Below are 140,746 nucleotides of genomic sequence, written 5' to 3'. Positions count from 1 at the left end.
CCTCCGTGTTGACTGGGCTGTGAGACAGACCCTGACAAATAGCTCAGACTTTAGTCAAATACCTCAGATGTGGGTAAAGTGGGGGGTGAAATGGATAAAATGTTCATGTGCTTAAATCCAGGCGCCCGCAGTTGGAGAAGAGCAAACCAAGGGTTGGGGTCTCTGTGTGCTTTCCAGATGGCAGATATATTTTAAACTCAAGAGGCGTAGTTATACCCTGGGTACTGAAGCAGAACAAGTGCCAGGAACATGTTTCAGTTAAAAGACAGGAGTTTGGAAATTGAGAGTGGCACTTGGTCTGTAACCAGAATATAAACTTGGGGTCTGAGGTGGAGCAGCAGCAGGGCAAAGGCATCTCCTCTGCGGGCTCAGCTTTCCCAGTGACAGGTTGGGACCACTGCCTTTCTGCTCATTAACCTAATTGACAAAAATTGTCCACAGCATCTGGTGGGGGGGGGAATTTCCTGCTATTTTTTCTTGCAGTTTGCAATAGCTGATGGGTGAATGAGTTGTGTATTGTTTTTGAGTATCCTATTCAGAGCGCAGCTTCCTTGCGATTCAGCTGCCCAGAAGTGTGGTCCCAAAAATGAAGAGGTCCGTGCTTTCGCCTGCCTCCCACTGCACTCTGTTATTTATCTTTTTGAAATTTCTGTTACTGAAAAGCATTTTCCAGGGAGGATTGTTTCGTTTTGGAGAAGTTCCTGCTTTGGGCAAGTTTAGTCTCACTTTACATAAACACGCTAAGACTTAATCCATTTCTTCCTCTTTCAGGTCTTGTTACAGTGCTCATATTGTTGAGAGAGTGTAAATATCATTAAAGATGTTTCAAGTTTTATGGGCTTTCCTGTTAAGCAGAACTGTGTATTTTGGCATATGCAGGCGCTGGGGAGCAAACCTTAATGAAGGCATCAGGGATAGCATTTGGCATTTACTAGAAGGTGCATTTATTTTACTTTGTTTTTTTTCCCCTCTCTGAGGCAGTTTCACAGGTTTCTGTGAGTTTACCAACCATAGAAGTCATGCAGCGACCCTCACCCAACTCCTCTTCCCTATGGCAATTGCAACGTCCTCTCTCCAGGAGAGCAGAACTTGCTCACCATGGAGGTCTGGTGGGTCTCTCCAGTTCTCAGTACTTGATGGGACCAGCAGACAGCTGCCCTTGTTTAAAATACACGTGTGTATTTAGCAAAGTCTCCATCCCAGCAGAGGACAGCCACTGGAAGGGCTAAATACACACTGCTCCTTTGTTTTTAAAGATGCCTTCAGCTGACCTGTGCTTCGTGTCCTCTTGTCTCTTTAGCTGTGTTTAAAATACATGTGTGCATATTTGGTAGAAAAATACGCAGGTCAACTTGAAAGCGATGAGCATGAAACTCAATAAATGAGATGTGTGTCTAGGAAAACAAGGAACTGGACTTTTGGACCCAAATTAGACGAGTCAGCTCTACAGGTAGGGATGGCCCAGGAGAGTGCAGGGTGGTACCACACCATTAATTTCCCCTGGGATGCAGGGGGTGGGTGATGTCCTCCTGTCAGGAGATCTGCCAGCTGCAGCTTCCATGGGAGGGGAGCTGGTATCTGCATGGTGGTTCCTGATGTGCTGTGGGTCCTAAGCACAGGACAGACAGATAAATGTGGGACAGAAGCTGGGCTCTCTCTTGCAGGCACCGTGGGCGTTGCAGTAGGTGGAGGAAGAAATCCTGGGTGGTCTGTAGCACCCCCCAAAAAGCCGCTGGTCCCCTCATGCTTGATAGGAATCAGTGTAAATCTACCTTGAACCAGCCACTGAGTACTTGTAAAAAAAAAAGGGGGGGGGGGGAAGGAGCATATCTTGCAAGGGGCTTCAAACCCTTCCCCTATCTTAGAATGGGAGCTGCCTTACTCAGCCCATTCCTCGTTGGGGTTTGTCTGATCTGCTCTCAAATCCTAGCAGCTCCCCAGATGTCTATCCTGAAGCTTAAATAATCTTTGGTACCAAGTTTTCTTTTCTTTTTCTTGATGTCTACTTTATAATTTACAGCCCATTTCTTCTTGTCCTGTTCCCTGTGGGTTTGCAGCACAATTTATTTCCCACAACCTTTTACATAATTGAAGACTCTCATGTCTCTTCTGCCTTCTGATTTCCAGTCTAGACAAACCTAGTTCTTTTGGGCTTTTTTTGTTGTTGTTGTTTTTCAACAGGTTGTGTTTTGCTGCCCTTTGTGCTCTCTCTTTGCTGCCCTCTGAACTGTCTCCAATTAGTTCACATCTGAAGTGGTTTTGGTTGTACCTGTGGGGAAGAGGAGGAGAAAAACTAGTTAGGCTTTTGTTCTGTGGGGAAGGAAAGCAATATTAAATAGCCAGAGGTCCTCAGGGTTACTCTACACAGTGCTGCTATATGGGAATAAGAAGGTAGGATGAGAACAGTGAAAATAGATCAAGTCTGGGTAATGTCTGCAAGTAAAATGGTGCTGGGTTTGGGTGATGGGCTTGGGTGTCTCTGAGTGCTGCCATGAAGCTCAGGATTGGGCAAAGTTGGATGTTCTGGGGTATAAAAGATGCTAATTTCTGCTTAGCTGGACTCTGCAACTCTTTTTTTGGTTCTTTCCAGCCAGCACCTGGGGCTGGAATCCTGCACCCTGCGTGCTTGCCTTGCCTTTGCACAACCGAGGGAAGCTCCTGTGAGCCACCAAAGCTCATGGGGAGACCCACCTGTGGGTGGATGCTGCTGCCTCTGCCGCTCGCTCCCCCCGGATGACAGCAGCTCGGTGCTGGGATGTCAGCACTGCTCCTGACGCCGTCGCTTCATATTTCATTCCTGTCTAGCTGGGTGGTGGGAGGAGACGCTCCGCTTTGTCTCGGTGCCGATCAGGGTTTGTCTTTTCTTTCGGGATGGGGAAGCTGATCTGCGTTTGTGTCTAAGCATCTGTGGGGCTGGCAGAATTATGCACGAAATGAGTTCTCAGGGAGAGCCTTGCTTCTCCTCCCTCTCGCTGCACTAACTGGGAGCTGCCGTGCCTTGGCGCTTACCAGGGAATGCAGAAGGGCTGTGCGGAGCTGTGGGAATGGGGAGATGATGGAGATGGGCGATGAATGAACCCTCAGAGTTCAATTACCCCCAGCTCCCACCACGAGCAGGTAACCATGGAGACATCTGAATCCAAGGCATCACCAGTCCCCGAGTAACTGTGTGTGTGTATATATGTATGTATATATATATATATATATAATTTAAATAAAAGCCCTGGGCTTGTCACTGAGAAAGCTGTCTCGGTGTGTTCGTGCTAGCTGCTGTGCTGGGGTCATCTGAGTTGCAGGGAGGCTGTGCAGGGCAGGATTTGGGGGCATGGTGCATGCAGGGCTGTGTGTCAGATGGTGTTAAAACTGCTTCTTGCGGGGGGCAGAAAGGTATAGTGTTAAAGGGAGCATTTGCATCCCTACCAGTGCCAGCTTGTAGCAATAATATAGGAGACATGGTGAAGAATGGGGTTTCTGATGTGTGTGGGCGCTCTGGCAGCGTCTTTTCCCTTCCGTACATGCCAGAATGGCCTTGGTTGGGCTGGATTTGGTATTTTGGTGTGCAACGTCCTGGCAGTTAGTTGAGGGATTTCTATGCGTCCCAAAGAACATGAGTACTTGCAGGTTGCAGTTGCAATACTTGTTGCAGTATTTGCACACTCCCTGTGCCTCTTCCCAGAGGTGCTGTGGCAGGAGCACACTCAGAGTGTGTGAATGAACTTGAGTGCTGAAAGAGATGTTTAAATGAAGCACTTGTCTCCAGAATTTTCTTCCTTTAGCTTCATTCAGACTTAGGGATGAAGGTTTTAAAGAGACAGCACCCAGGCTGGGTGGCATAAGTGGAGGAGGTGGCTGGGAGCCTGGTTCTGCTGCTTCCCCAGCCCTGGAGATGCCAGTAAAGCATCACAGAGCAGTGTAGTGTCTTTGCCAAGCAAAAGTAACACAACCTTCTCCCAAAGAGTCTGCTGTCCTGGCTCTCCAGGGTGATGTGTACCCACAGTGTTATTTGTAGCTGCCCCACAGGGCTGAGTATGTGCTGAGGCAGGGGCTGTGTGCCATGGGGCAGCATGTGCTGGGACTCGGGGCAAACATTAGGACAGGGACAGATTTGGGACAGCGTTAGCAACCCTGCTGGCGCCCAGTCCTGGAAGCTTCTGAAGTTCAGGATGCTTCTGGGTACTGCCAAGTGGCACAGATTTGCTGGGATCCTTTCCAGTGTGGTGGAAGGAAAGGGAAGACCTGGAGGGGCACTGGGATGTCAGGGCATCTTGCCCACCCAAACAACCCCCTGCTTGAGGCTGCGGTGGGCTGTGTCTCAGAAAAGCCAGATTTTGGGGACTTTTGTGCAAACCAGCTTGGCTTGTACTGAGCTGTGTCATGCTAAGGTAGAATATAAAAATAGCTGTGTGCTGCTGTAGTCCAGCAGCCCCTTGGCAGCATTGCTGGGCAGCTGTGGCAGTGCTGTGGGTCTCCTTGACCGAAATACAGAGAGCCTGTGTCACCTCCAGCTCTTCTACCCTGCACCGTCAGGTCCAATTGTCCATGGGTGCTGTCCAGGAAGGCAAAATGGAGCCCAGGTAGGAGAAGTGGGGATGCACTTCTGCAAACGTGATTTAAGAAGAGGCCTTGGATGCTGTGGGGTAAATCTCTGGCTGATATGGAGGATCGTGTCCCTCCATGTCTCTCCTCCCCACAGCTCCCCATGCTTTGGGTGCTGGTAAGGGGAGATCTTGTACTGGAGAAGGGTAGGGAGCACAGAGTTATATTTTTGTGTGGATATGTGGTGGTTGGAAGTCTTGTGCTTGCTTTCGTTTGGGAAGAGCTGTGGAGCTGTGGCCCAGGAGCAAGGTGTGTGCAGAAAGGGGGAGACCTGGGCTGCTAAACAGGGCTTGGGGAACACCAACACTGGCTAGCAGGGCAATGTGGGGGTCCTTCTCCAGCAGTCCCCAGCGTGGGACCAAGATAGTCAAATCAAACGAAGGAGCTGGGGTGTAGGTTTCTGGGTGCTGCTGCTGGGCAGGTGGCTGATCCCGGGGTGGGCAGAAACGTGGCTGTTTGCTCGGTTGTGCAACCTATTCTTATTGCCAGCGGTGTATGCGTGTGCAAGCGGGGAGGGTGTATGTGTGTGCAAGGGGGGTTGCCTGGACGGTTCCTGCTCTGTTTTGGCGGAGCTCGGCTCTTTCCCTCCTTTGTTATCCCCCGTCTGCCCCCTCTGGTATATGTGCGAGTTCCCTTTTCTCCGATTGTCAGAAATTTCTTTTCCACTGTGTAGGCAGGAGACAGATTTTAACTGTCTCTATTTTCTCCTTTTTTTTTTGTATTTCGTTTTATCCCCCCTCCCCCTTTCCTCTCGCGTTCCTCCCTTCCCTGCTCCTCCTGTCTCTCCCTTCCTCCCTCCTTCCCCTCCCTCCCCCCGGCTCTTTTTCTCCCTTTCTATTCGAAATAATGTCTGTGGAATAATATCCCGACCTCGCCCAGCTCTCCTGCCGGAGCCATGCCTTTATTGCCAGGTAAGCGGTGGCCGGCGGCGGTGGTGGCCCTGGGGACCTGCCACCCCTTCTCCCAAAGTAGACAAACCCTGTCGCCGTGGGGACATCGTGTGTGTGTTTCCGCGCCCCCCCCTACTCGCTGCTACCTGTTGGAGACGGCAGTCCCCGCCAGTTGGGGCTGTCTCCATCCTCCTCCTCCTCTCTTTGAGCCATTCGGTCTCCTCTCCCTTCTCCGACGGCTTTTGTCTCCTCCTGCCCGCCGGGGATGCGCCGAGCCCCGGGCGCACGTTGCGCCCTCGCTTCGGGGAAGGAAAACAGGGGAAGGAGCCGGTGGCAAGCGGCGGAGAGAGGTGGGCTGGGGGTGCCGGGGAGCTCCCCTCCTTCTACGGGAGGATGGGGCTGCGCTTTGGGAGGGGACCCCAAGTTTGAAGCGCGACTCCCCGTTTCGCTCCTTCCCGAGGGTTTCTCGGCGCTGGGGCTCGGCCGTGGCGGGGAAAGCAGCTCTGCCCTGACAAAGTTTTTATTAAGGTAGCCTAGGAGCCGTGGGAGTACCGGCGCTTCGCTTAAGGTGGTTCTCCGGCCGGGGGCAGGGGGGCCGGGGGCAGCCGGTGGGACCCCGGGCGGTGCGGCCGGGCTGCGACTCCGGGGCCGGGCTCAGCTGGTGGGGCTGGGGGTCCCGCTGCCCTCAGGGAAAGTGAAGAGGGACAGTCTGTGTCGGGGGGCTGCCCTGCATGAGGTGGGGTGAACAAAAGGTGGGTTGAGGGTGTAAGCCCACATTTCTCGCCCTGCTTTGGGCATCCGAGAGTTCTGAGTGCCCTGGAGAGCCCTTGCTGGGGTGCAGGTGGTGGGCTGGTGCAGCTCCAGTCCCCCTCTGCCAGCCCACAGCCTCCCAAATTTGCAGGGTCTTCTCGGGAGTGTGCAGACAGTGTGAGTGCCCCTAGCAGCCTCCTCTGCCAGCCCCGGGCACCCCATGTTTTGTGTTGTCTCCACTTTCTGTGGGTCTGGGTGCTGCTCCTAAGTTTGGTCACTGCCTGGGTGTTGGTGATGGCAGTGATGAATGAGTGGTCTCCAAAATCGGGGTTTGTTTGCCTTATTCCTGCAGCTCTCCCAGCTGCTCTTGCGTTGCACAGTGTGTGTTTCGGTGCTTGGGCTCCTGCTGTCTCTCTGCACGGCTGGAGGGATTCCAGGGGTAACTCTGCCCTATAATCCTGAACACACAAGTACTACTTGTAACCTGGACCACCCTGCTTTCCCCCATGGGCTGTATCCCCTTGAGTGGGTGATCTTATCCTGCTTTCAATGCTGATGCCAGGCCAGGCTGGATCCGCGCTGCAGATGGAGAGGTCTGGACTCAGGATGCCGTGGGATGTGGTGACACTCTCGGCTGGTCCGGATCCACGGCCAGGGCTGTTCGGCAGATGAGGCATAGCGTTACGGAAGGTGCTGTCAGAGAGATGAGACACATGTTTGCAGCCTTGGCTGCTGGTGCTGGCATCTTTGGCAAGGCTGGGGCATCATTGTCACCTGTTGAATAACTGGAAACCGAGTGCCATCCGAGTGGGAGTGTCTTTTGGGGGGCTTGGGGGTTCCCTTCAGCTCCCTCTCCCCAAAATATTGTGCAGTGTTGCTGGCACATGGCAACAGTGGGATGCCAGGGAATTGAGGTATGGGGGTCTCTCTGCAGTGTGGCTCTCCAGTGGCACAGGCAGGCATGGCAGAGCCACAGGACAGGTGTGTCAGGAGGGCTGCGCTCTCCTGGATGTGCATCTACAGGTTTGGGAGGTGGAGGAGATGGTTATGGCAACAGGCTGTCCCATGGCGTCAAGATCCCTTTTGGTCTCTGCTTCTGCCTGGCTGAGTTTCCTCACTCTTCGGCAGTCTTGGAGTGCCTGCAAAATGTACACTGTAGTTTGGGATGTATTTGCATCTCTTGAAACCCTGGGAGTTTCCTCTTCCTCTGTCATCACATGGGGCAGTCTAAATCTTTCCCCAGTGAAAGGCTGAGTGAGAGCATGGCCCATCCCTGTTGCACCTGGGCACCTATTTTGGGCAGGCTGATACTGAGGTGCAGAGTCTCCCTTGGGTTTCCCTATGCTGCTGAGGGCACTGGTGATCTGAGCATGTTGGGGGGAATCTCCTAGCTGGTGGGGACTGTGACTCCCTGTGAACAGGACTGTCCCTGTGGCCGTGTGAGGCTGCAGCCCCCTGCGCCCCATCCCTGGTGTGGTTGAGTCAATGCACCCACCCACTGCGTGAGTCACAGGCTTTTCATACACTGGTGTGAATCACTCACAGCCACACTGATGACTTTAGTGACAGCTGAAAAGAAAACGATCCCCTCATCTCTACCCCATCACTGCTACTGCTACCACTGGGCTCCTTCCTCACAGTGACCCAAAAGAACTTGACATTTGCACCCTGGTGATGGAAGTTGGAGTTTCTGCTAACTTTCTGCATCCTGTGGTTGGGCTGATCCATGGATGCCACTGAGGATGCTCATGACTGAAACGAATGGGTGGACACCGAGGTGACACTGCCTTGGTGCTAAGGTAGCTCCACTTGCTAGATTGGGGTGAGTCTGGCCGTGTGCTGAGCCATGCCTCTGCTCTTCCCTGCACTTTGGGCCAGTTTTCCCCAAGGCTGTTCTGCTTTCTACCTCTATCTCTCTGGGGACCACATATGGAGATCTGGAGGGCCACCCAGGTGATCTGCTCTTCCCTCTCCCCCAGCCCGCTGGGGTGCAGCAGGACCGTCTGGACCCCAGTGTGAGCAGCTGGTGATGAGCAAGAGTTGTCAGGAAAAAAGCCAGATCCCTCCTATGGCTTCGGCTGCTCCTCTCCCCAGTGCTGCTGGCTGGCAGATGGTCACGGCCAGCAGCTCGGCTGGTGGCTGGGATGCTCTTTGCTCCCCAGCCAGGGGCTGGGGCTGTGTCTCTGCTGGCCCCCCTGGGGCCGGAGGTGACTGTTTTAACACAGGGAAGATGCTTGTTAATTAATCTCCCCAGGGTTTGCTGCCTGTCACCTTCCTGGCTCTGCTGGAGGGAGCCCTAAGTGGGGGTTTAGAGTAGGCTGCGGGTGTACTGCCTTCTCCCGTCTGCTTGGGCAGGGGATCGAGGCAATCCTGCATCCCTCACCACCAGATACAGGCTCACTAGGAATTAGTGGAGCATCCCTGTGTCCCCATTCAAGCAGTGCAATTGTGGAGGGGGGATATTAAATAAATCTGGTGCATGGCACCTCTGCAGAGCTCCAGGGGAAGGCACAGGCGAGAAGCGGATCAGACAGGCTTCCCGGGTGTCTTCCGGGTTCCAACCCACCCCTTGGCCATCTCCCGCATCCCTTCTCTACTGCTTTGATTTATCACTGCCTGTTGCTTTTGCAAAAGCTCTTCCTGCCCTTCCCTCCTGGTGCCGGTTCCCCACCAGCACGTCCCCTCCTTCCTTCCTGCTCCCCGCGGCTGAAATGAAGTGCTGGAGTATTTCAGGGATGTCAAAACATACCATTAGTCACAGCCGTGAGGCCTCGCACCCGGGGAGAGGCTGCCGAGCTCTCTGTCAGGCTGAGAAATGAGCAGGGCCAGTGGGAGCCGGAGGTGAAGGCTCGGGCTGGGGTTTTTCCCTTTCCAATATCTCTGGCATCATCCTGACTTTACTCTGAGCAGTGGGTTGGATCAGAGGTTCCCTGACATCAGTTATTCCATAATTCACCTGTGATGTTGAGAAGTGGTATCTGCAAAATTAGGGGCTAGGTACCCCTTTGCTTTGCTGGGAGTTTCTTCCCAAAAATACCATGCCAAGGCGACCCTCCAGCTATGCCCAGCTCCTGAGTCAGTTATCAGCTCAGAAGTGATGTTTTCTTCCTCTTCAGCAGGGGGAGGTGGTATCTTTAGAGCTTTCCATGCTGGGTTACATGATGTCTGTCTCCAAGGCCACCTCTTGTGTATTTAAATAAAATATTGGCTTTCCCAGGCAGCTGTTTAAATGAGGTGGCATGGGCACCAAAACCACCTCTCCCTTTGTGGGCACAGAGCCCTGCTTGCCATCCACAAGCATCCATACATCTCTGCCTGGCTTGAGTTCCTTGTTGTTCTGTTTCTTTGGTACCAAAATACTCTATTTCCTTTCATTGAACAAGCAGGGAATGAGGGATCCTGTTAAAAACACGCCAGGCTCCTGGTGTAAAGCACCTGTTGGATGGCACGGGCAAGATGGTAGAGATGCCTGAGCCTGATTTTGGCTTCCTCTGGTGCTTCTCCCCTGACTTAGTCGAGTGGCAGAAAGCTCAAACTTGCCGAGCTCCCTGTGGAAAAAGGGTTGAGCTTCATCTTTCCCTGTGATTATCCAAGAGCTCCTGCCTAAAAATAAGCACCAAACCAGTCAGAAAAGGTGCCTTAAAGCACAGAGGTGTAGCCAGGCTTGTGTGATGATGAGCCTTGCCCCTGCGAGCTGATCCCTGGAGAGGGCCAATTAAGCTGTGGCTAATATTTTTTTATGAAGGTTTCTGGTTCAGCGAAGCATTTGCATTTCCCCTGCCTTGTTTTTCCAAGCTGCAGGCGGAAGGTGGGCTTTAACCCCTTGTTGCCCTGGGTGCGGTGAGGGGTCCATCTGCTTTGTGCCGTCCAACTGGGACCAGTGTGAGTGCTTTTAGGAAACCGGGCCATGCTCTGCAGCTTGTTTGATGTTGACCTGTCCTTGAGGGTGACTTTTGGGGATGGGTGCTGGATGGTGAAGGGATCTGTGCAGCCTGGCAGAGCCCTGGGGAGCAAAATTCTTCCTACAGGCAGAACAAGCCCACTCCCCAAAACCAGGGCAGGGTGCAGGCAGCTGCCTGCACTGCTCTGCCTGCTGTGGGGTGCGAGTCTTGCTGGGTTTGCGGTGGTGGGAGCACACAAACGCAGCTCCGGAGAGGAACCCCGGCTCTGTTCTGCGCTCCAGACTTGCATCCAAGCCTTGTGGTGGGGGGGAGGGAAAAGCAAACCTCTACCCCCCAGCCTGATGGCATCTGCTATGCAAAGCTGGTGTGTGTTTGCTGAGGCTTCCTGAGCAGGGCTGGGAAATAAGACCCAGCTTAAAATTAATTAAGCCGGGTCCTGCAAGGAAAGGAGGACCTTTCTTGCACGTTTTGTGCCCTGTACGAGCCCCACGGTGGGCCAGGGTGGCACCTTCTGCATTGGCTGCATAGTGAGTTTTAATTGAAATCTTGCGTGCTGACTGTGCCTGAGAAAATCAGGCTATAACTAATGGGAGTCGCTCAAGACGGTGGCTAATTACCATGATTAACTGAGCAACAGTTTGGGTGACTCTTCCTCCTGCTCCATGCTCTGTCAATCATCCCAGCCTCCAGGGACTGGCTGCAGCCCCCATGGGGGTAGGATGGTACTCCACTTATACAGAGGGGTGGGGAGAGGGGTGGGAGATGCTGTGCAGCCCCCTGGCAGTGGGCTGGTCTGTCTGGTCATCACAACTGCTCTGCTCTCCAGATAAATAGGGTTTTTGCGCTCTGAAGGCAGCTGGTGAGGGGGCATTGGTGCTGTGGGCATGGCTGGAGCTGAGACACCTCCTGGGAGGTGATATGGGGTGAGAAACTCTGACTTAAAAGCTTGGGATGGGGCATGAGGGACATACTGGGAAACAGGGTCCATCTGTCAAGTTTTCCCCATCCATTCCTCCTCTGTGTGATTTTTTTTCCCCACCCTTAGTTGGGTCCCCTTTTAATTTCTGCCACATCAGACAATGACTTTAGCAGTTTGATCAGCAGCTTTACTAAGAAACCTTATAAAAACCTGTTTACAAAACACAGCTCCGCTGATGCTAAGTGAGTCTGGTTCTGTGGGCTGCCGCTCCCCGACTCCGCTCAAAATGTGTCACTTGCACCGATGGTTATTTTTAGAGAGACGAGGTTTGCAAAATGCAAAGGCTGGGCAGGTTTTTCCAGGGTGCCAGATTCCTGGGAGGAGGAAGGGGGGTTTGGGGTGATCTTTTGCTCTGTGCTGGTGTGTGGTGGCCGCTGCTTTCAGTGGCATCATCCCTCAAGGTGATGTTCATGTGGCTTTTCTTGTTTACACAGGGATTTATAAACCCTTTACATGCCTTTTTTTTTTTTCCTTTCTCCTGGTCCTCCTTGCTTTGTCTTCAGCGATATTCCTGTATCCTGATTCCATCTTCAGTGGCTGGTGCTTCTCTGGAGGTCTCTGGTCTCTCTGTGTGTCCCTGCCTGTCCTGCCTGCTCCTCTCCTTGCCTACAGCTCCTCTGTCACGAGGATGTGAAGGATGCGCTTGAACTCCTCCTTCTCATGTGTTGGGGCAATGCTGGGCAAGGAAAGGAGGAAAACAGCTCCTTGCAGTGCAGCTTGGTGGCTTGGGGAGTCAATGGGCATCCTGGACGTTGGACCAGTACATTGTGACAGGGTCTGGTGGCCACTCATGGAGGTTTCCCTGGTCTCGAAGACAACAGTTTGGCTGGTGTTGAGATGCTTCCATGGCATGAAGCTGGTTTTCCCCAAGCAAAACCAAGTGAGAGAGAGGTGAGGAGAGGGTAGAAGCTTTAAAACCACTCAAATTCAATGTTGTATGTTGGAATGAAGATTTGAAGGCTTTAGGCTCAAAAGCCATTTTTTAAATCTGGTAGTGTTTTTCTTCTGATGGATGTGATATAAAAAGCAAAATTGAAATGAAGCGTGTCTGCTGTGTTGGAGTAGACAGTTTCCACCAGCTACAAATGACTTCCCCCTCCTCCCCGGCTTCTCCTGGCACTCTTTTCTACCAGCAACTTCCAGAGCTGACACCTTCTTTGCTCAGCAGGTCTCTCCTGCCCCTGCATGCTCCCTCTGTGCACCCTGGGCTGGCAGCACTCTTATGTGTTATTAAAAGTCTGGGAGGGACAATTTCTCTCTCTCCTGAAGGATTTTACTGTTATCCCAGTGAGTAGTAGCCTCAGTCCTTGCTCCTGTGTAGGACCTTTGGAGACATGTTGCTTTTCTTCCAGCAGAGCTGGGCACGGCGCTGGGCAGCGGGGATGCTGTGGCTGGCTCTGCTCTGCCTCTTTATTTTCCAGTGCCTGTTTCCAGCCAAGTGCCAAAACTTACTCAGCTGTTCGCATGTCTCACTCGACTCACTTGTGACTGTCGTGACTTTTGTTTTAGTCACTTTATCTGTTTTTGCTCATGCAGAAAGCTGTTAGTGTTGCTGGGAGGGTTTATTAGCCTCGAAGCTGTCACCTGTTTCCTACTTGTTATTCCAGGTAGTTAATTTTCTTTCTGCTTCTTGAGAGCAGGAGCTTGTTTTCCCTGTATTTCCCTCTGGAGGAAGGCCAAATTTCTATCCTCTGCCCTGGACAGGGCTGCTGGGGTGGTGGAGAGGGCTTTGATGTGCTCAAGGATGGGGCTGTGGCTCGGATCCACTGCTATCCATCCTTGGGATTTCTGGGTGACTCAAGCTTCCTCGGAGCGAAAGCTGCAATCTGAATTAATGTTTTAATTATCTCGGTCTCTTCCCCAAGGGCTGTTCTCTTTGTTTTTAATTTTGGAAAGCTCTCATATGCGATCTCTCTCTCTTCCTGCTCCCATCAGCTGTGCCATGCGGGAAGCCAGCCGAAGGCGTGGATGCTTTCCCTGGTGTGAAACATGGGTGGCTATCGGGAGCAGGCGGGCAGCTCAGGTATTGACCCCACTGGGGCTCCTGCCGCAAGCCCTGCGCCCCAAAACAGGCGAGTTTCTTGGCCCAGGCTTTTGGAAGAGGTGTTAGGTGATGAGATAGGGAGCTCCTGTGGATCAAACAGCTTCTCCTGGGGATGCAGGTGATGGAGGATACCGTGATGCTTTAACCCCAGCATCTTGAAGGTGTCACCAGCTGCTTTTGTGGACGTGGAACTTTGTATGTGCTGGACCTGTAACTGTGAGGGGTGGGGGTGTTCTGTGCCCCAGGGATGGCATCTGAGGTGCAGAGGATGGAGATGATTCCTGGGGCTGATGAACACCATCACTTCTGTGCTGAAGTGAGGTTAGTTCTCAGCAGCACTGTGTTCCTCCTGCCTGGGGAGGTGGCTCTGAGGCACTGCTGCTTGTTTCTCTGTCCCTGGAAATGGGAGAGAAAGCGAAGTGTGTGTGCACACATGTATGTGATGCTGTAGCCGTGTCCTCTTCAGAGGAGTATATCACCGGCAGTGCCAGTGCAGGAGACCTGGGGTGAGGCGATGAGAAGAAAAGCTGAAGCTGCTCTATTGGATCAAATATGTATTTTATTAATAAAAAGGCTTATGCTGTGATTGGAGTACCCTACAGCAGGAGCAGTGTTGTGTCAAAGTGAAGATTTAGATGCTTTAAAAAAAAAAAAAAAGCAAGTTGGACAGACATGAGAGAGCAACTTGTGTTTTAATCTTGCTCTGTTATTCATCAGCGCCCTTAATAATTCAGGGTTGCTTTTATGTTAGAGGAGATCAGACTTGGCAAATAAATGAAATGTGGCTCCTGGAGCTACAGAATAAGTACTGAGGCTTGACATTTCTGAATTTCAGGTGGTATTGGATTCTTGCTATTAGAAAGCACAAGTACCTTGTACCAGTAACCGATCACCCCGTCTCGGGCTCTTGTAGCACATCAATAATAATGTTACTTTATGGGACTGTGTTGAGACATGCTTATCCCTACCCAGGTGGAGCTGTTTTGCTGTGGTGCTCTAAATTGTACTGGAATCCTGGGGTGGGAAGGACCCTTGCACAAATGGAGGTCTCATCTGTATTTTTTTGTGCGTAGAATGAGGATTGAGGGAGATCTTTGAGTGCTGACCTTCCCAGCACCTGCCTCAGCATGGGGCTTCTCTGAGGTTGGACCAGGTGGATGTAGTCAACAGAAAGAGGTGATGCTGCCATGGCTCTTATTGTGCATCACCGGGAGGAGAAGACAAACCACCTCCCTCAGGCTGTGCACAGTTGCCAGCACAATATAAAAAAGTTGTCTGGAGGAGTGTTTAATGTGTTTCCAAAGGGCTGGGGGGAAGGGGGTATAGGTGACTTGAAAATTTGTCCTTGTGTGCTGGTTGCACTAAATGTCTTTGCTTGGATTTTAGCTCCTTTTCTTCTCCCCTTTTTTTTTTTTTGGGGGGGTCTCTCATTTTGTGGCTTTAGGGGTTGGATGCTGCAGGCTCTGGGCTGCTCTATCCTGCTGTTTCCTCCAGCCAAGGACATGCAGACATTGCATCAGGATATAGAAATATGTAAAAGTTTTAATTTATGTTCTAAAAAATGCGCTGAAAAACATTAGTGCTTCTTGTATTCATATCTTTAGGTCTGTTTCTGCTTTCTGAAACTTTAGGACCAAAGAGGGAGAGGAGAAAGGGCTAGAAGGGACTTGTGGTCTGGTCCTGTTTTGGCTATGGGGCGGTTTATTCTGGTGCCCTCTCAGTGATGCTTGGTGTGGTTGAGGATGCTTTTGCCCCCATTTCATCTTGATGCCAAACAACTGCTTTTCTTCCAATGTTTTCTCCAAACTCACGTTTTTTCATATTGTGGGATTTTTTTTTTCTGGAGTTTTTTCAGTAAATCAGCATCTTCCTTGGTGTTGTGTTTGTGTGTGTGTGGTGGGTTTTGTTGTTGTTGTTGCTTTGTTTTTGTTTTTCTTCCCCTGAGGCCTCAGTGGCTGGGGTTGCTTTGGGGATTGTCAGGCACTGCTGCTCATCTAGTGCTGAGAGGCAGGATTGCATTCCTGTATCAGGGTGTGTGGGGCCGGTCCAGCCTTTCCTCCTCTCTGAGCTCAGTTTTCCCTGATTTCTTGCCTCCAGGCCCCAGGGTTTTCAGAACAAACCAAAACATCATTAGACTTGCAGGATTCCTCAAGCACACAGCGGTGGGTTGGGATGGCAGCCTGTCCCTGGCGCCGGGGGGGGGTGCCTGGGGGCTGAGATTCGGTCGGAGCATCCCTGCGGGGATGCGCCCTGCACTGGGGCTGGACAAGCTTGGATGCTGCAGGTGGATGGTACCGCCACAACCCTCTCTCACACTGGTAGGGTGGGAGAAACACATGGAGAAACCCTGCAAGGAAGAGGAGCTTGCCCCAGCCACAAAGTGGGGGCTTGGGCACCCGCTTGTGCCTGCCTGTGCTGCTGGGGACCACCTCTCTCTCTGGTGCAGGACGGGTTGTTAGTCACATGCTGCTGGCGTTAGTCATGTTGGGAAGCACTTCAGGACCAAGGTGGTGATGCCCGCGTTAACTGGGAGAGTCATAGATAGAGCCTATTTTTAACAAGAATCACTTTGGATGCAGAGGGGATTAACTGGTCCCAGTGCAGCAGCTGGTCGCAGGATGCTGTGAGGGTGGGGAAAGGTGTGATGGGAGCTGCAGGAGATGTGGGTGATGCAGCCCCAGGTGGGCACCCATGGGCTTCCCCCTCCTGCACCCTGCGGTTATGCCACTGCGGTGGGGGGCTCGCTGCCCAAGGCTTTTCTGGATGGAAAGCATAAGGCTGGGTTGGAGCTGGCCCTGGGGATGCTGAGGAGCATCAGGAGCTCCATGTAGGCTTGGCTGGTGCCAAGCCCCTGTCCCTTGTCCCCTGCCATGCGCTGCTGTGACTGGGCACTTGGCACAGGAGCGAGTCTGAGCCCTGCGCATCACCATGGGGGATGCGGTGGTCCCCAGGGTGGAACACAACAACGAGGATGGGTGAAGTTGGGCCAGGCCATATCAGCACTTGTCTCTTCTGGCAGCCCTGAATAAGTCCCTTTAGGTGACAGCGTGGTGAATTCTCTCTCCGTTGGGCAGAGTGAGGCCAGCCTGTGGTCCCATGGCCCCGCCACAGGTTTTACCACTTAAATAACAAGCTGCTGAGTGGAGGCTGCACATGAAAGTAGCAGCGAGGGACCGCAGTTAATGTTGTGCTTTTGAAACGAAACATGACATTAATCTGTTAGGGAAGGTGTTTTTCTTTTCTGCTTCTTCCTTTTGACTTAATAATTTGGCATTCACAGCACAGGGAATTTCTGAGGGATGACATGAGGCTGTTTCTACTCTGGGCTGTGTGGTTTTCTTTTTTTTTTTCCTCACTACAATAGCATTAGAAATTTATCATCATTGCTCTGGTTTTGGGGCCATTTTTTTTTTTTTCCACTGGTATATGGAATTAGCAAATTTGGAATAAATGTGATCTGTTAGTTGTTTTAAGCAGACTGCATGTACACGGTGCCCCACATCTTGTGGCAAACTGGTACTTCTAGAAATGTTCAGTACTGGCCTCATGTTAAAGCTCCTTTGGGCTGCAGAGAGCACCTGAGCCTCTTTAGAGGATGCATTGCTTGGTGTGTAGCATCCTTAGGCAAAACCTTAAGGATTAGGCTGTGCAGTGGGGTCTGTGCCTGTAGCACTGCTTCCTGGGCTCCAGATGTGCCGGGCCACATCTGGACCAAGCAGTGCACCATAGCTATGCACTTAGTGCTGTGCTCTTCATGTGAACTGCTCACTTTGATTTTTTTTCAGATGGGATTGCAGAGTCTGCAGGCAAAAGGAGCTTGACCCAGAGGCATTGGCTCAGCTCCTGGCTGGAGACCAGAGCTGTCTGGAAAGAGCATAAAAACACTACAGACTATTCTTGCCTTTGAAGAAGTTTCTCTGCGGGGGTAACTTGGGTGCTGAGGCCGTGTTGCGTCTTGTGTCTAGAAGTTCCTTGGTGGCTCTGTGTGATCCGCAGCCAACCTGCCCTCCCCAGCACCGTGGGGGTGCTGACTGCTTGGGAGCTGCTTTGCAGATGACTTGACAATTGCTTTGTGCACTTGCTGTGTTAACAAGCTTCACCTGCTGGATTCCTGGGGCCAGGTTTCCAGTGCAAAATAAAAATGAGTGTGGCTGAAATGAGCCACAAGCATGAGTGAGGAGAGAAGTAGGTTGGGGAGGGGTGTGGGTGTTCCAGCAGCCTGACCTGTGGTCAGCATTGGGTGACACAGGGTGTCTCAGGAGGTGCAGGAAGGACAAATACTGGGAGCACTGCAGATGCATATTACCATTGAGTGGCTCATCTTTCATGGAGTGAGATGCTATCTGCATGTGCAAGGCCAGCAATGGTTGGGGAGATGTCCTGAGGGTGCGTGGGATGTACCTGGGAGGTGGCTGGTACTTGGGGTGTCTGCTCTGGTCTGTACTTGGCTGACAAAGGGAGGGATCCATGTGTAGGAGCAGCTTTGGCTTTGAAGGTGTTCAGTGCTTTGGCTCAAGGGTGGTTTTGGATGAGAGATGAGAGAGGTTTATGTTTTGGTGTCCAGCTTGTGCTTCCTCAAAGAGGGATTGTGTCCAAGACAGGGAAGGACTGGACAAAAAGCCTTCTTCCTCCCCAGTGGGATGCTAGAGTTGTTTCACTTGGTGGCTTTGGGCAAGAAAAAAGGACCAGGATAGACCAGTTGCCTTCACCTGTTTTCCTGGACCTCAGTCTAGGTTATAAGCTGAGTATCACTTACGGAGGGGGTGATGAGCTGAGCATCGCTTGCAGAGGGTGATGGTGCTGGGTGCTTGCAGGCTTTAAGCAGCTTCTGTTTTCAGCTGGGGACAGTAACAACTTGCTGGCCTCTTTGTAAGGGCTGTCCGGCCCATCACAGTCAGAAAAAAAGCGTGTAAAACCCAAGGAAACAGAAGTGTTCATTCCTGGGTGGTGGTTCTGTGCTAGTGTGTAGCATGATGGTGTTTTAATACAGCCCCAGACAGACCAACAGGTGCTGGAGGAAAGCTGGAGCCCTCACAAGCAGTTCTGCTGGCCGCTAACATACCAACAAGGTTTAAACCCCCCACATGACCTGGTTTAAACCCCAAATGTTGTATAGAAGTCGTATGTCAACTCCAGCCTGGGAAGGGTGGATGTGTTGACATAGTACCCTCCTGGGAGGGATGAAGTTTGGTTGCTGCCACTTGGACGGATGGAGGTGGGGAGCTGGAGATAGCAAAGGATAATTTCTTGGATCATCCCAGCTTGCCCGAACATCTTGCTGGTGCTCTGAACCCTGCCAGCAGACAGTGGATGGCTGGCATGGGAAAATCAATGGCATTAAACTATTTAGGAAGGAGCGAGTGGGCAAGAGAAGAGAGGGGGAGTGATGCTGCTAAAAATAGCATTGCCTGTTTCTGAGTCGCCAAGGCTGTGAAAGCGAATGGTCTGTGCTCTTGTCCAGAATGCGCATGCAGGAGGGGACGGTGGTGAGGGGGGGCAGTGCCGAATTGCGTGGCAGCGCCAAGGAGAAACCCCCGGGCGGCCGCAGGCTGAGCGACATACGCCGGCAGTCTCGCGCTGCCGGTCCTCAGCCATCCTCGAGATGTCTAAAAATTACAGATGGCAGTCTCCTAGTGTAAAAAAGAGCTGCGTGCCGCCCGCGGAAGAGCCTCGTCTGCCTTCCTGGAGCCGGAGAGGGATGGGTGGGGGGGGGCACTGATTAGCAGCCGCTTCCATGCCGTCGCAACGTAATTGCTGGTGTTTGCAAATACGGTAAAGTCCAAGCTCCAAGCACACGTGCTGCTGTAAAAGGGCCAATTTTGTGATAGTTATGAGCTAATTCAGCTGTCGGGCATCATTTCAGTAGAGAGATGAGGCTGATGAGTGAAGCTTGGGGCAGAGAAATGCTCCTTCCAGCTCTGTGCCTGGTCTGGCTGCTCAACCAGGACTGTGGAGGATGCTGGACTGGTGTGATCTTAAGAAATACAAGGAGTGGTGTGATAAATAGGATATACATTGCTCTTTCCCTGCCGGGTCTTCCCAGGCTCTTGCTACCGGCAGCGCAGAGCTTGGTGGTTGCATCTGGGTTGTTATTCCCAGCTGTGCCTGCCCTCCTCTCCTCCACAAATTAGTCTCATCCTTATTTTGAGCTCGTTTGCGCCGTGCATAAGTGTCCCACCAAGCGGTTATCTGTGCTTCAGAGGGATGAAATAGAAGCGATTAAATAATACCACAAATAAAGAGGAGAAGGGGGAGGCAGTCATGGTGTTAGCAGCTCGGTGCCAGAAATTGTAGCAAACTGACAAAAGAAGGGAAAGTGGAGCTGAATAAGCTCTGGTGGAAAGAAGAAACACTTTGAGGAGGAGAGGGAGCCTGACGACGATAAGGTGGTGGCTTTGATCCCAAAGGGAGGTGCTGGAATTGCTGGCACTAAGAGGGGCAGGCGGTGGGTGATAAAGCACTGTTGTTGCTGGGGTTTGGAGGGGGAATTGTCACAAGGGTTGGGGGCAAAGCTGAGTTGTTGGAGGGAGAGGAGCCCAGTGACAGCAGATGGGGTCCAGCTGGATGTATCCGAAAGAGCAGCACCTAAAAATGCTGTGTATTTTGCTTGCCTGGGTGGCTTCCAGGAGCTCTAACCTTTCCCTTGGCACCTTGGTGAAGTGGCTGGGCTCGTGCCAAGGCTGGCTTAGCCCACGGGGTCTGGGAGCACTGATGCCTTTAGGTGCCATGAGGAATCACCCAGGCTTTCCAGAGGGATTTGGTGGTGTCTCCTGAGGATGAGAGAGGCCCCTGGGAGTTCCGGGGGGTGTGTGTTGGGTGGGAGGTGAGGACTGGGTGTTTGAGCCAGGTCATTTGTCCCAGTGGTAAAAGCAGGATTGCTGAAATATTCTTTTTAGCTCCCCATAAATACTAGTTTTCCTCCATACTGTAGGAGATCAGGGAGAAACTGGGCTCTGAGGGTGCGTAGTAGCTGGGGGTGGCAGGGACAGGTGAGGATGAGGAGGGATGGGGCTGGCCCATGAGCAGCTGAGTGTCCCGGGACACACTCTCCTTACCCAGCAGGGAAGCTGGTTGCTTGCTGAAGGCTCCTCAAAGCCTGATTTGTGCATCTGTTGTGTTGACAGGCAAGAAATACCTTTTTGTTGTCTAATTATCCCAAAGCAGCTCAAGCCAGGGTATAAGGTAAGATGCAAATCTGCTTAGTTCTCTGCAGCGTGTGAGGTAAAGAGGGAAGGGTTGTAGAAAACCAGGGTGAAGGAGCAAAAGGAAAACCTGCCTTTCCTCCTTGGAGGTTGAACTGGGAAGGTCTCACTCTGTTCATGCGGTGATTTGGGACTCTGCCATGTCCTTGTGGTTGTGTCTGGAGCTGCTGGTGAGGACCTCGCAGCAGAGGATGCACAGCACACTTTCTTCCCCAACTCGTCAGCATGGCAGGACAGATGATCTTCCATCCTCTTCTTCACCGTTCATTTGTGCAAGAGACATTTTCTTTTTTCCTGAACAAACAATAAGACCTTTTCAGCAAGTCTTTGTACATAATGAGAACAAAAGTCAAAGAAGAATAAAGCCTGCCGTTGCTCACCTTTATAGCATCCTTTTGTTTTAACCTCTCAGGGGTGCTGTGACTCCTTGTGCCAGGAATCTGATGTTTGCATGATCGTATAATTACCTTCGCAGGTCTATTAAGTAATGACACACATTGTGGTTCGTGAGTCACCTCGGCAAAGGCACCATTGGAAACGAGAACTTTTTCCTCCCTGGCTTTGCCAGGTTAAACAGGAATTTTGTTGTTATTTTTTGCTGTGAAGTGTCCAGGCTGGAGGGAAGGAGGGCAGTCTCGAAGCGGTGGGGAAAAGCAAGGAGGGAGTGCAGACAGCTGGCCTGGGAGATGGCCACGGGATGCTGTCCTCCTGCTGTGCTGTAGTCCCAGCTGTCTGTGTGTCCTTCCTATCACATCCCAGCATCCTGGCTAAGCCAGATATTTTTGGAGAAGCTGTAAGCTGTAGTGTGAAACCAGAATCGGAGCAATTCCTGGGATGTACAAAGTGCCTTTCAGACCCACAACCAACCCGTGGAGCATCTCCCTGGTCTCATGGTCCATCTTGGAATCATGTGTGTTCAGCCTGCCTTGGCACGGGGGAACAAACTGTTCCCGGGGCAGTGCTCAGGAGGCCTGGATGCTTCATATCTCCCTGTTCTTTTCCTTCTGTATTTACTTGAAATCTTCTTTGCATCCGTCGTTTCCAGTTGGCCTGGGTTCCTGATCTCCTCCTCAAAAGCAATGGCCCATTCTCAGCACGTTCCCATGTGCTGCCTCATTTCGGGTGCCCCAGAGTGAGGACTGGGCTGCCTTCTGCCAGCAGTGTTTCCCAGAGACCTGTCTATTTATTTTTGTAAAGCCTTTCCTTTCTGTGTTGCACAGCAACTTCTAACACACCCTGGCTCCTGCTTGCGGCTCCTGCTCCTCCCTGTACCTTGGCGATTCTTGCAGCTGCTTTGGGGCTGAGCGTGGTGGGAGATGGATGCTGAACCATGATGTCACTTGGGGTCACTTGTCCCCTTTGAAAGGAGGTAACTCAGGCGGAGTTCCTGGGCTTGGCAGCATTGTGTACCATGTCCCTGGGTGCAGGAGCAGCTGAAGTGCAATGTGCAGAGCTAGCTCTGCTGCTGCCTGCTAATTAAAGCACAAATTCAGGCAGTCCTGAGGAATGGTGGTGCTCTGTCCATGACTACCTGCATGCATCAGCTCTTAGCCCACCAAATATCCAGGGAATGGAGTGCTGGGGCATGGAGATGCTGCTCTCTTTGTGCTCCTGGCTGGGTGAGGGGACAGATTTGAGGCCCGTGAGCTTGGGGTTTTTTCCATACATGCACTTTATGCTGGCATTGGCTGTCTGCCATGCGTTACAGGAACGACAGACAGCCCGAGAGGATCATTGCGCCTTTCCCAGGAAATCCTCCTCGAGGTGGGAGCTGGAGGGGCGACAGCCTGAGCTCTTCTGCAGGAGCAGTGTTATATTCCTGGAGGGTGGCCCGGTGATTACAGCTGGAAATTATCTTAAGAAGTTCTGTCTCTGCCCTTCTTTGGAAAGCAAACTCCGAAGGGCACGCTCTCTGGCTCTGTGTACGTATAGCTCTGAGCACTGCTGGTTTCTAGATGCTGCTGTTGCACAGATTGTGGTTTGCTTTCCTGTCCCTGATTATTTCTGTTGCCAGGCTCAGGTGGGTGCTGTTTGCAGAGCAGCGGGGCCCTGCCCGCCAGAGCAATACCTCTCCCTTTGGCCCTGCCGGTGGGAAGAGCTTGGACAGGGAAGGGAAATGCTGAGCTCTGCTGGGCATCGTCCCATGTTCCCCATCTCTGCCCGTAGCTGATGGCACATGCACTCTCAGGTCTGCCCCTGTGTGATTTCTCTGCATTCCAGGGGAAGAACTGGGATGCTGGTGTGGGGCTGGTATTGGGGGTGGTGGGTTGCAGGTCTGATGAGGGGCCACCTTGCTGTGAGATGCAGAAACATCTGCCTGTCTGGCACTGAGGGGTGCAGGAAGAGGTGAAGAGATGAGGCTGTCTCAAAGGTGATGCTGGAAAAAAATTCGGGTATCACTGGGTTGTTTGTCAGGATGGGCATTCCCCAGGACACCTGGCTGTCCATGACTGGTGCTACCCCATCACTGAAATCCCTGTGTCAGGCCAGTCAGAGCCCCTGAAAGCATCATTATGGCTGGGGATCCTGCTCCACTGACAGACCTTGGCTCTCCCACTTCTCAGTGCTGGAGATGGAGGGCTGATTTCTTTGACGTACAATTTATATAAATAATAGTGGGGTTGCTTAATGGTTGCTTTTAAAGGAGAGATGAGATAATTTCATGTTTTGATATTCTTAAAGCCGATTCCCCTGGGAGCGGTGCTCTGCAGGAGGACTCTCGTATCTGGGACTGTGTTATCCCACCACTGGCATGGGCAGAGCCCTCAGATCCACCAGGGGCTCACAGCCTTTTGAGATGTCTTCTAGCTGGGACGGAGTCCGAGCAGCAGCCTGGCCTCATCCAGATTCGGTGCAGCTTTTCCTGGGAAGCAGAGTTGTGCTCTGCCTCTGGAGCATCATGACAGCATGAAAACCCCAACACAGCAGGAAAAAAAGCCATTTCCTAGGCAAAAGATTGTCTGATGTTGTAGCATCATCTGGCCTGAAGAAGCCCCTGGGTATTCAAAGCTGTGCTCTTTCCTCCATCTGACCTTTGCAGCCATGCCAGTGGTCTTTGTAGTGTCTTGGCATTGTGAAGGCCCCAAAAATAGTTTATTATATATGAATGGGTGATGAGAAACAAGTCAAGCAGCCCTGCTTTGATTGCATGGTGTCTCTCTGCCCCAAACATATTGGCATGTGCAGTGCTGCCTTCCCCTGACTCTCCTATACCAGTACATTTGTCCCAGGCCTTCTCACCTGTGCCTTTTGCTGAGCACAACAATAGGTCTGTGCAAGGAGCCTTTGCCTGTAGAAGTATCTTCTTTTTTTTTCTTTCCCACCCTGCTGAAGTCTCTCTGTGACTGGTGTAATATATACAAAGCTCTCCCATCCACAGGATGCAGCACAGGCTCCTGCTGGGTACCAGGGATGCTGGGAGCTGCTCTTCCCAACAGAGCTGCTGCAAACCTGCCCTTTGGGGTGGGGGCTATGGGAGGGGAGGGTTAATCCAACTAACTTTTCCCCAGTAATAAATAACTCGACTAGAATTAGCTCACCCTCGCCAGCTGGCTCCCGCAGCCGCCGTGCTGCACAGACACAGCCGATGCATTTGGTGCAAGACTGAGGAGCTGGAGGATTTTGGGGGGTCTGGAGCTGGCCCAAGTGGGGTTCACCCATCACTGCATCTGTGCTGCTGCAAGGGGAAGTGCATGTGGTGGGAGAAGAAAAGGGCATGAGGATGAATCAGTTGCTTTTGCAGCCCATCTGTTGCTGTTTGGAGGGGCCTCGTGCTGAATTTCTTCCTAGTGCTCTGACGTTTAGTGCTCAGCTTAGTCCTGCTGCTTGAGCTCTCCTTCTCTTCTTGAGCTGGGACTAATGATTAGTGGCTCTGGGTCATTACAGATGTCACTTGATTGTCCTGACAACCCAAGTGGCCTGGGAGAGGCAGGTTAGTGAGCTGGAGGAAAGGGGCCACAGGGGATGGATTTGGAGCATCCATGTGCCCCAGGAAGGATGAAGCAGGGCTGAGATGTCTGGGCACAAGTTCCCATGAAGACCAGCCAAGTTTGGGGAAGAGACATCCCCCCGTGTGAGCTGGTGAAGTGGAGAAACCCCACCTGGCTTGGGGTGTCCCCAGGATGCTGGACCCTTGTGCTGCCTGGGGAGGATCAGCCCCCATGGGCCAGCACAGCGTTAAAACTTTCTGTTTCAACTCTGGGAGTTTTGGTGAAGGTTATTCAGATAATGGAAACAAAAAGCTCACCCAGCGCCTTAAGTGCTGAGTATAGTTATTATGGTAATACATAGTTACTTGGCTAAAGGCTTGATCCCTGCCATTGTAACACAAACACATGCATGGAGAAAAACCCCTAAAAGGAATTTCCTCTCTTGTAGGTCAGCAGTGCTGTTGGAAACCTGCTTCTCACTGCAGCTCTTTATTAGCAGTTCATCAGCTGCTAGGAGGGAAAAATGAAGGAGGGTGTGAGAGCCCACTCTCTCCTGCCTGCAGAGACTGTGTGCCTTGGCTGTGGCATGTGGTTTGGGTTGAAATAATGGGATTGAGTCACCTGGCAGTGCGTTATCTTCCAATGATGCTGCAGAGGACCTGTGCTCTTCTTCCATCACTTGTCCCCTGGTGCTGAGGTCTGGAAAAGGTTGTTCTTGGTGTTTTGTTGGGCTTGATGGTGCCTTGGGTTGTGTCCCATCTCAGCCCATACTGGTGCACAGACCGAGAGGCAAGAGATGCTCCCTGCCCTGTCCCTGTTTGGTAATTCCAGTGCTGGAGGGGATGGATGGATGCTTGGGGCAATCTCTCTAATGAGATCCCCATTAGATGGGGTTTGCTCCAGCTGTGCATTGTCACAGTGGGGTGGTCTGTGTCCTTAGGTGTCCCCTGGGTTGTGCTGGCAGAATCGTGCTGCTCTCAGCCACCTTGCAGGAGAAAGAGTAAGTGCCTGTGCTTTCCCAGCTGCATATCCCCTCTCTGATTCAGTTTGGCTGCTCCCAGTGCCCTGTGGCCACGGTTTTATCAAGATGACTTCTCTGCTGCAGGAATGAACAGTAAATTTCCTGACTCTTATTACATTTAGACTGAACTTTGGGAGATAAGAGCCTCTAGAAACTTAATTTTCTGGGATTGAAAGCCTGCTATGTGTCACAACAGCTGCTGTTCCTTGGCTCTCCTGTACCAAATGCATCCAAATTCTCTGCTTCTGTGCAGCGATGTCCCCTGCTTTTGGGGCACTGGGACGATTGGGGGGCAGTGGGAGCTGCCTGGAGCTGTATGTGACATTGTGCTGTGACTCTGCCACATCCCGGCTGTGCAACTGGAGTTACAGACAGTGAGCACCAGCCCAGGTCACCTGGGGGAAACCACCGTGAGGGAGGTGAATAGGTGGATACACTGTTTTCTTTAAGTTTTATAAATTATTAATTGTTATTAACAGAGCTGCAGAGCCATCTTCTGCCCAGCTGTTGGCAGGGAGCTGTGCAGGCTAAACCAAGTTTATTCCCACGCAAAGGCTGATTTGCAGCTGCATGGGTTCGGAGGCAGAGTTCTGTGCCCAGGTTGTATGTTATTAAGCAAAGCCTATGTGGAGGTCGGGCTGCTGGTCCTGGCCCCAACCACCACCTGTTCCCAGCACAGCCTGAGCTGCGGGTTCAGAAGAAAATTCTCTTTTCAAAACAAGCCACGTTTTGGCTTCCCATAGATTTCCCTTTTTTTTTGCAGGAGGCAAATCTGGCATTTAAACAACAGAAGCAAAATTACGTCAGCAGAAGTGATTTTTTTCCTATTGATTCAGGTTTTGTATAAAACTTGGGTTTGTTTTTGATGTAAGGAGGGGACAAAGCCTAGAAAACAGGCAGATACCCCAATGTTGGATGCTCCATACGTGGCACGTGACATCCCGTGAGCATCCTTGTTAGCACGTAGCCTCATCAGCTTCTTCTTAACAAAATGTTCTGGCATCCTCCTTTTCTCTGCTTGTCACTTCTCCGGAGGGAACGTGGCTTGTTCTGCTGGCAGCATGAGCCCTGTTTGCTTAGGCGGAGCTAATTATTTCTATTTTATTTGCTTAAACTTTCTCAAGTGTTTTGTTTGAGGGCTCTGCTGGAGTTTTTTCACTTGTCTCCAAGCCTGGTTGTCACCAGTGTCCCTGGAGCAAGGCTGGTGGGAGATGCGTTGGTAGGCAGCAGGAGAAGGGTGTCCATGGGGATGATGGACATGCCTTCAGGATGCCCTCGTTTGCTCTTGGCTAATTGTCCCCAATACCGTAGCTGAAACATGGAGTGCTCATGCTGGGTGTGCAAGAAAGGCTGCTGTCCCCACTAGGGAAGAAACAGGGCTGCAGGATGGCTGTTTAAAAACAAGCAACTGACCCAACAACCGAACAAAAACCAACCAAACAAAACCCAAACCAAACAGCAAACAAAACCAAAACACCCCCTAAACCCCAAACAAAAAAAACCCCCAGCAACAACAACAAAAACCAAACCCAAACAAACAAAATAACCCAAACCAAGCAAACAAAAAGCCCCAAATGGGACAAACCTCCACAAACAAAATAAACCAAACAAATCCCAACAACCAAAAAACAAACCAAAAACCCCTCAACAAACAAAACCAAACCAAAATACAAACCAAATAGAAAACGCCAAAGCAAACAACCAAAAACCAAACAAACCTAAAAAAACCCCCACCAAACCAATCACAAACAAACAAAACCCCCAAACCAAACAAACAATAAAACCCCACCCAAACAAACCCAAACACTAAAAGCCAAACCAAATGGTAACAAAAACCCCCGCAAAAATAAGCAAAACCACCCCCCTCAAACAGAGCAAAAAAACCAACCCAACCAACAAGCAAAACCAAAAGAAAAAAACTCTGAAGTGTAACAAACAACAACAAAAAACCCCCAAATAAACCAAAACAAAACACACCCAGCCCAAAATACAAAAGAACATAAAAAGCACCCCAAACTCCCAAAGAAAACCTGGTGTGGCTGGATGTGAAGTTAAACTTTAGCAGAGAAGGGTTGAAAAGGAGCAAAACAATGTGAGGAGGAAACGCATTCTCTAGGAAAATGGGGAATTGTGAAGCACTGGATTGAAAAAGTCAGTAATTAATGCCTTTAAAAAAATAGGTTGTATGGGTAAGCAAAGTAGTGAAGTGGAGAATCTGTTTATAGCTTTCAGCAGGAGCAGCCAAACTCTTCTTATCTTTGTGCCAATTAATTTGCTGAGGTTCTTAATGACAGCTGCCTTCTTCTGCAGAGCTTGCCGGGGTGAGTATTCCTTGGGACAGGCAGGTTGAAATTTGGGGGTAACTTCAGATGGTTTGTATTTGCAGCGCAGCACCGGAGACCCAAAGGACATGGGATGTTCCCCAGCTGTGCCCTGCATCCTTGCTTTGTGGTGCAGGGAAATCAGGCTAATTTTGGCTAGCATGAGGGCCCGTGCTCTCTTTTATCCCCTTGGTTAATCTTGTTGGGTTTTTTATTCTAGATTTAATTCCTTTTTGCCCTTGGTGTGGTGATTTCCCAGCCTTCTTCCCAAGAGCCATTCTCACCTCCCTATTTGCTCTGGAGGACTTCAGAGTTCAGTGTTTTCCAAACAACACCCTGGGAAGGGGTTAAGATGACTGTGCTCAATTTGCTGCGTTTTTGCCTTATTTCAGGGGGTTCAAACCCTCCTTTCCCTTGCTGGGTTGTGTCCCCCTGTGCTAGGGATGTGTTTAGGAAGGGGGTGACAGCTCTGGTGTGAGGTAACTGCTGCCTTTCTCTTTTATCTCATCCCCTCTTTCACCTCCATTGTGGGCAAGCGTTGGGGGATGAATTTTGGGGACTTGCTGGAGCAAAGCCCTTCCCACAGCAATAATGTGCTGAATTGAGACTTTCACAGAATGTTAGGGATTGGAAAGGACCTCGAAATATTATCTTTTCCAACATGAGAATAAAGCGTTTTAACACGACAAAGCTTCAGGTGTATTCTCAGACAGAAGCATCATCAATTAAGGAGTGTTGCTGGTTAAGGTGTTCCTGACAGTGTTCCTGCACCTTTTGCAAAATGAAACAAACAAAAAACCCAAACCAAAACAACATCAAAAACCAAAACTCAACTAAAACCCAAATAAACAAACAACCCACAACAACCAAAACCAACCAACAGAGCAGAAAAAAACCTCCAAAAGCAGTACAGGGATGATTTGATCCAGGTCTCCTGTGTCTCCCTTTTTCCCATCTGTGAGATATGAGGGATCATCACTTGGGGATCCGGCTGCAGGGATCTGTGCTGCTCTGGGGACTCCAGGGAGGGTTGGCTGTGGGGTCAGAGAGCTGCAGGTTCAAGCTGCAGGGATGCTCAGTTTGGGAAGAAGGAGGAAAGCAGTAAGGCAAGAGGTACTACCTCTTCCCATAGGCTTGGGGTCAGTGTTCTGTACCCTGTGCCTGGTTTGAGGTGGTGTAACCCAACAAACGACTGGGCATTTTCAGTTGGCATAGGAGGAAGGGAGGGAATTGTGGGGCAAATGGAGCAAAGCCCTGAGCCTCCTCTCTCTCTTGTGCCCCTCTAGAGTGATGAGCTACCACAGCACCAAAGATGCTGGGATTCGGCACATGCTCCGTCAGTGTCCCAGCACCGGGCAGGGGGGCTGAGCTGGATCCTGCCTCCCCGCACTACGTCCTGGCCCTGCCCGAAGAGGAGACATGGCGCAAACACAGGCTTGGCTTGATGCAAACCACCCAGTCCTGCAACCTGCTGGAACCCGAGAGCCTGGCCGAAGCCCTGGTCTCCCGAGCCACCAGCTTCGATGCCCTCTACGAGCCACGCTCCCGGGACGCTGATACGGAAACAGGCAGCACCTTGGACCTGGGGATGGGCCAGTACGGCCCCATAAGCCCCGATGTGATCAAGCGCCGGCGGGGAGGGCTGATCGAGCAGAGGGACATCATCAAGGCGCACGAGGCGCATAAGATGCAGAGCACGCCGCAGGCACGGAGGAAGGAGTGGGAGTAAGTACCGGCCAGCCCCCCGCCCAGGTGGGCAGCCGGAGGAAAAGGGAGGGTTCCCCATCCTCTGTGGGGTTGGTGGGGGGTTTGGGGGTGTGTCACGCGGGCATCACCCCCATGGAGCAGCCAACAGCAGCTGTGTTCAATCTCCTGACACTCCCAAGCTGGGCTGCTTTTCCCTATTGCCTTTGTTTCTTAGGGAGGATTTTTAAAAGCAGAGAGCATCTTGAAACAGAGGAGCTGAGATTTATTTATGTATGTACATATTTATTTATTTTCACTCACCCTGCCTAACCTCTTCTGGGTCCTTTTTTCTCTATGAGCTCTTAAAACTGGTGGGATGTGTGGTCCTGCCTCCAGCAGCTGGGAACACATGCAGCATCCATCCTGCCCTGGGCTCAGCACATCCCGCAGGTCCCGGGCTGGTCTGAGCTGGCTGGACCAGGGTATTTTTCTGGTGGGACATGTCTGTGGGGCACATGCGAGAGATGGAGAGAGATACGAGTGTGTCATGTGCTGGAGGTGAATGTGTGTCAGTTCAAACTATCAGAGCCATTTGATGAGGGTGGTGCAAACGGGTCTCTGCAGATGTGGGGGTTCCCCAAATTGTGGAAGGGTTAGTGGGGTAGAAAGCCTGGTGAAAGCAAACTCAAAAGTCCTCAAGACCTTTTCCCCTTGGCTGTAGTAGGGCTTTTGGATATATTTGGGGTCATCGCTGCTTTCTACTGTGGTTTTAGCCCTGCTGCAAGGCATTTGTATTTAATTCTAAGCAGCCAAGTCCCCCTGAATCAGAGCAAGTTGGAGATGTTATGAGCCTGGGAGAATGGAACAGAAGTGCTCGACCGAGCTAGAGCTTACTTATTTTGCTTTTCATTTTCCTTTAATGTCTTTCTATAGTTTGTCTTGGTACTGCAAAAAAGCTCCAGGTCCTGGGTTATACTGCCTCACCCAGCATTCACTGCATAAACTGCATTTAAATTATAAGGTTTCCCCCCCTTGTGTCTACTCAGCAAAATTGTATGGAATAAGCTCCTGCAGAACATCCAGCTCTGATATCCCTGGTCTGGAGCAGCTGCCTGACTGGGGCGCTTTATTTGGGGAATAATCAATGAATTATTACATGAAACACAGGGGCAGTGAAGGAGGTGGCAACCTCTCTATTAATTAGACGTTGCAGGTTGTTTTGGTGAGATTCGGGTCAGCATTCAGCTCGTTTGAAGCGGATAGGGCTTCTTTGGGATCCTTTGTGTGATAAAACTGCTTGTGATAACGCTGAGGCTGCTCCTGGCTGTTTTTTGGAGGGCAGCCCATCAGCGAGGCAGGCTCTCCCCGGTCCTTTCGGCTCTGTGCTCGTCCCTTTGTGCCCAGGGAACCTCCTGGCCAGTGACTTGGGAAGATTTGCACAGGGGAAATAAATTGACATATGGGCTCGGCATGTGCTCAGTGCCTTGTTATCTTTCGCGAACTCACCGGGGATGCCAGATGAATAAATCATGGCCGGGCAGGAAGCAGAGGGATGGCCTCGTTAATTGTGGGCTGGCGGAGCGAGTTCCTAGAACGGCTGCTCGCTAATTAACTGCCTGGATGAGTACAGCTCTATTTTGTGGCATAGAGATGAATCCAGAGCCATTCCCCGCTCGTACCATGTGGGATGTGCTCCTTTCACCGCCCTCAGCTTCTCCAGCGAGCAGTAACTCAAACACAAACCTAATATTTCTGGTTTTCAGTGCAATGGGAATACGCAGGTGGCTGCCATTTCAACCTCTCTCTGTTTAATCAAGCATTTCTCTGGGCTATTAGGGCCCAATCTTTGCACTTCCCAGCTCCTGGATGCTCGGTTTGGGTGTTTCAGCCCAATTTACACAGGTTTTGTGTGTATGCATGGGAAGTCAAGTCTAAGGCAGGTGTCTCTGAGATTTTGGGCTGGACTTTTTCCTCCTCCACTGGGCTCAACGCTCTCAGGGTCTGGCCATGGGGCTCCCTCCTTGTGGTTGCCCAAGCCCGCAGCACGGTAGCCACATCACAGGAGTTGGAGATGCTGGTGCTTTGCAGAAGCCCCTGGTGTTGGAGGGATGCCGGGCTCTGGCATTGGTGACAGACCTTGTGTCTTGGTCTGAATCCGTACCTCTTCCAGAGTTAGGTGCCCTGATACCCCTTCAGTCTGCAAAAAACACATGCCAGGGGCTCTTGCTTTAATATCAAACTCATAAAACAGTTATATTTCCCCAAAAGCTTTGCCAAAGTCTGGGCTGGTGTGCAGAGCCGCTAACCCCAGTGCAGTAGATGTTCTCTGGATAGCACATGGGGGAGGAAAAAGTAAATTAATTTCCTTATCTATAATTTTATTAGTAATAAAGCAATTTCCCTGTGATTTAGTTTTCCGGAAGGGTCCGTCTGGCAGGCAGGCATGGGTTGACTCGCCCTTGGAGCCTGGAAGGTCTGGTGCTAACTCGGTGGGGTAGGTGTTCTCCCATGGCCCCACCGTGGTGGTGTGCATTAGATGGGACATGGGGGAGCAGGAAAAATGGCTTTTCTGCTCACCTTTAAGCTGTGGCAGACCCAGGGGGATGGCTGGCTTGCTCACAGGGTCAAGGCATGCCCAGAACAACTGCCTTTTCTTCGGTTTGTTTTCTTCTCCTTGTTGCTAAAACTTGAGGAGTTAGGGCAGGGTGGTTCAGAGAGGTCTGCATCTCCTTCACAAGGCATCTGGCGAGCCTTTGGTTAAAGCTAGATGTTGTGCAGCTGTTCTTGTGCTGGGTTGTGAGGGTCTGGAAGACTTTTTCTTACTCGCCAGTATCAGTAGGTCGGACACCTTCCAAGCTTCCGTCTGTTTTGAAATGTGCTTCCCTTTAAGATGGAATAAGAATAGGAGGGAGAAAATTCTCTTTTCACTATTTTTTATGGGGAAACTGAGGCAGGGAGCAGAAAACAATCTGCCACATGCTGCTCAAGCATGTGCAGGGCAGTGGCTCTGTGGGAGGCTTAACTTTATGGTGAAGGGTTCATGTACCAGCCCACCTTGTTTGTGTGTAGGGGACTTAAGCCCAAGGTACCCACTAAAACCTTTTTTCCAGTGTTCCAGCCTCAGGCCCTACCCTCCTTGCCATGGTTCACGCGTTAGGGTCCGGGATGGAGATATCTGCTGTGCTTTGTTAAGGCTTGGCTTGCTGCAGCATGGAGTGGGCATGGTTAAATCACTGATGTCTTTGCTGTGTATGTGTGGCAGCATTGTTTGGACTATGTCTGTCTGAGAGGGAGCTCAAAAGAAAAGCTTGTTGTTGAAAACAAGCAAACAGGGGAAACCTCCTGTGGCTTCTCCAGGCTGAGCAACCGCCTCCTTAGCTGGTGGTAAGGACAGGCGGAGCCACCTGGGGAACATCTCAGAAAAGCCTCAAGCTGAGTTTGCAGCAGACAGGACTCAAACCTGCCTTGCATGGCTTCAAACCACGTGTACACAGTTATTTGTTGAGTGTAGCTTGTGTAATTTGGGGAATGCAAGCTGTACCCTCATTTTGGAATGATACCTACAGTGAGGATGTATGGAAAAGCTCAATTCCCAGATGCTGGGCAGGAGGAGCAGGAGCAGAGGAGACTGGAGGGAAAGCAGCTGTGTCTTGGTACAGTTTGGATGTGATGGCATGGAGGTGGGGTGCTGTAATTCAGCGTACCTGGGTGATGGGTGGCAGGTTTTGGTGTCTGGGATGCGATGCACTCTGCCCATGGTACAGGACAGTGCTCCTGAAGGACTGGGTCACTAAAAGCCATTTCCTGTCTGGTATAATCTTAGAGTTGATGGTTTTGATGCTAGGAGCTCGCTAGGTCTCCCTTGCTGCGGTGTGATCCACAGTGAGATCCCAGTAACCTGTCTGGGAGCCTGTGGTCCATGGAGCAGCAGCTCAGGAGAGCTTTCTGCAGCTCGCCTGGATCCATACCTGCAACACAAACTGTCTGGAGCAGAACGTTTCTTCAGCTCTGCCTCTGAGCGGTTTTATTGGAAGAAGTTAAGGGAACATAAGAAACTGTGAAAACACGCAGGGTGTTGCTAACAGATCTCAGGGGCTCTTTACGACTTGGCAGTCTCTGTCTGGTTATGTGCACACTCTGTATCCCAGATTGCAAGTGAAGCTGACTACTTTATTTTTTTTATTTTTAAAGCTTTTTTATCTTTTTTTTTTTTCCCTTGGTGCTGAATGAGACAAAGGGCCCCCTTGGTATGTGCTGGGCTGCCAGCTCCATGGCTGCTTCCCAGCATATTCCTGCATGCATCGCACCATCTGGGTTTAATTCACTGCAGTGGTGGAGAGGACAGGGGCACACACGGGACAGCACTGTCGCTTGCTCCTCATGCCAGTAAAATATCCTTGTGCTTGGGGAAAAACACAGGTTGGGGCTGATTTGGTATCAGTGTGGCCCTGGCTGGACCAGTGCCCATCACCCTGACTCTCCTTGGATCTGCAGAGTGTCTCCAGGTTGCCATCGCTAACATTGGTATCTCTGTGGCACAGTTTTGGGAGAGGTGTTGGGTGTGGTGGGTGTTCCTGCCACCAGGCTTGGGTACCTGGGAGCATCCTTCATGGAGGTGTGTGCATGTCTCCTATGCAAGTCCTCTGTAACTTAGGGCAAAGCAATTAACCTCTCCGAGAGCCTAGCAAGTGTCTCTCAGTTAAGATGAGAGACTGCGTCTGTTTTGCCCTGCAATAGGTGGTGGAAAGGGCTGTGGATGCACTAAGCCTGTGGGCAGTGAAATATGGCTTTTATTGTGGTAACTTGGCCTCGAGCAGCAGAGGAGCATCTCTCATGGATGTATCCACCCCAGACCTCCCTGTGCTCACCTCCCTTCATTGCAGACCAAGGTTTTGATGCATAGGGAAGAGATTGTTTTCTGACCTGGAATGAACTCGAGTTCTGCTGAATGTCCTAGCAACAGCATGGAAATAGCAGCATCTTTCCCCGAACTGCTTCAAAGTCTGGGTTTCTGGCACACCCTGGAGGAAGAAGAATTCCCTTTCTGAGTTAATTCAAGTGACTTTGCAAAGGGCTGCCAGGATAGTGGGCAATTATTGTTGGTCCCAGCTTTCCTGCACAGCTGAGGCCACTTTTCCAGGGAGTTGGGCTCTTTGGGAGCTGGTTGCTGAACGAGGAGGATGAGGCAGTTCCTGGTTGATGCATTAGTTTGGGAGCTGCTGCCTCGTGTTTTGCCACCGCATCCTGGCAGGTCTCATTCCTGCTTCCCTCGCTGGAGTCTCAGCTGCAGCTGGGGGTGTTGGAAAACTTTGTTAGCACACCTTGGGGCTGTGTTGAAGCCGTGGTTGTGTTCCCTAGAAACTAGCCTTCTGAGAGAGCTTCCTCCTTGTCCTGGAGCTGGCCAGGGCTCAGAAATAAAGAATTGCTGGGAGGTGGTGAGGTGGGAAGGGATGTCTGGAGATCACCTGGTCCATCACTCTGCTCACACAGGGTCATCTAGAGCAGGCTGACCAGGATGATATCCAGGCAGGTTTTGAATATGTCTGAGGGTAGAGACTCCACAACCTCTCTGGGCAGCCTGTCCCAAATACTCAGTCCCTCTCACAGTCAAAATGCATATAAATAGAGTTTCTTTTGTGGCAGTTTGTATCCATTTGCGTCTTGTCCTGTCTGTGGGTGCTACAGAGAAGAACCTGGCTCTGCCTTTACTCCCCATCATCAGGTATTTGTATGCATTGATAAGATCTCTCCTGAGTCTTTTCCAACCAGGCTGAGCATCCTCAGCTCTCCCATCATTTCTTTGCAGGGCAGATGGTCCAGTCCTTTGGTCACTTTTGCTGGAGTTGTTCCAGCAAGTCCATGTCTCCCATGTCCTGGGGAGCCCAGCACTCTGGATGTGTCTCACTGGGGCTGAGCAGAAGGGAAGGCTCATCTCCTCAACCTGATGGGAATTCTTTGCCCATTGCAGCCCAGGAGGCTGTTGGCTGCTTTGCTGCAAGAGCATGCTGCTGGCTCACAGTCAGCTTGGTGTCCACCAGGTCCCTCAGGGCTTTCTCCACCAAGCTGTTTCCCAGCCAGCATAGAATCACAGAGTGGTTTGGGTTGGAAGGGACCTTCAAAGCTCCCCCAGTGCCACCCCTGCCATGAGCAGGGACATCTTCACCAGTTCAGATTGCTCAGAGCCCCATCCAGCCTGGCCTGGGATGTCTCCAGGGATCCATCCACCACCTCTCTGGGCAACCTGGGCCAGTGTTTCACCAGTGTAAAAAAAATTCTGTGTTGTTCCTCCTAAGTGCAAGACTTGGCATTTCCCTCTGCTGAACTGCTGTTCCTCTGCCTGTTTTTCCAGGCTGTCAAAGTCCCTCTGGATGGCAGCACAACCCTCTGCTTTATCAGTCCTGGTTTTAAACTATCTCCCTGCATTGAGCTCTGCAGGCGTGATTCAGTGCAGCACTCAGGCACTGCAGCTGCTGCCGATTGAGACCCTCATCCTGTCCCTCTCCTGGAACAATCCAGCTTGTTGCCCCCTCCCAGGATCCCCCCCACCCAATGTAGTTCTGATGGGGGGCTGTCTGCAGGCCAGGAGACCTTTGTGGGATACACACTTTCCAGCATCTCAAGTGTACATGGTTGATATTATTTTCTATTCACAGTTTCTAAGTCGTATTGCGCACCGCATCGTATTATTTAAGAGATGACAGGGTAATAAGATAATTCAGGGTGGAAGGGACCTCGGGGGGTATCTAGTCTAATCAGACTATAACTTATTTTTCATTTAAATCAACGTTTTATGTTTTAAAACATAGATGATTTCTTGTTTTGCACTCCTAAAATGGCATTTTCTTAATTTCAGACTGCATAGTTTTCAAACTTGAGAAATGTTTTTGGCAGTTTGGTGAAAACCCAGCTGTGAGGATTAGTGCATGACCTGTCCCCAGAGAGGCGTGCTCTTTGCAGACTTATCTGTGCCATGGAAATGGCACTCCCACCTAACTGTGCATGAAGGAATGCCATTGATGGGGAAGGTTCTAGTCCATGTATGTGTGGGGCACGATCTAATTCAGCTGCCTCTGAAGGGTTACGGCCTTTTCTTCTGCACTGGCCGGTGGGTTCTCTCTAGGTCAGAAGGTGTTCGCTGCAATTGTGCATGACAAACATTAATCCCTGGCTTGAACCACTCACACTATGAGAGCACTGAAAAAATCGATGTGAAAAGTTAAAGAGGTCCCTGAAGTTGTATTAAAGTTGCTTTCAAATGTGGCTCTTGATTTCCCAGGGTAGCCATCAAGAGATATTTCTTAGAAAAGCAGAGAAAGGTGTTTCTTGTCTCCACTTACCTGTTGCATGCTCGATGGGAAAGGCCTCCGTGATCCTTCAGTGCAGGGTTACAAGTGCGTGGGTCACCCAAAACACATTAATGTTCTGTTGGATGGCTGGTATTGGGCTGGTGCTATGCACACCAGCAAGGCTCTCACTCTTTAACTGGGAAAGACATGCTGGCAAGTATCCCCAGCCATGGGGGACCATGGTGGCACATTGTCCTTCCCAAAACACATCTGAAATAGCCAGTGTTGTGGCTCATCTTCCCTCAATGATGCTGACAAGCTGCATTGCTTGGTGGGAAGCTGCTTTCCTGCAAGCTTGGAGCACACCACCGTGGTGGATGATGCTGTAACAAAATGCACGTCGTCTTCGTGAGCTCTGATACAAACCACAAGTCCTTTTTCTTTTTTTTTTGTCCTCAGAGGAGCTTCCCAGGGGTCATTTTCCTCCCGTTGCAGCTCACGAGATGGTAAAACAGCAGCTAACATGCTGTAACTGTCCCCTCTGTGTATTTGCTTGGGTGGAAATAAGCCTAAACAATTCTTCAATGAACTTTTTTCCATTGAGGAATCATGCTCAGCCTTGCTTTCCTAGGGATGGGCGAGGGTGTTTGCCGTTGCAGAGGCTGTCGAGCTGATGCCTGCCTGTCACCCCGACAAGGGTGACGGTTGTTTCACACCTCCCAGCGCTGAGTAGCTTTTGGAGAGAGGGTTTTGCTCTTTGGCCTTTTCTCTTTCACAGGTTTAGGAGATGGAAGTGGCATCCCCTTCCTGGCTGCAGGCCAAGGATGAGGCTTCTCTGGCTGTCTTGAGTATCAGCTGCTCTGTGTAAGTTCAGACTTGCAGGAAATTTTTTTTCCAACACCTCCATCTCCTGCTGGCTCTTGTCCTGACAATGTAATTTTATTGAAGGCACCCTGTTTGCTGGCAGGTTGTTTCTGGGAAAGCTGAGCCTGTGAATTTGGCTTTATGAGACTGGAGGTGGTGAGTTTCTGGTTGAGATTTCTTTTTATCACTAGGGATGTTTGCAGCCCAAAGGCAGGAGGCTCCTCTGTCACCCTGCTTGCCAGTACTGTGTTTGCTGTGTTTGTTTGACTTGAGCTTTGCAGGGCAGGCAGAGGAAGCAGAGGATGGTCCTCGGGCATGGACTTGCCTTGTATGGGGGAGAAGAGAAGATCTAAGGAAGTGAAAATCTCCCGCTGACTTTGTCAGAAGCTAACGCTGCTGTGCCAGAGAGGTCATGAGGATGCTGATGGAGAAAGTGAGGGATTTCTTCTGCTTCAGGTAGCAGAGAGGTTAAAAAGATGCTTTTAAAAAATCTCTCCCCAACCTTTTGGCAGGCTAAAAATAAGCTTGTTCGTGTTGACTGTCGATGGCTGGCTCCTGGGATGTCTTTTTAGAGCTTGATCTCCGCATTCCCATGCACACATAAAGCTCTGGAGCTCGGTGTTTTGGCTGTGGCAGGATCTGTCCCATCAAGTTCTGTGCTTGTGGGGCTTTGGTGTCAAGAAGGGAAATATCCAGGTTCGTGTTCCTTCCTGTCTTCTTCTCCTCAGCCTTCTTTTATCCATGCTGCCCAGCCCTGGATCCTTTTGGCCACATAATTTTCAAGTATCCCTAATTTTTTCCCATTGGATCCCCTCAAGTCAGCCTCTCTAGAGGTGCAATGCCCCAAAGTGAACCCATCAGGGATGGAGGAGGATGGAGAGGTTGTATCTCACCTGCTGCCAGCTTGGCTAGTGCAGGGCTGGGATGCTCTGTGGCTTGGCCAAGGGGAGAGGTTGTGCAGAAGGATTTGGGGGTTGGAAGAGGGGAAGGAAATTCACTTTAATCTGATGGAAAAGCAGTAGCAGGCAGATAGCTGTTTTCTGGGAAGTGGCATTGCTGCATGTCTGCCCAGAGCAGCCGGGATGCGGCTGCAAATGCTAATTAGAGCCCGACTTGCGAGGCTAAATAAAGCAGTAAGGCACTCCAGGCAATTTATTAATGGGTGATTATTTCGGGCCTCTTCAGCGGAGCTGTGAAGCCTCCCAGCCTGGGATGCTTCCCTCCCGCATAGTATTGCCTTGGCCAGCACTGTGACAGAGCCACACTGTCCCTTGGCTGCGATGCTTTAGGGAGAATGGGGTCTCACCTGCCTCTGCCTGACCTGTCAGCAGACCCCTTGTGCTTGTTTGTTGTTGTATGCAGATGCAAAGGTGGCTCTTGGTTTTGGTTTGGGCTTTTTTGGAGAGTACAAAGCCCTGTGCAGCCCGTGGGGAGGTGGGTGAGTGCAGGTACTGAGCTGCATGGTGGCAGAGGGCGACCAAACACCAAAACCAATTCCTGTGAGTTTTGCAGGGCTGGATGCACAGCCCTGATGTGCCCCCATAAATGTACAGAGCCAGAGGTATCTTGGCTGTCATTTAAACCTCTTCCAACTCTTTCAGCCTGTGACCATTCGGTTGCTGAATCCCCCTTTGATTCAAGACACAGCATCCTTCTACTTCATCAGTAGCTCTGATGTATGAGCTGCTCTGGTTCCACAGAGATGTGGTGTGGGGGAACACCCAATTTCAAGGCTCTGTGGTGCATTTGGTCACTTTTAGTGGCCTCAGGAGGTATGTGAGGAGTTTAGCTTAGGCTGCTTGTGATCCCAGAGCACTTTGGGCACTGGTGAGCCCTGGAGCTTGGGCCATCTGACCTCATCCTGGTGTTGGGCTGCAGCTCGGGCATCTAGACACAAGATTACATTAATATACACAGCACCTGATCTGTTTTCTGACATCCCCCCTGACTTGCAGAGGCACCTTTAGCATGTCTCTCCTTTGCTCTCACACAACAGATCGGCCACTGGGAAGCATCTGCATGAATGCTGCATGAGGGGAGGAGGAAAAGGGAAGGATGCTCATGGGTTTTCCTCCAGGCTCTGCCTAGGGCTCCCTGATAAAACAAGGCTAATGCATGCAGTCAGCTCTGGCATCTCCCCCTAGAAAAGCTGGAGACTGCTGGACCCTGCTGGGGTGTGATGGGACATGATGGGTTTGGGAACCTTGAGCAGGACCTGCTGGGAACTACACCCGCGTTTGTGTGGCATTTTGCTTCAGGTTTGTGTTACCCTTTTACTTCGCAGCTGAGAGCTGGCAGACATTGTGAAAAATGGGGCCAGAGTTGCTCTGGGCTGGATTCTCTTACGCAAACACTTGCAGAGAGGTTAGGAAAAAAGGGATCTCTGGGGTGGGAATGCAAAGCATGCTGTGTCCTGTGTCTTGGAAAGGCTGGGTGAGAGCTGCTGTGGCACTGCTCCTTCTGCACCTCCATCACCTGCGCTCCTGCTTGTGACAGCTTGTTGGGGGGCAGATATAGCAACCAAAATCCCTGTTTCCAGAGGGTTATTCCTCTCCATCCCAGGAAAGAGAGGTTTGTAAGATTGTTATTCCCTTAAAGATGTCAAGGATGGATGCTGAACTCACAGGTCTTGGTAATTAAAACCAGCAGTGTTTGTGAATAGGGGTGTGCTTTATGGCAGTGTGCAGCAAATTACACTTTAAGCTTAAATCAGTTTCAAGTTTTTCTGCCACCTCTGCTGTGTGACACCTGATGTGGCTACTTCAGCCAAATGACCAAGAGGAGTGTGGTGAAGTAGTGGCAGTTGCTTGAATCTGGATGCATAGTTTATAGCTTGGTGTGAAATTTGCTAGCTTTTGCTAGTCTTCCAGCCTTCTGATTTCTCAGTGCATAAATTACAGTGCTGACCCTGAAGAATCAGTCCTCCAGGTCTGTTTTGGGGATGTCCCTGGGCATTTTTGCAAGAAGTTGATGCTTCTCTCTGCTCTTAGTGCTAAGGAAGGCACGTCCCGGTGAGGGACACAGCTTGCGGGGAGCACTGACTTGGGCAAGGCCGCTGCCAAAAAAAGTGAGCAGAATACAGAGGGAGGAACCACTTGCCCTGGCTTGGATGAGAGTTGCCCTTGCTGCAAGGTGGTGCAGCATCTCTGTGGTGTAGCCGAGGCCATTGTGCCTGGTTGGGGGCTTGGTTGTCAGGAGAGATGCCAATGGGGCTGTTATGGCCCTTAGCACAGCTGCTAACATCTGTGCAGATCAGCATCAGGCAGAGACTGGTGTGGTACCGTCCTCTGGAGGTGCCATCCTGGAGCTGCTTGGACCTTCTCTACCTGGATCCTGATGTCCATGGGTGAGCTGCTTTCCTCGCTGCCGAGGTGCTTGACTTGGCAGGGCTTCCTTGTTGCAAACGGGGAAAACATCTCTCCTTCATCCAGCAAGTAATGAATTTGTTCCTGGAAAAAACAAAAAAAACCCAGACTTCCATTCCTGCATGGTTATAAACATGCTTCTGAGTCACAGCTACCCAGTCCCAATTTGAAATTTGGCCAGAGCACTGTAGATGATTCTCTTTTGATCCTAGTTTTTTTTCCTCTCAGCATAGCTGAAGCCTTATTAAAAAAAAAAAAAAAAAATCAAATCAGGATGCCAAAAGACACTTTCTAAGATAAGTGCAGCCCATCGGAGCTCCTGGGAATATCAGGAGAACCTGTCGCCCCTCCAGACCCTTCCTGGACTGCGTTAGGGACCTGTCCCCTGCATGATGCTGTCCCTGAGATATGGAGCAGCCTCCGGCTTTCTGAGCAACCCCTGGCTGGGCAGAGGATGCTTTTAATGATTATGCCTGTAACCAGGTGGGAGATTTTGGGTTGCCTGGGCCGAGCTGGTGGCAGCTCCGGTGACAGCAGAACCATGTGAAGGGATGCGATAGCTGCATGGGGGGCTTTGCATCTGCTTCCCGGCCCCCTGAGGGAAGGGCAGGCAAAAACGGGGGGTTAGGCTCGGCTGCCCACGGCTGTCGGTGGAAGCAAAGCCAGAGACCGAGATGGAGGAGCTGTAGGGAGGGGACAGCCGCCGCTAGATGGCAATGGTGGAGCAGCGGCCGCACGGACCCACCAGTCGCCGTGGTGGAGGTGATGGGTGGGCTTGGTCCTGCCCTGGGGAGGGGTATTGCAGTGCATGCGGTGATGTCCTGCCATGCGGGGTTGTGGCATGGCTGGGAGAGGGGAGGAAAACAACAACAAAAAAAGGCAAAGAGGAGGCCTGGATGACAATATGGGTGTGAGGAGGGGAATTAGGCTGCCTTGGTAAAACCCAGTGTATCCCAAGCACCTTCTTGTCCTGGTACCTGCTGTTGCCCTGTCTTCTTGGATTTCCTTCATTCATACACACACACACACACACACACACACACACACACACACACACAAAAGAAAAAAGAAAACAACCCCGCATAGCTGGCTCTGAATCTCTGTGCCATTGTGCCATGTTGAATCATGCGGGCATCAGCCACGCTTCTCCCTGACTCACCGATCCCAGCGTGCTGGGGTGAGGGTCAAGACGAGAATGGCAATAAACATCCTGGGAAACCGAGCCTGCATCTCTTGGCATAGCCAGGGCCCTTTTTTATTATTATTTTTTTTTTTTTTCTGCGTGTGTGCTTTCAATCTTCTCCTAAAGAGCTGCTTTCTCATAAATATCCCATCCTTTAGCACTGTCTGAGCAGGAGAGAGGCTCCCAGCAGGGTCATCCTGCATGTTCTACTCTGCAGCAGCGAATATAGAGTCGAGAGCGACGCCCCAGGCCCACTGCCCTGGCAGAGGTGTCCAGCTAAGGTGTGCACCCCTGCTTCCAGGGGACAGGAGGAGCGCCACTGCCTTCCTCCTCCTTGTCCCCATGCACTGAGGCAGGTGTGATGCCTCAGAGCTGCTCAGGGGATGCACAGAGAGTGCTGGGTGCAGCCTTCCTCATCCTCTGGGTACCAGCTGGAACATTTAGGCTGTGTGCAGGCGTATCTCTGTGGGATGGAAGAGGGCTGGGGGTATCAGGGGAGAGCTGAGGCAGGAGCTCTGCAGGGCTAGGGTTCTGCTGCAGGTAATCAGCCCAGCCTTGGGCTTAATTAACAGCAGCTTAAAGGGTTGAAAGGTGGGAAGAGTGGCATCACCTCTGATGCCATGGTGGGTGTGAGGAGGCAAAGGGAATAAACCAGAAGTCATAACTGATTTGTTTTGGGCAGTGTCTTGCCTGGAGTGAATTGAAGAGGCTGTAATTAGTTGGTAGCCGGTGTGGCCTCCTCTCTGCCGTCGTTAGTGGAATAAAAGCCCAGGGTCACTCTGGCTCGCACCAGGTCTGGCTGGTGGCCTTGGAAGCGTTTTGGGAGGGATCTGCCCATTTCTACTCTGCTCCTTGCTGCAGTGTGGTGGTGTCAGAGCTAGGGGGACTTGCTGAAACCCCCCAGGTACACCCACCTCTGTTATAAGGTTAATCAGAGAGGCAAAGTCTATTAGGGATGCAGCAGATGGGCATCATGGTGAGCTCTCAGAGTCTGGCTGAGGTTGGGGGGGTGATTCCACAACCTTTTTTGCAAACACTCCTCTCTTATTTTGCTGCAGAGGGCCTGATCTTCCTTGCTGAGCTGGCCTGAGGGCTTCTGGCAATGCAGGTGTGAGAGCCTGAGCCAAAAAGCGAGCCCCATGGCACTTTGGTCATGGTCACTTTGGTAGTGCCTGCAGGGTGGAGAAGTCTGTGGTGAGATGCTGCCTGACTGCACTGAAGGAGCAGTCCTTGCCCAAATGCGTTAGTGATTTATGTGATTAAGAGCTTATATGTGTGATTAAGAGCTTGGTATTTTTTAGGGTTCTTTTTCTTTATTTTTTGGGCTCTTTCAAGTGTTCCTGGTTGCCCCACAGCAAATGTGGGGGACAGATGGTGTGTGCAGAGCAGGTTGTGGTGTTGGGGTGGACAAAGGAAGAGCATCATGAGGACACGAGGTGTCTTATGATTCTGACTGGAGCTGCGGGTGTTCTTTCCATGGGAAGGGCAGGTATTGAGTACCAAAGGCCCTGGGGAGCCCTTTGGGTGTGGAATTCTATGTGAACAGCTCACAGGGTGTGTGCTGAGCGGTGAGGCTGGTGCCCTGCCTGTTGGGTAGGGAGAATATTGGGGACATCCCTGGGGAGCCATGAGTCTCCTGTACATGCCAGAAGGGCAGGGTGTGTTCCCCAAAGGTAGATGGGCAGGCAGCCCCCACACCAGGGGACCCTGAGCATCCCTGGGTGACCTTGACACCTGCATTGCTGCAAAGGTGAGGGTACAGCACCTGTAATGTCCCCTGTCCTCTGCCCATGGTGGGCAGTGGGAGGGCTGGGAGAGCCAGGTCAGAGCCTGGAGTGGCACTGAGGACAGCCCCCTCCATGGGAGCTGCTGCAGGGACACATCCAGACTGGGCTGTTTACACCTCTCTGATGAGCTGCTACTTCTGGCCAACATCAAGTGTCAAAAAGCAAATACCGAGGTGGGGTGGGGGAGTACTAAGGAGGCTGATCTGTATGCGAGGGAGCAGCGGGGCTCTCCCGGGGGCAACTGCTGTTATCAGGGTGGCTCCGGGGCAGGGGGGAACCGGGAGCCCCGAAGTTTCCCAGAGAGGGGGGAATGGTGCGTGGGGCTGGAGAGATGCTCTGTGCATGCTGAGATGGGGTGAGCCTCTCACCTCCCCTGCAGGCAGAGGGGAGGCAAAGCCCCTGCTTTGTCCCCTCTTTTGTCCCCCAATTTAGCCACTCACCTAGGAGCACCCATGCTGCAGCCGGGGGTGGGTGCTTCTTGCAGGGTGGGGGCTCCCCCGTTGCCTTTGTTCCCTTCAGACCCTCCCCTCGCCTCTGACTTTCCTTTGCGGCAGCTCCCGTGCTTGCCAAAAGAATGCACTGGATGGAGTGAGGGAGCGAGCCGGGCGTGCGTGCGTGTGTGCGCGCTGGTGTGCGCCTGTCTTGCCTCTGACTTCATTAAAGCAAGCTGTCCCCGAGCTGCAGAGCCGCGGCAGCCTTTTAATTCCGTGGTCCGGCTCCTTGCAGGGAAAGCCGGCGTCGCCTTTGTGCTCTCCTGTACTGGCAGCCAAGGGCTGAGCATCCCTACCTGCCTGGGGGCTCTGCCCGTCATCCCTGCCTGCTGCCCCGGGGATGGGTGGCCGGGCTCCGGTAGGCTGCTGAAGATGGAGTCAGGAGGAGGGAGTTGGACACTTGGCTCCAACTAGGCTGGACCACGCTGCAACCTGTTCCCCGCCCCGGGCCTCCCCTCCGCTGCTGTGCTGGGTGCTGTACCAAATTACATCTTCTTTTGCGATGGGGCAGATGGAAGGATTTGGATCCTAGCCCTTTTCCTGCCTGATCTCTGCTGGCAGGTGGTCCCCGGGCTCACCTTGCTGGGAGTGGGGCTTAGAAGGGACTGGTTTGGGTTTGCAGGCAGAGCGGTGGGAAGGATGTGTCTGGATTTAACCCTTTGCTTTGTGGCAGAAGGTGCTGTGGCCTTTGCTGAGCGGGCAGGACCAGCTGGTTTTTTTTTGGGGGGTGGGGGGGAGGTTTTGGAGACAACTGGCTGCCCCCCATGCCGTGCTGCTGAGCCGGTGCCGCGTGTTGCTGCCTCTCCCTTCTCCACACGGGTCCCCGCTCCCTTGGAGAGATGGAGGAGAGACAGATCTGAGCATCATCCAGAGAGGAGGAGGGGGCTGTGGTTGGGACTGCGCCCCACAACCCCCCTCTCACTCTTCTCCCCGCTCTGCTGCCTTGGCGGTGTTCCTTTGGCTCACCTGTGTGTTTTCTTCCAGGATGGCTCGCTTTGGGGAGGCAGTGGCTGGCAGGCTGGGCTCCGGAGATGGGGGCTCTGACCAGAACCGGAGCCGGCAAGGACCTCCTGCTCCTGCAGGAGGGACCCCAGGACCCTTCAAGCAAACCAAAGCACAGAGAGCCCGGACTATGGCTCTGTACAACCCCATCCCCGTCCGGCAGAACTGCTTCACCGTCAACAGATCGCTCTTTCTCTTTGCGGAAGAGAACATAGTCAGGAAATACGCTAAGAAGCTCATCGACTGGCCATATCCTTTCTGCGCCCCTTGCAAGCCCCCCACTTACTCCCCGGATTTGCCTCGGTGGCCGCCCAGGACACGTGCGTGTGGCACTAGCTGGCAGGTAAGTGCCTGCCTTCTGCTCTCCTTCGGCGTGTGGAGAGGGGTGCCCCGTCCCCAGGGGATGCTCTCCTCACCCTGTTGCTGCTTCCTCCCCTCCTGTGTTCTGCTTGGTGCCTGGCAGGGAGCTGAGCCCTTTCTCCCCACAGGGAGACCCCTTGGCCCTTCCTCACGCTTGGGTTTGAAACCCCCCATGCTGGCAGGGAGGGGAGCTCTGATCCTGGTTTAAGCCCGTATGCCTTAGGGTGCTCTGTGTGCATGTGGCTTGGGGGGTTGTGGCCTTGCCTCTCTGCCTCAGTGTCTTGCTGGAGTTTTGTCACCCCACTGCACCTGGAGACACCCATCCTGTTGGAGACAGACCCCCAGGAGCCCACGAATCTCTGGTTCCTGCTGGGTGGTGGCTTTGTCCTCTCTTGCACCCGCCTGCGTGTGCCCCCTTTGCTGTTGATCACACCTGGCAGGGCATGGCCATCTTTGTCATGCAGCCCCCCTGCTTCCCCACGGTGGCTCTGGGAACCAGCTGTCCCCTCCCTGCGGCAGAGGGGATGATGCTGAAAATCTCCAGCTGTGCCCCCCGGCCCCTTGAGGGCTGGCGCAGGGGACCATGATTTATTCCAGGGACCCCCCCTCTAGGGCTGGGTGGAGGTTGCAGATTCCCCACTCCTTCCCTCACCCCTCTGTCCTTTCAGACACCCCCATGCGCTTCTCTCCCCTCCCGCCCTCCCTGCGGGTACCCCCGGGTACCCTGGCCAATGCCCAGCACCACAACGCAGCTCCCCATCCCCTTGGGCTCGGTGCCTCGCTGTCCCCCTGGGCTTTGCCCCCACCGAGGAGCTGAGCCTGCAAACTTCAGTGTGGCCATGCTTTGACTGTAGGACCCTCCCTGTGCCGTTTTCTGCAGTGGTGATTATATGCAGCTCTTGCCGCTGCTGCTTTTTTCTCTCCCTGCAACTTGTTGGTGAACTTGCTGGCTCCTCCGGTGAGCACAGGAGAGCTCGCCCCAGTGCCAAGCAGCCATACCTTGGTCTGGTGCAACAGGTATCTTGGGGGAAAATCCCTCCGGCCAGGTGCAGGGATGCAGGACAGGTCATCCACCCTGCTGAGCATCACCGGGGAAATAATCCCCTTGCAGCTCCAGCATGTCAGGTCAAGCCTCTGCCAGGCAGGGCCTGGGGAAACACAAAGCCCCCAGGGTTAGGGGGGTGACCTGGGGATGAAGGGGGAGCTTGTGGGGGGCTGAATTCCCCACAGCATCCCTAAATCTGCCCCTGCCGGTAGCGGTGGGCGGCTGCAGGAGCGTTGGTGCGGTAGCAAGGATGGAGATGCGGCAGCTCAGCTGTTAGCCCTGCAGGGCAGCGGCCAAACCGGCCTGCCTGCTTTTCCAGAATATGCCAAATTATTCACGTGCTTTTTCAGCGTGATGTGGGAGGGCCCTCGCCCCTTCAGCTTTAATTTAAAGCAAGAAGGAGCAGGGGTGCTGCCACTGGCCTGGTGCTCCCCGCGTGGGCCAGGGTCCCGTGCCGGTGTGATGTCTCATCTCCAGGCAGCCGCTGTCTCCTAGAGACTAGAGCTTCACCACTGCGTGGTAAAAACTCCCCAGCATTATTCTTTCCTGGAATTTGCAATGCATGAGGGAGATGGGCTCATTTTATTTTATTTTTTCCCAGAAGTAAGTGACATATCCCCATGTGAGCGCTGGGAACGGATGCGCTCCAGGCGCGGGAGCTGAGCATCCCTGGCCTTCCCCCGCCTGGCTGCCATCTCTTTCTAAGAAACTCACGCACCTTAGAGCTCCTCTGCACCACTTGAGCTCTTAAGGGCTTGTGGGAGGACAAAGCTTTTTGGTGATGAGTTTGAGGTTGGCCAGGAAAGTTGTTCCACAAGCAACTGATGCCTTTTGGTAGGACCAGGGAAAATGTGCGAGCATCTCAGGTGCCTGGACCAGAGCCCATGGCATCTCTGCTGGGCGAGGGCGGTTTGAGGAGGCGAGTATTGGATTTTGGCCACAGTCAATGAGAACTGCTGGCCTTGGGAGGGACATGGCCTGTTCTGGAGCGGGCATGGCACCCAGGAAAGCCAAGGGGGTTGAGGTGAAGGGCGAGGGGGAGTGGAGGCTCTTCTTCATCCAGCTCCAGTCGACTAGGTAATAGGGCTAAAAATAACTGGTGATTCAGGCCTGGATATCTGCTGGGTAACTGTATAATTATAACCAGCAGCCTCTGCAGTTTGGCTTCCCAGTGTAAACAGGGGATGATGCATGGAGGGGAAGGAGGAGAAATACGAGCAACTGAGATTGGGATGCAGCTCCGTGGGGAGACGAGGCTTTGCCGAGTTTCTCGCTGGAAAGCCCAGTGCGTTACCTCTGGTGGAGCTGCTCTTTTCACTGGCCCTGCTCAAAATGCGATGCTGTTTTGGCTGTAGGAACATCTACTCCTCCTCGTCCTGCCTGCTCTCCTGCTGACGGCCAGGCCTTTCGCCCTGATTTCATTTGTTTGGCTGCCTGGAAAGCTGCAATTCAGTTAGCACACGAAGATGGGCTGCAGCTCATCTCTATCTGCTCCGTTCTTTATCTGCGTAATCGCATTTGACCTGGATAAGATCCCTCTCCCACCCCAGCAAGGCCAGATGACATTGTGTGGCTCTGGCTCTGTCCCCAAGGACAGCCTGTAGCTGCAGACACACACCGGCCATTGTACCTGTCCCCTGGGTTTAGCAGGGGAGAATAATGTCCGTCGGTCCTCTGGGGACCTTGCTGTTCCCTTCAATGAGGACTTTCTCTTATCTCAGCCCCTTTGAGGAACAAATCTTCAGTTGGGTTGGCCAAGAGCATCTGAGGTGTCTGCAAAGCCCCAGTGCACGTCCCTGGTCCAACACACGTGGAGATTTTGCTCCATGGGATGCACACCCGCGTGTGTTCGAACCATTTTGCTCATGAGGACTGCCACTTTGAGCCAGGCATCTCTGCTGCTCTGTAGGCACTGCCCCGTGGGGTCCCTGGCGGCATTATGCCCCACCTGGGCAAGTATCTTCTGTACCTTTGGTTTTGCCCGGCTGAGATTTTGGCTGGTCTTGGTTCCATGTGGGAACAGCTACGCCATGTCATGCCACCCTTGGGCAGCTCCCTCCTCGCGCTACCCAAGAAAGAAAATCTCTTTTATGTTTCTTTATTGTTTTTATTTTTTTTTCCTCCAAGGCTGTTTTCTATGCTCTTCATTCATCAGATTTTAAAATGTATTTTTTGGGGAGGGGCGAGTAGGTGTAATGGCAGGTCCGTCTTTTTGACAGCCGGGGAGAGCGAGGCTGCCTGTCAGATGGTGAATTTAAACAGAGGCAGCTGTTGTCATGGTGACGCCAAGTTGCATCCTGTTGCTGTGGCAACCAAAGTTAAAAAACTGATGTTAAGGCAGGAGAATCACATGATATCTTTTTTTTTTTTTTTTTTTTTTTTTTTTTTTTTTTAAGGAAAAAAAAAAAAAGGAGAGGAGAGAGATTCGATTTCCAGTTTTTAAGCGCATGGTGAGGTGGGGGAGAAGGAGATACTTCTCCACGGAGCTGTTTGCACGTGGCAGCCAGGAACCCACATACCTACAGCAGAAGCTCTGCCCTGACTGGTTCCTGGTGGCACCACCTTTGGTTTAGCCCCTAACAGAGACTGGACCACCATATTTTGGGGTCACAAGCAGCACAGTCTGTGGTTGTGGGGTTTAGGCAGGCTGAGCACCTTGCCTGCATGCTCCCTGCATCATCAGTGACTTGTCCCTCTGGACATCACTTTCTGTCCACCCCAGCAAAGCACAGATGGGCTGGGAGTGCTGGGTGGCAGGGTGCAGGCATGGGGACAACCCCAAGGGCCACAGCTCTACAACTACTTGATGACACTGGATGGCCTTATCTGCTAGGGGAAGATCCTGCGCTTGGGGACAAGGTTCTGTAGGGCTGGGGAACCTCAGAGTTGATTTAGGACTGCTCATGGTCTTGGCTCTATTTGGCATTTTGAGTTTCTCTTGGGAAATAGCATTGGAGAGGAGGCACTTGCTTTCCTAGTGGAGTGTGGAGCTGAGAAGAAGGGTGTCAGGACATCCTTGGGGATGTTGAAGAGGTGGGTCTTTGCTCCTGTCGTGCCCTGGGTGGACATGGCATGGGAAGGTCTGTGTAGGGTCAGGCAGCTGTGGTGGGGTTGGGACCAGCGAGATGAAGTCCACAGATGTAGGAGCTGAAGCTCTCTCTTGTTGATACCTGGGGAGCAGGGAAAGCCCCTCAGTGCAGCAGGTCCTGGGGGAAGCCTGGGGAGTGGTAGGAAATGGAGACTTGAATTTCTAAGAGATGCTGGAGCTGGGCTGGGTGATGCAGGCAGGGCAAGGGGTTAAATCACTTCTGCCATTTTTGCTGGCCCTCTGCAGTAGGCTTCACCAAGAGCCCTTTCAGAGATGCCCACATGGCCTCACTCCTCTGGCTCTTCTGCTCCTTCCCCACCTGCGTGCCCAGGAGTGGGGCAAGGCGCGGTCACCAAAGTGGAGAGATGGAGGGGGCTTCTCTGCAGCTCCCAGCCCTTGCCCGCAACTGGGGAGGGATTTATCTCGCACCCAGCCTCCTTGGGAGGTTACATCAACATGCCATCAGCATCATAAATCCAACTTTGGTGTTTAGAGCTGGACGCACTCCCTGTGTTAGCAATATAGATGTTCTGGGTGGGCTGTTTTTGGCTCCTGGTTGGGGAGGGTGGTGAAGAGGAGGGTCACAGCTAGAAGCAGAAATCCACCAGTGGCTGGACATCTCCTTGGTGTGCTCCTTGCCAGCCTCCTGCCAGGCCCACCAAGGAGCTCCAGCTCCAAGCATGGGGTTAGCCTGCAGTGCCTGCTGCATGTGGGCTTGGGCATGGATCTGGGGAGGGGCCCACATGGTCTGGGGGCACCTTCCCCACCTCAAACGCACCAGGAGGGAAGCATGGAGCTGCAGGTATGGTTTGCACTGGGATCGGCCGAGTTGCTAAGGAAACAAGTCAACGGTGCATGGGAGAGAGCGTTGGGTAAAGGAGATAAATCAATAAGAAAAACCTATTTTTGTTGGCTCCCTAATGATCCTCCAGGAGAAGCCAGACGAAGGAGGAGGGGAAGGCTGAAGGGAGATGAGGTTTTATTACTGGACTTGGAGGGAGGCGAGTGCTGCTCTGCATTTTGGGTGGCTGGGAGGTTGTGTAATTAGACATCTAATGAGCAAAGGAAACAAAGGAATGATGGAGCATTGTCCAGTAGGCTCCAGCCCTGAGCTGGGAGGATGCTTGCTTGGCCGAAGTGAAGTATGAGGGTAAAATTTCTCCCCATTCAGCCAGATGTTCCTGCTGTCCCTTGGGGAGGCTTTTCTTACCTGTGGCCTCTTAAAACCTGGCACAGCTGAAGCTCCAGGGACTTGTTTCCATGGGGTTCATGCCTTATAGCTCTCGCCCAGCTCCAGAGGCCATAACCCAGGCTTGGGTCCTTGGAAAAATGGGTCAGTGGGGTCCGGAGAGTCATTTTTGGCAGCGACCTCGTGCTTAGGGCAGCGATTGCCCTGTTTTCGTAGAATTGATGTCTGCTGACCCACATGCCAGGCGCTCGCTGGAGGAGGAGTGGGGATGTGGCCCCGTGCTGGGGCTGTGACAGGTGTGCATTGTCCTTGCCCTGTTGAGCCGGATGTTAGAGCCAGCAGGGATATATAGGGGCGAGCTAAGCCGTGAGAGGTGGTCCTGAGCACCCAGCTGCTGTCGGGCAGGGGTCCCATGCTGCTGGCTTTGGAGAAGTTGGGTTTTACCCACTCTGGGTGTTTCCCCCCAAGGGACTCATGTCCTCCCTCAGGAGCGAGGAGGTGGTGGTAGATGCCCAGGATGCTCAGGAGGATTAACTGTGCAGGGATGGATAGACGGACTCGCTGCGCTGTTGCCACACTTCTCATCTAGGCAAATGTGCCTAGCGCCTGGGGAGCTGGCTGCGCTGCCCCACTAACACGCTGTTTTCTTTTCAGCCTGCGCTAATTGCTTGCAGACTTTCAGGAAAATGAAACAAAAAGACCCCAAATAGGCTGTCGGCTCAGAGCCAAGTGCCGCAGTCTCTGTATGAGCTGAAGTGTGTGGCCAGAGGTGGGGATCAAGGAACGTATGTGGCTTTTGCAGGAGGCATGTGATGAAAACCTCACTTGTGTGAAGCCTCAGAGGGAAACTTTTGGTGTCTGGCTTCTCCCGGAGCACAGGGAGCTGCTTACGATTCACACCGAGGTCCGAGCCCACAGCAGCGAGCTCTGCAGCCGTCTGTCTTTTGGTTTGCCTTTAACTTAGCAACCATTAATTTCCCTGAGTGGCCTTTTAAATACCTTGGCTGGATCTTTCCTGGCTCTTCTCCTTGCTGGGCTAAATACATCTAAGCTCCCACCGGCTCTCCAGGGACCCGCTCTGATGCCCGGCGCTGCTCCTATCTTGCCCAGGTGCCGCAGTGTGCATGGGGTTGCTGTTGCTGGGATCACTTAATGGTTTCCAGTTTGCCATGCTTATGGCCAGCACTGGGATGTTTTCTCTTGCCCATGGGCTCAGGGCCACTGATTTAAAGTATCTTGCTGTATTCGGTGCCTTTGTCAGCCAGAAGGCAAGATTACAAAAGAGGAAATCATCCCTTTTCCCAGGGGTGATGGTGTGGGCATTCCGTACCTTCTGGGCTGAGCGGTGTGAATGTGAAGACACTGGATCTGGAGAAGCCTGGTGAGGTGGGAAAGGGCTCAGCTGGCTCGGGATGGTGGGAGTGTGAATGATTTCTTTATGTGAAAATCCATCCCAGGTGGGATCACATCCCCTTTCCACAGACATGAGCCTTGGGAAGGTGACAGACCTCTCCTGAGGTGGCCACTGATGGCAGTGGTGACAGTAATGTAGCTGTTGGGTTTTTGGCACGGAGTGGAGAAGGGGTGTGCTGCCTGCTAATGAATCTCACCTAATTTTGTTGTTGAGGACAACAGGGCTTTTGTTGCAATGATGTGGTAAAGATGGATGGGAGGTCAGAAAGGTGTGGCCGTCCTGTCATTTGGAAGCGCTTTGTTTTTGAGGCTGGGTGGTGGGCCAGGCGGGGGGGAGATCTGCACCCCCTCCTCACTGCTGGCGGCCTCTGTGAATGAAAAGGCAGAAGGGAGCTGAGTTTGTGGAGCTTTTCTGGGTGTCAGCCTGCTCTTTCCTCCACCTCCCATCCCCACTCAGCTCCTCAGATACTCCATAGGGAGTTGCCACCCTTCCTGAACTGAAGCTCAGACCCAGATGCCATCAGTGTCTTGAGTTGCGAGTGCTCAGCCTGGTGCTCTGCAGCTCCCAGTGCAGCCTGGGCTCACCCTGCCACCTGTGGGGAGCTTGGCAAGGGACCCTCATTTCCCAGGGCATGTCTACTATGCCAGCATGGGGCAGGTTGGGACCCCATAGAATCATAGAATGGTTTGGGTTGGAAGGGACCCTCAAAGGTCATCTAGTCCAACTCCATGCCATGATGTCTCCCAGGACCTGCCAGGAATGCCCCATCCTCTTCGGGCCATGCAGATGGTTCCTCCCAGGTACCTGGGCTGCTGATAGCCTTTGACACCCCCTGCTTCAAGCCCCATCTCCCACTGCTTCATGATGGAAGAGAGAAGGCAAGCAGCAGGGCCACGGCATCGCAGTGACATGCAGTGCTGGGGAGAGCCTCTGATACTACCAGAGACCATCCCATCCCTTTTCCAAATGAAGCCCAGCCTGGCCAAAGCCCGGCTGTCCACCTTCATACTCATGTTCATCTCTGGGCTCCCACCACAAGCAACATCTCTTTCCCAAGAGAGTTCACAGCCCAGCAAAGACTGTTGGTTAATGTCCCATGAGCTTGGGAAGGAGGTGATGAGGCTCAGCAGGTCTTCAGTGAGGAAGGTCTTGTATGGGGCTCTCAGTTCTCTTGTTACCCCACTCATTTCCAAACAGCACCAAGGTGGACTTCACCCTTCTGAAGGTGAAAGCTGTGTGTGTGCATGTTCCTGTGGTTGTGAAGGCTAATGAGCAGGTGAAACAAGGGGCGGTCAGGGGTGGGCTGGAAGGCTGGGGACATCACCCACTTTTTCTCTGCTCCTTAACTCCCCTCCACTCCCTTCGAATACATGATCCTGGCGACCATCATTGCCAACTGCATCGTGCTGGCCCTCGAGCAGCACCTCCCCGAGGATGACAAGACGCCTATGTCACGGAGATTAGTAAGTACCCCACATCTCTCCTTCTGTACCCCATGTCAGGGGGTCTGGTGGTTCAGCAGGGGCACCAGCCAAAGGGAGCCACCCCATCCTACCAGTGAATTCCTGCTCGTTTTGGGGTGGTAGAGCAGGAGGTTTCCTCCAGGACCAGCTCCTCCAGCCTTCCTGTGGCTGCTGTCACATACTTTCTCCACAGGAAGGACTCAGGAAGGTTTCAGCCCCTTAAAAAGTGGGGTGCAGAATTGAGACAGTGCTACTTGAGTAGGTTATAGCCCCACTTTTTGTTCCCAAGGTTGATGCTGGCTGAGAAAGGGCTGGGAAAACTGCCGAAGGAGAGGATGGGGCTGGGGAAGGTGGGATGGGACATGAGTCAGGTCACTGTGAAATGGCTGCTGCTGCATTTGCCTCCTCTCACTGTGTCATTGTTTCCTCTCTGGCAGGAGAAGACAGAGCCCTACTTCATCGGGATTTTCTGCTTCGAGGCTGGGATTAAGATTGTGGCTCTGGGGTTTGTTTTCCACAAGGGCTCATACCTGCGCAATGGCTGGAACGTCATGGACTTCATCGTGGTCCTCAGCGGGTGAGTTGGGTGGCACAGGGCCGTTGGTGTGGTTGGGCAGTCGGGGGCTTGTCCCAGTGGGGACACAAGCTCCAGATGCGGGGCAGGGTACTGTTTTGATGTTGATGGTGGTGTTCATCACAATCTCTGTGCTGGAGGCTCCTGAGTTGGCTTTGCTGTGGGCAGTTGGTGGTGGAACATAACTCCCTATCAGGCGAGGAGGGCTGGCTCTGAAGGCATCACATCTAGCTTTCCTCAGCTGGTAACTTAGTGCCTGTCACCCACCTGGGTATGCGGTGAGGTGAAGATGAGGTAGGAGCATGGCGTGAGAAGCAATTGGACATGGTCTGGGAGAGGTTTTGGTCAAATGGTGCAAGAGGAGGGAGAAAAATCTCTTCTTGCATTCCCAAGCACTTTCCAGCCTTGGCCCGGTGCTGGGAGTTTGGGAATGAGGTCTGTCTGGTGCTGCATGCCCAGGTGACGCTCACTCAGCGTCCCAGCGTGCAGCAGTGATGCTGGGGGTGGTGGCACACGGAGCTTCACGGGTGCTGATTGTGTGACTGGTGGTGTCACCTGCCGGGGATGTGGCCCAGATTTGAGTCTTGCTTGTGGTGTGATGGGCTCTGCTGGTGACATAGAAATGAGCAGAGACATTTGGGCTTGTGTTAGCCAACACTGGCAATCAGCTTGAGCAGAAGGTCCCCAGGGTGAGCCCCCTGGACCCTTTGCTGTGTGGAGGGCAGGTGGGTGCCTGCAGCCATCAAGTGATCCTGAGGAAAGAGGGTGCCTGAATTGTGGCCATTTCTTTTTATGTGCCGATAGAAACCCCATGTTCAGAGGAGCTGGTTTGATGTGGACAAATAGATGGTACCTGTGGATCTCTGAGCGCTTTATGAGCTCTGGGTGTAGATCAGCTGCAAGGCTGGCCAGGGAAACCGAGGCACGTGAGCCAGGTGAGATACCTGGGGTCTCTACTGAATTGCTTGCTGTGGAGTCCTGTCTTTTGGCTTGCAGGGTGGCGGCATCATGTGGGACATGGCACACATTTGGGTGTTTGGAGGAGGAAGGGGAATGCTGAGGCTGGTGCTGTCAGGGATGTGCCTGTCTGTGGTGGAATGGTGTGGGTTGGGACCATGCTTGAGAGAAGGCTTGAGGAGAATGTGACCAGGAACGTTTTGATGGCCTCGCTGTGAGGTGGGACCCTGTGTGCCTGTTCTGACAGGGTGACTTGGGGTGCTGCTGGTGGGTGATGCTTCTCAGTGGGCAGCAAACAAGCTGCCCATGGATGGTGCAGCCATCGCAGGGGATGCTGCTGCCCCTTCTGCATCTCCAAAGGGATTCTTTGGGGAATACTCAGTGCTGTGGGGTGAGCGGCTGGGCAGAGCTCCTGGGCTGGGCAAAAGGTGGCCACATCCCTGCTCACATCTCTGGGGACAGCGTGGGACACGTGTCACCCCTGTTAGCAGTGAGGGCAGACGTCCCAGCCTCGCGGTGCTGGACAGAAGGTGGGCAGGTGGCTGGGAAATGCTCATCGGCCACCTCCTGGCCTGGGCATCCTCTGGGGCCAGGGCCAAGAGGAAGCACTGGGCTGGGAGCGGGGATTCGCCACGGACCCCTCCCTGCCCTCCGCAGCTCTGGGCGAGCTGAGTGTAACCGAGCCGGTGCTGAGTCAGCGTTCGGCAATTACTCACTCACAGAAGCCTCGCCAGCTCCGTTCAATGCCTCGCTGGGCCTCGTGCCAAGGAATCGATTGTCCGTGAAGGGCTGTTAGTGCTGTGCCGTCTGCCCTGCTGAGGGGTGCCCGGTTCCCCCTGACGCTGCCGGTGACGATGTGCAGCCCCCTGGGGTCTGCTTCGCCACTGTCACCCCCCTCGCATCCTGAGGTTTGCTCCAGCAGGATGAAACCCTCTCCAAGAACTGCCCGGCTACCTGCCGGTTTTGCCCCAGCAGGCCCAGCACCCAATGGTGTGGACTGTTGTGAATTCTGTTATATGATGGGTGAAGGAGAAAACCTGCAGATTTTCATCCTGGACCAGTTTTGGGGACGATTGGGTCACTGGGGGATGAGCTGGACCAAGTCATAGGCTCCTCTGTGCTGCTCAGCTCTTGCTTTTGCTGTGCAGTGCTGGCAAAGCCATGGTTGTGCCTCCCTTGCAAGAAACTCTTGCCTGTTTGATCTGCTGAATTATCGGCAAATTTCTTCAGCAAATAATCCTCGGCTGGCAAATGACTTGCAAACAGCTTGCGGGAGAGGGTTTGCACTTGGCGCTTCTCGCTGTGTAGGTTGTGTAAGGCGGGTGGTGAAGTCTGCACGGGGAACGTGTGCGGGGGACCAACGGGTTTGGGATTATCTTTGCAGACTAAAACTCTACTCTTGATTAATAAGTGAGTGTCTGGGCAGAGACTGTTGAGCTTGGGAGATTTAATGGTCATTGGCATCTTGTTGTGACTTAGCAAGAAGCAGTGGCTGTGGTGGAGGGGATGTTGCCAGCATCAGAGGTGTAGGGATGCGCTGACTGTTTGGGATGCTGACGTATCCCATGATGATGGACCAGAGAGGATATCCACGTGAGCAGAACCCACCCCAGGATCCATCCTAGAGGGACCCAGCATCACCTTCACTGCCCCTTGTCCCTCCAAGGGTGACACAGGGTATTACTCTTCCTTACTGGACTTATTTTTTGCCACATATCTGATAGGAGAGATGCTTAATGCACATGACATCGTGGTCCTGGACACCGTATTGGGGTTTCCATGAGCAATGGGATATCCTGAGCACGTTCTCCTTGGTGTAAATTAGCCTGACAAGGGGCTGCTGCTGTGAGCAGCCTCCTGGGACCCTGTGCAGGAATGGATGGCACTGACTTGAGTTCAACTGGTGTTTGCTTCTTGTGTCAATAAATCCAGGGTTTTTTTCATCTCGGTGGAAATCAACGCCCACCTAAAACTCCCTGATGCCAAAGCTTCCACTGGGGAACTAATAGTCACATTTGTAAAGCCGCTCTGTTTATAACCTGTGGTTTCCAAATCATCATTGCTGCCTGAAAAAAAACCAGCCTGTTCTCCCCCAGCTAAAAATATTTTTTCCTCCAAAAATGTGCATGAAATACCTTCACTCGTTCTGAGGCAGAGCCGGGGAGGGGAACGTCTGTGTTTCCCCTGGGATTTGGGGATGCTCGCCTTGCCCGTGCATGAGCCAGACCTGGCCAGGTGCTGAAGCTGGACTCGTGACCTGCTCAATGCAGCATGTCCTGGACGAAAAGAAGGGGAAAACTGCTCAGAAATGGTCAGAAAGGGCAGTGGGAGCTTGGTGACCTCTTAATCAGTGGTCCCAAGAGGTTGAAGAACCTGCAGCCACCAGCAACTGGAGCATCAGCTGTAACGCATAGAGACCAAGGACACCACAGCAGCCAACCTTATCCTATGCTATATTTGATGGTGCTTATGGAGAAAGAAGGGTTAAATTCCCTCTGCTAATATCCAGGTGGGTGTGTGCTTCAGGCACTCCAATGCCTGAGCATCATAGCACCTTGCTGACTTTTTTTTTCTAATGCAGTTGCAGCGGTAATACAATAACAGGTTACGTGAGAGGTGAAGGGGTGGGGGAACACTTCTAACAATGAGAAAAAAGCAAAATGGAACTCAAAACGCCCTTGTGAAGCAGCTGCTGTAAAACCTGGATAAATACACCAGGGTTGCTAAAAGGAAAAGCCGGTGTTGGGGTTTTTTGGGGGGTTTAGTAAAAATCACTACACCTGGATGCCTTTGATGAAGTGCTTGGGCACTGCGGTTTTCGCTTGGGGATTTTGTGGGGTGGAGTGTGGCCAAGGGAAGGCAGGAATGAACAATCACTGGCAGTGCTTGCCATTCCTGTAGCAAACCTGGAGCTTACCAGAGGGGTACCAGCCTGTGCTGGTGGAGGAAAGCCTGGCTCTGCAAGCCATGATGGAGCATGGGGACAAGGAGGGCAGGCTGGCTTGTTGCTCATTGTGGTGCTGCCTGGATTTTGGGATGACCATCCTGGAAAGCACTCTGTGCCCTTTTTGCAATTCACATGAGCTCCCCCATGGCAGAGACGAGGATGCTTTGCCCTCTGTAATTCAGTTCACCTCGTGCAACCCAAATTCTGCTTGTCTTAGGTGGTCATTTTGTTCTAAGAGGTCCAGAGATGGAGGCAGAGGGGTCCTTGAATGGGTGCTGACAGAAGCTCTGTGCAGGAGCATTAATATGCTGCATCCTCTCTTGATTTGGGGTGCCAGTCCCCAACAGTGTGCTTGGCACCCTGTGTGTGTGAGAGAGCACATATGTAGAATAATAGAATAGTTTGGTTTGGAAGCACCTTCAAAGCTCATCCAGTGCCACCCCTGCCATGAGCAGGGACATCTTTACTAGCTCAGGTGGCTCAGAGCTCCAGCCAGCATGGCCTGGGATATCTCAAGGGATAGGGCATCCACCACCTCTCTGGGCAACCTGGACCAAGGTCTCACCACCCTCATCATAAAAAATGTACACAACCCGATGTCTGCTCTATCTCCTACCCCCTTCCCAGCTCTTTCCTTCCAGGACAATTAGTAGAGTGTTCAGTCTTTCGTTTGGATGAATAATTAATTCACTAGCTTTGTGAATGATTCATGTGCCATATGCCATGGTGTTGGGACGTGCCTGACATCGGCACCTTGTACCAGGGTGGGTGACAAGGGAAAAGACTTTGCACTGCTGGGATGGGTGGTGGGGGAGGGATGTGGGGTAAAGCCTTGGCCAAGCTGCGATATCCCCACATGCCATTTCTTTGTGCTGCCACAGACCTTGCTCTGGGAGAGGAGTTGTGGGGTAAAAGCCTGGCTTTGGAGGAAGGGGAAAGGGCTATTTTCTACCACGTTCTCATGTGGGGAGATGGTATCACCCAGGCTTGGGTGTCAGTATCCCCAGGGTCTTGGACCTGTCCTTTGGCGTCAGTTCAGCCAACTCCTGCCATGCCATTTGGTGGTGTGTGCTGTATTTCTCTTTGGAGGAATGGCTCTCAAACCTCCTGGTGATGGCTTTAGGTTTCCACCACGTCCCGTTTGTGCAAACGCAGTTTCACTAGCATCTCTTCCCCCTGCCAAATCCCGCATCCACCGAGCAGCATTGCAGGGGCTGGAGGCAGGAGGGGCTTGCAGAGGGGATGCTCCATTGTGTGCCAAATCCTGGGGGCTTCTTCAGGAAGAGGTTGCCTTGGGGGATCACTTTGTCCCCCAGATCAAAGGCTGGTGAAGGCAGGTTTTCTGTTTGCAGGGAGTCGTTGGTGCCTGGGTTCAGGTCTTTCAAAGCTGCCAGGAAAGATGGGATCAGCAGCTTTGCAGCAGTGCAATCCACTTGTGTCACGGCCCCGAAACCTAGAAAAGAACAAGCAAAGATGAGGGAGGCTTTGAGGTTGCTCTCAACTGTGCCAAGGGCAGAACTTGGGCATGGTGTCCCTGTCCCCTGGCATCCCCAAAGCAGGACCACTGTCCTGTGCTGGGGCATCCTCAGGGTGGATAACCTGATCCCGCTGGCTCTGCCTTGAGCAGGGTTTGGACCCAAGAGCCTGAAGTCCATCCTGCTACTCATGATGCTGCCTGCAGAGAGGGCAGGGATTGATTCACCAGCAGAAAAGGGCAAGAATGGGGTAAATTCATCAGGTAACTCACTTTCTGTGAGCCGTTTGACCAGTGTATTAATTATGAAGTAGTCTCCCTCATAGACTCAGGTGGCAGTGCAGCCCTTCAGGGGCCTTTCCACTTAATTATAAATATTAATTCGTGTGTCAGCCAGCCAGCCAGCACCCTCCCTGCCCCAGATTTTGAGCTGAGATTAGTCTGTCTCAACTGGTACCCACCGCACCATGGAGCTGCCCTTTACTGGGACAGCTTGTCTGTCTCTGCAGTGATCCCTGACAGAAACTGTCACAGGATGCTCAGTTTGGGGTCGGAGGGGATGAATTGAGTGTTGATCTGGTCATTTGGGGGTTCAGCCTTTGCTTGGGGGACCTGATGCGAAGCCCTTTGCAGCATTCCCCAAGCTGTGTGTGGTGTCCTCAAGGGCCGAGGCTTCAGGGCTGCTGGTGGGATGGTGGGGACGGGAGCGGGTGTGATGCTCAGCCCCTAGCACAGGCAACAGCCGCACGGTGAGTGCTGTAGTGTGTGATAGTGCCCGAATTTGTTGCTGGTTCTATGCTAGTAAAAGGGCTTTGTGTGGGCAGAGCCATCCAGCATCGCTCATGGTTTATTCTGCTGAACTCCAAACAGCAGAGAGTCATTTAAAATGTGATTATTATTTTTTTTTGGCCCCCTGGGAGAAGAAATCCATAGGTGCAGGTCTTCAGCTGGAGGCGAGGGCGTGCGCTTTGCTCAGCTGCTGCGAGCTGGAGCGGTGCCGAGGGCTGAGCATCGCTCCGAGGGCTGAGCGCATCGCTCCGCCGGCAGCCCCAGAGCCTGCAGGTGCAGCGTGCCCGGCGGGAGCTCGCCCTTCGCTCCACAGCCTGTAAATAAAGAAAATAATATAATCATCTTGGTTGCAAACACAAAGCATCGGATTTTTTTTCCTCCCCAAAACTGTGTTTTTGTCTGACGGTGATTGCTCACTATTCAATTATACTTTGGGGATTAGCATATATTTCCCATCCTGCCTCCTCTCTCATTTGCATTCTTCCAATAGCTCCTCTCTGCTCTTTTCTCCACCTGAAGTCTCTTCCTCCTTTCCTCTGAAGAAGTAAAACTAACCCCTTTGCCTGGGTGACCTATAAAAACGCCTTCACTTTTTTTTTTTTCTTCTTCTTTTTTTTCTCCAGTACATATGATGAAAAGCATGAGATCATTGGGATTTTTATAGCCCAATCTGGCAGCTTTTTCAAATAACTTGGATGGTGAGATGTAATTTTAGTTTGGGTCCTTGCCTAAAAATAAGGAATAATTATTAGCACATCAGACGTGGATATTGTAAGTGTTCGAAAAGGGTTTAAATTGTTCTACAGATACCGGAGCTGCCGCCCTGTGTCAGCACAAAGGTCTGTCACAGCCCCAGTCTCATCTTTATGCTGTGCATCCCCAAGAGCTATAAGAAACCTTAGTGTGTGTCAATAAATAAATCCAAAATGGGTCGTGCTGGCTGATACAGGTGGCTCCCTGAGAGAAAGAGGGAAAAAAAAGGCATGTTCAGAGGGTTAATAAGCAATTAACAGGTGAGATGCTAATGTCCTGGCTCATGGCAGGGGGCTGGAGTAGATGACCTTTGAAGGTCCCTTCCAACCCAGCCTGTTCTGTGATTCTATGAAAGCAGGAGAGTGTGTTTTGAGCACTGTATTTATTATTAGTGGTAACATGGTGGTGGCTTCTGCGTGTATGAGCAAAGTCTGGCTATCGGGGATAGGTGATGTCTGTTATTTAGAGCCACCGAAGGGCTTGGGAAAGGCAGATGGAAGCCAGGTTCATGTGCCTGGAAGCTCGCTTGGCTTTTTCCAGCCACCTCCATGGGTCTAACAAAATATCCCACAGCTGCTCAGACCCTGCTTGGAGGCTCCAGGTGCATCTACCCTCACTGGGAGCCACAGCTGTGCCGGCAAAAGGATGCACAGGCACTTATTTCGTAGCAGGGGTGTCACGTTTTTGTCGTCAGTCGGTAGACAGGTCTGCAGCACAACCCACTTCACTCTGGTGATCTGTCCAAATGCCCCTTCTGAAAGAGCTCGTGATGTCCCTCATCCCCCAGTGAGGACAAGGAGCACGTCACCTTGCCACAGAGGAGTCCCATTCTTAGTAGCTAATTTAGAGCGCAGGGAAATTGTGCCCTGAAATCACCCGAACCTTGCCTGCAGGTTTGGCGTGACGGCTCCCGAGCCCTTAGAATGAATCTGGGTTGGCGGAGGACTTTTTGCAGCCAGGGCCCTCTGCTTCTGGTCCTGCCCTGGGGAGGAGATGTGTGGTGTGGTGGGGCTGGGGATGCTGATGGCTCTACCTCCATCACTCCACCTGGCTTGTAGGACCACGGCTCATGGTAGGAGAGAGCTGTTAAACCACTCTGCTGCCAGGAGCTTACCATCTGGGCTTTTCATGGTGCTCGACTTATGTGATTAAGCTCTGGGGCTGGAGCCCATGTCCAGCCCAGAACCATCCTTGGTCTCCTGGAGATGCTTCTCACTCTCTGCAACTGCCTGAAAGGAGGTTGGAGCATGGAGAGTGTTGGTCTCTTCTCCCAGGTATCAAGCGATACGATCAGAGAAAATGATCTTAAGTTGCGCCAGGGGAGGTTTAGATTGGATATTGGGAACACTTTATTCCCGGAAAGAGCTGTTGGGCTTTGGAACAGGCTGCCCAGAGCAGTGGTGGAGTCACCATCCCTGGAGGGGTTTAAAAGACGCATAGATGAGGTTCTCATGGACGTGGTTTAGTGCCAGTGTTGGGTTGTGGTTGGACTCGATCTTGAGGGTCTCTTCCATCCACGATGATTCTATGATTCTATGCTCAACCCCAGCTGGAGTCAGCAAACGCCTTTCCCCCATCGCTTTGGAAGGCTGGTTGGACATTAGGAGCAAAAGCTGAAGGAGGGTCTCAGTTTCTCCAATGCAGAATCTGGCATAGTGTGTCCTCTACGCTGGTGTTTTGGGGAGCACTGGGTTACCCTGTCTTTCTTGACAGCTTACACGAAAGAGATGAAAGCGCCCGTGCTCTTCTCTCTCCCACATGCTGCCGAGTAGCCGTGCTTTATCGTATGTATTGATTTTGATCTTACAACCAATTTAACAATGCAGTTCTTCTGTGAGTGCTCCTGACTTAATTAAGTCTCTTCTGTGCTTTCACATCAGCCCAGTGTGTGTACCTGGGACTGGTCACGGGCTGGGGCACAGGGACTGTGCCAAAAGGGAAAATGCCAGCTCCATATATATATCTATATCTTCATATATATCAGGGATAAGCAGCCTGATACTCGGGGAGATGTGGGTGATGCTGAGGCCAGGTTTTGCAGCTGAGCCCTTGCCCCGGGAGGAAGAAGAGGCTTGGAGAAGGAGTTGAAACAACCTGATTTGCTAATGTGAGAGCATTTCGGCTGCCGGGGTATCCTAGGAAACCCAGCCGCCTTTCTGGAGGGGCAGGTCGGTACCTGCTGTACCTCAGGGAGAAGGGGAGAGAAAGAGTGCTAATTGCTTAGCACGCCAGAGAGCTGCTCTGGCCTGTAATTAGATGAATTAGTGGAACAATGACCCAATTTCCTTTGTTTTTTTGGATAGCTGCAAACAACCTGGAGGTTGCTGCCTCCCTCTGTCCCGCTCTCCTCCCCATCCCCTCCTCTTCCATCCCCTGATCCTCCTTCTTGCCCAGCACCTGGTGACCGAGCCCAGGTGCCACGAGTTCTGGCACCATCGTCTGTGCTCCCACAGCTCTGCCAGCATCCCTGAGACGCGCTATTTCCACTGCTGGACTCGCTGTGCGCCAGCTCGCTTCTGCCCCAGTTTGTTTCCCAGAGATAGGATTGAAAAAATCTTTGCATTTTAAGAGAAAACCTCTGGAGTCCTTCCTTGTGCCTGCCAGTTGCCTTCCAAGGTCATAAAACTTTCATTACTATAGATTTTTGAATGCACGTGAGGTTCTCGCCTCCTTCTCGGCAATCCCAGAGGTGAGACTCTGAGGAAGCTCCATGTGTGGAAGAAGCCAGGGCAGCTGGTGGCTGGAGGTGCTGCCAGGGAAGCATGGGTGACCATCAGGGGAGTGACCCCTATCTCTGGGGGCGCCATCTCTGGTCCATGTGCCTTCTGCCTGGACAGGAATTTAAACCCACACAACTGTGATGAGCACTATGTCTGCAGCGCTGACTGTACATCATGGATGTCATCCTGGCCCACGGGGAACAGCGATGGGGTCTACCAGGGCTGGGTGGCTTTGACTGAGGACTCTGCCCGGGGTGACTCTCCTCTCTCCTTGTCTACCTACAGCATCCTCGCCACCGCTGGGACACACTTCAACACCCACGTGGACCTGCGGACGCTGCGGGCCGTGCGTGTGCTCAGACCTCTGAAGCTTGTCTCAGGCATTCCCAGTAAGTTGAATGCTCCTGGTTCTCCTCTCAGAGTGTCCACATCTATCCCTGATGTCCTTCAGAACGAGAAAGGTCCTCATGCCACCTCGGAGATGTAGGGTGCAATCAGGGAAGAGGAGGATGAACCTCCCCATGTAGTGGGGATCATACACACCACCTTTCCAGCCACCCATTGGGTAGCCTGCAGGGTGGAGGACTGTAGGATGTCAGCATTTGGTGTCCCCAAGTGGCATTTCCCCCCATCCATCCTGCTCTCTGCTGGCACAAAGCTGGGCTCAGCATCTCGCCAGGGCCTGCCAGCGGCTCCGCTTCCCTGGCCATAAGGCGGTAGGTGGATCCTTTAAGGACTGAGGTTTATTCAGGGGAGATTTCAGGTTTTTTTGCAAGATTTTGTCTGCTAGTACAAGGATAAATAAACAAACTAGGCTGCTGCTGGCATCAGTTCTCCTGTCCCTCTTGCCCTGGGCACCAGCTGGGTGATGTGCTGGATCTGTGCCTTGGGGACAGAGCTGCATGGGCTACCAAGCCCAGGTGGGACAGTGGTGGGCAGGACACCAGAGCGGGGACTTGATGAGTGTCTCACCACAAGGCAGAGACAGAAATAAACCCTACTGGAGTCTTGCCCTGCAGCCTGGCCCTCGCTGCTCCCCTGGGACCATGCTGTCCTCTGTGGTCCTCAGCTGGCCAAAGGGATGCTCCAGGCTGTGCTGGCCTCTTGTGTCTGTCTGGCTGTCCGTCCTCTCTGCTCCCTGTTCTCTTCAAGTCAGATGTGGGATGGATGTGCCCCAGGCAGGGGGTTTGCATCACCATGCGGAGCTGTGCTCTTTCTTTTTCCCTCCCAGGCCTGCAGATTGTGCTCAAATCCATCATGAAGGCCATGGTGCCTCTCCTCCAGATCGGCTTGCTCCTCTTTTTTGCTATCCTCATGTTTGCCATCATCGGCCTGGAGTTTTACAGCGGGAAACTGCATCGAGCCTGCTACACAAACAATTCAGGTAGGGAGAAGGGCTCTGCACCCACACCACATCCCACGGGTGGGAAACAGCCAGGGCAAGTGCATGTTGCTGTTGTGGGAAACCCTGGGCATAGAATCATAGAATAATTTTGGTTGAAAAAGACCTTCAAGACCACTGAGTCCAACCATTAACCCAACATTGGCACTAAACCATGTCTCTGAGAACCTCATCTATGAGTCTGTTCAACCCCTCCAGGGATGTTGACTCCACCACTTCTCTGGGCAGCCTGTTCCAATGCCCAACAACCATTTCTATGAAATAATTTTTCCAAATACCAATCTAAATCCCCCATGGCACAACTTGAGGCCGTTTCCTCTTGTCCTATCACTTGTTACTTGGGAGAAGAAACCAACACCCTCCATGCTACAACCTCCTTTCAGGTAGTTATAGAGAGCAAGAAGGTACCCACTCAGCCTCCTGTTCTCCAAGCTTGTATTTGATTCCCCTCACCTGTCCCCTGCCTCTCACTTACCTCTGCCTTCTTTCCATCTTTGCTGTGTGCTCACAGGTGAACTAGAGGAGCTGGACCCCCCCCATCCATGCGGGGTGCAGGGTTGTCCCCCAGGCTATGAGTGCCGGGAGTGGATTGGTCCCAACGACGGGATCACGCAGTTCGACAACATCCTCTTTGCTGTGCTGACCGTCTTCCAGTGCATCACCATGGAAGGGTGGACCACAGTCCTGTACAATGTGAGTAGTGCTGCTCAAAGGGCTCTTTGGGAGATGAGGTTGGGATTGAGGAGCTGGAAACAAGTATTTCTTGTGTCCTGGAAACCTGTGAGATGCTGAGTTTCCTTTGTGATGGAATTGTGGTCAGTCCATCCCATTTGAGCAGGAGATGAGGAATGAAGATGTGTGTGTGTTACATGTTTTGCTCTGTAAGAGCAGACGGGGTTTCTAGGCAATGTGCATCCACTGTCTCTGCGGAGCAGGCAATGGATGAGCCTGCATCCCTGCAACAGGCTTGGGGAGCCCCAGAGCTGGGCTCTGACCCCATCTCCAGGGCAGGGGCAGTGTTTCAGTGTCCAACAGGGAGCTGAGACCTTTGGTGTTTGTGCTGCAAATGTCTGTTGTTGCTGATGAAGCTGATTCCTGTGGTTTGCAGCTGCTTGAAGCTGCTGATGCTCGAGCCCTTGGGGTGCGCAAGCAGCGACTTGGGGGCAAAGCTGGAAGCAGGAAAAAAAGCTACAGGCAATCACAAAGTGCGATATCATTGTGGGTGATTGGCTGTATATGTACGTTTTAGTTTATGGGCTAGAAGCAACTGTGCCAGTTCTGTTCCCAGCCTAATTTCAGCATCAATTTTGGTGTCATTGCACCGGGAATGTTTTTATACCCTGGTTCCCATAACGCCTGGAGATTTGCAGAGTGGCATTGCTCTGCGGGAGGCAAATCAGATGCCTTGTGATGGGAAAACATGCTTCCATAGTTAGTTCATTGTGAGCTGAAAGGCTGATTTTTAACCTCAGGCAAAGGCACCGCGCTGCTAGCATTGAGGTCCTGCTCCTGCTCAGTCCATCCCAGGGTCCTTCTGGGGGTGCTGGGTGATGTGTGGTGAGCAGACGGACTGTGAAACCCAGGCTGGCACAGAAAGCGGGGAGTTCATGGCAAGGGGTTGACCTTGCTGTGAGGATTTGGTTTACTTCTTCCTAAAGGAGATGGCAGTGTCTGGATCTGGCTGCTTTGGTGGGGAAATCGGGCAGAATTGAGCCACCTGGGAGTTCAGACCCAAAAAAGACGATTTCTTGACTGCTTCTGGTGCATCAGTGAGATTAGAGCCTTGACTACAGCTGCTAAATCAGGGGCTCTCTGGGTCACTTGGGGAGCCACAGCCCCAGTATCTGAATTTTTTCCCAGCACCAGTCGCAATGCTGGGCAGACACACTCTGTCACCGTGTCCCCAGGGGCCAGGACCATATGGTGCCTCCCTTTCCCGCTCTTCTGCAGAGAACCACCTATTACTTGCCTATAATGGAAAGGATTAGGGACCTTCCTTGGCTTTTAATTGAATGAGAATTGGGACCTTGGTTTAGTAAAATGCTGCTGATTCACTTTGGGAGGCGGTGAGGGATGGACGCAGTTCCCAGCACTGTCTTACGGCACCTCCTGCCCTCCTCAGAGTCTCACAGGGTGCCTCGAGGTTACAAAGGCTATAGGTGCTTGGTCCTTTTGCTGCTTGAAGGCAGCAAAATGTTTGGGGTTTTTGTTTTTGTTGTTGGTTTTAGTAGAAAGAAAATAACAGTGAAGCATACGCATGAGGGATGCAGTCCCTGGGAGGATGCTGGAGGAGAGCTGGGCAAGGGTGGGAAGCCAATGGGATGCTCTGCTGTCACCTTTATCGCTCTGAGCAGCAAACCAGAGCAGGCTCCTGGTGCAAACCAGCATGGACCTTATGCCCCAGGCTTGGGGTAGACTCTCTGCTTTCCCATCAGAGTAAAGCAATGGGAGGCTGCGTCCTTGCAGGTTAATGCTATGGAGTAGAGGGACATCTCAGGAAAACCACTTTAGCAACCTCTCAAAGAAATTGCTTACTTTAATATTCCCCTGTGTAAATGTATGGTGACTTTTAAGATCCATTTTTCCACAATTTTACTGGGTCTAGAAGCGTGGCTTAAAGAATTCGTCAACAGCATCATGAAAAGTGAATTGGCCCTGTGATACTTTCCACATGTGTTATTTCATGGGTGTGCTTGGCATTCACCTTGTTTTCATCAACCTTGCCTGTGTGAAATGCTGTCTCAGTAGGCAGAAATCACAGTATGGGTTTAAAAAAAAAAGGGAAAAGTCTCAAATTGTGGGGTGTTATGGCTTTTCCAGCTCCCATCCCTGCGAGCCTGAAGGACTTTAATTTCTTTTAAAGGGAAGTTTTGGCTTTGTGGCTCCCCTGGCTACCTCTGTGGTCCAAAATAGGGACAAAGGGGTGTGTGTGTGTGTGTATATATATATACATTAATGTATTTTTTTTTCTTCTACTGGAGCAGATGCCCCTTCCCTGGGCTGGCTCAAGACCAAACCTGATTTCTATAGGGACCCAAGGATAAAACAAAGCTGACAAAGAGGTCACTGCCCTACTTCTCTGGTTCTGGAGGCATGGGGTGGGGGGTGGGTTGCAGTTTTGTCATTAAACAGTCCTGTTGGGCTGTGGGAAGGGGTGACAGGGCTCTGCGGGGAGAGGGGGCATCCCGATCCTGGTGTTGTGGCCCCAGTAAATTGCCCAGAGTCGTAGCAACCTGCAGATAGGTTTGCACTGCGCTGCAGTGACAACCAAGCTGCAGCTTGGGCATGCAAAGAGTTGACTTGACTTTGCACAGGACCACAGCTGTTGGCAAAGATAGGTGACATTTGCCTCCTGAGCACGTGCATTAAAGCAGCACTGGAACAGAATCATGGAATCACAGAATCATTTTGGTTGCAAGAGACGCTCAAGAGCATCAAATCCAACCGTTAGCCTAATGCTGGCACTAACCCATGTCCCTAAGAACCTCATCTCTGCATCTGTTCCACCCCTCCAGGGATGGTGACTCCACCACTGCCCTGGGCAGCCTTTTCCAATGCCTGACAGCACTTTCCGGGAAGAGATTTTTCCTGATATCTGATCTAAAATCGTATCCAGGCTGCTAATTAAAAATGCATGGCAAGGATTAACAGGAGCTAACTGGCCACAGTTATTTGCTATAAACCTGAAAACCCTCTTGTGGCACAAGGGATTGGGACTACAGGGAAGCAGGTGGGCAAAAAGCTACAGGGAGCCTTAGAAGATGGCTGAGCGTTGGGACCCTTCTGGGTGCTTTTGCAGTGGGAGAATATTTGCAGGAGGAAAGAGAATCAAATTCTTGGTCGCTTCCAAAATAGCTACCAAAATGCAGCGGTTGTGGGCAGATCTGTGTGCCGTAGCCTCAGGGTGTGCAGGTCTTGCAGCCTGCGCGAAGCTGAACAGCTGCTTGCAAACAGCCCGGCGGCTGCAAAGACGTTTTGGTGGGGTGCGAAGCGCGAGCGGTGCGTACGGAGCCCGGCAGCAGGGACTGTAAGAGCGGCTGTAAAACCTGAGCTGCCGCAAGGAGAAGCAGGTTTGCGGTGAGCGTGACTCAACCAGCACATGCTTCCCGCACGCCCGAGGTGCTGTGGCCAGGGGGATGCGAGAGGGGACACCCTGCAGGAGCACTGGAGCCTGGCAGTGCCCTGGTGTTTGTGATCTTCTCTAAACGTGGGGTGAGAAAGGGATGAAATGAATCTCGCAACATTTCACCAGCACGGGAATGGGTTTTCAAAAGTTGGTTTGGGCTGGTTTTGACCGTGAAGCACCAAACCTGAGATCTTCCTAAGCCTATTTTTTAAATGTGTTGAAACATCCATCCTTTTTGATATGTGGACTGTTCAGGCAGCCCTGATTTGGGGCACTGGGAAAGGGAGATGTGTTAAATCACTGTCTGTGCTGGATCGAAGATGGGTGCGAGGCTCAGCTGTCCTGCTGCCTGCCAGCTCCCCAGCTGCATTAGTTGAAAGGCTGTATAGGGGTTCAGAGGGGGAACCTGTTGCAGAGCAGTTATGGGGACAGACTTGTTAGAAGGGCCTGTTATCACAGTTCAAAGAGTGGTGGTTTAAAACTAAAAAGGAGAGATTCAGGTTAGACATGAGGAAGAAATTTGTTACGCAGAGGGTGTTGAAACACTGGCCCAGGTTGCCCAGAGAGGTGGTGGATGCCCCATCCCTGGAGACATCCCAGGCCAGGCTGGATGGGGCTCTGAGCAACCTGAGCTGGTGAAGATGTCCCATGGATTGGATGAGTTTTGGAGGTCCCTTCCAACCCAAACCATTCTGTGATTCAGTGATTCTATTTTTCTATGCATATGTACAAAGTCGTGCATGGCTTTTTGGTATAAACTCCTGGGGTGTCACGATTGTCCCTTGGGATGCTCAGCTGCTCTCACTGAAATACCTGTGATGGGAGCGGTGTGACTGGGACCTGAGCATTGCACAGGTATGGGTGTATTTCTCCTCTTGCTTTTTGGAGGTTGAGGACAGAGACTCAATGAAAGAAGGGTTTGCTCACACCCAGAGATGAGCTAGGAAAAACCTCCCAGAGCCTCAGTGCTTCCAGGAGCTGATGCAGCTCCTTTGGACATTGGTGCCTGTCCCCTGGGTCCCTGGTCCCCAGGCAAGGGCAGTAGCAGCACCATCCATGTGCTGAGCATCGTAGGGACTCTGCAGTGATGGCCAGTGATGCAAAGACCCCCAAAACCAGCAGCTGCCCTGACACCAGGGTGGTGGGCAGAGCACTGGAGCCGCTCAGTGCAGCAGTGGTACCTTGGCTGGATGCTGAGCCTGCCCTGCTGCTCCTTTGGGCACGGTGGAGGCTGAAACTGGGAGCACAATGGGTAACTGATTCCCAGCAAGGAGTGGTGCTGGCTGGAGATGATCTCTAGGGAGAGAGGCTGGAGAGTGGCGATGGGAGGGATGGCAAAAAAAGGGAAACGACTTTGCTTTTTTAGCCCTCTCCGCCCTGGGGCGATGCCAGACGCTCAAGCCAGAATGCTTGCGAAGGGAAAAGGGGTCCCATCTTGCGTGTTTTAAATTAAAACGCAACACACACACGCAGAACATCCTGTTAGGGAGGTATGAAAATTTAATCAACACCCAGTGCTTTTAGCAGCTTGGGAGCAAGTACAGATCTGAATGCTATTCCTGGTGGCTCCTGGCTTTGTGGGTGAAGTGGGGTGTGCTAGGGGAGGGACGGAGGCTGCCAAAAAATCCCCAGCACTTGTGGCATCACAGGACAGAGCCCCTTCGTGCTTCGTCCTCCAAAATGAAACGGAAGCGTTTAAAATACAATTAAGTCAGCGAGGACTTCAGAGAGGAGACTTCAGGTTCCACCCCAAAGGTTTGAAATCTTCCAAACTTTTAATGAAACAAGCTGTTTTTTCTTTTCCCCAAATGGCTCCTGTTGGTGCCCGAGCCGGCAGCTCGTGTGCTGCCAGCCGTGGGTGCTGGCACCCATCCCCGGGCACGTGTGTGGCAGCCAGCCCGCTTCACCCTCTTCTCCCTTGGGAAAAAATGGCTTTTTCTCCGCACTCAGCAAAGCCAGACCCTCACCAGCTTGCCAAATGTTCCTGCTATTTTTTTTTTTAATCCCTTTTCCCTCTCTGTGTATGTGTGTGCTGAAATGACACAGCAAGAAACAAACTGTGTCTGCTGGAGCCCCAGCTTTGCAGGCAATGTTCTGTCGAAAAATCTCCCTGCCCACACTCTCCTCCCTGCCTGCCTGCACGGGAAAGTCTCGCTCCTAAACTGTCTGCCGACAGGAATGGGGGTGCTGAGGGGCTGGTGGGGGCACCGATGCTCCAGCACCAATGTTCTGGCACTGCCCAACATCTCCGAGCTCAGGGAAAAGAGGTGACAGGGGGTCTTGGTCCTGCTTGGCCCCTGTTGCTCATCTTTGTTAAGCCTGCGGTCTCTAATTTCATATAGCAGATTTGGCTCTGGAAATTATGTCAGCAAGGCTTTGCAAAGCTGTTTCCACATCTTCGTGTTGGCATGTGTGCTGCTCAGCATCAGGGCTGGATTGGGGAGAGTTTTGGGGGGGTTCTTGACTGAGGTCTCACTGGTCTGTTGCTGAAGAGCATCACAGCCGGAGCTGGGGGTGTTCCCACATCTAGAAAATGTGTGATGAGGCTCAAGGTGCCTCCCTGGGCTTGCAGTATGCTTGGAACAAAGCAAGGATCCAGCCTGGCAATCGCTAAGTTGAAAAGACACCCCAAAACTGATCCCGTGGAAAGGAGGCAGTGCCCAGGCTCCAGGTCCAGCCGGAGAGGCAGAGCCTCTGGCACGTGTCTGAGCCCGATGATGGGAATCTGTACGAGGTGTGGGTTTGGGAGCAGAGGTGGGGACAGCTAGGGGATCATGGTGAGGGGTGGCTGGAGGGAGAGGAGGAGGTGAAGGCACACATGGGGTCAGGGGCTGTAGATCGATGCTGGGGCATTTGGGTGTGAATTCTTGGTGGAGCAGAGGAGAATAGAGCAATAATTGGTCCCTGTGCCCATATCAAATGCTTTGAAAACACATTTTTTTTTTTTTAGCAATGCATTTTTTGCATTTCATTTAGAAAACAGAAAAATGAAATATATTGTGTGGGTTTTTGGTTTTTTTTTTTTTTTTTCCCTGTTTTGCCACTTGTTCCGCTTCCCTGCACACACGCACAGACACAAGCATGCCTGTGCACCCCGAGGCAGCGAAAAGGCAGCGCCGCAGGCAGGGCATGGGGCAGGAGCCTCATCTGTGGCAGTATGCATCCCGCCATGGGCAGCCCCTGGCCCTGCCGAGGAAATGTTCCAATTTCCTCATTAACCTGATTTGGAAAAGCAAAGCATTTTCATTCAAATCTTGTCCAGCGTCGGGGTCACTGACGGATACCAGGCAGGGCTGGCAGGGAGTGAAGCATGGCCCTGCACGCAGGAGATCAAATTACTGCTATCAAAGGGAAAAAAAGAGATCTGTTACTGGGCTGGGGAGAGCAGCAGCGGGTGTCAGGGTCTTGAGGGAAATGGTTAGGCCAGGGAATCTGCTGTAAGGAGTGTTCTGTTGTTTATTTTATTTTATTAATTTATTTTATTTTTATTTCTATTGTTATTGTTTTTTATGTTGTTGTTATTTTATTTTACTTATTATTTATTATTTTATTATTTTTTATTCTATTTTTTACATTTTTGCTGGGATATGGAGATTTTGAGGCTGTTCCTGCTGGCCTGTATTTCTCAGCTGCATGCACCCACAGTTTGCAGGGGGGAGTGGGTTGGGGGCTACACACTGATGCTGGGAGGATGGCATCAGCCCTGCTGGGGACACAGTGGGTGTCACAACCAGGTAAAGACCATCGGGAGGATCCAGCTCTCCGTGGGGTGGGAGATCCCTGGCAGAGAACCATGATGGGACCACCCATGCCACTGGAGGTCCTGTGGATTTCCCTCCTCCTTCCCCGTAGCTCAGCTCTGCTGTATTCCCCAAGCACATCACCACCAGTTGCACACAGTAATTAATGTATATTACCCCAATCTAATAATGTATTGTTTTGGTCTGGATTCAAACAGAAGCCACAGAGGCTCTCTCCTCATGCAGATGGATTTTGAGAGGGGACTTGACCATGTATGGGCGGTTGATGTTGGTCAGGCTGGTCATGGAGGTCCCCAGGAGACATCTCCTGCTGGGAAGCGGCAAAAAGCTCCCCTTCTCTCCAGGGAAAGACTGAAGTGGGAGCCCAGCCCTGCTACCAGACACTGGAGAAACAGCCAGGGTGGATTGCTGTGTGAACGAAGTCCAGCAGCTCCCCTCATCCTGCTGCTGCCAGATGAGTTGGGTGCCAACAGCCCCAATCTCCAGTCTCCCTCCCCAAGCTGGTGGGCAATGTGTGGCCATTAAAGCACCCTGCACAGGCAGAACATGCTCTCTGTTTATTTTAGGAGTGAGAGGAGAGGTAGGAGAGACTGAATTTATGTTGTGTGTGTGTTTGTTTTTTTTCCTTTTCCCCCCTTCCCCTATAGCAAAGAACTCTCAAAGTTTCCCATGTGAGCGCAGCCCGAGGGAGGGTACGTGTGGGCTGCGAGCCTTGTGCTTTGCATTTGGCTTGGGTATATATTTAGATTTCTTTAGATTTCTGGCCCCCCGAGTGAGACCTGCTTTTGCAGCTCCCTGTGCCTTTTCCTGCCCTTTGGAAAAAAAATAAAAATAAAAAAAATAAAATATATATACAACACAAGAGCTGCCAAAAGAATAACGCCATGCTGGGGGTTGAGAAGCAGGAGCCAGTGGGGGCTCCTTTGCTGGGTGGGGACCTGCCGTGCTGGCTCTGTTACCCCACGAGGTTCCTGTTCCCACGCTTTGGTGGTGTCATTTATAGGCTTGGGGGCTTTGCTGGCAGCGGGGACAGGTTGTGTCCACAGCTGAGATGTGAGCCTAGTTGTTCAGCTCCTGCTGGGGAATGGTTGAGGGTCTCTACTGATGCACTGGCGTGAGAAACAGCCTTGGGTGTGGAGTCCTGTGGTGAAGTTGTGTCTCCTTAGTCTTCATCAACAAGCTCATGTTGATTGTGTTGGTGTCTTGGGTATAGCTGGACGCAGCAACAAACAGTTCTTGGTCTGATGGTTGTGGGAGACCTTAGGTGGTGGTGGTTTAGGCTGGTGGGGTGCATAATGCAGAGGTTGTTGTCTTAAATGGAAGTGAAGATGCAGCAAAGATCAACCATTGGGCAGCTCCTCCATTTGGTGAGTGATGGGACCTGGTCTCCAGCACAGGGATCCAGGGACAGGAGCCAGGAATTTCTTCATTAAAGGAGTTACAGCATTTGTGTAGTTTTGGGATTAAATTCCCTCTGTCTACCCTGACCTTTGCATACGATGACCTCCTGGTACCTTCAGCAAAGGGGAGAAAAATGGTGGGAAGGCACAGTGGACCAAGGTAATGAACCACTGCCTATAGAGGGATGTTAAGAACAAACGATGCCCCAAAGGGATGACAGAAGGAGCTGCTCTGTCAAAACAACTACCTCCTGGCTCTGAAGAAGCTGGTAGGTGCTACAGGAGCTGCCAAAAGTCACGCTGACACAGACCTTGTGAAGGATGCTCAAAGGGACAGCGAGCAGTTCCCCACCTCTGCAGATGGACACAAGGCATGGCGAAGCGACGGCTGGGGAGATTTGGGCATCAATGGATATTTCACCCCGGCTTTTGGTCAATGCAAAGACACAGGCAACTAACCGGGCTGGAGAGTGGAAATGAGGACACGGCAGAAGTGGAAGCCAAGCACTGAGACCATTGCACCCATCAGCTGGGAGCTTGGGATGGCTTCCCCTCCCCATGCTCAGAGGGAGCTGGCACATGAAATGGCAGGTCTGGTAACAAGTATTTTTAACAGCTCCATCAAGTTGGGGGAGGCACCATCTGACTGGAGAATAGCGAATGCGCTGCCTATATTTAAAAGCGGGGGGAGGAGGGGAAAAAAAAGTAAGGCAGGCAGGAATAGGACTGTAAGCCTGACCTCAATCGCATGCCATTTCGGAACAGATTTGGAAGGAAAAAGAGGAAAATGAATCATGGGTTTGCCAAAGGTAGGTCATGCCAGGCTAGCCTGGCATCAGAGACCTGGAAATGTGTAGAGCTGCTCTTTGTAGTAAAGCTTTTGCTGTGGGAAAGTGTTAATGAAGCAGAGAAAAGGGGAGAAGGAGAAGGTCTTGCTGGTTGGGAAGAAGCATTGAGGAAGGTGAGGGGATGAGCGAGTGAGTGCAGGTTGACCACAGGCCAGTGGTGCCTTGGAGAGGCAGGATGGCAAAGTTTAAGTAGCATCATGCAAGAACAGAATGGGACCCATCAGGATCACTCACTCATGTCTCCTGCATCCAGAAAAGATGAACTGAGCCTAGACTGGAGCAGGGAAGGGTCTACAAGATCAAATAGAGAGGAGGAGCCAGTCATGCAAGAGAGAGCTGGAGGAACCTTGCTTTAGCTGGCAAAGCAGAGGCTGGGGATGGCTCTGATAGCTATCCATAAATATATTGGGATGGGAAATGGCATTTCAGCCAAAGGCCAATGCTGGTAAAAGAACAGAGGGATGTATAAAATGACCACAGATAAATCTAGGCTGAAAATTAGAGCAACCATTAGAGAATGTACTCCAGTAGGAGTAGTGGGTTTTTAAGGTGGAGTTGACAAAAGTCTGGGGGAGATTGCGCTGCGAGACCCTGGCAGTCTGTGTTCTCTCTCAGCAAATATGGCCAGGTGTGGCTGTTCCTTTGTTTTCCTGGGCAAATATTCTTCAGCTTCGGGAGTAGAGCAATGGAAGTACATCCACCCATGTGTGTATGCATGCATGTGCATGCACAAATGCTGTTCTGTGTATTGATGTCCTGCTGTGCTGGATGCTTTGTGGTCATGCTCACTGCCATGAGCTAGAGAAGCAGCAGACAATGCAGAGCCTGTGGAATGCATTTTATCTTGGGGCTGATAACCCCACGGGAATTGCCCTCTGCTCCATCATCTCATCCCCATTTCTCCATCCATCTCCTGCTGAGCATTGCTGGAGAGGAGAAGGCCGAAGGAGGGGTGATGATGGCCCAGCCCTGGGGCAAGATGTCATCTTCACCTGGAGGAAAGGTGTTCATCTGTTTTATATCCCCTGTGCCAAGGACCCTGGGGAAAGCTTGTGCTTTTTGGGCAGGAGACAGTTTCAAAGGTGAGCAGTTGTGGCATAGGTGGCAAGTACTCAGTGGCATCTTGGGCTGAAGCCCAACCAAGCTTGAGCTGAGGGGCGCACGATGCTGTGAAAACTAATATTGTGTCAAATGGCACTGCTAGAGCAGAGCGTGGTGCCCTGGGTGTCTCTGGAGGGTGGTGATGAGTGTTGCCTCTGTGGGATTCCCACCTCCCTGTGCTCGCTTTTCCCGTGGCCCTGAGGGAAGCGGCTGGTGGTGGACTGGGGCTCTTGAAAGATGCAGGACCTTGAGAAGACATATATGGTTTCCTCAGTGCTGAAGGAGGAGGGTGGTGAGTCTTTCCAGATGCTTTCCCCAACCTCAAAGCCCCTGTTGTTGCTGTGTGCCCTGTGCTCCTCAGCACTGGAGTCTGCCCATGGCATCCCCCTCCTGATGCTGTGCTCAGTGCCTGCAAGGGGATGTGCTGGTGTCACCTTTTCTCCCTTGGGGCTCTGTGTCAGGGTGGTGGGGGTACCCAGCTGAGGTCCCCACTGGTGCTGTGGTCACTGGAGGAAGACTCCAGCGTGGTGGCTTTCTCTCCTTCTCAGAGATGCGCTTCTCCCCTTGCAGAGCCTTGTCAGCTCCTGCACTGACCGACTGGGAGACGTGGTGCCAATGACTCAGACGAAGATGAGGGCTTAATTAGCATGGGGAGGGGGGTGGGGGGAAGAGAGAGGAAAAGAGAAAAAGAGTCTTTCATTGCAACAAGATTGATACCACCTCCCCCAGACAGTCACGTTCTGCCGCATCACCCTCCAGCCCGGCGTCATGTGTGCCGTGCCTGACACCGGAGGACAAATGGGGCCTGGGAAGCGGCTGCAAGGTACAGAGGGGCACTATTTTATTAAAAGCCTCAGTGAATAAATGTCTGGAGGTATTGAGCATGGCTTGCCAGCAGCCTTTCTAGCCCTGTGGTAAGAGATCCCCTCTGCTCCTTGGAATTAGGGTAACGCACCTGGGGTAGGAGGGTGTCTGCAAGGGATTAGCGATGATGCCGTCAGCAAAATGCCCATTTGAAGACATGGCGCTTGTCTGCACTAGCCTCTTTCCCCCTGTTCATGGAAGGATAAGCATTAGCTGCCCCTTTAGCTGCCAGCTTCGCTGGCCCTGAGGCACCTTCTAAATCCTTCTCTCAATCTTCACTATGCTTGACAGGCACCGCTGCTGTGGGGATGCTCTGCCCTGTCTCGGTGGGATGTGCAGGGCAGCACCGAATCAAGCTGCTGGGTGAGGCACGCTCAGGGTGGTCCCCATGCTCTCAGCACCCCAATTTTGGGCTGCAGGGCCCTTCATCTCTGGTGATGCCACTGTCTTGCAGCCCCTGTGTCCCTGCAGGGATGGTAGGACGAGGCAGAGGAGAACGGTCTTGCCCCATGAGGGCTGGAAACTGTAGCTGGGGCAGGATGCTGAGCAGCTGGGACCCCCCATCTGAGCATGCCTGCCTGTACAGGCAGCTGCCCGGTGCTCCTCGGGACTTGGTGAGCATGGCCACGTTGCACTGAGGAGCCTGGAATGGGAATCCCCACCACACCTGAGCTAATGCACCCTCCCTCTGCCCTGGGTGCTGGTGTTGAACATAACATCATGCTGGTTTTTATTTTCTTTTCCCCTCCAGACCAATGATGCCTTAGGAGCCACCTGGAACTGGCTGTACTTCATCCCCCTCATCATCATTGGATCCTTCTTTGTCCTCAACCTTGTCCTGGGAGTGCTGTCGGGGTAAGCGAGATACCATCTTTCTCTCCAGGCCATGCCCATCCCATCTGTTTGAGCCCTGAGGTTGGCTACTGGTACCACTGTGCCTCCCCAGACCCCACTAGCATGTTCCCCCTGTTCCCTATATGCCTGCTTGCCCAAGGGACCATTCTCCCTGGGGAGCAAAGGGGTGGTTTTGAAGATACTTTCTCATTGCTTCACCTTGCTGAAGAACTTGTGGTTTTGGTCACCTGTGAGAAATGGTCAGTGTCGATCTTCTGGCTGCTTGGGACCTGCTGGAGGGGAGAGACATGGGGGAGCCTTATGGGAATTTGAGGCTGGGATGTGTTTGTGGTGGGGTGCACATCTGCTGGCTGATGGAGTGTGGTGGGCATATGTTGGGACAGATTTGGGGCACCTCCATGCTGTGCAGGCCGTGGCCATGAGAACACACGCGGCACCAGGGGTGCTTGCGCCTGGGTAAGGGAGGGGGTGCCTGGGTAAGAACAATGCAGCTCTCCCTGTTGTGCACTTCCCAGGGGAAAGGAGGTTTTAATCCAAGCCATTAAGCTGGGTTTGGAGAGAAAAGGCTTCTCGTCTCCATGACAATGAACCGCAGTTGCATCAGCACATCCTCAACCTCTGGCAGGAGCTGGTGCATGGGGAGAGCTTGCCTTCTGCACTGGGAGGGGGATTCGGGCTCCTCTGCCCTTGGTGCTGATGGCAGTGGGGACCCTGTGCCCAAGAGCAGGTCATTTATTTTCCTAATTGCCCACTGTGACAAAATAAAAACCACCACAGCACTGGTTTGGCCAGCTGGAAAGTCCCTAGATGCAGGGATCAATGTGGAGACTGACCCTGGTTATGTCTGTCACTGTCCTAATTGTCCCTGAGAGTTCAGGTGTGGTGGTAGCAGTTTCAGGGGTGCTTCGGGGTCTGTTGGTGGGTTCAATTTCCCCAGCTCTCAGCCTGGGGTCTGAGTGAAGTCCAGGGGCTTTGGGGACAGGCTGCAGGAAAGGCTTCACACTACCTTGCAGGCTGGCAGCTCTTATGGAGGACGAAGAAGACCAAGCAGAGTTGGGTGGCATTTGTATTTCTTATGCCACATCCAGCTTGGGGATTTGCACAAAGTCCAGCAGGGTCCCAGTGTGAAGCAGGAGCTTTCCTGCAAAAACTCAGTGAAGGAAAGTTAGGAAGCTTGGGGCTAAACAGCTAGAAAAGCCCCTTATCGCAGTGTTAGATCATAGAATGGTTTGGATTGGAAGGTACCTTCAAAGCTCATTCAGTCCAACCCCTGCCATGAGCAGGGACATCTTCACCCAGATCAGGTTGCTCAGAGCCCCGTCCAGCCTGGCCTGGGATGTCTCCAGGGATGGGGCATCCACCACCTCTCAAAACACCGTGGTGTGTTGCACAGACGTTCAGGCTTTTGGTGTCAGTGGGATGCTTTTAGGCTAGCATAGCTCCTGCAAGCCAGGCACTGGCAGGGGGACCACAAGGTGGCTGGTGGGATGCCCAGCTCATGCTCTGGTCCATGCTGGGTGTGTCTGCCTGTGCCGGGACTGCACGAGGCAGCTGTTCCAATGCCCAATGAATTAGATGCAGTTGTCTAGGCCTCTTCCCAGGCGCCGGCTGGCATTTCGCCTGTTTGTTTATCGCTAATAGGGTTTGTATTGGGGAAGGATGCAAGCGGGTGGGTGGCCTAATTGGCAATGGAGATGCTCTCGTGGCGTTGCCAGATACCTAGGGAAAAGTGCGACTGCTCAGCTCCCCGGAGGGCTGAGCGAGGTGAGTGGAGGTGGTGAGCTGGGCTCTGTCACCCCATGGCAAGGCCACCCCATGTGCCCTTGTAGCCGGCCATGGCCACAGACATTCCCTGCGGCTGGGTGGATGCTGTACATTAGCAGTGGTGAAGCATCTTCTTACCAAAGCTGCTGCCGGAGCCACCGAGGGGAGCGACACGAGATAGGAGAAGGTACTTCTGCAGGCAAACAATGTGCGTCCTTGAGGGCTTCGTTCCTCGCTTTGCTTACTTGATTTTTATTGTTCTTAACACTTCTTGCAATTCTCTTGTGCTGGAAGAGAGCGCTTGGCTTTTTCCATCCTCTGCCTCCCAGCGGGATGCTCAGCCAGGGTCAGGCTGGATCCTCCTGCACATCCTGGAGCCGGGAGGAAAAGGTCACTTGAGGGATGAGCTTCCATAGAAACACCTCCACATGAAGGAAACCTTTCTCCGGCATTACTGCACGGATTTGGGGCATGCAGGCAGCTGAAATCACAGTCACTGTTAACTCAGGGTGCAGCAGTCAGCACTGAGCCCTGGCAGCCCACTTGCAGAAACCTGGACACACGTTCTTGCAAACCGCACCATCTGCACCGGTGAATAACGAGGTCCACGTGGGATTTTCAGCCTTCTCGAAGTTCACGTTCATGAGCTGCTGCAGAGCTGCCGCTCTTGCCCTTGCTTTGTCTTGGCAGCGGTTTTCTTTGGGGAAAAAAAAATTAAACACCCAAGGCAGGTCCTGAATGTGAAGAGGCTGCAGGAGGACATTTGTATTATGTTTAACTTGCCACCATCAGAAGTTTGCCGGAGCCCAGATTTAGCAAATCTTCTGGTTGAGATGCGCATCTCTCCCAACAGTCAGTTCCCCAACTGTTAAGCTGAGGCATGACCTCCGTGATGTAAACAGCCTGGATCCATCTGCTCCTAAGCACAAAGTATGTGGGAGAGGAAAAAAAATGATTTCCATCATACTGAGGCTCCTCAATTTTTCTCTCTAAATACTAATATGCGCTGGAATTGCTTGCAACACTATTAAGAGGAGATGGCATTGCTCCAGGCAGGGGCTTGGAGAACCGGTTCTTCTGGGGCTTTGACATTTATTACCGTGTCTATTAACTTTCCCCCTCTATGGGTGCAATTACAGATCAATTAATTCTAACTGAGAGCAGGAAGGGGGAAAAAAAAAATTGGCCCTGTTCCTCTTTGAGAGCAGGTATCAAGCCCAAGGAGATGTGACTGCTCAGCTTTTAAAGCTACACAAGCTACCAAAATAATCCTGGCAGAAGAGAGTCAGTGGGAGCGAGCGAGGATGAAGCGTCAGCTGAAATGCCCCATTTTCTGCCACGTGGCAGCCAGTGGATTTGGGAGCTCTGCTGTGAGGTGGGTGGGAAGGGTGGACAGGACCTGCTCCTGCCCCATGGCTGATGGTCTGTTGCGGGCAATGCCCTGCGATCGCTCGGCTCCAAAGTGCAGAAGTTGCACGTGCCCCATGCTGGAGATTTGCAAAGTTCTGCTCTCCCTTCTTTGTGAAATGTGGTGGTTTCTTTCTTTTTTTTTTTTCCTCAGCTGTTTCTCATATAAAGAAAATTTGGATCTGTGTGTTCAGGCTGATCTCCAGAGCAGCAGAGACCCGGTGAGAGCCTTGCTGCCCGGTCCCCGCCACCTGTGGCGTGCCTGGCGCCACAGCAGCAGTATTGCCATCCCAGTAACCAGCACAGCACACCACTGGTCCTGTTCAAGCCACTGCAGAGGTTCCCTCTGCTTTGCCCCTCTTGCAAGAAGATGTCTTATGTCTAGTTTGTTGCTGGGAGCAAGCAGATGAAAGAGTGAAGATAAAAAATAAGCCACACTTGGAGGTGTAACGTTGAGGACTCACGTGGAGTTTCTCATACCAGACAGGCTGTGTTTTGACTTTTTTCCACCTCCCTTTCCCCAGCCCCTGCAGAGAAAATCTGGTTTGCAATCGCCCCCCTCCATTCATTGCAGCGTCTGTCCTCCTCTTGAGGGCTGGTAGACTCCTTTTCCCTATCCAGGCTTGTACTTCCAGCCCCTTTGCAGGGTGACAAAGCTGCTATAATCACCGATATTCATGGTCCTCAGCAATTACTGAGTGGTTGCAGAGTGGCTGGGAATGCTACCTGACCTGGGAAAGCTGGGTCCTCAGGTCTGCCAAGGAGGCCTCTGGAAGCTGATGGCAGAGCAAAGAGTTGAGCATGATGGCAAGAAAAATGAAATCCATCTGCCTTGTACCAAACAAGAGAGTAATTTAAATCCTCCTAATTGCTTCTACTCATCCTGGTGATGTTAAGTCTTTTCTCCATTTAAGTCTTTTCTGCCCCCCACCCCCAGCTCTTGCAGTAAGCCTTTGAAAGAAACGACTAATGTTATAATTAAAGGATCAATTTGGCAAGATTTCTTTGTCTTAAGATCTTCTTTCTTTCAGGTTGGGTTAGTTCTGTGTTCCCAGTCTCCGGAGAGTTTCTTCAGCTCCTTTAGGAGCCTTCTGTACCATCTCTGAAATCTTTTCACTTCACTTAATGTGAATTTTTTTCCCCATCCAATTTTGAGGCATAACAAATGATGAATAAAATTAAGTTTTATAGCAATTAATAATAAGGACGTTGAAGGAACAAGTTTACACTTTCAATGGAAGCAAGAGGGTTTTTTTGCAGGCTCTACACAAAACTTAGGCCTCATGCATTTGGCCTGGAGCAGGTGATGTGAAGCCAAAAACACAGGGAAGAGGATTAATATCTTGGAGTCTGGCGGTTTGTGGAGAGGAAGGTGGGAAGACACATCACCACAGTGCAGGGAGGCTTGTGGGGGGATCATGAGGGACAGCAAGATGCCAACAAACATGCCCAAGAAATATTACATGCTAAGCAGGAAAGCTTGGAAACATCTTTTTTCTTTTTCTTTAATGGTTGTAGCATCTCAGGGAGTGGCTGGGATGAGATGTAAGGTGTCTGAGCTGTTGTGTGTTTGGGATTCACTATCTGGAACTGCTTTTGAAGGGAGGTGTAACAGGGACCATCACCATCATGGAATGCACCTTGGTCAGGCCACATTTGGTGAGAAACAGCCCCACTTGTCACTTTATTCTGGGAAAGCTCTTGTATCATCAATGTATTTGAACGTGAGTGAAGCAAAAGGAGCCTTTGAGATCTTCATCTCTATTCAGCAGCCAGGTGGGCATCCATATTCAATGAGTGGCTCTGCTGTGCTCTGCTGTACCACCTTTCCGCCGAGGTCCTCCAAGCCCTTTGCAAACAAGCTGCCTGACAAGAGACGTGCGTGTCTGCTGTGCCGTGTCCCCCGGGGGTACAGGGAGTGACGACTCTTCTTAACAGCCTGTCCCTGACAGGATGAAAAAAAAAAAGGATCCACAACAAAGAGATGATTTGGTGACTTTCCCCTTTGATTTCTCTTTGCCAGCCTGTCTCAACTGCTTCAAATCTGCTCTTCTTTGTGCCTCCTTGCAAATCTGCTCTGTGGACTGCCTGATGTCTGCAGGCTGGGGGTGAAAAGGCTTGGTTGTGATCCTCTTGACAAAGCACTCAGCGGATAGCTCTTGCTCACATATTGCTTTTGGATTTGTTTGTTCCAGATTGTTGTAATTTCTGTCATCCTGGCTAATGACAGCAGTTGTGTGGCTGGGGCTGCAGCTCTGTGACTTGGCTTTGGAGGTGTCCAGATCCTCCATGGCCAACTCCATACTTGCAAGGGGGTGCTGGGCACCCGTGTTGGGTGAAGTAGAGAGGATGCCCTGAGTGAATCATGTAGCATTACCAGTTCCCTGTACATCGTAGGTGGCTGTTTGTTTGTTTTGCAGTGCTTGAGTGACATATCTAGCAGTTGCATTGTGGGTTTCACACTTGATGATTGGTTCTGAATTCATTGTGTTTGTGTGGTGAAGGCGTCGATTAGAGTGCTTTGCAGTTCATGGGAAGTTAATGCGATGAAACATTGAAAATTGGTGATTTTTTTTTTTTCCCCATGTTGTAACTCACCTGCAGCACTGGCAGTGCATCTTTTATCTGCAGATTGCTGGCACTTGCAAAGGGGCGACTGTGAAACCATTCTCTACTCACAGAGGATAAAAACTGGAGCATAGAAGGGAAGGGGAGGAGTGGCGTTTTCCCAGCACTGCAGGAGCCAGTGGGAGTGATTGCGAACAAAGCCCGGGGCTCTTGAAGCAGCGAAGCTGCGCTGCTCATACCAGCCCTGACTGATAAGAGCGAAATAAAATCCAGAGCTTCTATCTCTGCTTCTTGCTGCTAAGGCTACCAGACCCTCTGGAACTTCTCTGTAGCTTTTTTTTCAGCGTGGGCTGGCCATGCTATTGCTGCCTTTGGTGCACGGTTGCAAACAACCGGCTTATCTGAGCAATGGGGCCAGAGATGCAAACTCCAGCGTTGTTACCCTTAGAAAAATGTTGAAACTGAGAATTTACAACTGGAATGGCAGTAGCTCCCTTCTCCTGGTGGTATTTGTCCTCTTTGTCACTTATTTTTCTCTACTTCAAAACAACAAGCTCTCCAAACTGTTGACTGCTCTGAGCGCAATCCAAGTGTCATGGAAAACTTGTCTTTTCTTTTTAAAAGGTCACTGCAGGGTTGAGCTACACACAAAGCAAGCATCCATCTGTGCTTTTCTCACTTGGTCATAGAGTACTTCCTCTTGGAGACCACGCATGAAGGGTGTGGAGAGGGGCTGATCCCACCCTGAGATGCAGAGGCTGGACCAGACACCTGTGTCTCTGCTGGGATCCATTGGTGAGGGACAGGCTTTGCAGCAACATGCGGCTGATGCCCAGCCATGATTGAACCTGCGCTTGGGTGAATGAGATCCTCTTGACTGGAGATAACTATAGACGAGAAATAGGGATTCCTGGAGAGAAGAGAGGATGTATATAAAGACCTTGCCAGTCAATGGGCTGTGTTCCCCATCAGCAGATGCAAAGTCCGAGTTCTCTTGTGCTTCTCACTGCTTTGAGTCATTTCAGTGTCTCCAATTATTTGAATTCTTGAACTTCATCTTCAAAGCTGCCTAAAGCCTGGACCAGAGAGATCCCATAACACAGCTGGCCAATGTTGACCCTGTCCCTGCTGCTTTGGGCCCTACATGGAGCCACAATGGCCCACATCTCTTTGAGGGATCGGCTTATAAAAGGTGCTCTTTAGTGCTGGAACACTTGACTTTGCTTCTGGTGGCTCCTCGTCTGGAGCCTCTCTGGCCTCTCCCCACTCGTGGAGACAGTTTCCCATTTGGGCTGCCTTCTCCCTGTGCCTTCATGTTCTCATCACCTTTCCCTGCTGCCTCTATTTTTGTTCACCTCTTAGCGTGGGGTGTCAGTGCAAACGAGCATGATGAGATCTTTCTGAATTGTTCATGCTGCTTGATATCAGTCCTCTCTAATACAAGCCCCTTTCGGACCCGGTAGAAGTGACAAACATCAGCAAGTACCTATAATAAAATCTGATTTAAATCACAAGCTTTCTCCAAGTTAGAAGGTAACAATCAGCATCTAGCCCTTTTTAAATGGGACAGTGATGTAATGGGTAATCTCAGGGCTGGTATCTCCCAGCTCCTTCCCATTTTACCATTTGATGTCACCAACAGCTTGTCAGCTCTTCATTCCCCAACTCGTGTGTCTGCCGGCACTCTATAAATGTGCCTCTCTTTAGCTTCGTCAGCTGTATGCTCCGGTTCTTGCTGCAGCTTTCTCACAACGCGGCAAACACATAACTGTTGCCAAAGTATAGAGAGATGATCAAAAGCTAACGGTCACCACCGAAAGGGAATACAAGAAATAGGATGTTTCGCGTTTCCTTTTTAAAAATCTTTTCTTTTCACCAGTGAGTGCGTCATGGGAAGACTTTCTTGAGACAGTCCAGTTTTGTTAAGGAATCTTAGAATGGTTTGGGTTGCAAGAGACCTTCAAAGCTTATCCAGTACAACCCCCTGCCACAAGCAGGGACGTTGTCAACCAGATCAGGTTGCTCACAGCCCTGTCCAGCCTGGTCTTGAATATTCCTTAACTAATTCTGACAGTTTGAACTTAAATCAAGCAATTGCCTTTGCCCAAAAAACTTGTTGCCTCCCTCAAAGCAGACCTATGAAGCACATCTTCCCTCTGCAGAGGTTTTTGTACACGTTGGACACCTTTGCTGTCAGTTCAGTGCACTAATCCCAGTTCTGCTGTGCCTGCTTGCCACTGGCTGTTGAAGATGAAGCACCAGGTTACAGACTGCACAGTGAGTTCCGCACACACTTACTTTAGTTCCTTTACACCTCTTGGGTAAATACCATCTGAGCCCGCCCTGGTTTGCAGCTGTCTGATCTGTGTTTTCCAAACTGTCTGTTGGCAGTTCTGTCCCATAACCTTCTCTGACACCCTCCTGGAGTTGAAGGTGTTTTTTCCTCAAATTGTGGTGCTTAAACCTGAAGCAGAGCCATGTGCTAAGACCTCACAGGTGTTGAGGAGAGCAGCAGTATTACCTGATGTCTTGCAGATGGTGTTCCTTGTTATACATCCCATTATATATGGGTTGTTTTTTCACAGTGGCACGGTGCTGCTGCCTCATTCTCAGCATGTGATCTGCTTTTTCTCCTCTTTCCACTCCATCCTTTTCTGCTGCCTCGTGTTGTTTTAAGACCCATTTGGTAACTGGTTTGTTAGAGGTGTCTTCAATGGTGGCAAAAGGCAACGAATTAATGGGTTTGAAAATGTTTGGCTTGTTGTTTCAAAGCATGGAAGCCACAATATTGATGTGACCAGTGCTGTGTTCCTGCTCTGGTCGCAAGCTCCAAATAAGAAAAAAGTAGGTTGCAGGTTGTGTGGGTTTTTTTTCCTTAACTGTTTTTTCATTGTTGGTTGTCTTGTGATTTGATTTTTTTCAATCTGTTTTTGTTCTGTTTTTTAAAAATGGGGCCCATTTTCAGTCTGGATGCTTCCACATGAGTTCTTCTCCCATTAAAACCAGACCTGGGCTCTCCAGTTGAGCGGAGCACAGCGGTATAGTAAAAGCATCGCTGCCCGGGTGCGAGTGAGGGTATGGAGGCCCAGGGAGGAAGGTGACCAGGCACAGTGGTGTCTTCAAGGTCTCCTACCTGGAGCAGAGATGCTCTCGGGCCACATGAGGGGAATACCTGGGCTGTAGAGGACAATTATGAGGCAGAGGAGGAGCTTCAGCCACCCCAGCAGGCTGGGCAAGGCAAAATTGGGCCATTCCTGGAGATGTAACCCAAACACGTTGGGGAGCAGAGCCCTTCGATTGGCGCCCAGCTCTCTGGGCGATGAGATGCTGCCCTGCCTGTGACTTGGAGTCTTCCCAGGCAGCTGTCAGTCACTGCGGCTGGCCTTGTTCTTGCACACATACAGTATTATCTCTACCCGCTGCTGCAAATTGGCTCTGAGCAATCCTTGATCTGTCAGCATCGCCTACCCACTCTCAGATGTCACCAGCCCCCGCTGCTGCCCTGCTCGGTAACGTGTCTTTCTGAAATGTAATAATTCATTAAGTTGAGCTTAACTTTTTTTTTTCCTCTCCCCTCTCTGCCACCCTTTCTTCCTTCTAATGGACAGAAGCAATTAAGGTCCATTAGGGATCAAGCATGTGGGAAGAGTCTCCCTCAGAGACACTGTGGCGGCTGCATGGACCTTGTCCCTGGCACCAGCTTCTTGCAGATTAGTGCTCCGTGAGCAAATGGTTGGGTAGGAGCAAATGGTGCTCAGTGAGAGGGGCACTGGAAAAGATGCTTCCATTCCTTCCTCTGGTAAAAGGTGATTTGAAGCTCAACTAGTCCTTCTGGTTGGCTTTCATCATGGACACATGGTGATGGCTTCTCTTGCCATGCAGCAAAAGGAGATACCAGCCTCAGCAGAGGAGGAGCTGGAAGATGGAGGGATGAGCAAGCAGGAGGTGGCAGAGAGGGGCCAGATTCCCAGCTGGTGTAAAGCAGGGGAAGCTTTGCAGGTGTTTCTGGACACAGAATATATCTGTAGGGTCCAGCTGGCAAAAGTTCAGCCGAGGTGCTGGCTGGCAGGGAGTTATGGCCCATGGGGCAGATGTTCAGCACATGGGAAGACCAGCGGACCAAGCCAGAGGGAGAGAAGCAAACAGCATCTTCTTGTTTCTTGACATCTCAAATTTGCTAACAAACAAAGACTCGTGAGGGGTAATGACATAGCCAGAATCATCCTGCCTTTCCTCCAGTGAGGGGCAAGGAGAGTTTTTGCATGACATGCCCCAAACTGAGAGTGCATTTTGCCCTTGGCTGTGGGAGGTCCTTCCTTCTCCCCCACTTCCCTCCCTGTCTCCTCCCACCCTCCTTCCCTCCACTTAGGCTGCTTTTCTCTTCCTTGCCTTTTGTTCTCTCCCCCTTCCCAGCCCTAGGAGGAAAGTCTCATTTCAGTCTGAAAGCCAGCGATGGAGGGGGAGAGTCATTTGATGCTTAATGCCAGAGCGGCAGGAAACTTCACCTTCCTGGGGTCGAATTAAAAAACGCTTGAATTGTCTGGGGATCTTAAACAAGAGATGCAAGGAACATTCATGGCTTTTCACACAAACACACACACACATATGCGAAAGCCCACACAGCATTAAGGGTGTAATAGCTCAGCTGGGGTAATGCACTTGAACTCTCTCTGCAGCAGACAGACCAATTCTTTCGGTTCTTTTGAATTTTTTTTTATTTTATGTTTTTTTGAGGGTGGAGATTGCTGCTAGTCTCTGAGGAGAAAGACGTTTGTCTTGCAGAGAGAATGATGCCATTTGTTCTTTGCAATCATGCTTCCCTCGGAGCAGCCTGGGACTGGGAGGTGGCTGAGGGCAGGGGCTGGGTTCCTCTGTGCAGATAGGGCTCAGGGGTGGGACAGCCAACAGATTGCACCTCCCTGGTGGTATTGCAAGGAAGGAAAGGTGTGCTAGGGGGATATCTGGTGTGAGGGATGCTCCCTGTGTGCAACTGTGATCATCAGTAGAGGTATAATGTGTGGGCTGAGATGTCCCAGGTATGTGGTGCGTGCGAGCGTGAGGTATGGGTCCTCCTAGAAGGTCCGGCCATGTCATTTCACATATAACCCCTGGTGTGGGTGGGAGGTTACCACCTCAGGGATTGCCACCCCTGTGCTTCCTGCCAAATATTTCAGTTTCTCTGTGTGCAATGGCCTTTGCATACATTCTTAGGGCTGTGAGTGCTTTTTCATAGAGTGGTTGAAAACATCAGAAGGGCAGCCTGCACAGGCCTTCTGCATGTGACTACGAGCCTGTGAAATCCAGAATTGCAGACCATGCTTAACAGTGCAGTCTTGTGTTTTAACTGCATGTGAGAAGGTGTATCTAGCCTTTGCTGCATATGGGTGTCTTTGCACAGCTCTGGGCTGGGCTATAGGTGAAATCATATATCTTATGTACCCCAGAGTGTGTTTATGATTGCATTGAGGAGTGCACATGAGCATGTGAATGCTACCACATCCATGCACCATGAGCAGCAGGCATGGTGTTCACTCTGGCCAGCATTGCTCAGCATTTGATGTGCCCTTGGCTGCCCAGAGCCCATGTGGCACTGCCTGCCCTCCTGCCTGATGCTGTGCCGAGCTGTTGTCCTTCTCTGGACTGGTCACAGTGCCTGGACAGTTCATGTGAGACACTGAAGTCCAGAGAAGTGCAACAGGGTTGTCCAAGGAGAGACTGGAAAGAGAAAGGATTCAGAGGAAGAGGTGGTGAAGGTGGGGTACAGGACTTGCCCTCCTCCATCCCTTTGCTGCTTCCTCACAGTGCCCAGTTTTTATTCCTCAAAGGGGCACAGAGGAGCTGAGCTGGTTGTGGAGTCAGGTGGCACTGGGAGCATCCTCCATGTGCACCTGCACTTCTGCCTCTTGTCCTCTGATTGTGCACCCATCCCCTGGCCATGCATCTCCCCAACATACTCCAGCAGCCCTTCACTTGTGCTCACCCTCGGTCCCTGCCTCCCCTCCCAGCCCTGTGGTGCCCCCTGTGCATCCCTTTGCCCCTGGCCACACTCTCACTGTCCCCGCTCTGTCCTTCCCCAGGGAGTTTGCCAAAGAGCGGGAGCGAGTGGAGAACCGCCGAGCCTTCATGAAGCTGCGGCGCCAACAGCAGATTGAGCGGGAGCTCAATGGCTACCGGGCCTGGATAGACAAAGCAGGTAAGGGCTGGTGGGACGGGAGGTGGTGGGGACCACAGATCATGCAGAGTGGTGGGGATGGGAAAGGATCCCTGGGCATCATCCAGTGCAATCCCAGAGTTGTCCAGGTGCTCACATGGCAGTGTCGGGTAGAAGGGTGAGCTTGGCCCCAGGTACTCCAGCAGCTCTCTGGCCAGGCTGAGAGCAAGAACGTTGCCAACAGCTGATGAAACCTCATGTTCTGTGGCATGAAATGGTCACATCTTGAACATGAGGCATATTATGTCTCCAGGGATGTCTGTGAGCATCACTGCTGGAAGCTTTGCACTGCTATAGTTTCCTTTCTCTTCAGTCTCCTGCAGTGATGGACAGGGGAAAAGCAGTAGAAAGCAGTCATAGAACAGTGGTTTTCCAGCTCAACCCGCTCCTGAAGCAGCCTGGAGGGGATGCACTCACTGGTTCCCAGCTCAGGGCTCCCACCTGGACCTGGGCAAGGGCTGGGGATGATGGAGGTTTCTGGGCTTCCTGCTGATACTCAGTGAGGCATGACAGCCCATGGGTGCTGGTCCCCAAACTGCTATAGCCCTTGTCCTTGCTTGCCCCTTGTGGGGATCAGTTCAGTGCACTCAGCTCTGGAAAGGGAAGGTTTACACTTTCATCTGGCATTCAGACTTGAAAAAGGATGGTAACTTGAAAAAAAGCCTGAGCCCCAGACCTCAGCTTTGGTCCTAGGTTGGGGTGTTGAGCCCAAGACCTGTCTACAATGTTCAGCTTCTTTAGTGGAGTTATTTACAGGGTAGGAAAAAGGATTGATGACAAGCAATTTTTCTTTTTCGTGCAATGTGTGGTAGCTGCCACTTGCCACTCTTATAAATTTGTCTTTGGACACTTAAGCAATACTTGACAAGAGTTTGCAACATAGAGCAACCACCTCCAGTCTGGGCAAAGTGCTTGGGTACAAGGCAGTGAGGTCTGATGTGCTCAGCCAAGGGTGTCTTGTCTCCTGATGCTGAACTCTGTGTTTTGCGTAGAGGAAGTCATGCTGGCTGAAGAGAACAAAAATTCTGGGACCTCAGCCTTAGAAGGTAAGACAAGCAAAGCCCTGCCTAAACACCTGCCTGCCCTCCCTTCTGCCTGCCTGCAGCTGGAGGTGGAAACCCTCTAGCTGTGATGAGAGGAAGGAGATTCGGGAGTGCCCCAGTGGGGTCTTTGGAGTGTGGGGAGGTGGATTGACAGCATAACCCCTAAGAGACCATGAAGGCCAGGAGAGTCTGGTCCTGCACAAGAGACAGCTTTGGACTAAGGTCGCCTGGGTGACTCTAGCCAAGTACTGATCACCAGGTCATGGTCCAATGAGGTGGCTACTGGCACAGTTGGGCCACCAACACCTCTTCCTCTTCCCTTCCCAGTGCTCAGGCGAGCCACCATCAAAAGGAACCGGACGGATGCCATGAACCGCGACTCAAGTGACGAGCACTGCGTTGATATCGCCTCCGTGGGCGAGCGGAGGCTGGCACAGAGAAGACCCCTTCATCCAACCTTAGGTTAGTGCAGTTTGGAGCTTTCCTCCCTGAAACCTCTGCCAGCTTATTGAGGTGTGAGGGTTGCACCTATCACATGGAGATTGGCACAGCTCGGCTATCTCTGCTAGTTTGGCAGCAAAGGGGGCAAATCACCTGCTGCTACCTGTACCATATAAAAACTGTGTGGTTAAGTCATCTCCCACAAGATCAGTGTTTGTGAGCTGCATGTCCTGTCTCATGTTGTGGAGAATGCTGGAGCACCCAAGGCCTTCTCTCATGATGGCTGGAACACCCAACTCCTTCTTCCCCCTCTTTTCCCATAGGTAATCCCATGAGTCACTCTGGCCTCAAAGGTGCCAGAGTGGACGGTGCCTCCTACTTACGACACAAGGAGCGACTCCTGCGCATCTCTGTCCGCCACATGGTGAAATCCCAGGTCTTCTACTGGATTGTCTTGAGCTTGGTGGCTCTCAACACTGCCTGTGTGGCCATCGTCCATCACAACCAGCCAGCCTGGCTCACACATTTCCTCTGTGAGTTTCTGGACTTTGTGTAGGTGTGAGAGCACTGCGTGGGCAGGCAAAGCCTCCTGCAACCTTCTTGTCTTCAGCAGCTGGAGGTTGCAGCACACCCTTGCTCCTTGCCCCTGGGCAAGTGGGGATGAATTCCACCAGAGTCATGCTGGTATGGAGTTGGATGGGGAATAGTGTGGACTATGTTCACTATTGATAACTTGTCTGCTCTGATGAGACCCCACCTGGAGTATCGTGTCCAGCTCTGGAGCCTTCAGTACAGGATAGACATGAACCTGCTGGAGATGGTACAGAGGAGGCTACAGAAATTATCTGAGACTGGAACAGCTCTACTGTGAGGACAGGCTGAGAGAGTTGAGGTTGTTCAGCCTGCAGAAGAGAATGCTCTGGGGAGACTTTATTGTAGCCTTTCTGTGCTTAAAAGGGGCCAATGAGAAGGAAGGGGACAGACTTTTTAGCATGGCCTGTTGTGGTAGGACAAGGGGTGATGGTTTTTAAACTAAAGGAGGGGAGATTCAAGCCAGATATGAGAGAGAGATTTTTTTTTTTTACATGAGAGTGGTGAAACACTGGCCCAGGTTGCCCAGGGAGGTGGTGGATGAACCATCCCCGGAGACATCCCAGGCCGGGCTGGACCACACTCTGACCAACCTGAGCTGGTGAAGAGTTTGGGCTGGATGAGCTTTGAAGGTCCCTTCCCACCTAAACTATTCTGTGATTCTCTTCTATGATTGATAACAAAGGACCATGTACAGCCATTTAATTCAGCCCTGTGGCCACGGATGGCTGCCTCAGGTCTATGAGCAAAAGTGAAGGAGTTTTATGGGCCTCATGCCCTTCAGATCCAGTGTGTTTGCAAGAGAGAAAAATAGACTGCAGGTCTCAGTTGGGTTTATCTTGAAATTGTGAACAGTAGTGATTGAAAGCTTGCTGGAGATCTATCTTTGAATGCCCACAAGCAATTGTTGGAAAGGCGTGAGTTTGCAGGGATGGAGCTGGTCATGGGAGAACTTCCTGGTTAAAGTTTTGGTGCAGAGCATGGTGTGGTGGTCCCAAGCTTAAAACGAGCTACTGGAGCACGCCCCAGCCCTTGTGGTCAGGTCTCAGAGGCAGTACATGCATATCTATTCTAGCTTGGTGCTAACAGCGTAGTCGACCCCATGGCAGCCGTGTGTTCCTCCTGAGCTGTTGGAGTAGGGACAGTGCTGCTTTCACAGCTGTGTTTTTCTTACCTTGAAAATGTCTCCATCAAGCAGCAGGCCTGCCCAAATTTGTATTTTAATGCTCAGACTTGCCGGGATCCCAACACACCATGGTGTGGTACAGCAGCTGGTCATGGTGAGAAGCATCTTTTGGAAAAGGTGCCTGCTAATGTTCATGAAATAGCTGGAGAAGCTTTTCACTGGCTCTTGGCTGTTCTGCTCAGTTACCCTGGCCAAATTCCAACCATGCAATGATTTAAATCCAGGTTGCTAATATTCCCTTACAGTGTTGTGTGGTTAATGTCTTTGCAGATGCCCCAGTCACCATTGTGTAATAGTAAAGAGCTGCTCTGCTCCATGTTGGCCATCTCTTGTCTTCTCAAAACCCTGGGAGGCTGGTGCACCTACCCTGAATGATTAACTTGTGCCCTTGGTGCTCTGTTATATATAATTTAGGTCCTTGCAGACAAGCGTCACCCCATACTCTGGCCTGAGACAGCTGGGGGAACCAGTGTGGTCCTTGACTTGTCCCATCTCTGCGATGTGCTACGCGTGTGGATTCATGCAGGATGCTCCTCATGGTTTGGTGTCCCAAGGGTAGTGTGTCTGGGTTTTCTCTTTCAGACTATGCAGAGTTCCTGTTTCTTGGGCTCTTCCTCCTGGAGATGTCCTTAAAGATGTATGGAATGGGGCCACGCCTTTACTTCCATTCTTCCTTCAACTGCTTTGACTGTGGGGTAAGTGGCCCCAGAGATGCTGCAGGTGTGCGTGGAGAAGTTTGGCAGGTGTCTGCAGCATGAGGAACCAAGGGTGAGAAGAATGGGATGGTCCTTGCAGTGGGCAAGGGAACCCTTTCTGCTGGGACCTCCTGCCTGTGCCAGACTGAGACTCCTGGCCTTGGGCGGGCTGGTGGGTGCCTCCTCATCTTCAGGCACATGAAAGTTTCCTTGCAACAACCCATGCTTTGCCTCATGGCTGTGTCTGCTTCTCAGGTCACAGTGGGAAGCATCTTCGAAGTGGTTTGGGCTATCTTCAGGCCAGGAACCTCTTTTGGGATCAGTGTCCTACGAGCCCTTCGTCTACTACGAATATTTAAAATAACCAAGTATGTACCAACCACCCATTATTGTCACCCTACATCTCAGACTGGCTGCAGCCCAGATCCTGTTGCTCCAGCATCTCTGCAAGGGTTCCAGCACTGGTTCTGTTTTCCAGGTACTGGGCATCCCTGAGGAATTTGGTGGTCTCACTGATGAGCTCTATGAAGTCTATTATCAGCCTGCTCTTCCTCCTCTTCCTATTCATTGTAGTCTTTGCCTTGCTGGGAATGCAGCTGTTTGGAGGCAGGTAGGTTGTTTTAAGTCTATGGAAAAGGAATTTCTTGGCATTAAAACCCTCTTAGGTGTCTTGAAGACTGTAGCCTTGCCTGTCAGGGTGCTGTTAAAAGGGTGCTTTCCCTTACGAAAGACCCTGCTTGGGCAGGTATCTCTGGGCTGTGTGGGTCATTTTGGCCAGGAGACCTTTTTGGTTCTGGCACCAAAAGCTCAGGAGTCCTTCCTTGGAGTGGGGAAAGGCCCTTCTAAGCACAAGAGAGCTGATAGCACAGTAATCAGGGGTTTGATGACCTTGGTACTCCAGCCCATTTGTGTCCTTCTGGTTCCATTTCCAGGTTTAACTTCATCGATGGGACACCGTCAGCCAACTTCGACACTTTCCCTGCAGCCATCATGACAGTGTTTCAGGTAGGAGCTGGGCTGCAAGGGGACACAACCAAAGGGACTTGGGACTCTTTGCTCACTGCCCACTGCCTGGAAAGGGGTCTTTAAAGAAAACAGGTTCCCCTCCATCAGATGTCAGGATATAAATGACTTCCTCTCTCTCCTGCTGTGTAACAAAGCAGATAGCGAGAGATGGAAACTCTTCCACCTCTGTTGTGCAAGGCGGAAGAGTTTCAAAACTCTTCTGAGGAGAACTAAATCCTCAGCAGTGCTCAACATCATCTCCCTCAAGTGCTGCAGCTGCAGAGCTGGGTCATTTACTGCACAGGGTTTCTGTTCTTGGCTCCTGTGTGTTGTTGGGGCAGATCCGAGGGGGCTGTCCAGGGGATGAGAAGGTGCAGGTGACAGAGCTGCTGGCTTGCTTTTCCTGCAGATCCTGACGGGTGAGGACTGGAACGAGGTGATGTACAATGGCATCCGCTCCCAGGGAGGTGTTCGCTCGGGCATGTGGTCCTCCATCTATTTCATCATCCTCACCTTGTTTGGAAACTGTATCCACCTGACTGATGTGCTTTTAAGTGGAGACAACCACATCTCATCTGCATCTCTGATGGCACCCTCCTCCCCACTGCTCCTTCCTCCCATCAGGGTTATCCCAAATGCAGGGAAGGAGCTACCTGGAGGTGCATTGAGGGCTGTATACATGGGATGGGTGAGGAGTTTGCCCCTTTGGCTGCTCCTCACTGAGCTGATGAGGAGCCATCACGGCCACCCTCCCTCGGTGGCTACAGACACCCATGTCCTTAACATGTGCCTTGTGCATCCTTAGCCGCTCACAGATACTCTGCTGAATGTGTTCTTGGCCATTGCAGTGGACAACCTGGCCAACGCTCAGGAGCTCACCAAGGTACATTCCTGTTGCTTCTTTTTCTTCTCTTGCTGGTATGAAGAGAGGGAAGGAGGGAGTCAGCAGAAAAGGCACCAGGGCACTGCCTGTGGCTGTCCTCACTCCAGAGCCAGGGCCACCATGTCCTTTAGCTCAGCCTGCTTTGGAAAGAGATCAGGTCAAATTGGAAGGGGGGAGCTCTTCCCTCAGGAGGGTACATGGGGTGCTCCCCTGAAACACAAATCCATATCACTGGACAAAGCCAGTTAGGCTTTGATTTAGGACAGTGCTTAAAACTGCTGGTCTCATGTCTATCCAGGAACACCCACACTTCCCATCAAGTGTGGCTTAACTGTTCTCCATTTAAGCTCTCCAGTTTTGTTTTCCTTCAGTCAGATCAAGACAACCCTCATCTATCTGATGGGGTCTCATATGGGGATGGTTATTTGCCCAAGTGCTCTGGAGATGAGGAGTGGGAAGCACTTTCCACTGGTGTCCATATTTATTCCTCATCTGCCCGCAGAGCAGTGGATGTGATTTAGGATGCAATTTAGGATGGTGCTTGAGAAGGTTATTTGGCTTAGCTTATTTTAAGACCATGTTGGGAAATATTCAGGGAATGCTAAAATATTGGAGCACCATCTGGATAACGGTCCATAACCGAGAGCTGCGAGGGTCGTTGTTGCTCCTTGGAGGGGATCAGCTATCCCATGGTGCCAGGTTTTTTTTGGAGCCCTTGCCTATTACTCAGGTCTTTGGGGTTTACTGAGAGGCTTCCATGCTGGTGTAAATCTGACCCCTTAGCAGCAATCGCAATGGGGCACAGTGCTGGTTTGCCTGAGGGGTACATCTGGGAGTCTCTGTCCCCCTGCGGTGGCAGCAGGTGGCACTTCCAGGGGCTGCTGACTGCTGCTGGGGTGAGAGGGGTGGCAGAGCCCCACGCCGTACCCGCAGCATCAATTAAGGGAGTGCTGAGTTTCTGAAAAGGCTCAATACGCACTAATGACTCCTAATGACATTTCTTGCACCAAAGACACAACCGTACTCATTAAAGCCATACGATCTCTGCTGGGGTGGTTTATGGATGCCTTGCCTCCCACTCCATCGGGGGGATGCCTGTCTCACCCTTGTGGCTGTGAAGAAGGGAGGGCTGAGCTGGTTTGTGCCGTCTGGGGCTGTTCTAGCCTGCACAGCCCAGCTCGTGCCTGGAGTGGGCTGGGTTCACTTATTTAAGTAGTGCTGACGCCTTCAGTGAGATCTGGCAAAGCGAGGAAGTTGTGTCCCCATAGCACAAGGAATATAAAGTCTGTCTCTGGAAATGCAGGTCTCGTTTTCTCCTGCATGCATTATCACCTAAGGTACCTCCCTGCATCCCTTCCTGCCTTTCAGGCTAGACATAAGGAAGAAATTTTTGACACTTGAGGGTGGTGAGAGCCTGGTTCAGGTTGCCCAGAGAGGTGGTGGATGAACCATCCCTGGAGACATCCCAGGCCAGGCTGGATGGGGCTCTGAGCAACCAGAGCTGGTAAAGATGTCCCTGCTCATGGCAGGGGTGGCACTGGATGAGCTTTGAAGGTCCCTTTGAACCCAAACCATTCTGTGATTCTATGGTGGCTGCACCTTCCCTTGAAACCCCAATGTTCCACTAAGCAACTCCCCTCTTTCCTCCACAGGATGAGCAGGAGGAAGAGGAGGCCTTTAACCAGAAGCATGCCCTTCAGAAAGCCAAAGAAGTCAGCCCTATGTCTGCGCCAAACATGCCTGCTATCGAGTGAGTGACTCCCCCAACAACAGTGTCCCCAAAGCTCCATGGGGCTTCTCAGCAGGGTGGTTATGGAGCTGCTGCAAGAAAAAGGGGTCCCCACATAGGGTGGTGCTCTCTCTGGGTGTCTTCTGAGGATGGATGGAGATCCAGCAGTGTGCTCCCCATGTTCACCAATGCCTTGGAGAGGGGTTGGAGTGGGGACCATTTCACATGGACTTGCCCGCCCCTGCCCCAAGTGGCAGCCTCAAGGCTTAGGTATGGCAGAAATCTACTAAAAGAGGCTTTCTGCCCCAAACATACAGCTCAAACACTCAGGGCTGCTGCTAGGGGTGGGGAAGGAAGCTGGGGAGGAGGAAGGTATCTCAGATTTTTCTTGAGGAGGGGGGATATTTGTTCCCTGGGAGTGTTTCTTTGTGGCAGACCTGCAGGGAGAAGTGACACTTCTGCTCCTAAATCTCCCCCGGGCTCCTTCCCTGGTAGCGAATCCAGTTATGGGAGCTGGAGCAGGTTTGCGAAACCTCATTTGATTATAAATAAATTTGATTTGGGCAAGAAAAAAAGGCCCCAAACCACATAAACCCCCGGTATGGTGTTAAGGAGCCTTGTCTCTGCATTTCAGCAGAAGAAAATTCTGTTTTTTCCTTTCTAGGTGTCTTTTTTTTCCCCTTTATCTTGCAGTGTCATATGGTCTAAATCACATAAAACTTTCAAAGTCAACATTGGAACGAGGCGTTTTGATTTGTTTCCCAAAACAGTACATTTCAGTATGGCTGAAAGGATTTTTTTTTTCTTCCTTTTCTTTTTTTTTTAATAGAATCCCTTCCCAGGGAATTTTAAGTTTCATTATGCTTTGAAACCCAGCCAAGCTTATACACGGCAGAATCTCTTGCGGGTTTGCCGAGAGAAACCGCTGTCTTCAGGCAAGCTGTCATCTGGGGGGGTCAGAGGCAGCGGTGGGATGTGATGGTCCCCCTGCCTGCATGTCATTTTAGGGCTAAACCCTATGGTTTTAGGGGCAGCAGGAGCTGGGGGTATTTGTAAGCCCTGCCTGGTCCCCCAGCAGCTGCAGATATCGCCCTGGTTTTGGGGGTAACAGGAGGTTCAGAATAAATTTGTGGCTGGCCAGGTACTGGGGTGTTGATGAGAGAGATGTAGAGTCTGTGTGGTGTGACAAGCTCTGGCTGCTGGTTGGGAATGTGTTGGATAAAAACAAGGAATAAAATGGATATAGGCTGGAGGATGGAGAGATAGGAGAGAGGAAAAGGGAGAGATGGATGATATTAGGGCATTAAAGGATTTGCCCACACTGCACATCTCTGCTAGTGTTTTCAGACATAACTGGTTGGGAGAGCAGATCTCTTTAACCTTTTGTTGTTCTAGTGACATTTAAATGAGAGGTATTGATATTTGCAGGTCTTTTTTTCCAGCTCTTCCCTCTCATCAGGATGGGCAGTGTCAGGGGCAGGAGGGGAGTGCAAGAAGGGGCCACCACCTGCAGCATCAGGTCTGATGTGCCTTTGGTCAGAGCAAGGGACAAGCCAGAGCAGAGCTGTTCCCAAAGGGCTGTTGGAAACTCAGGATGTTGAAGCCGAGTCGGTGTCTGCGTTTGGGTGTGCGCAGAACACAGATGGCTTCATTTCTACGTGGGTACCCAGCACTGGCAGGTTGGGCACAGGCATTCCTGCCTGCGGAGAGGTCCGGTGGCACTCGGGGACGAGTACTCCCACGTGGCCAGGCTGGCGTGGGCAGCTGCGGTGCCGATCGGTGTATATTGTATTTGTACACGGGCCCCCGTCGGTGCAGATGGCTCGGGGCTATGTGACGAGTGGGTGGCCAGATGGACGCATGCGGATGCTGTCATGTGTTTTCGGTGCCGAACGTGGTGCGTGGATGCGGTTTGAAGGCTCGGCCACTTGCTGCGGGGATGGCGGTGGGTGCCTGTGTCTCTCTCTGCCTGGAGCATGGTGGCACCGGGCTGTTCCCATGGCTGTAAGGACACAATTACCAGCGTGTCTCACCCCAGGGGCTGATGGTCTCGTTGCACTCACAGGATGGTGGGGAGATGCTCCCTGTGTGAGCTCTGTGTGCGCACAGGCACTCGGCCACATATGATTGGAGTATATTTGCTTGCACATCCTGCAGCCACACACAAAAATAGCATTTGCAAAAGCAAAACCCGTAAGTCACTGTGTGCACATTTGCATGTGCTTGTGACTGTTTGCTTGTAGCTGTGCATATCTGATGTATTATATATATATAAAAAAGAAATAATATCAGCGAAAGATTTCTGAACTGGGTTTTGCTAGTAGCAGGCAAACGAGTTCTGGTATCCAAAGACATCATATTACTCTACACAGAAACGCTTCACTGCACTATTATAGAAGTGCAGTACAAAGAAACAAAACTGAAGTGCAGAAAAGGCTGATGGATTGTTTCTGCCAATTTTATTATCATAAATCCAGACTAAGTCTATTAGCCCTCCTCTGAGTTGCAACCAGTTGCTATTGCCATTCTAATAAAACTTGTCAGGACAGTTGAATACCTGGATTGCTAATCTCAATAATTAATTATTTCTGTGACATAGATACTTCCATTTATGACACTGAAGGTTTTATGTCTGATTTGATGTTACACAAGGAATAATCCTTTTGCTCCATCTGAAGATCACTTCATGCTTTGTTCCAGTCTACTCTGTAAAGGAAAGCAGCTCAGGGCTGGCCCGATGCATCGCTTCCATTGCAAAATTGCCATGTGTTGCTCAGGAGAAGTGAATCTGAAAGAGTTTGAAAGAGCTGTTAAATATCTAAGGATGTACCAGGACTTCTGAGAGGCTGCAGCTTGCACTGCTTTCCCCATGCTGGTGCAGGGAAGGTTCCTTGGTCCATACGAAATGGATCTGCATCCCCAGCACGAGCATTGCTGCGTGCGTCTCCCTGCATAGCAGTCACAAGTGCCACGGTGGGGTATGGGAACCGGGGTGCGGCGTGTGAGTGTGAGCCCAGGCAGTACTGCAGGCAGCTCATTGCCAGTGTGCAAGTGCATATGAGCAGGGGGGTCCCTGCTAGTTGCTGCGCTCCGGGGTCCCAGCACCCAGTGGCCAACAGGCAGGAGATGCTACCCAGGATGGGTGACACCTCTCGGCATTGCCCACATGATTCAAAGGAGGGGTGAAAGAAGGATTGAACCCCTTTGTTTTTCCTCCCCAGAAGAGACAGGCGGAGGAGACACCACATGTCGATGTGGGAGCCACGCAGCAGCCACCTGTATGTGGGCCCGTGGGGGGGGTTGCGTGTCGTCTGTGGCTCCTGTGCTGTCTGTGCGTCTATGGGTCCAGGGCACACGCTGCTCCCCTCTGGCCCCCTCGGTTTGGGGGTTGAGTGTGTGTCTGTATTCACTGTGCCCCTTTGCGCCCCCGTTTGTGTGCGTGCGCTCGTGGTTTTGTGTGTGCTATGGTGTTGGTGCCTGTGCAGTCGTGTGTGCTGCGGCAATGAGCAGCATACATACGTGTGTGTACCCGTGGGGCATCCATGTGTTGGGAAAGGGCACGTCTGTCTTCACCAGGGTGTTTGTGTGTGTTTTTATAGTGCTGTGAAGGATTCATGGCATAGCCCAGCATTCCCTCGGAGCACACCTGCAGGAACACAGAGCCCCCGTACAGCTCCTTTTCCCACCAAAACCATTGTTCCCCAAGCCCTGTGCAGGCTGCCCATCTGGGATGTGCTGAGTGAGGGGCTGTCCCCTCTGAGAGACTGTACCAGGTGTGTGTAGCTGAGCCAGGGATGGATGGCACCTCCTGCATCCAGTGACATTCTCCATTGCAAATGTCTTGGTGGACCACCTCCCATTGAGGAAGGCGGGTCTTGTACCTGGCTTTCCTCTCTTGTACCATCTCTTCCCCTTGTCCTTACTGTCCCCATTCCATCAGCACTGCCACCCTTGCCAGCAACCTGGCTCTTGTGGCAGAGTCCCCTGCACCATCACTTGTACCATTAGGGCAGCATCACTCCGAAAAGGAGCATGACTGAGGAGCTGGTGATGCACAGACATCCCCAGTGCAAGAGGAAGGTGGTCACTGCCTGGCTGGGATGGGTGTGCTGCCTGAGAGCTTCAGGGCAGCTGTGAGGCTGCTGGGGCTGATTTTCCATCATCTTGATGTCTCTGAAGGGGCAGAAATACAGTTTTAGCCCAGTTTCGAGCCCCCAGCACCAGAGGGATGCTGGAGGGGTGAGGACAAAGCAGGAGCCCAGCCCATAGCCCTGGGGACAGTGTTTCCTTCTCCCTAGGATTCCTGAATTAAATCTAGGGTGGTTGTCCGGTTGGTGGGTGTCCAGTCCACCGACCCCTCACTGTCCCCCGTTGCAGGCGGGAGCGTCGCCGGCGGCACCACATGTCGGTGTGGGAGCAGCGCACCAGCCAACTGCGCCGGCACATGCAGATGTCCAGCCAGGAGGGCATCAACAAGGACGAGCCGCCCCTCATCAACCCTCACGCCAGCATCTTCCGCAGGAAGAAACCGGGGGACGGTGTCACCCTGGAGAAATGCACTGAGGAGCAGGGCAGCAAGGGCGAGGGACCCGAGCAGCCGGCCCCAGGTGCCAACCCCAGCAGTGGGGAGGACAGGACATCACCCCGTGCCAAGAGAGACAAGGAGCTGTGGCAGCAGAAATCCTGCCATGGGAACTGCGAGCTGGGCGAGCAGGATGGGGCAGGAGGTGGCATTGAGGACAGGGCGCGGATGAGGCAGAGCCAGCGGCGCAGCCGGCACCGCAGAGCCCGGATGGAGGGGAAGGAGCCAGCCAGTGCCCTGGGGAGCCGCTCGGCCAGCCAGGAGATGGGTCTGGAGGAGGCCAGCCCCACAGAGGGGACACAGGATGGGGACCTGTGTGGGGACACGGCTGCAGCAGAAGCACTGATTCAGGGGGAGCCCGAGGCAAGCGCAGAGCCCAGCAGGTTGGTACCCAGGGAGGGCATCTTGTTCCCACGGCTCCTTGTCCTCTCCCCTTATCTTCTCACATCTCTTTTAATCCCGCCGCCTTCCCGCAGGACAAATGGGGTCCCTGCCGGCGATGCCGAGCTGGTCAGGACCACCAAGGAGGGGAGCACCTCGCAAGCGCCACCCGAGCCCCCCGGGGGCAAGATAGGCAGCCTGACGGAGCAGGACTGCGGCAGCCTGGACACCAGCGAGCAAGCATTGCTTGAAACCAGCCGCACCATCAGCCGGAGTGAGCCCGACCTCTCCTCCATCACCCCCAACACTGAGAAGGCTACGGAGAGCACCACCATCATGATTGATGTCCACGACTCCGCTGTGGTACAGAGTGAGGACCTGTCTCTCTTTCCTGAGCCCCTCTCCTCCCTCAGGGACTCTGCAGGGATGGAGAGCCGCTTGCATGGCTTTTCCTATCTGTATCCGTCAAATGGAGGGGCATTCCTTGCACTGTGTCTTGCAGCACCTCCCTCCAGCACCCTAGTTTTGCAGGGGAGCCCAAGTCAGCACTGATGTGCCACCATCCCCTGGGGATGATCTTCCTTTTTCACCTCTTTCCCAGCCACGTGTTCACCTGATCCCTCCTTCTCCCTTCTTCTCCACTTGGGCAAAACACTCAAGTCCCCTGTTTTTCCTAACACATCCCCAGCCCCTGCCTCGCTGCTGCTCAAACCGCTTAACAGCATCCTTGCTGGCAAGGTGAGCTGCTTTCAGCGGTGATATTAATTAAACAGTGCTACAAATGCTGGCCTTGTTAAAACCCCTTTTGTTTGCTTCATCCCAGCAGCTCGTGTCTTTTCTTTCCTTCTGATTGCTCTCTCTGTAACAGCACAGGGATGCAAAACAGAAACTGGGAGGGGAGGTTGTTGGGGCCCCCCAGGGTGCTGTTCTGGGTTCAAGGCCAGGCAAAGGTTCTCGCTTTCCTGCAGTTAGCAACAAGACAGATGGTGAAGCCAGCCCCTTAAAGGAGGCTGAGACCAAAGAGGATGAGGAGGAGGTGGAGAAGAAGAAACGGAAGAAGGAGAAAAGTGAGACGGGCAAAGCGATGGTACCACATAGCTCCATGTTCATCTTCAGCACCACCAACCCGTGAGACATTTTTTGGACCTGGAACTGGGGAAGGCTGTAAGGGGAAGGACTGAAAACAGGGGATCCACTTGGGGAGGGGGCTAAATATCTCCCAAACAGGATGGACAACCAGCCATGGTGTTCCCCAAGCCCCTCAGAGCACTCTCCCTCTGTGCCACCCATGCTCAGGGCTTTCTCTACTGACTTCTAGCTGCTGGCTGTGATTTTTATTCAATGTTTATTATGTTTTTCTGCAGTTTTCTGCTCTCCTATAGCTCTTGCCCAGCTCCAACAGCCTGGAAGAATAAGCCCCCTAATTTCTTAAGGACCCTCCCTGGCTGGTGTCTGTGGAGCTGGGACAGCCAGAGCAAAGGGGCAGCAAACCCAAACCACCCTTGGGCTCTCTTGTTTTGCTCTTCAGACTTTGCTGTCCATCTTTCTGCCCTGGAAGGTGGTGATGTGGGCTGGGTTTTGCCTATGGACAATGGCAGGGTCTCACGGTTTGGGATGTGGGCTGTCTCCCCGCAGGGTGCGGAGGGCTTGCCACTACATCGTCAACCTGCGGTACTTTGAGATGTGCATCCTCCTGGTGATCGCCGCCAGCAGCATCGCCCTCGCAGCAGAGGATCCTGTCCTCACCAACTCTGACCGCAACAAGGTGATTTGCAAATCTCTCACTGCAACTTCCACCCAGCAGGCAGAGGTCTTCCCCCATCGCCTTCTATTTTTAAACCTTGGAAAGCCCTCCCAGTCCCTGACATGCAGGGTTTAGAGCCTGGGGAGCAGACATGGGTGCCTTGTCAACATTCGTGTAGCTTAAACTGGGGAGATACCTACGTGCACAAGCACTGGGATGAGGGAGCATGATTTTGGCTCACAGCATCATTTCTGAGCCGCTTGTACCGTGCATGGAAAATTTGTCCATCGTGCCTGTGTAGGCTGGGTTTATGGCTGTCCTGGACACTTAGGGAACAAATTTGGTTTGGAACAAACAAAACTGGCCCTCTGTTTGCATCTAAGCCAGGTAAATGCTGGGTGGGGGGCAGTAATGGGGTCTGGGTGGGCACAAGTGAGCCTGTTTACTTGGCAGCAGCTGCAGAACACCCATATCCTCTCTCTGCAGGTCCTGAGGTACTTTGACTATGTCTTCACTGGCGTCTTCACCTTTGAGATGGTTATCAAGGTAAGAGCCCCTCAGGCTGGCTGTGCTGGGGGTGCAGTGAGTGGGAAATAGCTCAGATTTTCAATTCTGCTCCTAAATTTTGATGATTGAGACTTTAAAGACTGGTTCTTAGCGCAAGGAGTCCAGAGTGCTCAATGATGCTTTTGTCAGTCTGCAGGCTCCCAAAATATGATGCTCCTTGGTATACAGCCCAGGTGCAGGGACAGGTCTGTTGCTCCCCAGCAATGTCCATGTCCCCCAGCCTGCGGCTGCTTCTGTGTGACATCTCAGCTGCTCATTCCCTGTCTGTTTTTTCTCACCACTGCCTCCCTCAGATGATCGATCAGGGCTTGATCCTGCAGGACGGCTCCTACTTCCGAGACCTCTGGAACATTCTGGATTTCATCGTGGTGGTGGGAGCGCTGGTGGCTTTTGCTTTGGCGTAAGTGGCTGTTGTCCTTGTCAGCTCCCTGCCTTCCTTTGGCCAGGGTGGGAGGAGGATGCAACCATGTGTTATAGCTACTAGACCTTGATTTGTTTGGTTTGGTTTGGTTTGTTTGTTTGCTTTTATTTCTCTGCACTCTATACTCTTCTCCTGGGATGGCTCCTGGGCGTGGTGCATGGCTGATTGCAAAGTCCAGCTGTGCCACTGAAACCAGTATAGCTTCAGAGATGGGTTTCTCCCTGTTTGTCAAATGATGGTGAGCAAGTGGACAGGATGGGGTGAGGCAAGGCAAACTGGAGATGCTAGGAAGAGTTTGGTGGTGTAAGAGGGCAGAAGGGGCTGTTAGAGAGGGAAAAGGGTGGCAGAGCTGGAGTTATACACCTGCTAGGCATCCTGGGGTGCATGGAGACAGCAACAGCAGCAACCTGCCAGGTGGAGCTGCCCTCTGAATGTGTTTGTGCTGGAAATGGTACCCCCGGTGGTGGTTTTCCCTCTGCTCTAAGCAGGAGCATTGCGCTGGAGTCCTGCAGGGCTGGGGATGTGGCCGGCAGGGTTTATACCCGCACACTCTGCAGCGTCACACTGAGGGCAGGGTGCTGCGTGCTTGCTCAGTTTGAGCAGCTTGTGGCATCTGCGGGTCCTCCTCTACAGCTGGGCACAGGGTGGTTTGATGACTGTGGCACCCGTGCCATGGACGGGAGAAGTGTCCAGTGATGAGTTTTGTGCTGCTCTGCCCTTCCTGTGTTGTTGCTTTAGCCTTCCTCACCCTCCTCCTCCTCCAGTGCTTTCAGCTGCTGCTCTCTCCTTGGGATGAACACTGAAGGAGAATTCAGCTTGCTTGGCACAGGAATGTCCCAGCCCCTGGGCAAAGCGGGGGGTTGACTGCAGACCCTGGCATGGGGAAGAGACATGGGGCAGGTCTGCTGTCTGGTGACATTACTCTGAGCCCCCAGGAAGCCGCCCAGACCACCATGAGGGAAAAGCATGGGCTCTTCATAATGCAAACCTGCAGGGTTGTCCCTCTCCCCCACATCCAACAGCAGTTTCTGCTGCAGGAGATGATCTCATGGCTTTGGGGGTGAGGGGAACAAAGGAACCGCCACGATTTTGAATAGGTTTGTTCATTGTAAAGCATTTGTAAGAACACCTGCCTCTCACCTTGGCAGCCAGTCACCACCGTGGCCCCAGGGTGTTCGCCAGCAATAAATGTCCCAACCCACTGCCCTCCCTCCTCCATCCTGGTCTCAAAAGGAAAACATTGGCGGTGACATCTGAATTCCTCTCCTTTTCTTCTCCCTCCATGAGCTCTTTGATGTGGAGCTGGGGGAGTGATGTGTCCTCTCTGTCCTCCTCCTCACCCCCATGGTGCTGGGGCCAAAGCGATACTCATGGAGTGGCTGCGGTCCCTGAGCTGGTCCAGCAATGCCACCAGCCATCATCCACTGGCCATCAGTGCCACAACAAAATCACCAAGAAGCAAGTGTCAACCCATAAAACCACGTCTACGTGTGCCATCGTGGCTTGTCTGCTGACCCATCAGAGCCTGCACATCCCAAGTGAAAGGCCGTCTTGGCTCATCCGTAGCTCTCCGTGTGGAAAGCTAATACGTCAATCCAAACACAGCCTAAATAAAAAGCCCAGCTCCGCTGTGGGGCAGCGGAGGGCTGCTGCAAGGTTCTCCCCACACAGCTCCCCCATGGCTCTTCTTACCTTCTTTCTCTCTTCTTTCTTTTTCCCTCTCTCTCGGTGCTGTTTGGTGGCTGCTGGGCTGGATCGACAACAGGAATGCTTTGGGGTAACTATACCAGTCGAGTTCCTGCGGGGTGCTGCTCTGGGGAGTGTAGGGGGACGGGCAAAGGCGGGTGTCTGTCTGTCTGCCCCACACCTGTGCTGACCCTTAGCTGCATCTGCAGAGACCAGAGTGTGCTGTTCTGCACGCACTGTGCATCACTTGGGATGTGTTAACAGGGGTGTGCTCGAGGAAAGTGCAAGTGAGATTTTCTTTGCAAGCAATGTAGTCCCTTGCCTTCAGAGATTCTGGATCTCGGTGTCTGTGCGCTACCCTGACATGATGAGGCAGAAATTTTTTACAATGAGGATGGTAAAATACTGGCCCAGGTTGCCCAGAGAGGTGGTGGATGCCCCATCCCTGGAGACATCCCAGGCCAGGCTGGACAGGGCTCTGAGCAACCTGATCTGGGTGAAGATGTCCCTGCTCATGGCAGGGGTTTGACTGAGTGAGCTTTGAAGGTCCCTTCCAACCCGAAATATTCTATGATGTAAAGCACATGTGGGGGAGCAGGGCACAGTGTCTGCCATGGAGCTTGAAGGCTCTGCCTGGTGGGGGCTTTGCCTGCACTGAAGTGCTGCAGGAACTTCATCTCTGACATCCTCTGAGGACATGGGCTGTGGTTCATGCCAAGCTCAGCAGGCTGGGGAGAGCTCAGCCTTGGCTCTAGACACAGCAAGGCCAGACCTTCCTCCAGGTGTTATCCAGCCCTGTGTCCGTATCCGTGCTGGATCCCCAGCAAATCCATGGGTGGGTTCTGAAGAGGTCCCTCCTCAACACATATAAACTGCTGCAGTCAAGTTGTCCTTGGTGGCAGCTAGCACTGACTGAGCCCTCACATCCTCCACCCAGACGCCAGGCAGATGCTCCAGCCACTTTCCCAGGCTCTGACACTGATTAAAGCATGACACGGGAGGTTCTAAGTGAGTCCTGTTTGTACAGTTGCTTCCCATGTATTTGTGGGGCTGTGCTCCTCCTGTGCTATTAATTAGTGGGTTTGTTTACATCTCTTAATGATTAAAGCCATTATTGTGCTCCCTGTTGCATTAACCCTCGCAAAGGACCTGTGTAATTTGTAGTGTTTGTTGTTCTAAGTCATTTCCTTGGTGTTTTTTGAGGGTGCCCAGTGGATACAAACTCTGCCACCTTCACCAGGACCTCTCTGCTCCATCCTGGGATTCAGACCAAGGGCTTTAGTTAAAATATAAGGAAAAAAAACCCCAAACAAACTAGTATTATGGTTAGGATTCATCATCATATTCAAGAAATGAGGGTCACATGGTTTGTTTTTTTTTTCTAATTAATCCTGCTGGTAAACTCTGCCTTCCTCAGCTGACTTGGGGTGCAGGCAAGTTCAGCCCTGATCTGGAGAGGGGAAAGAGGACTGAGGTGTGAGATAGAGACCCAGGCTGACCATGGTGGGTAGCACTGATGGAATAAGGCAGAAAGCTGTAAGAGACAGCATTAGCGTGAATAAACCAAGCACATGGCAGATGCTTCCCTAGGTGAATGTAAGGACCATGAATCATGAGTTTCAACCAAGCTGGAAAACCCTTTGTGATACACCTGCATGTAGATCCCATCGAGTTAATCTCAGTCATTTTGTTAGGAATTTCTTGCACCCAGTAGTAACGGTAGAAAACAATTTGCAATTTTTTGGATTTTTCATCTCTGCCAGCTGTCAGCGTGTGTGTTGGAGGAGACACGCTGGGGTGGGCTGAGCACTTGGCAGTCACACGTTTGTGATCACTGGCCCCCACGGTGGCATGCGGCCCTCCTGTTCCCGTTCTTCTGCATGCTGGGGGGGGCTGTCAGCTGTTAATGAGCCCCCAGAGCATCCAGCCTGGGGTCTGCAAGATTATTGTCTCTCCTTTTCATTTTTGCGTGTGTATGCCTCCCTCTGATGTGGTAGGACCAACAAGGGCCGGGATATCAAGACCATCAAGTCTCTCCGTGTGCTACGGGTCTTGAGGCCCCTGAAGACCATCAAGCGACTGCCCAAGCTGAAGGTAAATTATTCTCATCTCCCACCTTTTGTCTGTCCACTCCAGCATGGACCACAAGCATTGATTTGCCTCGTGAGCAAGGAACAAATAGTTTTCGAAGCATTTGCTGTGCCTTAGGAGCTTCAAGCACAATGCCCTTCAGGCTGCTTCACATCTGGACGTGCAGCGAGTTATTAAAAGCAAGGTGTCTGAGTTAGTTCCTCTGACAGGGAAACTGGGGCTGAAGTGGGCATGAGGCAGCAAAGCTCAGATGTTATCCTGGTAAAACAGGCTGCCCTGGGTTTGGGAGAGCTCAAATCTCTTTCCAAAGTTAATGATCTTTCCCACCAGAGCAGCTTGCAAACAACTCGGGATTTTGTGTGCTGTGCTGCCGTAGTGTTGCTCTGGAGAGAGATTTCCCAGCTGAATAGAGGGATTATTCATGCAGCACAGGTAGGATTATGGATTTCTCTTAGGTGATGGGGTATAGAGCCAGAAAAGAGTAAGAGACTAAGGAAGCCCTGAGTTTTTCTTGCAAAGGGTTATTTAGCTGATAGATGAGGCCCAGGGTGGCACCCCAGAGATGTGGGGTTTGACCCCGACTTTTCTTCCTGATTAGTGGATGGATTCAGTCCATGTCAGTTCATTTCTGGACATCTCTGTCTTCCCTGTGAGTCAGGGATAAGGACATTTTTTTGAAGTGCTTGGAGAACTAGGGCTGAGAGTGCAACCTCCACAACCTGGGCAGGTGCTGCTATTGCAGGCGTAGGTATTTGTCCTGTCTTGTTATTTAGGGTGATGGGAAACAATGAAGAGTTTACTAATTGGTCTTGAGTGCTGCTAATTGCACCATTGGGACCATCCCCTGTCTGCTGCCCTGGTTGCAGAGAAAGTTGGAGGATATAAATATCCATCCCTGCTGCTGTCTCAGGAGCTTCTTGGTGTCTGGGTGGTGTTCTGGGTGTTCGGCTCATTCATAAAATAGCCCTTTCCCCGGGAGAAGGCCCAGCTCTTTCCTCCTTTCCCCACCAGGAGCGGTTAAAGTCTTTCCCCGTAGTCTTGAGGAAGGTTTTGGTCCTTTGCTGAGGCTGTTGGGTCCCCAAGGTGAGCTGTGTCCTCTCCTGCAGGCCGTCTTCGACTGTGTTGTGACCTCCCTCAAGAACGTCTTCAACATCCTCATCGTCTACAAGCTCTTCATGTTCATCTTTGCTGTCATTGCTGTCCAGCTATTCAAGGGGAAGTTTTTCTATTGTACCGACAGCTCTAAGGACACGGAGAAGGACTGCATGTAGGTGCCCTGTTCAGTAGGTCTGATGCTGCTGCTGATACCTCTGGCAAGGTTCTGGGGAATATCACATTTGGGTTCCCAGTTAAGTCTGCGGTCATGACTCTCTCTTGGACATAGTCTCTTGAGGTGGATGGTGTGGGCTGAGCCCTGTCCCCATTGCTGTGTCAGCGCTGTGCATCCTTGCACAGGGTGTGGGGTGCAGAGCCCTGTATTTTGCTCCTGTTCTCTTTCTTCCTTCTCTCTTCCTTTTTGCTATTCCCTGCCCTGCTCCCCGCAACTTGTTATCCAGCCTCTCCCCATTTCTCTCTCCAGCCCTGCACATACACATTGCCCCCAGGTTTAAAACCACCGTCTCATAGTCTGGCAGTGTAAAAAGCAAGGTTACTGCTCTCTCCCAACCTTGCAGAGGGAACTATGTGGACCACGAGAAGAACAAGATGGAGGTGAAGTGCCGGGAGTGGAAACGCCATGAGTTTCACTACGACAACATCATCTGGGCTTTGCTCACCCTGTTCACAGTCTCCACTGGCGAGGGTTGGCCCCAGTGAGTATTCTGCTTCATTCCCCCCATTGAATGGGGGTAGGCACATCCCCATTGGGGTAGTTGGATTAGTAATTGGCTATACCCGGGCAGGACTGAGACAGAAACTGCTGGGCAGGGAGGAGGGATGAGAAGTTATGTCAGGACAAAAGAGCTTTACTCCCTGTATGAGGCTGAGACCGTGACTGGGGCTATCTTCTTCTTTAGGGAGTGAATGATGGATAATCCTTTCTCCTGTGTGGCCCTAAGGTATATTTTAGCTCAGTTTTAGAGGTGACAATAGCTCATGCTTGTGCGAACTTGAGCAATTCCTTTCCTCTGTATGTGAAGCACTGGAAAATCCATTTTCCGTTAAGGTCACAGGCAAAGCTCCATAAAACAGGCTGTAGCCACTTAGAAGGCTTGTCCTTGTAAAGCAGATTAAGACAGAGGTTTATGTTATTGTTACAAGCATGGACAGACGGAGCTGGCTGTAAGAAGTGGATCCTGTGAGATGTGGCACGAGGTGGCTGTCCTGATGGGCATATCTCTGGTTGGTTTTCTCCACCTCTCTGCCCACAGGGTGCTGCAGCATTCGGTGGACGTGACGGAGGAGGACCGCGGGCCCAGCCGCAGCAACCGCATGGAGATGTCCATTTTTTATGTTGTATATTTTGTGGTCTTCCCTTTCTTCTTCGTCAACATTTTCGTGGCTCTCATCATCATTACGTTCCAAGAGCAAGGAGACAAAATGATGGAGGAGTGCAGTCTGGAGAAGAACGAGGTATGGCCCTGGGAGAGGGGGAAAGAGAACATTTCCATGGATTTTCTGCAGTTTAGGAGCTTGGAGCTCCCTATATGTTGAAAAGGTGTAAGAAACCTGTGAGCCACTTGCCTCCCAGCCCATGAAGGAAAGAAGCGTGGCAGCCACCATCCTCCACGCTACCATTGGGGAGGTCTGATGGTTGTCATTTTATTCCAGAGGGCCTGTATCGACTTTGCCATCAGCGCCAAGCCCCTCACACGGTACATGCCTCAGAACCGACACACCTTCCAGTACCGTGTCTGGCACTTTGTGGTCTCCCCGTCCTTCGAGTACACCATCATGGCCATGATAGCATTGAACACCGTGGTGCTGATGATGAAGGTGAGCCAGTCATGGTGAGCATATCCTGTTTGGGGTGGTGGGGAGGAGGAGGGTTGGTCAGGAGGGGACCAGAGGGTATTTTGGTTGTTTCTAGGAGATGCTTTGAGGCAGAGTCTGAGGATGTGTTCCCCTGGCACAGTCACTTGAAACACCACATGCCTCAAACTGCAGGCAAGATCTTCCCTAATGACGACCCAAATATTTTGGATCTCTTAACTATTGCAGAAAGATCTGGGTTTACTCTGTGCTTCTGTCTTATAAGCAGTGGCAGCTGCCTTGGGAGAGGGGTGGAGAGCGGGAACAGGAGATGGTTTTGAGGCACCAGGGCAAGGAGCATGGGCCACTGCAGGTCTTCCCTGAGATGGTCATCAGCCAAGAGGCTGGCAGGTCCCCACTTGCCTAGTGATGTCTCTCTCTTTCCATTAGTACTACTCTGCTCCGTACACCTATGAGCTGGCCCTGAAGTACCTGAACATTGCCTTCACCATGGTCTTCTCCTTGGAGTGTGTCCTCAAGATCATTGCTTTTGGCTTCCTGGTGAGTGGCTGCTGCCCCTGTTCTTGATGGGGATGTTAATTTGCGAGTTGGCAGCACACAGATCACAGAGGGAAGGTGTTAATAGTGTGAGGTTATTGATGTTTTTATTAGATCCCAGCCTGAGAGCTGCTTTTAGGTTGGAATTGTTGCTTTGGTTCTCATTAAATTTTCCACTGCTGGATGCTGGTGGAGGAAGCCACACCATTGCTTTACTTTTGGCCTTGTTTCTGTGGTACTCTGGTGCTTGCACTATGTATGTGCTGCCAAAGCCAACTGTTGTGACCATGCCAGTGGCTGCAGTGCCTTGTCCCCAGAAGCCATAAGATGCCAATGTGTTGCTGTCCTTGGGCTGTATCAGTAGCACCAGACCTGACCAACAGTGAGACCCCTCTCTCTAATTCCCAGTCCTTGAGTCTCCAGCTGCTTGTTTAAGATTTGAATTGTAAAATGGTGTGGATTGGAAGGGATTTTTAAAAGCCATCTAGTCCAACCCCCTTGCTATTAGTAGGAACATCTTCAACTAGATCAGGTTGCTCAGAGCCCCATCCAGCCTGGCCTGGGATGTCTGCAGGGATGGGACATTTGAAGCCACAGACTGTGTCTTCTTCAGTTACTCTTTGCTGCTTATGAGCAAGCATTGGATTTGCTCTTTTATAGTTTCTTTCCTATTTCTAACCTGTACAGGGAGATGAGATCCTCTAGCAGGGTGGTTTCTAGATATCCTCCCTCCTTTCAGTGCCTTTAACCATTGTCAAGTCCAGTCCTGCACCAGCTGCAGCACAAACATTGGAGACTGAGGCGGATCTGGGTGGTCACGAAGAGGAAGGCAAAGCAGCCTTGTGGCTGTGAGGGTTGGCATGCCGAGCCATTGCAGCCTGTTCAGGGCTGGCTGTGGCTGCTTTCCCTGCTCCCATTTGCCAAGGTGGCCTGTCGGATGCGTGAGTCATCTCCCAGGAGAAGCTGCTCGCTACAGATGTGTTCAGGTCTGCCGTCTCAGACACAGGATGATGCTCCAGACCATGGCCGCATACAAATAGGTGGCCTGCTGCTACTGTTGTTCATGAGCAACCTTGGCCCGTGGCCCAGCACCCTTCAGACCTGCTATCACTGAGATCAAATCCATGTTCCCTCTCTCCTTCCTTTTTGTAGAATTATTTCCGGGACACCTGGAACATCTTTGACTTCATCACTGTCATTGGCAGCATTACAGAGATCATCCTGACGGACACCAAGGTGAAGCAGAGACTGGGAAAGTGGGGTGTACTACTGTGAGAAGCAGGGTGTACCTCTGGGGGGGATGGAGGGGCCTCCACCTACCCCTGACCCTCTTTTCATCCCCTCCCAGCTGGTGAACACCAGCAGCTTCAACATGAGCTTCCTGAAGCTCTTCCGGGCCGCTCGGCTCATCAAGCTGCTGCGCCAGGGTTACACCATCCGCATCCTGCTCTGGACCTTCGTGCAGTCCTTCAAGGTAAGTCCCGTGTGCCCTGGTCTCTTCCCAGGCTGCGGTGCTGGGGTGCTGCTCACTAATGCGGGCAGTTCCCAAGGTCTTGCTGCCTTGTTGGCTTGTAGAACAGACGGAGGGGCACAGCTTACCTGCTCGTTGTGCTTTTTGTACTCTTTGGTGCTGGACATGAGCTCAATGAGATGACTCATCCGCTTCTCTTGCAGGCCCTCCCCTATGTCTGCCTCTTGATCGCCATGCTTTTCTTCATCTATGCCATCATTGGGATGCAGGTGAGCACAGACATCTCAGTGTGCACCCCTCTGGTGCGGACAGGCTGTGGACCAGCATGTCATCAGCATTAGACACAGCAGCCAGCCTTGTGCCTGCCTGTTGTTACTTCACTCAGTCATGGTGTCTGGCAAGGTCCTGAGGGCAGAACACCTTGTTTGGGAGCTGCAAAAACACGTGCCCTGGGAGAGCTGCCACAGGCTTGTTCAGTCAAGCTCCACAGCTGCCTTCCCAACTTCTCCACTTGGAGATGTGGCCTTGGGGACTCAGCTGGGCATCTTGTGGTGGCAGCTGCTTTCAAATTGCCACCCCTTTGTTTCACAGGCAATTCAGTTTCAGAAATGACACCCCATCTCCAACTTCCTAGCAGCCCCCAGAGATTGATTTCATGCCTGAAGGGGACCGGGTGAGCAGCCTTCTGCCTTTGCCATATGAAGGGCTGTATCATGGCAGTGATTCCCACAGCCCACCCTCCACCTGGTCCCTCTGTGGAGGGACCGTCTGATGGTCCGCTTGGGCTCTTGTGCTTAGGGACCTGCAATGACCTATCAGGTGGTGGGAGGTCATAGAATCATAGAATAATTTGGGTTGGAAGGGACCTTCAAAGCGCATCTAGTCCAACCCCCCTGCCAGATCAGGTTGCCTGGAGCCCTGTCCAGTCTGGCCTGGGATGTCTCCAGGGATGGGGCATCCACCACCTCTCTGGGCAACCTGGGCCAGGGTCTCACCACCCTCGTTGTAAAAAATTTCTGCAAAGGTCTGCAGAGCATGGGGAGACGTGAGCTTTCCAGGCTCCAGCTGATAAATAAGAAGCACGTGAGTTAAAACCCTCAGCTTCACACGTGCCTCGGGGCTGGCTCAGTTCTGCCGTGACTAAATCCTACGCTGAGGATCTGACAGAGCATCTCTGATGCCGAACACTCGGGTTGTGGAGCTGCCCGATGAGCCAGCCACCGTAGTACCCACCGCCATTGCCCGATGTGCGCTGCCAGGATGGGCAGATTTGGGGGGGCAGCGCTTCTGTCTGCTGGGGCTGCTTGGTAGCGCTGGTGTTCTGTCTCTTCCACCCCCTCTCTCTCGCCCAGAGAGGTGTGTGGTTGGTTTTTGGCCACTTCGTCCTGCACATCTCAACACTGATTCCAGGTGTTCTTGGTGCTAAACTACTGCCATCTGACTCAGCCCCCACCTCCCTGCTGTGTGGTAGTATTTGATTTATTTTATGGTGGTGTGATTTTTGTTGGGTGTTTTTTTGTTGTTTTTGGTTTTTTTAACATCATTGTGAACAAATCCCCAAGCAGTAAAGTATGTGGGCGTTATTTGAGCAAAATAGCTGGAGGCAGAAAATATTCTACAATTACACATTCCAAAAAACCTGTACAGGAGGAAAAAATACTCTGCAGTTAGTGTATTTTTAGGTTCACGGAAAGTGGAATAAATATTTAACTGTAATAATGGCATATTTTTCCTATTTGAGGCACTCTGCGAACATTTGTCATGTCCTACAATGGCCTTGGCTGTGGGTCATTATTAGAATATTGTCCGTTTCTGGGGCTTCATTTCCTCTTTTGGCCCTGGGGATGGTAGTCCCAGGTGTCTGGCTGTCTGTGTCAGTCTGTCCCTCTGTCACTGAGTGCTTTCCCACCCTGTTTGCACCACTATGCCCAACCCCAGCATCACGGATGGTATTCCCACCAAGGGGAAAGCTCCCAGGAGTTTCCAGAACCAGGACCCAGCACCTACTCAGGGTGATGCGACTTGTCCCTTTGCCTCAGGACCACCGTCTGCCATGCAATGCTCAGGTGCCACCTGTAGCGCAGCAGAGGGATGCATGTGAAGTGGTTGGGCTCTGGTTGATCACAGGTCCTCTGTGCTCCGGTTTCCATGGCATTTTGGCCTCTCACAGCCTTTGCCGCCCACCACAAACCCCTGCTGGGGAGAGGAGAGTCTCCTTCACTAATGGCTGCTCAGTGCCAGCTCCTTGGCTGTGCACTGGGCTGCTTTTTCATGGGGAGTTGCACAGAGAGGCTATTTTGGGGACTGGCCATGCTGAGGGTGATGGACCTGGGGCAGGACCAGTCCCTGCAGCACAGGGGTGTGTGCCCATGAGCCAGCGTGAACATGCAGCCGGTTCCCTGGCTGCTGAGCTCTTGCCTGAATAATTAAGCCGTTTTTCTCCCTCCTGTAGGTTTTTGGCAATATCAAACTAGATGAGGAAAGCCACATTAACCGGCACAACAACTTCCGCAGCTTCCTGGGCTCCCTCATGCTCCTCTTCAGGTAAACAACCCTAGAAAACTCCTCTGGCTGTGTTTTTGGGTGCAAGTGAGCCAGGAGCTGGGCTGGGCAGGTTCTCACTGTTTGGTAGAGGTCAGCTATTGGTGTTAGAGAGCAACTGGACAAACACAGTCACAGGAGCTCAGGAACCCCTTTTTTCCCCTACACTGCTCCCCCAAAAGATGTCTTGTCTCCCAGCTCTTCAGACCAGTTGGCTGGGGGGCAGTTTGCCCTGTGTGCCAGGAGCTACACTTGTGTGGGTCCAGCTTGGTTGCTGCTGACCCAGTTCCTCGCTCCTCTGCATGCCGGAGATGGGCACGGGTTGTCACAGCTTCTTGCGAGGCTTCTCCTGGGGGCATCTGTCCCAGCTCCATCCCGTGGCACCACGAGCTGCTGAGCACTACTGTGTTGGGTGCAGGAGTGCCACGGGAGAGGCATGGCAGGAGATCATGCTGTCCTGCCTGGAGGGCAAAGGCTGTGAGCCAGACACAACAGCAACATCCGGGCAGAATGAGAACGAACGATGCGGCACTGACCTGGCTTACGTTTACTTCGTCTCCTTCATCTTCTTCTGCTCATTCCTGGTGAGTTGTTCTCTGCTTGAGAGCCCTTGGGGGGTTCTTCTTATCAGTGCCCCAACCTGCATCCCATCCATAGGGTCATCCCTGCTCCCTCGCCTCCTGCTTTCATTTCTCTCTGCCTTTTTCCATTTCACTTAGATGCTCAACCTGTTTGTGGCTGTCATCATGGACAATTTTGAATACCTGACTCGGGATTCCTCCATCCTGGGACCTCACCATCTAGATGAGTTTGTCCGGATTTGGGCAGAGTATGACAGAGCAGCGTGGTATGTAGCCAGCTCATTCTCCTCATGAGCAACCTCTCACAGCTGGTTTTAAGTGGGTGTCTCTGTCTTCTACTATTGGAAACCAGCTGTGGTACCTGGGATGGTCAGGGAAGGGCTGCTCTGGCCCACGGTCATTACAAGAGCAGAAGTTGGTTCCTACAACACCTGGTGGCACAGGCATCTTGGGTGATGTTCACGGTTTGCCATGGTGTTTATCCTGAGTGCTGGAGGTTCCTGCACTTCCTCTTCTCCCCAACCAATGGGTAGGTCCCTCTCCACCTCCTTCCTTGTCCCCATGTACCACCTGAGTGTCCCTGCCCTGAGACCAGCTCCATTGCCTGGTCCCCAGCACCCGCAACCCCCCATCAGAGCAGGGCTGAGGGTGGCTTGTTCCCAGCCCTGGAGAGATGCTGGAGGTCTACTGGGCTCCTGCCAAGTTGCCTCTCAAGAACCTTGTTTGGAGCATGTTTGGGGCATTGTGTTCCTACACTGGCCAGCCCTCTCACGCCTCTAGAGACAGGAGGACTTTTTTTAGTTCCTGCACTCATGCCTTTGCTGACAAGGACCCCAGCAAACAGGGCTCTCGTTTGCAGGTTGCAGTTTGCTCTCAGCAAGGGAATGGGTTGCATATATATGTGTGTGTGTGTGTATATATACACACACACACACACACACACCCTGGCCATATATACCCTGGGTGGCCAGGCTTTGGCTTTGCTGCCACTGCAGACAAGCTGCTCTCCACTGTTCCCTGTGGCTTGGTCTGGAGCATCCATAGGGCAATGTGGAGCCCTCGGTAGCTCTGGGAGCATGTTTGCCTTCCACTCAGCCCCAGCACCATGAGAACATCTCATGTAGCCCCTTCCTCCCTCCCCCAGCCCGGGGACAGCCTCTCTGGAGCCACGGCCCTCTCCTGCTGTGCTGGGGAGCGTGGGCGATCTTAGCTCAAGAGACCTTGGCAGACACACATGTTCCCTTTGGAGAGTCTTCGCCTCCACTGCTAATGTCCTGCCCCTCAAGAGACCACCTCCAGCCAAGATTGTTTTTTCCTTTTTTTTTTTTTAATTCCTAATGTCATCAGCTCCTGGCATAGTTTCCTCTACCATTTCTGTCCAAGCCTGGGCAGCTCAATGCTGGCCAGGTTCCTCTTGGTGTGGTCTCCTCCAGCACTCTTGCTGCTGTGTAAGGTCCCTATGGGCAGGTAGGTTTGCTAGTTACGGGGATGAATATGCCCTTTTGCAAGGGGGAAAGGTCAATGTGGGTGAGTAAATGGTGCTGATGGACAACTAGAGAAGGGAGAGAAGGTGGGAGCAGTGAAACATCCAGCTGCTTGGTGTGGAATTTCTCGCCTATGGATTTTGGGAAGGATTTCTTCACACCAGGCCCTTCATTCTCTCTCACCTCCTGTGTTAGTGGCCTTGGGTGTCCAGGACAGTCACTGTAAAAGCATGCCCACGCTGTCTTATTGATGCCGTGCACCCCTGTGATTTCTGAGCAAACTCTGCTCTTCCATTGTGGTGTGTAGTTAGGGAACATGTACAGGAGCTGGTGGTGCTGGGCCCATGGGACAGCCCTGGCCCCCATTGCTGGGTGAGGAACAGGTGAGTACATCCAAACGAGTCCCATCACCTGAGTGGGGCAGCAGTTCTGCATCCTGACACTGGGACCATCATATGAAGGGTCTCATGGGGACACCATCCAACACCAGGGGGGCTCAGGGATGTATTTTGCCCAGACAATTGGGTTAGCTCTGTCTAGCAATGGAGAAGGGATGGCAGAAGAACAAGGAGAAACCAGAGGCAAATCGCTGGGTAGGACGGTGATGCTGGCCTTTGCCTCTTTGTGTGGTTTCGCTCCAAGCTTGTCTAAGGATGCTCAGGAGGCTGCAGCATGCTGCACCTCAGCACTTCCACCCCATGGGGTCCTGCTTCCCAAAGGGCTCTGGTCTGGAGCGGAGTGGGGAGCTCAGCATCTGGTGGCCCTTGCACCTTCTCCTGCCAGCTCTCTGCCTCAATGGCTTCAGTATTTCAGCCGGTGCAGGAGGGATACGGGCTGTATCCTGCAGCAACTGCACCTGAGTCTGGGGAGATGTGCTTCTGTGGGAGAGAAGGGGTGTGTGTATGGGAGGGTTTGCTTCTAATAATGTGTACCCTTGGCAGAGTGTGGTCTGGTGGTCAGAGCACAGGACTGGACCGTAAGAGACCAAGGTGCTAGTGCCAGAGCCACCAGTCACCAGCTGGTCACATTATCTCTCCCTGTCTCAGGTTCCCCAGATACTGGAGATACAAGTGACTCAGCTGCCAACCTCCCTGGGACCTTGTGAGGACCAGAGGGTTGGCCACGTGAGGGTAGGAGGCTCTCTGGTGGTGTGATGGGACACCACTCCATCAAAAGGGCTCATGGTGGCTAGAGCCCAACCCAGCTGCAGTCTCAACCCAACCAAGCTGCAGTCTGATCCTCGTCTAAAATCCAAACCCTCTCCCACCAAGTGTAGGTGGCCAAGGGCATGATGAGGAAGGGTGATGGGGTGGTGTCCACTGCCAAAACCATTCTTTTCCAGGGTAGGCATGGGTCAGTATGAGGAGGTATGGAGAAGTCAGTAGCTGATGCTCACAACTTTCCCCTCTCTGGGTCTGACAGAGCCAGAAGGAGAAAAGCCATGTACCCACAGATGGCCTCAGCCTCCCTCCCGGTCAAGCTCTCCATTCTCCCCTGCACCCTCTCAGTGTCCTATTAACCCACCTGTGCTTCCTTTGCAGCGGCAGGATCTCGTATAAGGATATGTACAAATTAGTACGGGTGATCTCGCCTCCTCTGGGCCTAGGAGAGAACTGCCCCTACAGGGTGGCGTGCAAGGTTTGCCTCCCAGTCCTCCGCCACAAACCTGGCCCCGGGACGCACCATCCACCCCTCCTTACCCCCCTGCTCCACTGCCCACCCGAGGGAACCCTGACGTTGCTTTCCTTTGAGTTTAAAGAGGTCCACGGCCTCCCAGAGCCAGCAGCTGTCCTCCTCCAGGGGAGGCATGAGTGGGGCCAGGGGGACGTCAGAGCCTCCCGGGGTGGGTTTTGACAAATTGTGGCCTCAGCCAGCCCCTCTACCCCAACACCATAGGTTCAGAGTCCCCTGAAGGGTCCCAGGCCAAATGCCACCACCCCTGCTTGGCCTCTCAAAGTGTCCTCACACAGGAGCAGGACTTTGTGGGTGGGTTCAGGTGTGGTTTACTCCTGGCGAGGGAAGGGGGTTGCAAAGGCAGGAGGATGTTGGAGACTTTGCTGTTGTTTTGGAGAGGGAAGACTGGGGAAAGGATGGGGAGGCTATAGTGACCCCTGTCCCTGGGGGACACTGTGATGTTCCCAACAGGCTCTTCCTCAAGCGTGGCACTCAGAGGACACACAACCATGTCTCTGTGGAGCAGGACTCTTGCTAGTCTTGCCCTTGGCTTGCTGGACTTGCTTGGGAGGTGGTGGCACCTGAACACATCTCTGGAGCTCAACAGCTCCTCTCCCTCTGCTTGAGCCAAGCTCCCTGCTGCTGACTGTGAGTCCATGGCAGCAATTTGGCCTCCTTGTGCCTCTCTGACTTGCACTTCTTTTTTTTTTTTTTTAATTTTATTTTGGGGTGACAACTGAGCAGAATCATGTGCCTGCTGCCTTCTCCAAAGTGCCACAACGCCTATGTCTGTGTCTATAGTATGAAAGGATGAGTTACCGAGCCTGCTCTTCCCTCTGCATCCCTCCCGGCCTCTGAGGAGATGTACAAGGGCAGCTCAGATGCCCCTGGCACTTGCTCTTGGCTCAGCAGAAGAAGGGTGTTCCTTGGTGTGGCATGATGTAGCCATCACATCCTTCTAGGCACATCAGAAATGCTCCTTCCAGCCAGCATCCCTGGAACATGTCTGTCACCCTCCACAGCTGGTCATGGGAATGATAAACACATTCGAAATCTTGAAGTAGACCACCAGAAGAAAAGCAGAGCAAGTGAGACAGGACTTGGACTCTTGATCATCTCATTTATGCAGAGGTATTTAGTGACAAGAGGTTTCTTGCAGGAGTCTCAGATGGCTCATCTGTTCAAGGAGGGGCTCCTTGCAGGCTTTCTACTCTTCTCTGTTGCATCCCTGGCAAAGGATGGTGGCTTTCAGGACACTTGCTTAGGTCCCTGCAGATAGAAGACACCTTCAGGAGGAATTTCTAGTCTTTCTTGATTGACATTAGGGCTCCTCCTCCATGTGCACGAGGCATTTCAAGGACAAAAGATTTTCAGGGATTCCTACTGCCCTGGAGCAATTCCCAAAAGGCAACGGATGAAAAAAGAAAACCTATTTGGTTGTTGCATCTTGACGCCATGGTCCAGATCCCAAAATGCCAACCTGACTTCCTCACCTTTTCAGTTTGGTGAGCCTGCCCTGCATACTGACAGTGCACAAGTTCACCTTCCTGGATCCCACACCCCTGTCCTGCTGTGACAACGATGACCTGCAGAAACAACCACTAGCATGCTTGTAGAATCATTTGGATTGGAAGAAACCTCAACATCATCAAGTCCAACCATTAACCTGACACTGTCACTAAACCATGTCCCTAAAAACCTTTATGGAGTGGTGGACAGCCTGCTCTGGACAAGATGGTGCTTGGGCAAGTTCAGGACGTAGCACAGTGGCGCAGCGTGGTATGGAAGTATATCCATTAGTCAGTCCACAGGTGGGCTAACGAAGGGGTATTGATGCAGAAAGACTTCCCATGGCAGTCCAGTAAGCTCTGTCCTTATGCTGAAGAGAACAGGTCTTGTAAGCAGATCTTGCTGGGACTGGATCTTGACAGCCTGCTCCACTCCTTGAGGCTATCTCTCCCTTTCTTTCACCCCCTCTGCTTCTAGCAGTCGTGCCAAAATTAGGCAAGGCTTTATTTTTGCCCCCTAAAAGTACCCCTGAGATTGTCATGTGTTAGGTGAATGGTCCACAAACATTCATGTCCTTGTGGATATCTCCTATTCCTGAATTTGCTCTTGCATCACTTGCTATTCTGGTGCTCTTACATGTCACTGTATTTGTTTCCTAACCACAGGAGAACAGATGTCCCCTAGATTTCCCCCATCACTCACAGGGTTCTTTCAGAGCACCAGGACCAAGCCGTTACTGCCTGGTGGTTTTACAGGCCACACCGTGCCACAGCCACAGGGCACCTATCCCTCCAGACACGGGACAGATGCCCAGCATCTTCCATCAAGGATGCTCCTGTGCTGGCACCAGCTCTTGGGAACCATCTTGTTCACATAGATGTTGTTCCACATGCCTTCCTGTGCTTGAGTCTGGGGGATGTGGTTTCTGGGCACTGCTGTCCTGCTCAAAATGCTTTAAGATCTCTGCTCTGAGGAGCAGCAAAGTGTGCAGCCTGTCTGTGAGAGCAACACCGTTCTTGTGAGGTCCTTCTTGGTTACTGATGCAAACTCTTCCTTTCACGGGAACCAGTGGGGAGAATTTCAGTATGAAAGACACAGTGCTGGGTACACTAAAATCTTGCCTGCCAGGAAAGGTGGGTGAAAGATCACTGCCTTGCTTCCTTTTTTGCACAAAGCTTATGCATGAAAATTTGGAAGTCATCTGCCCCGCTTCAGATACCTCGAGTCCATGCACATCCAGCTCTGCTAAGGTGCTGCTTACGGGCTCTTGGACTTGGATGTTTCCTCTCGATCATCTCACTTCATAGTCTCCAGTGTTGTTATCAGTCCTCTTTCCAATGCATTTAGGTGTGTCAGTTCTCAAAGGGGATCACTTGCCCAGCCTGTGCTGCACCTGCATCCCGAACAGCTCCCATTGCGGGTCATCACCATCCCTAGTTTACATCCGAAATGTCACAGCTGATCTTGGTGGGAGCCTCTTTGGCCAGGAGGCTACTTCCAAGCCTGCCAGTACCCCCTATGAAGAGGTGATATCATCTTCTCCCCTTTTCATGTTGCTCTCAGCATACAGATAGAGAATTGGTCAGGATCCTGCAAGGAGCGCTTAATTTTTTGGCAGTGCCCTTTCTCCCAAGCCACCCCAGCTGTGATGGGTTCCTCTCCAGCAGCATCCTCCCAGCCCAGCTGTAAGGGTTGATGCTTTTGCTGTTGCAATGTTGCCCTGTACCATTAACCACCCTGAATGTCGCAGTGCAGGTTTGGAAGCCTGGCACAAGGGGAGGAAGAGGTTGCTGAGTCCAGGATCCGTGGGAGATCATAGAATCATTTTGGTTGCAAGAGACCTCAAGATCATCAAGTCCAACCATTAACCTAACACTGGCAACTAAACCATGTCCCCAGGAACCTCATTTATGCGTCTTTTAAACCCCTCCAGGGATAGTGACTCCACCACTTCCCTGGGCAACATGTTACAGTGCTGGACAAGATGTACTTGAGTGGCCTTCAGGATGTGCAGAGAGAGGGAGGCACAGCCCAAGTATCTCAGCCTGGCAGAGGGCTCAAGGCATCATCGGGTGGCCTGTTTTTGGTAGCGTTCCTCGCTGCACAGCCCTGGGCAGGTCCTTGCAGAGCAGAGGAATGCGAGGTGGGGGTCCGTCCTAGCTCCCTCCCTTGGGAAAGCCAAATGAAGCCCAATGTTGGAAGGCCCAAACAGCTGCCTCTGCTGAGACTCTTTAAACTCCAACCTGGTGGAACTTGCAGCCGCATGTGGGAGAGAGCCAGGGTGGGAGCATGGCATGTGTAACTTTTCCTCCTGGTTTTGTTTTGTTTTGTTTTCTTTATTTTTTTCAGCCAATTCAGCATGCCTTTTTTTGCACTGGTGCATGGTGGGGAAGTGGTCCATCCGCAGAGCCAGACGGAAGCAACCGGGCATCTTCCTTTGACAAGTGACCCTGGCCCACTGCCTTCTATGCAAGATGCTGCCTCCCAATTGCATAGACCTTATGAGCTGGGGATACACAGCCTTCCAGCTATGGGTTAGGTGGCCATGCAAAGCAACACCCAGGTCCCCCCCCCGGAGGGAAAGATGCTACGGAGGCCACAGAGCACTGTGGTGCAAACCACCCTTATCTCAAATAACCCATGGCTTGAGTGCCGTGTATCTGATTTATACCACTCGCACACAGCCCTGGAACCTCTGGGATGAGTTGGGGGCTGCTGGAGGGCTTTAGGAGCTTTAGGAGAGGGGTTGAGAGCAGAGAAGGACCCCCAGACAGGTGCTCGAGGCCAGCAGCAGAGAGGAGAGGGGTGAGTTGCTTTCTGCCAGCATTCCTGGGTCTGTGTGAGCAGTGCTATAAATCCACATCAGGACAGTCTCTCATGTATGATTTGCCTTGATTAACGGGTTTCCTGTTCTTTTCCTGTTTGTCCGTTTGTTTTTTTTTCTCTCCTGTTTTCCTGTACTACTTTTTGTTCGTACGTTTTTTCCGCTCTCTGGGAATGCCTCCTTCTCTCTCTGCATCTCCCTCCCTCCCCTTCCCCCTTCATGAGCAGTGGCCGAATCCATTACACTGAGATGTATGAAATGCTGACTCTTATGTCACCACCGCTAGGCCTCGGCAAGAGATGTCCTTCCAAAGTGGCCTATAAGGTAGATCAACCCTTCCTTCTATGGGGGCTAGAGCCGAGCAGGAGCCGGGGCTCGAGGGAGCTGCGGGAGGTGGGACTGGGGGGAGCTGGGGAGGTGCTGGGGGCATCCAACATGTGTTTAGCTCATTTCTGGGGAGCCCGGTGCACTCAGAAGGGTCCTAGCCACACTGGTTTGTCTCCACAGCCCACACATGTGATGCTGGTGTGGTCACTCATAAGCTGGAGGAGCTCTGGGGTGGAAAACACCAGTGGGAAAGGAAGGACAGGATCAGCAATTCAGGGTGTTTCAAAAAGATGGACCCAACATGTTACAATTACACAAAAATTTGCAGACAGTTTAATGAGTTATCAGGTCTTAATAACCTCTTTATAAATGCTCTGCGTTCCCTCCACCTGCTGTATGGACAACATCAAGACAATGGTTGATAGTTTGTGGCTGTGAAGTTATAGTGATTTCAAATTGGGTCCTTCTTTTTAAAACACCGTGTAGCGTGGAAACAGGAGGATTGGAGAAGACAAGGGGAGGAGCAAGCCCATAGCACAGCTGGGAGGGTGGAATGTCCCCAGGAGCTCATCCCCTGGGCTTGGAACCATCCTTGTCCTGGCTGGTACAGAAACAGGACTAAAGCCTGTGGAGGTGGGAAGCAGGTGAGCAGCAGGGACATATCCCAAAGGAGCACCTCTGCAGTGCCTGAGGATCACAAGCTATCTCAAGGATGGCTTGTGCAAAGCAAAGTCAGGTGCCTTCTGAAGGTGTCACTTGAGTTTTATCCCCATGCTTCTTCTGGGCTGGTGGCCAGCAGTCGTGCTCCCAGCTGCATAGGCATGGAGCATGGGAAGCCCTGAAGGACCTGGGGTGGGAGCTTTGCTGAGGGCAGCAGCTGCTCGGACAAGACCTGGAGCTGTGGAGCAATGTGTTGTCCAGGTCTGGAGCAAACTGGAGGTTTCCTTGGCAGCGGGCTGCTGCCTGCAGCCCTTTCCACAGCATTCAGGGAGAACTTCTGCACACTTGCAAACATGCTGCCACCCTCTCCAGCTCTCCCCTGTTTGTTCACGCATGCATACATCCATCATCACACTTTTCCAGGAGAAAAAAAAAAAGGGAGGTTTGAAGACAGGGGAAGGACATGAGGAGCCCAGGGTGAGGGTGGGGGGGAAGGAATGGGCAGGAAAGGGGTGACCCAAGGTATTCACAAAGCAAAATATACTCTCTGGAAAGTGGATCTGGTCACTTCGGTTTGCACCCCGCCTGCCCAGGGTGGGGAAGGAGCATGGCGTGTCTGACCTGCCCTGGTTGCCCTTCTTCTCCTTCCTTCTGCACTTTTTCTCCCCTCTCCTTCCCTTCCCCACCCTCGGATAATTTGGACCCTGTGCATGTGCTGGCAAAACTTCATCTCTGAAAAGACGCAAAAAAAAGGGAGCGCCAGGATGTAGCATGCTAGAGGAATCCAGCCGATCTGAAGTCCCTGAAGGTTAGGGACCCTCCTCTCCCCTGCCCAAGGTGGGAAGGGTTGAGAGCTGGAAAGCCAAACCCACCCGGGGAATGGAAACCTGAGCCCCCGCTCCCCTTCCCGAGCATCCCCCACACCCACATCCCTGAGGGGTCTGGGTGTCTTCCCAAAAGTACTGGGAGGTGCCGGGGGGAAGGGGGGGCTCAGGGGCCGTTCCTGGGATGCAGGAGGAGCCCTGGAAGGCAGTGAGCCGGTGTCCTGGGGTGGAAGGAGCCGGGGGGAGGGTGGCGGGGTGATCCTTGCCCTTCTTTTTTGGCTGTGCTGTTTTGACACTCTTTGTTGCTTTTTATTTTTTTTTTAATTTTTATTTCATTTTTTTTCCCTTTTGTTTAATGTTTAATTTCTTTTCCTCCAGCCTGGTCGATGTGTTTTTCGATATTGTTTTCCGTCCGCTGTTTTCTTCTCTCTCTTGCGCAGAGACTGGTGCTGATGAACATGCCCGTGGCCGAGGACATGACGGTCCATTTTACCTCCACCTTGATGGCGCTGATACGCACGGCCTTGGACATCAAAATTGCCAAAGGTGAGGTCAGTGGGGTAGAGAGGGGACAGAGCCAGGAGGGTCTCAGAGGGACCAGCACTCATCCTTTGGGCAGGCTGAAGACATCACAGCCAAACTGGGGTTGGCCACCCAGAACCTGGCAGGTGGATAGGAGTGATTACCTTAAACAAGCAAATTTCTGCCACTCTCTCTAAAAAATCTATTTCTTTAGGGAAGAGGTGGCCAGTTTTCCACTAGAGGCTGCTTCTAGAGAGCAGAAGTGGATTGATGTCCACTGCATAACAGAGAGAGAGAAAATTCTCCTTCCTCCCCATATACAAAACTAAACCAGGGAGGTAAAAGATCACAAGGCTGGAGAAAAGAAAGCTCTCTCTTGAGGAAGATAAAATGCTCAGATCTGGAAAACCTGTTTTGTTGTTGTTGCTGGAAACACTCTGATTCATCAAATCAAAAGCTTTCTGTTGAAACATGCCATTTTCAATAAAATGTCCCTCGGGAACAGCTCAGCTGTTGGAAGAAAACCCAGCCCAGGGCAAGATATCGGTAAAAGCCCAGTGCTGAGATGGCTCCTTGGATTCAAGCCCCTCTAGATAAAGCTGAGGTTTGAACCTGGTTCTCCTACAGCTCAGCAGAGTTGCCCCAGGCTTGGGTATCTCTGGCTGGCACGTTTTGACAGCTCCATTTGAGCCTGGTTCTCCCTAAGGTGAGCAAATCCCATCACCGCCAGCCAGAGAGCTTTGCTCTTCACTTTGCACAGTATTTAAGGATTTCAGCCAAGTGGAGCTGCTCTTTCACCAGCACATGATCCGCTTACCAGCAAAGAGAAAGTGGGGCAGTAGCAGCAGGTGTGTGTGGGCTGGAAGTAGGACTGGAGTCAGAGACGGACCCAAGGCAAGCTTGAAGATGGCAGCTTTGAGTGGGAGGGCAGGGAACGGGGAGATGGAAGCACATATGGGAGGGATGGTGGGAACATTTTCCTTGCGAGAGCAGGAGACCAGGCTCGGTGATGCAAGGTGGTCCTGCCAGCCCAGAGAACTGGTTGGTGCTTGCGAACCTCACTTCAGCCTGGGAAAGGGGTGATTTTAGTTGGGTCCTGCCGCCAGGTCTAGAGGTACATGGACCATTTTTTCCCACCCTGCTGTTCAAGGTGGTGCAGATTGGCAGCAGTTAGACTCCGAGCTTCAAAAGGAGATCCTGACCATTTGGCCTCACCTGTCCCAGAAGATGCTGGACCTGTTGGTACCCATGCCAAAAAGTAAGTCTCTGCAGGGACTGTCATCACTGGCAAGTTGCCATCAGACCTGCAGCAACCTCTTCCCAAAGGGAGGTGCGGACCAGTCAGACCAGTCTCCAGCTTGGGGGGACAAGTGGGAAGAGGGTTTGTGTTGGTATGGGATGGCGTCTGCCTTGCTCTGCCCGCCTGTTTTGGAACCCTCTTGAAAAATGTCCAGTTTGCAGTGATCTACTCCTGCCAAACCCAGACTATCCTGGAAATAATCTCTGGAGCATATAAGGGCAGGAGATTGAGCATCATTTGCTCTATTACACATGAAGATGTGATAAAGCCGTTTGTCTTGGTGGTTTATGATGATGCTTTCAAGCCACCTCCATCCATTTTATTTCCACATGGGTATTCAGGTCTCTTTTGGAGTGGTGAGCAGAGTCTGAGGGTCACCAGGGTATCCCACACTAAGGCTGGTGCCTTTAGGCTTGCTGTTTCTCTTCAGACAAAAGTGTCCCTCTCCTTCCTTCCCCTCTTATGTTTTCAGCCTCTGACCTGACTGTTGGCAAAATATATGCAGCCATGATGATCATGGATTACTACAAGCAGAGCAAAGCCAAGAAGCAGCGGCAGCAGCTGGAGGAGCAGGTGAGGCTCAGCGTGGGCACGTGATGGGCCCAACGGGGATGTTCAGAGCATGCTCGCTGCTTCCTACCACATCCTGACCAAATGTGCAACCAGCCTCAGGAGATGCAGATAGTAGGGATGAAGATAGTAGGACAGATTGGAGTTTGGTGACTACAAGGCATATGTATATGCATCCTTGGTCCGCGACAGCAAACCTTCCCAAGCAGTGGAGACTTGGTTGGTGAAGCACTGCATGTTCATCTGCATTTAGTACAAGCTCAGCTTCTTCCTTTCTTCAATACAGAAAAACGCTCCCATGTTCCAGCGCATGGAGCCGTCCTCCTTGCCGCAGGAAATCATCTCGAATGCCAAGGCTCTGCCTTACCTCCAGCAGGACACCCTCTCGGGCCTGTGAGTACCACCCTGAGAAGAAGGGAGGTATTCCTGGTGCTTTTCTGGTCCTGCAGCCATCATTCTCTGGAGCTGGCACTGGGATGCACAGGGTTAAAGAGCTGAGAGCTGGGGAAACCCGAACTGAGACAGAAAGCTCATGGCACAAAGTCTTTGCAGGGTCCTGGGAAGCTGGTGTATGTTGGCATCACCAACAGCAGCAGAGGTGGCCAAGGGGGATGGCCAGGTGTTTGCATGGAAGCTCTTGCAGGACCATTGTGGCACTAAGTGCAAATTCTCTTACCTAGAAGGGTCTGGGATGGACCTGAACCTCACAAGCAGTTGAGCAGTGGGTCCGCACGTTGTGCAGGGTCAGTGGGGGATCCCAACAACTTGGCTGGTGGGAATGAATGATGGGAGTTGCTGGCAAGTGCACTTGGGATGTCTCACTGCTACTGCAGGACCTGGTGCGCTGGTGCCCTCTCCTGCCCAGGCACCACTTCAGCTCTCCATAGCACATGATGTTTGTCCTGGGGGTCTTGGATAGCCTGGGGGACAAGCACAGGGGCTCCTCAGCTCTAAGACACTGGAGTGGTGATGCTCAACGATGGCAGCACCCGGCTTGTGGTTCCCCTGAAGCCGAACTGTCTTTGCAGGAGCAGCCGGAGTGGGTTCCACTCGCTGAGCCCACTCTCGCCGCAGGAAATCTTCCAGCTGGCGTGCATGGACCCAGCCCACGGGCAGTTCCAGGAGCACCAGTCTCTGGTAAAGTCACACACTGCCTGGTGGGGACTTGCCCGCGGTCACAGCGAGGATGCTGGTGGGCATGGGGAGGTGTGGGGCTGCTGACATGGCAGTGAAACGCTGCTCCTTGCCCCTGTGGCAGCAAGTGTGGCAGCTGCTGGGTCACACAGAGATCTGAGCAGGGGACAAATCTCCCTGGGTGTCACCCAGCTGGGACTCTGGCCCCTCATCTTTTGACACAGCCTTCCCAGACCGGCCAGGGTCCAGGCAATGTCAAGTGCTTTTGGGGCAACAGCTGTGAGTGGGGTCTGATGTCCTGCAGTAAAATATCCTTCTCTTCACAGGCTGCTCTTTTTTCCCACTGAGCACACTCATTTCAGTGGGTTACCCCGTGCTGAGTGATGGTATCTGATGTTTTTGGATTCATGTTCATTTTGTTGTCAGTGCTGGTGTCCCTGACCCCAAACGAAGCTGTCAAACTGTCTCCCAATGGGAGCACACCCCTCCAGCCTCACACACATGCTGGCCAGCAGCAGCAGCATCTGTCTGTCTGTCTGTGTGTGTGTATATATACACATATATATACATATCTCTATATATCTCTCTCCATGTCTGTGTGTGTGCATTTGTGCACCACCATGACATTTGTCAGATGCAGTGTGGTACCACTGTGCATCTCCAGCCCAGTCCATGTCCCCAGGGTCTGTAGTTCTCTGTGTGAGCTGTACCCTGCCCTGGCTACCCTGTCCATGTCACCATCCTGCCAGCAGGGAGGTGACAGATGAGACTGCCCCCTCCCCATAAAGTCACCTTTGAGCAGATCTCCAGGGTCACTCCCGGCCCATCTCCTTGACACCACATCTCGTACAAGAGTCCCCTAAATTGGGAATTAACCAAAAAGCAAAAGGAGAAGAAATTAAAGCCCAGGCAGTAAGGGCATCACCAGATCCAGGCAAGGTTCCCACCACCATTGAAGAGGTGCAAGATGAATTGGCCACCACATCTGGGCTCACCTCCAATGGCTTGTGAATCTGAGATTATTTTCCAGTGGCAACATGATAGATGATATATTTTAGACTTCCTTTTTGGCCCACTTAAAACTACTGTCCCTGGTTGAGAGAGCAGGTTTGTCCCCTGCCCATGGGGCAGAAGCAGTGCACTACCCTGCTCCAACCCCATCCCAAGAGCTTGGCTGTGTCTTTATTTCCAGGAGCCAGAGGTTAGGGAGTTTCAAAGAGTGCAGCCCTCTAACCGTGGCAGCTACCTTCCTGTGGACACTCAGGACCACGCTGTCTCTGGGAGGGCCTCCTCCATGCCTCGTCTCACTGTGGATCCCCAGGTAAAACCAAGCAAAGCCCCCGTGGGTGCTGGGTCCAAGTAAAGTCCTACCAGGTAACATTGGGGCTTTTCTCCACGCTGATCAAGTCCTGCGAGCTCCACAGCATCCACAATGCCCTGATATCAGAGCATCTCCACATCTTTGGGGTGCTGCACAAGTAGAAGAGTTGCTGTTGCCCTAAATGGGGAGAGCAGCCAGGGGAATCCATCTCCTGGCTCATGTGGGGAGGTCCATGGTGGAGCAGGACCAAGCCGGGAGGTTGCAGGGTCCCCCTGCAGTGGGACACCCCTCCTTTCCTCCAGCCTTGAGTGCTGTCTGAGGTTTGAGGAGTCCCAGCCCGGCTGTCTGATGATGTCCCAGGTGATGAAACGCCTTTTCCTTCGTTTCCCATTGTCCTGACGCACATGCTTCTCCGTCTGTCCAGGGGAACCCAGGCCACATCTCACCTCCTCGTTTGTCTGCCCGGTTTCTCTGTTGTTCTGTCTTGTTACTCAGCCTCAACACAGACATAGATTCTCTTACAGGGTTTGGTTTTGCTGTGAAGTCTCTGGGTCTGCTTTCTCACAGAGGTGCTGGTGTGACACGTTGTGGCACTTTGGGGCATGAAGAAGAAGGGAGGCTTTGCCTTGTGGGCTTTATTGACCATTTGGCAGCGGGGGAGATGATCAGAAGGGAGGGGATGGGAGCAGAAAGGGGACGGTGCGAGGAGACAGTGAGAATGACCTGAGGCTGCAGAGGGAAAAAGCTGCTAGAATAAAGTGAAGGAAAACATAGAAGGAGGTGATGTTCTCCACACAGAATGTGAGAACACAAGCTAGGAGGAGGGGTGAAGGTAGAAAGGAGAAGCATAGAAGCAAGAAAAGAAAGGAGAGGGATGATAAACTAGAGGAGAGGAGATTCAGACAGGACATAAGGAAGAAATGTTTTACACTGAGGGTGGTGAGACCCTGGCCCAGGTTGCCCAGAGAGGTGGTGGATGCCCCATCCCTGGAGACATCCCAGGCCAGGCTGGATGGGGCTCTGAGCAACCTGATCTGGGTGAAAATGCCCCTGCTCATGGACTGAGTGAGCTTTGAAGGTCCCTTCCAACCCAAACTATCCTATAATTCTATAAAACGTCAGCATGAGTGGAGAGAAGAGGGAATGAGCGCAGGGGAAGAGCATGCAGGAATAAAGGAGGACACAGGGGACCAGTGCTGCCACTGGAAAAGTGGCACAGCCAGGAGAATAAATGCTAAGTGAGGGACACTAGGGGAGTTCCCCTTCTCAATTATTTCTTCTTCAATGTCTCTGTTGGCTCCACTCAGTCCTGTTTTTGAGTCGGGGATGGATGCTGAGGCAGCCTGGGTGGCAATGGCCTGTGTCCCCATGCCTGGCGGGGGGAATGCTGCCGTGCCCTGACACACAGCCCCTTGGCTTGGACCTCAGCCACTGGCTTTGCTTGCAGAGCACAGGCAAGGGAGCTCACAAGTTGAACCCCACTTTCCTCTCACACCTGATCTGTGCAGAGATTATTTAGGGGGTCTGTGCTTGGGCTGGCTGCCCTCCCACACCCTGAACCTCCCCATCCCAGAGGCTGATGTACCAGTAATAATGGGTGAACTGGTCATTCTATAATTGCTAACCCCCTCCCCGTCCGGCCGGGGTTGCTGCATTGCAGGTGGTGACGGACACGAGCTCAATGCGGCGCTCATTTTCCACCATTCGGGACAAGCGCCCCAACAGCTCCTGGCTGGACGAATTCTCCATGGAACGCAGCAGCGACAACACCTACAAGTCCCGCCGGCGCAGCTACCACTCCTCGCTCCAGCTCTCCGCCCGGCGCCTCAATGCCGACTCGGGTGAGCAAGGATGGGTGACCCCATGCCACACCAACACAAAAAACAAAACAAAACACACCAGCCAAGCATTCCCTGCTCCTAGGGAGGGGATGGTGGGGACTATTGGGGCTGTCCCTGCAGGTCACCGGTCTGATGGGCATCGCTCGGGTGGCAGAGAGAGGGGTCGATCCAAAGAGCGCAAGCACTTGCTGTCCCCTGACATCTCCCGCTGCAACTCAGAGGAGAGGAGTCCCCAGGCGCAGGACGAGTCGCCAGAGCGGCGGCGTGAGTCCCGGTCACCCAGCGAGGGCAGGTCGCAGACACCCAACAGGCAGGTGGGTGAAAAAATACTTTTTAAAGGCAAAGGGGATCAGAGACAAAGCTGCTTGCCAAAAAAGGGAAGATAAGCCCCAATTCTGGGAGCTCTGTGCATGGAGATTGTTGATCTCTTCTCCCAAGTAATAAGTGATAGGATGAGAGGAAATGGCCTCAAGTTGCATCAAGGGAGATTTAGGTTGGATATTGGGAAAAATTATTTCCTGAAAAGGGTTGCCAGGCATTGGAACAGGCCCAGAGCAGTGGTGGAGTCACCATCCCTGGAGGGGTTTAAAAGATGCGTAGATGAGGTTCTTAGGGATGTACTTTAGTGAGTGTTGGGTTAAAGGTTGGACTTGATGATCATGAGGGTCTCTTACAACCAACATGATTCTATGATCTTCCTGTGGTGGCATCTGTCTGTGTTCCCCATGAGCCTGAGGCTGCTCAGGCACCCTGCAGAGGATTTGGGGAGAGAGGTAGATCTCCACACTGATCCTCTCACCACCATGGCATCTGCTTACTGGCAAGGACGAGGTGTCCCAGCTACACAAGCCTGGAGATGCCAGTGCTTGTGTACTTGAAGCCCATGGAAATGCTGACTGTAGAGGCCAGCAGCCAGCCAGCCGATAGCTAATCCCTCAGTGAGTTAGACGGTGTCCTGCTGTTGGTGGCCACCAAAAGGTATTTGCTCTTGACCATAGTGCAGACCCCAAGGCAGGGATAGGGTGGCAAAATACTGTCCCAGGTTGCCCAGAGAGATGTTGGATGCCCCATCCCTGGAGACATCCCAGGCCAGTCTGGATGGGGCTCTGAGCAACCTGAGCTGGTGAAGATGTCCCTGCTCATGGCAGGGTTTGGACTAGGTGAGCTTTGAAGGTTCCTTCCAACCCAAACTGTTCTATGATTCTATAGGGTGGGTGAGGGTGCAGGGGACTCATCTGAGCAGGAGGGTGCTCCAAGGAGCCCCATGGCTTGGGGGGGTGGGTGCCGGTGCTGCCTGTCGCCCCTGAATTCCCCAGCATGTCTTGGTGCCTTGCAGGGAACGGGCTCCCTGAGTGAAAGCTCCATCCCCTCCATCTCGGACACCAGCACCCCCCGGCGAGGCCGTCGCCAGCTCCCGCCAGTGCCCCCCAAACCGCGTCCCCTCCTCTCCTACGCCTCCATGCTGCGGCATGCCGGAGATGCCTCACCGCCCCCTGAGGAGACCGAGGGGGGGTCCCCGCTCCTCTCCTCCAGCTTGGAGCCCAACGCCGCCGGCTTGACCGAGTCTTCCAGCTCCCCAGCAGGGAAGCAGAGCCGCCAGTCCACCCCTCATCGTTACATCTCGGAGCCCTACCTGGCCCTGCACGACGACTCGCACACCTCAGACTGCGGGGAGGAGGAGACCCTCACCTTCGAGGCGGCCGTTGCCACCAGCCTCGGCCGTTCCAACACCATTGGCTCAGCTCCGCCGCTGCGGCACAGCTGGCAGATGCCCAATGGGCATTATCGGCGGCGGAGGCGAGGGGCAGGGCAAGGGGTGATGTGCGGGGCCAGCATTGACGTGCTCAGCGACACCGAGGAAGATGACAAGTGCTAGAAGCTGTCCCCACCATCCCATTTCAGCTCCCTCTGCCCCGTCCCGCCGCCATCCTGCCCCTCTCCAATGCATGCTCTTCGCCACGCCTGGGAATGAAACAAACCAAAAGCAAAATGCTGGGGGAAAGGAGAAAAGCAAAACGTCTGGAACGGAGGGGAAAAAAAGGACAAAAAAAAAAAAGTCTTTGTGCAAAAAAAAAATTAAAATCTGTCGACTTTCATTTATTACTATCACTTTTTTTTTCTGCACAGAGAAGCATTTGATGGGCAGCAGAGCATGTGTGCTGGGGGGCGAGCAAGAGCCCCGCTCCCAGCCCCTAGCAGGACCCCCGGGAAGGCTCATCCCGATGAAGTGAGAGCCCCGGGAAGGCTCATCCCAATGAAGTGGGACCCCTGCGAAGGCTCGTCCAGATGGTTTTCTGCTCCCCGAGGCCAGAGAGTCCCAGCAAGGGGGTACTGAGACCCACTTCACTCTGTGGCTCAGAGTTTCCTTTCCTGTGGGTCTCGCCCAGCCCAGGGACAAGGGGTGATGCTGGGGTGCGAGGGGTTGGGTTGCACCAGGCAGATCGGGCGGTTCTACCTGCTGGAGGATGCAAAACCGAAGCCAACAGGTTTATACTGGGGCAGGGGAGAGCAGGGTGGGGGGCTCAGTGCTGCTGAATGTATCCCATCCCCCACTGACATATTTATTTCTATACAGAGAACTCTAGGTGTGGCTGTGTGTGTATATATGGTATGTGTGTGTATATATATTTATATGCTGTATATATAAAGGTATACACATACATGGATTTGTTTTAGTCATCTGACAAAGCTGGGGGAAGCCCCTGGAGGTTTGTACTGCCTGCACCCTGGGGGGCTGCTATGTATCCATCACTTTGGGAACGTCACCCTGTTCCCCTCACCCCCTCCCAGACATTTGTATTGGTGGGAATTGCATTTTCTCTGTTAGAGGTGGCTGTGGCAAGGGGTCTTTGAGCAGCTGTGTGGTGCCCGCAGGGCAAGGACAGGGCTGTCCCTGGGGGAACGGCTCGCTTGGCACTGGTGGTGCCGAGGGGGTGATGGCAAATACCAAAAAATGTGGTATGGAGCCACCATCCAGGGCCAGTCACTAATTAATCTGGTAATTATGTGCTGTCAGGTCTAACAATCCATGCACACCCTCAGCTGTGGGTGCAATGCTTTGCCTACCAGCCCAAGGAGTTGCTGGTGGCTTTGTGGTGATGGGTGACTCATCCTGATGATCATTCTGCTGTGAGTTGTGTCCATCCTCAGCCCAAGTGTGGTCCTGGGGAGCCTTTGGAGCCTTGGGCTTGCTCCATGGATTGGTGTGGTTGAACCAGGCATGGCCATGTGTGTGGAGGTGGAACATGGTCTTCAGCCTTCATCCTGCTCTTCCTCCTGCAGTGGGCTGTTGTGGTCTGGGGTCTTTGGTCCTGGGTGACCTGTGTCATCTCCTGACCAAAAGACACTATGGGTACAAACTGCGTGTGGAGATCAGACTCCGTCCTGATCGTTTTGTGAGCCACCCCGGGAGCAGCTCTGCTCTGTGAGAAGCAAGTCCTGCCATCTCCAAAGGCTCCTGCACTCAATCATGGACCAAACTCCTCTTTCTACTGGCCAAACTGTCCTCTGGACTCACAGAGCAGGTTTTGGTAATGGGGCCAAAACTTCCTGCTGCCTTGATGGGTCCCTGCCAGCGGCGGCACCTCTGCTGTCCCTGCTCCCCCCATGCTTTCTGAATAGACACTTCCATCTGCCAAATGATCCCAAAAGTCCCCAGGAAACCTTCTCCATCGCTCCAGCCCACTTCTTGCATCCCCCATCTTGGTGTCTGGGGACAAGGTGTACTTTGTGCAGCCACAGGGAAGGTCCCTGGTGGCATGAGCATCTCCCATCCCTTCTGGGGATTGCCTGTCCCCTTCCAGCCATCTGTGAGTGGTCCGTAGCTTCGATCCAAATCTGCCTGAGCATTGGTCCTTGTGCCGGAGTTTGGAGGAGCCAGGACTGATGGGCAGCGTGGGACCATGTGGGGGATGAGGATGCGGCAGCGGCGGGGGAGGCGATACCGTCCGTGTTCTAAATATAGGTGCTGGCACCGTCTGCTGCTAAATGCGGAAAGGTGTCTGACAATACGCCACAGCCCACGAGGAGGGGAGGAGGTGGCTTTTTGTGTCTCTGCCTGTTCGGTGGGAGGGAGATGCTCTTGAGAGGTGGGGGGCACGTTTCATGTGGATTTCAAGCTCTGAATGTTTTTCTTTCCTCGGCCCCAGGACAGGGACAGCAAGGGGTGTGTGGTGATGCTCTGCAGCAGTGGCATGGGCTGGGGCAGAGCCCCTCGGGGTGCAGCCACATGTGGCAGACACACCTGAGCTTTTTGGCATATAAGACCTGTGTTTTACTAACGTACAGAAACTGTATGAAGCAAACCAGAGCCCTGTTTTTTTCTCAGGAGGGGCCGAAAAATGGCCCGCTCCTGTTTCTTCCGCAATAGCCGCAGACCTGCTCCCACGACAGGGAGGGCGGGTGGGGACTCGTGGGGACAAGTGGCATCTCCAAAGCATGTTTCTGAAACCAAAAACAAAGCCCCTCAGGAGAACCATGGAAAAGACTATGCCGAGGGGGAAGGAAAAAGAGCCCTGAGGCACCATGGCAGCCTTCCTCTTGCTTTTCAAGGCACTGGACTCAGTTTGCTGCTGTACGATCTCGTCTGTGGCTTTTTGGACATCTTCTTTGCCTCCTGGACACCGAGGATCGGTGGCTGCTGGCTGTGTGTGACCATGGGAGGGAGGATGAGAAAGGAAGGAATGTGTTTCAACCTCTGCCTGTATTGGACAAGCCCTCTGCCCAGGCAGGGATTCACCAGTAGCATGGAACTGGTTCCCAGTTTGGCTCTGGGACTGGGCTCAAAGCCCTGCAAAGCTCCTGGGGCCAAGGGAGGCAGGGTGGGGGATGCTCTTGCCTTTATCTCCCAGGTGCTGGGGCAGGATGTTGTAATATAACATGCTCATTTTGGACCCAAGCAGGGAATTGAACCAACTGCTGGCGATGTACAACTTCAATGTTGGGGTTTTTTTTTTTTGTCAAAAGGAAAGAAAAAATAAAAACTTGTTGTAAAGAACTGCTGCAGGCTCCGTCTCATTGGCAACCACCCACACCGGCAGGGCTGTGGGGACCCCAGGTGAGATGTCAGACCCCCGCCATGGCAGGGAGTGGGTGGTGGGATGCAGGGTCACTGGGGCTGTCCCCTGCCAGCCCTGCTGTGGCATCCCTGTGTCCCCAAAGCAGGATAGGGGGGCTGTGAAGGAGGGGGGCAGGGAACACATTTGGGAAGGGGTGTCATGCTGGGAGAGCTGTGGCTCGTGTCTGGCTGCTTCCAGACATCCTGGCCAGGGGACAATGAGGGTCTGCAGACAGCCGGAGTGGTGGGGCCAGGAGCCTGAGGAACTGTTAACAGTGGCACTGCAGCAAACTGGCCTGAGGATGCTGAGAGTATCGTGGTGACAACGTGTCACTGGAGAAATGCAAGGGAGCACCAGCCTGTAAACCCGGGGCTTGGAAAACCTGCTGGGATCTGGGGTTCTGGGGGATCTGGACAGCTTGGCCACCCACCCATGGATGCTCCTGGGAGATGTCGAGTGGCTTCAGATGCTGTTGCCTGGTCCAAAGCTCATGGGTAAGCTGTCAAGCAAAGATGCTGAAGTCAGGTCTTATATTCCTTTTTTTTTGGCAGAGCTGTTTAAGCACAAAAAGTTCTCCAGCAGTCGGAGGCGAGTCAGCAGCCTGCGGCAGTCTGCAGGCTGAGCACAGGTGACAGGGATGTTTTATGGCTTTTCAATAGGACCCTTCTTTTTCTTTCTCAGTGATAGGAGGGTGCTGTGCCAAGAAGAGCTCAGGGAAGGATGAAGGCAATTGCTCTGCTCTTTGGACCACTTTAAGACAAGCTTACCTTCTGTCTCTCCCATGTGCCTGGTGCCACCGAGGACCAAGCCCAAACATCACGACATATAGGAACCAGCTTTATGTTGCACTTCACTTTGTGCATCTTTCCCTTTATTTCCCAAATGCTGTGAGGTTTGGCTTTCAATTCTTTGGCTCATGAAGTGCTAAAAAGCCTGTTTTCAGTGGGAAGTGCACAGTTCCATTGGAACATCACCCAGGAGATGGCCCAGCTTTGAGGGCACTTGCCCAGGCGATGGATGCATTGACAGCCAGGGGCTGGAGGCAAAGCCCAGCATTTTTCAGCCTGGGAAGCACATTCCAATGTTTTTTAGCCAAAAAGAAAGTGATCTACATCCCTGGCTGTGGGGAAGGCTCTGCAGGGTGGCAGCGCCTTCTTTATCACTGATGGCTTAGCACTGGTGCTTAAAGCAGTTTAAGGAAAGGGCCTCCTCCTGTGCAGGCTAGGAGTTTTGCGTTAACGATTTTTTTGAAGTGAGTGTCTTAAATATGAGCTGGTCCAAAGGCTTTGAAAGCAGGACTGAGTGTGCAGGTCTCTGATGGACAGACATCCCCTGGAGCCCTGTCTGGTGCCAGCATGAGCGATGGATATAGCTAGCTGAGTGCTTAACTTCCTCTGCCACCTCTCCCCAAATCCCCTAATATATCTGGGGCCATGAAAAAGATACCTGAAGCACCACAGGGAAGGCAGAGCTTCACCCTAGCAGGGGAAACTGGTGCTGCAAAACGGGGAGCTGCCGCTGTTGGAGAGCCAGTGCTCTGCCTGGCAGGCACAGAGTCTAAAAAAAGCCCCTTGACAAATGGAACAGAAAGGTTAAAATTATCTGTACATCATCTGAATAACAATGGCAATGCAGATTGTACCTGCTTATAATAGCTCCAGGAGACAAGGGATAAATTGGGAACAAAAGTACCCCAGAAACAGATGCTGAAGCTGATCCTCCTCACCAGGACTTGGAGAGCTGCGTGGGACAGGGACACCCAAAGCACCAAAACCTGGCTTGTGTGTGCTCCCCTAACCTCACCCACGGGTGCCACAGGTCTTGGCAGAGCTGCCCACGTGGCTCTTGAGTTCCCAGGGCGTGGGACCAGTCCCTGCCCACAGTACTGGCATCGCAGTGTGCATCGTGCACAGCTCGTCTGGCATCCAGGTACCTGGGGGACAGGAACAGCCCTTTTTCTGGCCCTGCTGCAAATAATCACCCTGTAACCTGGCTCATCTTCCCAGGAAAAGACCCTTTCAGGGAAGAGATATCATCATACTAGGTTTTTTTTCTCTCTGCCCTGCTTTCCTCCTGCTGCCCCCTGCAAAGGCTCTGGGTGCATTTATAACTCTGTGGGCACTGGCTCATCCTTAAATCTCCCCAGATTATTTTAAAGGTCGAGTGCCAGCAAATGTGCAGGCCTGGGGGATTGCGAGGGAAGCGTGGCTCTGGT

The 140,746-nt window shown here is 52.2% G+C and overlaps 1 protein-coding gene across 1 annotated transcript; it reads left to right on the top strand.

The window, feature by feature from the left end:
• Positions 1-45,280: 45,280 nt before the first annotated feature.
• CACNA1E (calcium voltage-gated channel subunit alpha1 E) lies at positions 45,281-135,350 on the top strand (the record flags this gene model as incomplete). Its single annotated transcript, XM_080348579.1, has 47 exons — positions 45,281-45,547; positions 53,752-53,857; positions 54,295-54,434; positions 64,357-64,460; positions 65,303-65,455; positions 65,985-66,166; positions 78,325-78,428; positions 90,245-90,360; positions 91,371-91,424; positions 91,749-91,838; positions 92,186-92,395; positions 94,222-94,334; positions 94,590-94,702; positions 94,813-94,944; positions 95,267-95,339; positions 95,749-95,866; positions 96,155-96,222; positions 97,875-97,972; positions 101,173-101,229; positions 102,329-102,916; positions 103,010-103,284; positions 103,883-104,042; positions 104,550-104,679; positions 105,145-105,204; positions 105,519-105,625; positions 109,330-109,426; positions 110,530-110,690; positions 111,097-111,234; positions 111,793-111,994; positions 112,193-112,357; positions 112,784-112,894; positions 114,044-114,127; positions 114,240-114,365; positions 114,566-114,631; positions 116,815-116,906; positions 117,322-117,487; positions 117,623-117,750; positions 125,203-125,299; positions 127,227-127,332; positions 128,459-128,566; positions 129,081-129,181; positions 129,465-129,571; positions 130,207-130,315; positions 131,505-131,633; positions 133,294-133,474; positions 133,595-133,788; positions 134,811-135,350. Exons 1-47 carry the CDS (start codon positions 45,282-45,284, stop codon positions 135,348-135,350), a joined length of 6,825 nt encoding a protein of 2,274 aa, XP_080204705.1. The 5' UTR covers position 45,281.
• Between the last annotated feature and the right edge of the window lie 5,396 nt (positions 135,351-140,746).

This window comes from Nesoenas mayeri, assembly GCF_963082525.1.
Source record: "Nesoenas mayeri genome assembly, chromosome: 8".
Classification (NCBI taxonomy): domain Eukaryota; kingdom Metazoa; phylum Chordata; class Aves; order Columbiformes; family Columbidae; genus Nesoenas; species Nesoenas mayeri.
Note: the sequence above shows the minus strand (reverse complement) of the source record. Positions and strands in the feature narration are given on the sequence as shown.